The 140,323-nt window shown below is 48.1% G+C and overlaps 6 protein-coding genes across 8 annotated transcripts; 3 read left to right on the forward strand and 3 right to left on the reverse strand.

Annotated features, from left to right (window-relative positions):
• The first annotated feature begins 4,707 nt into the window (after positions 1–4,707).
• Positions 4,708–17,191, forward strand: SFTPB (surfactant protein B). Its single transcript, XM_063311245.1, has 11 exons — positions 4,708–5,047; positions 6,311–6,465; positions 9,447–9,518; positions 9,778–9,903; positions 10,246–10,395; positions 10,910–10,999; positions 12,176–12,359; positions 13,244–13,404; positions 15,845–15,925; positions 16,620–16,724; positions 17,045–17,191. The coding sequence occupies exons 1-11, from the start codon at positions 5,005–5,007 to the stop codon at positions 17,078–17,080; spliced, it is 1,203 nt and encodes a 400-aa protein (XP_063167315.1). The 5' UTR covers positions 4,708–5,004; the 3' UTR covers positions 17,081–17,191.
• A 2,632-nt stretch (positions 17,192–19,823) lies between these two features.
• On the reverse strand, positions 19,824–44,451 carry USP39 (ubiquitin specific peptidase 39). Its single transcript, XM_063311476.1, has 12 exons — positions 44,252–44,451; positions 40,538–40,607; positions 39,307–39,401; positions 38,398–38,534; positions 37,061–37,213; positions 36,428–36,653; positions 35,987–36,064; positions 22,652–22,719; positions 22,132–22,320; positions 21,118–21,260; positions 20,637–20,772; positions 19,824–20,223 (listed from the first exon to the last, which is right to left on the reverse strand). The coding sequence occupies exons 1-12, from the start codon at positions 44,433–44,435 to the stop codon at positions 20,173–20,175; spliced, it is 1,530 nt and encodes a 509-aa protein (XP_063167546.1). The 5' UTR covers positions 44,436–44,451; the 3' UTR covers positions 19,824–20,172.
• Positions 44,452–44,585: 134 nt separating this feature from the next.
• Positions 44,586–52,788, forward strand: C9H2orf68 (chromosome 9 C2orf68 homolog). Its single transcript, XM_063311477.1, has 4 exons — positions 44,586–44,836; positions 45,013–45,128; positions 45,213–45,358; positions 52,198–52,788. The coding sequence occupies exons 1-4, from the start codon at positions 44,601–44,603 to the stop codon at positions 52,318–52,320; spliced, it is 621 nt and encodes a 206-aa protein (XP_063167547.1). The 5' UTR covers positions 44,586–44,600; the 3' UTR covers positions 52,321–52,788.
• A 3,436-nt stretch (positions 52,789–56,224) lies between these two features.
• TMEM150A (transmembrane protein 150A) lies at positions 56,225–72,188 on the forward strand. Of its 3 annotated transcripts, none has more exons than XM_063311586.1 (8): positions 56,225–56,318; positions 61,926–62,169; positions 66,469–66,516; positions 66,631–66,717; positions 66,911–66,978; positions 69,627–69,754; positions 70,705–70,882; positions 71,292–72,188. In XM_063311586.1, the coding sequence occupies exons 2-8, from the start codon at positions 62,120–62,122 to the stop codon at positions 71,531–71,533; spliced, it is 801 nt and encodes a 266-aa protein (XP_063167656.1). In that variant the 5' UTR covers positions 56,225–56,318; positions 61,926–62,119; the 3' UTR covers positions 71,534–72,188. The 3 variants fall into 3 exon arrangements, with proteins under 3 accessions (XP_063167656.1, XP_063167654.1, XP_063167655.1); XM_063311584.1 differs by having other exon boundaries at positions 56,231–56,318; positions 61,926–62,128; XM_063311585.1 differs by having other exon boundaries at positions 56,271–56,318; positions 61,923–62,128.
• Positions 72,189–73,351: 1,163 nt separating this feature from the next.
• Positions 73,352–75,862, reverse strand: RNF181 (ring finger protein 181). Its single transcript, XM_063311074.1, has 5 exons — positions 75,738–75,862; positions 75,406–75,539; positions 74,621–74,736; positions 74,464–74,538; positions 73,352–73,638 (listed from the first exon to the last, which is right to left on the reverse strand). The coding sequence occupies exons 1-5, from the start codon at positions 75,824–75,826 to the stop codon at positions 73,579–73,581; spliced, it is 474 nt and encodes a 157-aa protein (XP_063167144.1). The 5' UTR covers positions 75,827–75,862; the 3' UTR covers positions 73,352–73,578.
• A 1,997-nt stretch (positions 75,863–77,859) lies between these two features.
• Positions 77,860–100,229, reverse strand: VAMP5 (vesicle associated membrane protein 5). Its single transcript, XM_063311075.1, has 3 exons — positions 100,151–100,229; positions 79,634–79,771; positions 77,860–78,277 (listed from the first exon to the last, which is right to left on the reverse strand). The coding sequence occupies exons 1-3, from the start codon at positions 100,151–100,153 to the stop codon at positions 78,083–78,085; spliced, it is 336 nt and encodes a 111-aa protein (XP_063167145.1). The 5' UTR covers positions 100,154–100,229; the 3' UTR covers positions 77,860–78,082.
• Between the last annotated feature and the right edge of the window lie 40,094 nt (positions 100,230–140,323).

A 140,323-nucleotide genomic window follows, 5' to 3' on the forward strand; every position in this document is an offset into this window, starting at 1 on the left:
AGTATCCCGATGGGTAAAGTTTGTGCTTTGCTTTTTGGTTCATACGAACTGCTTAATTTTTAATAACTGCTTTATTTTTAAAAAGTAAAAGCTGGGAAGATAAAGAATGTTTGACTTTCTGCAGTTCTGTGTGACAAGAGGAGAAGAGGGCCTCTTTTCCTCTAGTGCCACTTCTTTCAATACAGAAGGACCCTCTCCTCATTCTCCACCCCAAAACGAATGAATGGCTCTATTCAGAAGTTGTTTGCTCAGTTGCACAAGCCCATTTCGAGTGTCCCACTTAATTAAGAGAGAGGCCAGACCAAATGCAGGATTGCACCCACCTGACCAGAACACAATCAATTCTGCAACAGAAGCCCATCCCAGGGTGTGAGCATCCCAGATCCTCCTCAGCACCCAACCCCTGACCTCCAGGTTGGGTGCTGCAGCACCTGCCACTAATGGCAGCCACCACACTTTTGGGGGAAAAGCCTGACCCTAACCCAACCCATGCCCCTAAGGGGACTTCAGAAGAGTGGACCTTGGTGTGCCTGTGAGCAAAACGGGGGTCCAGCTGTTCCTCTGTCTTGGTTGGAAGGTGCCTTGGGAGCCCTCGCCCTCCCATAGCAAAACTGCAGGAGGGTTTCAGAAAATTGTTTTTTCTACATTTAATTGAATTGTTTATTCGTTCAGTTGCTTCCGACTCTTTGTGACTTCATGGACCAGCCGACGCCAGAGCTTCCTGTCGGTCATCAACATCCCCAGCTCCCCCAGGGACGAGTCCGTCACCTCTAGAATATCATCCATCCACCTTGCCCTTGGTCGGCCCCTCTTCCTTTTGCCCTCCACTCTCCCCAGCATCAGCATCTTCTCCAGGGTGTCCTGTCTTCTCATCATGTGGCCAAAGTATTTCAGTTTTGCCTTTAATATCATTCCCTCAAGTGAGCAGTCTGGCTTGACTTCCTGGAGGATGGACTGGTTTGATCTTCTTGCAGTCCAAGGCACTCTCAGAATTTTCCTCCAACACCACAGTTCAAAAGCATCGGTCTTCCTTCGCTCAGCCTTCCTTATGGTCCAGCTCTCACAGCCATATGTTACTACGGGGAATACCATTGCTTTAACAATGCGGACCTTTGTTGTCAGTGCCATGTCTCTGCTCTTAACTATTTTATTGAGATTTGTCATTGCTCTTCTCCCAAGGATTAAATGTCTTCTGATTTCCTGACTGCAGTCAGCATCTGCCGTAATCTTTGCACCTAGAAATACAAAGTCTTTCATTGCCTCTACGTTTTCTCCCTCTATTTGCCAGTTATCAATCAAGCTGGTTGCCATAATCTTGGTTTTCTTGAGGTTTAGCTGCAAGCCAGCTTTTGCACTTTCTTCTTTCACCTTCATCATAAGGCTCCTCAGTTCCTCTTCACTTTCAGCCATCAAAGTGGTATCATCTGCATATCTGAGATTGTTAATGTTTCTTCCAGCAATTTTAACTCCAGCCTTGGATTCCTCAAGCCCAGCATGTCGCATGATGTGTTCTGCATACAAATTGAATAGGTAGTATACAATCCTGCCGTACTCCTTTCCCAATCTTAAACCAGTCCGTTGTTCCGTGGTCTGTTCTTACTGTTGCTACTTGGTCGTTATACAGATTCTTCAGGAGGCAGACAAGATGACTTGGCATCCCCATACCGCTAAGAACTTGCCACAATTTGTTATGGTCCACACCGTCAAAGGCTTTAGAATAGTCAATAAAACAGAAAGATGTTTTTCTGAAACTCCCTGGCTTTTTCCGTTATCCAGCGGATACTGGCAATTTGGTCCCTAGTTCCTCTGCCTTTTCTAAACCCAGCTTGTACATCTGGCAATTCTCGCTCCATGAATTGCTGAAGCCTACCTTGCAGGATCTTGAGCATTACCTTACTGGCATGTGAAATGAGTGCCACTGTTTGATAGTTTGAATGTTCTGTAGTGTTTCCCTTTTTTGGTATGGGGATATAAGTTGACTTTTTCCAGTCTGATGGCCATTCTTGTGTTTTCCAAATTTGCTGGCATATAGCATGCATTACCTTGACAGCATCATCTCGCAAGATTTTGAACAATTCAGCTGGGATACTGTTGTCTCCTGCTGCCTTGTTATTAGCAATGCTTCTTAAGGCCCATTCAACCTCACTCTTCAGGATGTCTGGCTCTAGCTCACTGACCACATCGTCAAAGCTATCCCCGATATTGTTATCCTTCCTATACAGGTCTTCCGTATATTCTTGCCACCTTTTCTTGATCTCTTCTTCTTCTGTTAGGTCCTTGCCATCTTTGTTTTTGATCATACCCATTTTTGCCTGGAATTTACCTCCGATGTTTCTAATTTTCTGGAAGAGGTCTCTTGCCCTTCCTATTCTATTGTCTTCTTCCACTTCCACGCATTGCTTGTTTAAAAATAATTCCTTATCTCTTCTGGCTAACCTCTGGAATTTTGCATTTAATTGGTCATATCTCCCCCTATCACTGTTGCCCTTTGCTTTCCTTCTTTCTTGGGCTACTTCTAGTGTCTCTTGCCTTCTTGGTTTTCTCTTTCTTTGGGATGTATTTTGTTGCTGCCTCCTGAAGAATGTTGCGAACTTCTGTCCAGAGTTCTTCCGGGACCCTATCTACTAAGTCCAGTCCCTTAAATCGATTCTTCACCTCCACTGCATATTCCTTAGGAATATTAGTGAGCTCATATCTAGCTGATCTGTGGGTCTTCCCTAATCTCTTTAGTCTGATCCTAAATTGTGCAAGAAGAAGTTCGTGATCTGAACTACAGTCAGCTCCAGGCCTTGTTTTTACTGACTGTACAGATGTCCGCCACCTTTGGCTGCAAAGGATGTAGTCAATCTGATTTCGGTGTTGTCCATCTGGTGAAGTCCATGTATAAAGCCGTCTCTTAGGTTGTTGGAAGAGAGTGTTTGTTATGCAGAGTGAATTGTCTTGGCAAAATTCTATCAGCCTCTGTCCTGCTTCATTTTGTTCTCCCAGGCCATGCTTACCTGTAATTCCAGGTGTCATTTGACTGCCCACCTTAGCATTCCAGTCTCCTGTGATGAAAATGACGTCTCTTTTAGGCGTGTTGTCCAGTAGGTGCTGAAGATCCTCATAGAACTGCTCTACTTCAGCTTCTTCAGCATTTGTGGTTGGGGCGTATATTTGGATCACTGTGATGTTAGATGGCTTGCCCTGAATTCGAATTGAGATCATTCTATCGTTTTTTGGATTGTATCCAAGCACTGCTTTAGCCACTTGACTATTAATTATGAAGGCTACTCCATTTCTTCTGTGGTCCTCTTGTCCACAGTAGTAGATCTGGTGGTCATTTGATGTGAAGTGGCCCATTCCAGTCCATTTCAGTTCACTGACGCCCAGAATGTCTATCTTTAATCTTGACATCTCACCAATAACCACATCCAATTTGCCCTGGCTCATAGATCTTACATTCCAGGTTCCAATGGTGTGTTGATCCTTAGAATATCAGATTTTCCATTCACCACCAGCACCGTCGGCCGCTAGCCGTCTTTTCGGCTTTGAGCTAGCTGCGTTATCACATCTGGGGCTAGTTGAACTCATCCTCTGTTCCTCCCCAGTAGCATTTTGACCATCTTCCGACCTGGGGGTCTCATCTTCCGATGGTATACCGACATATCTCTGGTTGTACTGATCCATTTAGTTTTCATGGCAAGAATACTGGGGTGGGTTGCCATTACCTTCCCCATGGATCGCATTTAGTCTGACCTCTCTGTCATGACCTTCCCATCTTGGGTGGCCCTTCACGGTTTAGCTCATGGCATCATTGAGGTGCTCAAGCTCCAGCACCACGACAAGGTACTGATTCTTTGCTGAAGATTTTATTGAATACAGTATTAAAATTACATTTAGTATAACAACATCATATTAATAAATAGCATTTATTACAGGTAAATAGAAGAATGATGGCAGTTTTCAATAAATGTTTTCAGTTCTGAAGAAAGCAAAATCATTTGTATAGTATATGATTTTGGTGTTTCAGGTAACATAGCATAATTATATATTTTGATCTCTGCTCTTTAGAAATCAGTGACTATTGAGGATTATTGAGATGTTCATGGCTGAATGAATAGATTTGGGTGCTGCTTTTTAACCAACTGTCTCCAGGGCTGACATCTCCGCCCCCCCAGACACTGTTCAAGGAAGAGAGCTTTAAAAGGCAAAGCACTGCTGCAAGAGAGCGGAGGGACATTACTGACTCCTAGAGAGGGAGTGTCTTTTAAAGGCATACCCCTGAAAGGCCAGCAGCCACTGCCCTTTGATTTCAGCTAATCAGGCATTGGAAAGAGGCAGGCTCCAAGACCACATTCCTGCCTGAAGCCCTTTGAACATGTAGTAAGTGATGGTGCGTGTGTAGCTGTGTGTGTGTAGCGTGGGAGACCGCAACACAGGGAAGAGACAAGGGTGGCACACTCCAGGACATCTGCCGATGAGCAGGCAGGCAGAGGATGGAGCTGGGTGCTGGAAATAATCCCCTGGTTCAATTAAGGGAGGCATGGGGAGAGCCAGGCCAGCACATGCCAATTTCCTATATAACATTTCCTACAAACATTAACTCAGAGGAAGACTCAATCCCAGGATGGTGAGGGGGATGCTCTGAAGACATTGGAGTGATCATGGTCCATTTTAGGCAAAGCAATTGCTATAGAAGCAAAGAAACTATAAAAGATGGCTGGAGTTTTCCAGGAGTGGAATAGCTGCACAGGACAATTAGGAACTGAAATTGAGGGCTGGCATAGTTGCGCATCTGAAGTGCCCATCCCAAATGCAAAAGCCATGTCCCCTGAAGTTGCCTAATCTTGAGAACCTGGCAGCTACCTTCCTAGGGGAGGTCACGCAGGGGTGTGAATGAATTGGAAAATGCCAAGAACATGATGCTTCTCTGTGAGCTGCTCCATTGGCTGCTTGTGCTTGCTCACTGCAGCAATAAAAAGGGCACATCCGTAGCTCTGTGCATGCCTAGATAGCTCCAGAATGTGGCATCTGCTCCTGCTCAGCCTGCTGTCTGGAGGCCTGGGTAAGCAATGGGGTGGGGCAGGTGGAGAGGGAGCTGCGTGCAGGGTCCAGGAGCCACACCAGAGGCACGCATAACCGCCCGTTGGGCCTGTCACCATCTGGGTTAGGCTTGTCATTAACAGAATCAAAAACTGAGGAAAAGGCTCATAAGCCTGAGGAAATTCTTGTCTGACTAGGCCTCGTGAAGGATCTAGAGGCTGATGTGTGTGTGACATTTCAATTGCTTTATGAAGTACAGCAGCTGTGAAACCTGCCCTCAACTGTTTATAATCCTATAAACCTAGTTGAGGTGGAAAAGAAAGAAGCTAGAGAACAAGCTGGTGATTGTCTTCATTACTTGGGCTTTTAGAGAAAAAAATTTCCAGAATGTCATAAGGGTGGGAGCCGCATGAATCATCAAATGGTAGAGAATCATTTTAGCATGGGGCAGTGCCTAAATTGAATAAATTAAGTTTTCCAGAGGGCAGGGAGTAGCCATGTTTCCTGGGCCCCGCAAGTTGACATTGTTTGATGTACAGGACCCAGAGAGACCCACCTTGCTTGATGGCACCAGGTGGGCAGAAATAGTCCCTTCTTTAGAACGAGGGCAATATCTTTTGTAAAGATAGAATGGCTAAAAATGCTTTTATAAATGCTAAAATTCCACTCTGTTTTGTAGTCAGACACTATATTAGCACCAAGGTCATTTTGACACTAGTGACTTATACCGTCTTCCTATTTATTTATTTGGTTTTTTAAAATTTTCTATCCTGCCTTTATTATTTTTATAAATAACTCAAGGTGGCGAACATACCAAATACTCCTTCCTCCTCCTATTTTCCCAACAACGACCCTGTGAGGTGGGCTGGGTTAAGAGAGGGACTGGCCCAAGGTCATATCATCATCTAGCCATCACTAAAGTGATATAGAGCCTCTCTGCATTACTGTTATTTTAGCACAGCAACAGTGGAATGACATGAGTGAATGCTATAAGTCATTAGCTGGAAATCACCCAAAGTTCAACAGCTTAGTCTCCTATGAAATGAGTTGCACAAGCTTGAGCCAGTCAACATCTTTCACCTAATCTATTTTACAGAATTGTTATCAAAACAATATCAATCAATCAATTTTATTTACGGCCAAAAGGCCCAAAAGATGAAAATTATATACATTTGCCCTGAACAGAAGGGCAACTAAAATTAAAGGTCTGTTTTTACGCATTCTGTTTCTTCTGTCCTCACTGCATGCCATCGATAAAGACCTGGCCTTACCCTTTCCTCCCCAGTCCTAACCAGTGAGGTCCAGAATGAATGTGCCAAGGGGGCAGCATACTGGTGCAACAACTTAATGACGGCTATCCAGTGTGGTGCTTTGGATCATTGTGTCCAGACCGGATGGAATCAAGCCACCAATGGGAGTGTCTGGAACAGAATCACCAACGTAGGTATTGCGGGTATGTGGGAATGGCCTCAAGAGACAGGAGGAAGGCCCACAGCCAGGCAACGGTCTGATAAGAGGCAGCTCAGTCCGCAGGTGGGGGAAAAGCGTGGGAAGCGTTCCAGTTTTTTAATAAGAATTTTATTATATCTCCAAGTATAGTTAAAAATACAAAAACTAGATAGAAGATAAAACTAAAAAAAAAGAACAAAAACTATAAAAGTGAAAATAGATAGAAAATAGAAATAGAAGGTGGCTTCTGACTACTTCCAATACAGATATGAGTACAATTTAAAAAGATAATCTCTTACCATTAATTAATCCATGTTAACATTATTTCTATCAAAACAAACCATCTAATCATCAAAATCCGTAATCAAAACTTCATTTTTTTCCAACACAAGCAATCTAAAAGAGGTTGCCACAAAGAGACAAATCTAGAAACAGAACGATCTCTTATTAATGCTGTCGACTTCGCCATTTAAGCCAAGTCCATTAATTGAACCATCCAATCTTCCACTGTGGGTGTTGGTGGATCTTTCCATCGCTGTGCTTATGACAACCTCGCAGCGCTGATCATAGACGAAAGCAAAGTTCCATCTTGTTTCTCCAGTTCTTTCTCCATCAAACCCAGCAAGAACAGTTCTGGGTTTTTTTTAAAGGATCTTTTGAACAGTAATGCGTATCTGATCCCAATTTTTTTTAGCCTTTTCACAGGTCCACCAAAGATGATAAAAGGTTCCTTCACCCTGCAAACATTTCCAACAAACATTTGTTTTACCATTAAACATTTTTGACAACTTATCAGGAGTTAGATATCAACGATACATCATTTTATAAAGAATTTCCTTTAAATTATAATTCAATGTAAATTTCAAACCTTTAGTCCACATATTTTCGCATAACATCTTATACATCTTAGTAATAACATGTTCATCATTTGTACAAAGTTGAATCTCAAAATAAGTTGTTTCATTGACAAATCTATAATTCTTTTTATCCAACTTAAAAAGTTCTAACAATTGCATATAGGTAAACCAATGACATGTAAATCCTTCCAACTCTAACTTTTCTCTTGTTTTAAAGTTTGGTTCACTCTCCTCAAAATTTAACAAATCTTTGTACTTTAACCACTTTATTTCTCCCACATTTTCTCTTCTAACGAATGCTTCCTGAGGTGATAACCACAAAGGTACATTAGGAGATAATCTTACCTTGTATTTATCTGCAGTATGGCATTCCTGATATAATAACTTTAACTTTGTCATACTACAGGTAGGCATGCCACCCAAATCTTAATTCATGACCTTCAAGTTGTAATAATTTTTTATTCTCCAAAGTTATCCATTCTTTCATCCAAAGCAAACAACAGGCATCAAAATACAATTTTAAATTAGGCAGACCCAGACATCCTCATTCCTTGGCATCCTGTAACAATTTAATTCTTGGTTTTTTGCTTTGCCAAATGAACTTTGAAATATCTCTCTGCTGTTGTTTAAATGGTAAATCTGTTGACAAAATTGGTATAGTCTGAAAAAAAAACAACATCCTAGGCAAAACATTCATCTTAATTCTCCACATAAGAGACAATTGTAATTCTCCCCATCTTATTATTTATTTTTCAAATTTCTATCACCGCCCATCTCTCCTGAAAAGGGGACTCTGGGACTTACCAAATCTTTTTTCACCTCATTCCAAATTTTACCATAGTTATTCTGAAACAACACACTACTTTTAGTTGACAAAATCACCCCCAGATATCTAACCTTTTTTTCAATCTTGAAGCCCGTCTTACCCATCAACAATTTTTGATTTGGCCAATGACCCAAATTCCTTCAGTTTCTTCATCAGATGTTCAGCAGAATCCAAAGGGTCCTGTAATATCAAAACTAAGTCATCAGCAAAAGCCCTTAGTTTAAAAACCTCTTGTTTGATCTGTAAGCCTTTTATTTGTTCATCTCTTCTAATGTCTCTATTAAAAACTTCCAGCACCAAAATAAAAAGCAGAGGTGATAAAGGGCATCCTTGTCTTGTTCCTTTTTATATATGACATGGTTCAGTTAACTCTTCATTCACAATAATATTTGCCTTTTGAGGCATATAAATTGACTTAATTCCTTGTATAAAATGTTCTCCGAAGTCCATACTCTCCAAAACTTTAAACGTAAACATCCAATTCAAATTATCAAAGGCTTTCTCTGCATCCAAAAAGATAAGAGCTGTCTGACATTCATTATGATATTGTAAATATTCTGTAATGTCCAACACAACTCTTACATTGTCTTTTAATGGTTTTTTAGGCAAAAATTCACATTGATCATGATGAATAAATTCCTGTAAAATTTTCTTCATCCTTTCTGCCAATACTGAAGTGAATATTTTATAATAATTGTTCAACAGTGAAGTTGGTCTATATTTCTTAATTAGAGAAGAATCTTGTCCTTCTTTTGGTAAAAGTGCAATGTTAGCTTCCTTCCATGAATCTGGCATTGCCAAACCCAACAAAATAGAGTTCATCAATCTTTTAAAGGGTAAAAGAATCTGATCTTCAAAACATTTATAATATATTGCAGATAATCCATCAGGTCCTGGTGCTTTTCCCAATAAGCATGGGAAGCATTTCAGAAGGGACCCTCCCTGGTTTTCCAGAGACTAAAAAAGAGAAGAGGGGAGAAATACTTTCAGTCCCACAAGATTCTGTTTAGCCTTACAATAAAGATAGCGCTGATGCTCCTGGTTGTGCTTCTCGTCTGGACTACCTCAAAGAGCTAACAGGTATCCACTGGCCTCATTGACTGCCAAGGCTCAGAAGTCACCATGGTGAAGTTCAGGGAAGAGGAAATACTTAGGGATGGGGCGAGTGGAGGCTTTGGAGAAGAGGTTCTTGGAGGGTGTACAACTGTATGAGAGGCATTGATGAGTTCTGCCACTGAATCCATATCTGGTGGAATTACCTTCAGTTCTTGAATTACCTTTTCTTCCAGGAGGACATGTGTGCAGACTGCAAACAACTTATCACCATCCTTACGCGCATGGCCAAGGAATCAACCTTTAAGGTGACAAAGGAATTGCATTAATTTACCAGCTCTATAATCTAACAACACTGTTTGGGTGTCTGCTATTCTTTTCAAGTTTCTCCAGACTCAGATGTGAAGTTTATTTGTTCTTCTATTGCATGTTTTTCTAACTGCTGAAGCCAGAGGGCAGAGCCAAGTGGTCCGAGCAGCTCCCAGCTGAAGAGGGAGACCCTGGGGGTCTCACCCTTGTCCCAACCCCTCTAGCTCAACCCTCTTCACATTAGTTATCTCTCAACAGAAAACTCTCCAGAAGTATTTGGAGCATGAGTGTACCAATTTGCCACTTCAGACACTTATCCCACAGTGCCAGGACTTGGTACAGGACTACTATGCCCGCTTAATTGCCACTCTGGAAAAACAGCTTGTAAGTAGCTATTACCCCTGAATGGGCAGAAGTTTTGACCATAAAGTCTTCTTCCAATCTTCTCGCAGAGAAGGCGGTCTCTGGGCTGGGGAGGAGGGATGGCTGCCTTATCTCAAGACGGGTATGTACTGCATCAGGTTGGGAGTTCCGGGAAGGGCTGGGCAGCAGCCAGCAGCCACTTACACTGTCCTGGGAAGGCTTTCTCTGCAAGACTCTTGCACCACTCCTGATTTCAATGGCGCTTATTTATGTAAGAGAACTTCTCTACGGGTCCACCCCAAAGGCCAACAGCACAGCTGCCTCTCCTGGCCATTCTGTAGCCTCACTCTTTCTTCCCACCAGGACCCTAGCATTGTCTGTGCCCAGCTGGGTGCCTGTCCCGCTGACCTACTGGGGAGCACGGATGCCTTGGTGCTCCTGCTCACAGGGCTAGAACGGCTCCTTCCATGGCTGCAAGGCGAGACTCGCATCCTGCCCAGTGGCCACACACAGGTAAGGGTGGCTTCCATGTTCCTACAGCTCTCCTCTGCTTCTGCCAGGTGGAAAGGAAACCTGGGCCAGGTGTGAGGCCCCGGCCATGTTCTGGAAGGGCTGAGGGCGTGTGGGGCCCATCCTTTCTCAGCAACGTAGGTGAAAAAGGGAGGGGAGGCCAGAAAAAATGCCCTTCTACTGAAATGTCTTCATTCTTTAAAACTCCAAGCTTTATCTTTTAAACCCTTTACAAAGATTGAGAGGCACAGTGGATCACAGGCAGGTAGAGTGAAAAAAGAGCAGCCAAGAGGAGAGGAGCAGGGTTCCACCATGGGGTTCCTCATTTGGTGAGGAAATGGGGATGGAGGGGCTTTGCTGCTGCTGAAAATGCCACCGCAGCGGTCAAGATCCTGTGCTGAACCAGAGGCGTCCTGACCTCTTGAACAAAGACTGCCACACAAACCTGCTCCAACGTGGCGCAAGAGTTCTCCAGCCACAGGAGAGGACTCCCAATTACAGGCTCTTCTTTTGCTAGGAGCTCCCCCGGGAACTACTGCCCATCCCTCTGCCTCTCTGCTGGTTGTGCAGGACCTTTATTGGCAAGGCTGAGTCTGTCATCCCCAAGGTATGGTATCAAGTCTTCTAGGTTAATGCACACATAAGGCTGTGCCCTCGGCCTGCTGCAAAATCCAGCAGCAGGAGAGGGAGACTAACCCTGCAGCACGTAAAGAGTGGGCATGTATTCATGCAGGCTGAGACAGCCACTGGCAAGGAAGATGCTGCTTTGGAAGGGAATGGTCCTCCCAGGAATCAGAGTGGGGTGTAGCCCTTGTGCCACAGGGAAGGGTACTAACTGAAGCAATGGATTCATATCAAAGGGGTTCAGGTTGTTTTGGGTAAAGGCAAAAGCATCGAGATGGGGCTGCCTGGTCCCTTGTTAGGGGAAGTTGGTGCATTTATAGAATCTGCCATTTGGCCTAGATAGCCACCAAGGCTGCTTCTGACCCTCAGTACCTCTGAAACTGTGTAACTGAGGCAGCTGTCCTTGTCTTGTTGCCTCTTGGCAGCTTAGCTTAACTTGACTTGACTTGGAGGGGATCTAATGCAAAGGAGGTTCAAAGGATGTCACAGGAAGTATACTTTGCACAACTCACCATGAATTGCTTGCAGTGGCCAGGAGCTTAGGTAAAGGGGGCTGGACAAAACGTTGGAGGAGGGAGAGAGAGCTAGCAGAGCCAAATGTCACCTCAGAGGGCTGAATGCCAGTTGCAAGAGAGCTGGACTCATCTGTCAGCCACAGTAGAAACCACAGTAGACGTTCCCTGGACAAGAACAGTTTTAAGACTCTGTTTATGCAGTTGAGGAAGTCATTCACACATTTTAGGAATAAAGCATTGTCTATTCTATGGCTCCTGCCAACCTAGCAGTTCGAAAACATGCAAATGTGAGTAGATTAATAGGTACTGCTTCGGCGGGCAGGTAACGGCGTTCCGTGTAGTCATGCCAGCCACATGACCACGGAACTGTCTACGGACAAATGCTGGCTCTTTGGCTTTGAAACGGAGATGAGCACCACCCCCTAGAGTCGGACACGACTGGACTTAATGTCAAGGGAAACCTTTACCTTTACCTTTACTATTCTATGAACAAAACATTGTGAAAGAAGTAGGTAATATCTCAAGAATCTCTTTGTCACAAACTACAAAGTTCAGAAGCTTTCAAGTAAGCCCAACAAGATTTCTTGAATGAGAGGTGGGACAGATAGTTGACCTTCCTACTCACATATCCCGTCTTTCCCCAGGCTGCTATTGGCAAAGCCATGTCCCAACTCTGCCATGTTCTGCCAGCAGCTCTTGCTGGCATGTGCCAATGTCTGATGGAGAAATATACTGTAATCATTGTGGACATCATTGTGAGCAAGCTGGGGCCACGCCTGATATGTGGAATGATGTTCATGTGTGCTGCAGAGGAAAACTGTGGTCCAGGTATGACTGAGCTCATGAGACTGTTTCCAAACACTTTCTGCAGCAGGCTGGGCCAGGGCACCTGACAATTCTCCCCAGGCCAGGTAATGACCAAGAAGCCATTCCAGGCCCTGCCTCCCTTTCTGCCTCCCTTGCAAGAGCTACCAGCTCCCCCTGTAGGTACAGAGAAGGAACCCCAAGGACAGGACTGACTGCTGACAACCCAACAAGGAATAGACATATGGGAATAGAATATGATAGGTCTAGTGCAGAAGAGGCTATGCCCAAACATGTGGAAGGAGAAGGATGGGACACCTGGGTCTCCAGCAAGGAAGGGCTATGCAGTGGCTTGACTGTCCAAAGTGGAGATGAATCAGTGTAGTTCCTTCTTCTCGCTGGGCCTCCAAGCAAGTTATCTTCCTCTGAGTCCTGGTGAATGTGCTAGCTTTGAGAAGGTGGAAGCTTCAGTGAAGCTATGGGAACATATCTGGTTGCATGTAAATATTTTAATGGCACGAGTAAGAGATTCCTTGGTCTCCAGAAAAGCCAGTCCTCCATATAAAGATGTAGACATGATAGGGTGCCTTTGCTAGGTCTTTTCTTTTGGCTCTATTTTCCTGAAATCAGTATTATCTGGTTTTGGAAGACAGCAGCTTCTCCAATTCAGAGGAGAAACACTGCTTGCCCACAAGGCCTGCAGCAAAACTCTCATGCGGGAGACAGTTTTGAGAAAAGGTTGCCTGCTGCTGTAGTTGGTACCTCTCCAGGGGAAGCTGAGGCTGAAAAGGGGTTTTCTTGGGGCAGGGTAAGCTTCACAATGCCCTGCAGCTAAGTAACCTGTGCCCTGTGCCTGGTGCACTGCCACCGCCCTAATTTCAGCTGCACTTTGTGCTTCTCCTTGGCAGAGAGCCCTCAGGGCCTGCTGCCTGCTTCAGCTGACGGATGTCAGATGTGTCTCATGATCAGTGACCACGCGAAGGCTTCTCTAAGAGCAAACAGCACTAGGATGGAAGTTGAGGCCACCTTGCTCACTGCCTGCAGCCGTGCCTTTCCACACTGGCATCAGGTGGGTGTCCCGGGGCTGGGGGGCGACTGCTGCTCTGCGCTTAGCATTTAGCCTTTCCCAGGAGTGCTGAGTTAGCCTTTTCTTGTAAGTGTGAGACAGAGAGACATGATGGGATAGTGAATGGGACCCAGCTCACTGCTTAGTTTATATTAAGGGAAGGTGTCCAAAATCTGGAATTAGTCAATAGGTCTGCATAATGATCTATTTCAAGGTTTGGGAAACCAAAACCTCCATCTTTAATGACAAATGCATCTTTTCCAAAGATATCTTCAGAACTGCAACAGTGTACTGAGTTTTTGAAAATATTTTCTAAATATAATTAAAAGAATTCCAGCAAAATATCAGGTATGCTGGGAATTACATTCGTTTTGAGAGTGTTTACTCTATCCCAAGGGTAGGATTTAGACCCATCAATATCCAAGGAAACCTCTTTGTGTATCTTATTGATATTTAATGTAATTATTTAAGAAATGTGACATGGGATAAAAATTCCTAAATAGCCATTAAATTCAATACATATATAAAAATAATAATCACTGAATAAACAAACGGTTGCCTTTTGGCATCAATTCTGACAGACCATTTAACAGAGTTTCCCACAGTTCTCCTAAACAAATACCTCAAAGCCAGGATCAAAGTATGAGCTTCAGATGTAAGCTATTAATATCGTCAGCATATCATACCAATTTATTTTCTAAGGAATTATGCAAAAATCTGTGGATATTATAATCTTGTCTAATAGCACAACTAAGAATTCTAAACAAATATCAAAAATCAAAGGAGAAGTGGACAGCCATGTCTAGTACCTTTTTGGAGTGAAAAAGCAGATGAAAAAAGACCATTGATTTTTATCTTAAATTGGAGTTCCATAGAGAATCTGGAACTATTTTATAACTCCTTTGGGAAACCCACATTTGGCTAAGGTAATACACATGTACTCTGTTGTTGTTGCATTTTTTTTTTATTTTTTCTTTATTAAAGGCAAACAATATTTTTAAAATGCTGTGAGAATGTAGAAGTGTAGTAAAGAGGCTGACATAGTTGGCATTAGCTGGAGAAACAATAAAATGCACCTAGGATGGAGAATCCGCGGAACTTGTTTAAGGTGTATTAGAAGGCTGGTTGGGGACGGGAATGTATGCAGATGATAAGAACTTGAACGACTTGTAGCAACTGTTGATAAACTGTATGGCACAACAGTACAGTTCCCGTGTACTTATGAATTTAAATTAGAACTTTTAATATTGCCATCCTGGATGCTATTTTATATTTATATTTAAGGTATCTTGTTCTTAGTGTATTTTAATCTCTTTTTAGCTTTACTGTAAACTGCCCAGAGTCCCTCTTTTGAGGGAGATGGGCAGTGACAACATTTGATAAACAAACAAACAAATAAATAAATATGGGCCTGAAAATTAACGTATCAAAAACCATGGTACTTATGTTTGACATGAAAAATGGAGGGAACATTTGCAAGTCCTCTATGCATGGCAAACATCTAGAGCAAGTACATAAATCTGCGTATCTTCATAGAATGTTTACTAAAAATGGGATGAAGATGTGCAAATGCCAGTCAAAATATAGTGAGCAGAATGTGGTGAGGAATGAGTGTTTGTCAAAAGAGTGAAAAGGGGCCTCTGCTTGCTTAGATATCTGGAAGGAGAGCTGGGTGTGAAGAGAACCTGGGTGGAAAGGGAATGCGGGTCTGCAGTGGAACAGGGAGAGATGGGTCAGGAAGAATGCAGACTGAATACAAGGGGGGATGATGACCCATCTGAAAGAAGGTGGAGGTGGAGGTGGCTGGTTGTACAGAAAGAATCCAGCTGCAAAACCAATATAAGAAGGATGAGGAAACTGCTGAAGAGGAAGTCCAAGGAAATAGTTCCTGGATGGAGGAGATGAGATCCTGAGAGAGAGATGCAATTAAAAAAAAATCAAAGGCAATGTATGAAGCACCAACTGGATGTGGTAGTATCAAGGATGGACAGTTTTATATCTGTTAGTTTTTCCTGCTTCTTGCTTTTAATTTCTTTGCCTTACTGTTTCTTGTGCTGCTTACCTCGAAAGGGAATATTCCCAGCATGATGGCTATGGAAAAGGCGTGTTCCATTGGTGGGGGAATGGGATGGCTTGAGAGGGAACCAGAGGTGAAGTGTATATGACAAGCAAGTCTCCAGCATTTATTTTAGGCAAGAGCAGTCATTTTTATGCCTCGGGGAAAGGAAGCCTTTACCCTGCTGACAGGCCCAGCAGCAGGCTACCTTCATGGACCAGAGAGGACCACTCTTTGGCCTTGGCCCTGCCTCAGTGGACAGTGCAAGGGGTGTCATCCCCTTCACCGCCCGCCTGTGCAGGTTGCGGATCTTGGGATGTGAACTCCAGTGGCCTCGAAGGTGCCTTTCTGTCTCCTCTCCCCGCTCCTCCAACTCCTCTTTTGCAGTGCAGCCACTTCATTGATCAGCACCAGCCAACCCTGTCTCTCCTGCTTGTGAAGTCCTGGGACTCCCGCACCACCTGCCAGGTACGAAGAGCTGGAAGCATGGGAGCCCTTCGAGGGTTGTTCCGGCAAATCCCAAGAGTCAGAGCAGTTGGACTCAAACTGCAGGCTTCGCACTCTGCAGAACTTTCCTCAGGAAGGCACCTGGATCAGTTGCTTATGGTCCAAGCCACACATTCTGGGTTGGGTGAGCAAAGGCAGTGGAGGAAAAGGGCGTAAATATTCAAAGGATTTTAAGAAGGGGGAGAGGTTGCTGCCTCTGTCAGGAAAGACCTCTTTGTAATTCAGCATGAGGAAAAAGAAGCCAAGGGTACAATTATTAGAGAAGGGAGTTAAGGCCTGTCCGTTCTGGTTAAAAATGGTCTTGCACTGCTGTTATGTGGACTTGTCCCTCCAGGAGGTTTTTTAAAAAGGCATTTAACCAGCGCGCTGCTTTTCTCTCCTTTTTCTGCTTCTCCAGACTAGAGAAGCAGAACGAGAGAGGTGCCTGCAAATGGCTCAATCTGAGGAGAAACGAACCGTTTGGATAGGCGGCTTTCAAGTGACTGCTAGATAATAGATACAAAAACAAGAGAGGGGCTTGCCAGTGAACCCTAACCCTAACCCTGTTCCCCCTTCCTCTTGTGTCCAGGAGGGAAGATGAGGTGGCCTTCTTACCCAAACAGCTTACGCAAACATGGCCTCCCTAGTTGTTCACTTCCTCTTGTTCCCTCCACAGGAATTGGGTGCCTGCAGGGCTGAGAAGCCTTTTCCGAGAACCACTGCCTGTGCCCAGGGACCCAACTACTGGTGCTCCAGCCTGAGTACAGCCAGGCAGTGCAAGGTGAGGATGTGGGCATGTGCATCTGCCCCCTGGACTTCCCTGCCACAACTGAAAGCTGCATCTCTCCACAGCCAAGAACTGCCAGTTTCCCAGTGCTATTTCAGTCCCAGCAATTCACTGAGTAGAGAGTTGGGAATGGGCCTCTGAGCCCCTCTGAGCCAGCGCGAGCTGTCCTTTTCTCCAAGCAGATGCATTTCCAACTGGCTTAGCTGCTATGCTCCTTCTGTATGGCTTATCCCAGAAAGCTGCAGGGCTCACAGGGATGTGGATCCCTCATTTGGGGCCACGATCTAATTCCTCCCCCTCTCCTCCTCCTCTAGGCTGTACAGCACTGCCAGGATCATGTGTGGCTATAGCCGAGCGATGAGGGTCCTGCTCAAGGCAGGTCAGCCCTGCTTCTCTTACCTTGACTGCTGATGAAGAAAAGAATCTTACTCCCTCGGCTATTAAAATTAACCTCCAGGTCACACTGACTAAGTGTTTTCTTTGTGCAAGCTAACCTTGCATTTGTGCACAGAGTGCAGCATGACAGAGTACAAAGACCAGGAACTGAAGACCAAATCTATACCTTACTTTTATCATATGAGAAGTCTTGAGGCTTCTTTTATGTTAAAAGCCTGATCTTCCCCAACAAGACGATGCCACTGAGAATTCCACCAAGCTACTATGTATCAGAAATCTTTGGGAGAGGGCAGAAAACAGTAAGGCTGTGGAATGGCTTAAACCAATCTGGAACATGCAGGAATATGAGCCAAGCACCACTCTGATTCATTAAAGGAGCTGTGTCTTTTTCTAGGATCACACAGCTACTGTAATGAGCCTCAGACAAGTGCTGTATTCATGCTTCTGCACTGTCAAGCCCTTAACACCAGCACACACAACCAAGGGAGATTCCCAGTCTCTCATCAACCAGGCTATTGCCAAGAAGGGATTAGCTTACAGAACCTTGGAAATGAAGCAAGACCACCAGAGCCCTCATTTATTAGTAAGTACATTAAGGTGTGAGAGCCTTAGTCTCAGTGTAGTGGTTAAAGGCATAAGGCTAGAAACCAGGAGACATGAGTTCTAGTCCTGCCTTGGGCACAAAGCCAGCTGGGCCAATCACTCCCTCTCAGTCCTGGGAAGCAGGCAAGGGCAAACCACTTCTGAAAAACCTGCCAAGGAAATTGCATGGGCTTGTCCAGGCAGTCTCTGAGAATCCAATTTTTATCTTCACAACACGTACTTGCTGTCCAGGGTAGAACCTGATTAGCATTGTAATTTTTTTTTACCCCCAAACCCAGTCTCATAAACCTTCCTCCAGTTGCTTCAGAACAAAGATTTATCCTGCCATTGGCATCATTCCAGACCTTCTCTTGCATAGCATTTAGCAATGATTTCCCCCCGCCCCTAAATTCTGAGCCTAATCAATGCAGTAGGTCCTGCCTTAGAGCATAAAGTTAAATCAGTCCCCCCAAACTGCCCTCTTTTAGAGGTATTTGGGACTGCAATATACTGGCGGGGAATTCTGGGCGTTGAAGGCAGACAGTTGGGACATGGCTAAGCCAGTTTGGTGTCATGGTTAAGGCACCGGGCTAGAAACTGTGAGTTCTAGTCCCGCCTTAGGCACGAAGCCAGCTGGGTGACCGTGAGCCATTCTCTTTCAGCCCCAGGAAGAGGCAAACCACTTCCAAAAAACCTTGCCCAGAAAACTGCAGGGACTAGTCCAGGCAGTCTCTGAGAATCAGACATGATTGAACAGATACAAAAAAAACAAAAACCCAACATTAAGGTGGGGGCACCCTGAGTTGTTGGAATTTCTCTCTGAGAAGCCTGACGGACTGACACTTTGCTGAGGAAATAAGGCTAAAATGTCCATCTGCTCATTTGCCAGTCTTGGAAAAAACACCCTCTTCTTTTCCAGCCCCCAAGAATTCCCTTGCAGGGACACTCCACAGCACTTCTTCTAAATCAATGCTGAAGCACTGCCTAGCCCTATAAAACAACGTTGAGGAAACAGGGCCCAGAGGCATTGCGTGGCTCAGGCAGGAGCATAATTTAGTACTCCAGGCCACAGATGTGGCTCTCAAAGGCTCCTCAGAAGTTGTCACCAAATAATATTAAATGTGGCAGAAGGGGAAAATATGCGTGTATTATTCTCCTGGTAGGAAACAATGGGCTCAGGATCATGTTTTACAACTGGAGCACCACAAGGCGGCCTTCTCTGAAAGAAAAGTGCATGCAGAGAAGAGACTGCCCAACATCATCCAGCGAGTGCCAGGGTCCAGTGGAGTCTTGAACCTTGGTCTCCTTAGTTGGCAGCATTTTTGAATTTTTTTCTTTCTGTTCTGATCCTGTTCACATTTTGGAGTATAGCCTCCAGTGCACTGCTCAAAATCCAAGTCTGGTCCTGGAAAAGGTTGTGCAACCCTGGCTTAGGAAAGTAACAAATAGGAAAAAGCAGAAATCTCAGGGCCTGAAAGGCTGGCCAGAACAGGATCCAAGGGGGGTGATTAAACACATACATGCATGAGTTGAAAACCAGCGTCGTACGGCACAGGCACGACGGTAGGGAAGAGAAGTGGCCTCAGAGCTGCTGCCGGATGATGTGCTCAGAAATGGCTTACGTTGAGATTCCGGAATTTCTGCACAGAAGATGGAGGTTGCTAACACAATTTTACCTCCTCCTGGCTGGGGGTCCACAGCAGGTGTCTGCCCAGCCTTACAGGATGAAAAACAGCCAGGTTGCTGAAAGGTCCAGAGACCCCACACCATCTTGTGTGGTCTACACCTGATGGTTCCCGTTGCCCCTCGGCAGGGCCTGATCAACCTGGTATAGAGGGTTTGTGTGCAGGGTGGGAGTATCATGTGAGATGCGGAGCTCTTTTTAGACTGTCAACTACTGTTGCTGTTTAGATTTTGTTTTTTTCCTGGGTATCCTCAAAGAACCTGTTCCTGCTGAGTGTGTGAGTGCTTGTTTCCTTATTACCAAAAGCAGCATCTAAACAATGTGAGTGTGCCTAACACACACACACACACACACACACACACGCTTGCCTCGTCTGAAGCAAATGCTTCGGAGGTGGGGCCAGGGAAGAAGCGAACAGGAAAACAGCAGGGTTAGGAAAAAAACAAGCATGCACGTTTAATGCCCAGAGAGGAGCAGAAGCGTCCGCCCCCCCACAAGATCTTCTCCAAATGGAGGATGAAACAGGGTTGCGTTGGGGGTGCCCAGAGGAGTGAAGACCAGCCCACTTGCTGCTGCTGCTGCTGCAAGGGGCTCCTGCCTCAAGGCTGAAGGGCCAGGGAGGAACCTCCACTGACGCAGAAGCAAGACTGGGCACAAAGGAGAGGCTTCAAAAGAGACCCCAGCCTCCCCGAACAGCCCAGGCAACCCATTTTAGGAACCCTCCATCTGCAGCAGCCTTCCAGCCTCTGGCTGAGTCTGTTCCATGCCACAATGCCTTGTTCACGTTCCTTGCTGGTGGCTCTCTTCGTGGGTCTCTCTCCTTTTCCAGATCTACCGAAATAAAGCCAACTTGTATTAAGAAGGGAGTACACCCTACTAGTCTTCGTTGTGCAACTCTGACAAGCCCCCACAGCCCCCGCAGTCTTTTCGTATCCCCGCTGGCCCTGTGGTGTGTAGGTAGTGGAAGAAACACCAAGCACTCACCTGGATGTACGCCTCAGACAGCGTGATCATCTGGGGGAGAATGTCTGTCACCTGCAAGTCCTGCAGCTCGTACCACTTGCCTGTGCCCTGCAGGAGTCACACCAAGTCAGAAGGCCTCACTGGAGGCAAGAGGCGACCCCGGGGTGAATCCACACCAGCTGCGCTGTACTCCCAGGGCTAAGGGCTGAGGGCAAGGCACCCGAGCCAGGAGCTGATGGAATATGGAGGAGGGCAATCCTTACGGGAAGCCAAAAACTCACATGATGCAAGACGTGAATCCGGTAGGCCCCTTCAGCAGGTTTACCATCATGCACGATGTTTGCAATGAGGTCATAGATCGTGTTCTTATGCACAGCCTGCACTTCTTCTGAGAGGTATTCTCGGAGATCGACGTTCCTACAGCAGGAAAGGCGCCATCAAGGCTCTGGGCCCCAGGCCTCTCTCCAACCGTGAAGGCCTCGACTGGGGGCTCACAGAGGGATTCCCTTCTCTCATGGCTTTTCAGGGACATGGAAGCAGCTTTGGGGGCCAAACCCCTCCTGACAAGTTTACGCTAAGCCAAAATGGAACTCTCTGCCACTAGTCTTGCTTTAAGGCTCAAGGGATCCAACACCCACCTGGCTTTTCCAATCCCATCATTGGCCTCCAGTCTTTCATGAGATGGAGGACAAATTTGGGCAGAGGCCGGCCCAGCCATTTGCCAAGGCAGAGCTGCTTCTTATGAAGGACGGTCATACATACGTGATGGGGAAATTGACAATGGTGGGATTCTTTTCCACAAAGAAGTTGTTCTTGGTGAACCTCTTGATACAGAAAATGAGGTAAGGAGGCAGCTTGGTGAGCTGGAAACGTTTTAGGAAATTCTCTTTGTATGTTTTGTACTCCTGAAGGGCAAAAAGAAACACTTTTCCAGGGAAGCTGAGCCAGGACAGGGCAGTGCTGGGGTCTTCCCTCACCAGGTGGGGCTGGCTGGCACTCTTCCTCAGTCGGAGGGGAGCAACCGGCTTTGGGTGCACTGAAGGCAGGGACAGATTTGCCAAGCTGCTAAAGCGCAGCTTTGGAGAACCTTTCTCTGCAACTAATTTTCCTGGGTTTATATATGCACAGCAAGCATGGGAGGCTAGCTGCCAGTGATACATTACAGTGACTGACCCTCCAGCTTATGACTCCTTTAAATATAGCCATTTAAAGCCACGTTATGTTTACGGGGGGAGAGGGGCGCAGACTGGGGTATCTTATGTGACCACCCAAGCTGCACTCACCAGTGTCAAAGGGGCTCCCTTCAGTCAATCCACACCCTGTTTAAGAGAGGCCTAGTTGGGACCCAAAGGACCACGTGCAGCAGTGGGTGAGGACACAGGAGCCAGAGGTAGCCAGTGCGACCTAGGCCCCATGCTCATCTTTCTCTCAGAGGAGGAGGAGAGATCTTCTCTATCCAGCAAAGAGAATGAAGCCCTTTGAATCAAGCATCCTCGATCTCCCTGCTTGGATGGAGAAGGCACACTCCCTGGGGATAACACTCTTTCCTACCCATGCAATCCAGAAAACTGGTGACAGGTACTCCAGGGGAGGCTAGTGGGCTGCATGAGTTTGAAGAATCAAGCCAACTGAGATTGGTCAACACTGCTGCTGTTGCTGCCTGCTAAAGGAGGCAGTTCCTGGAGGCACCATGCCCATGGCTTGTAATCCCACTTGGGACTTCTGAAGCCCATTCCAGTACAACTTACTGAACAGACAGCAAAGTAGAGGAATTACCTTTTCCATTATTCCATTAAACTTGGCCAATATGTTGAAAAGTGGCACTTGTGGAATTATGAGCTGTTCCTTCTCGTCCTTGTAGAGGGGAGCAGTGGGGAGGTCCAGGGTCAGGTACATGAAGGTGGACTCCACCATTTTTTCTTGATACTCATTGTTCTGGAGCAGCTGCTCCTTTTCCTCCGCGGGCTGAAACAGAGCAAAACTATGAATAAGAGAAGGATGAGGAAATTAAGGCCTGATGCAGAGATCTTGTTTGGCTGTGTGGTTGGCAGCAGTGGTGTGAGCTGGACTGACAGAGCACCTGTAAGAGGGAGCATGCCACCAGCCTTTAACAGCTGCAGAAGTGCCTTCTGGCAGTCAAGCACACAGGCATGGGATTCAACTTCCAACAGGCTTGTGGGCGGCTGAATTAAATGCCCTAGCAACAGTAAGCATTCATCTTTTTCACTTCAGACATTCCTCCCATGTGCTCTCTTCTTTTTCAGGCAAAAAAATGCAGTTAGGGACCTCAACTCACCAGATCAGGGTGTGGTAATTTCTTGGTAAATATCCTCATGGAGCCCTGGAAGACGTCTGTCACAATGGCTACAGACAAGAGGGGAGAGAACAAAAGAGGACACAATTCATTCACAGCCCTACCTTCCATGTTTTTATTTTAAGTGTCTGCATTCCAACATTTTCTATATCAGCTCACAGAATTAAAAAAAAGTACAAGCATATCAAGTTATATGTGAACAATGTTGAAAGAATGAAAACAAACAGAGAAAGAGACTGTGTGTCAGGGTTCAGAGTTTGCGAAGCCCTGCCGTGAGATGTAAATAGGAGATCTAGATAGTGGTTTGGGTAGAAAGTTACTTGAACAAACCACATGTAAGCTTTGGAGAACTTTGCAGCACAAAGAGGAGGGGGAATGGGTTGCATTCCAGCGTGAACAGTTGAGGAATATTTAGAGAACAAACTCACGCCAAGGTCATGCTGTTGGTACCATCTGGGAATGTCTGGAAGATGAACCAGGCTGGGAGGGGGTGTGAGGTGGAAAGGGAAATTTACTGAGCAGATAGCCTCAATAGAAGGAGGGGCTGGCACGCAAGGGGGAAAAAGAATGATTTGTTTATTTATTTTTCAAGTTTCTATCACCACCCATCTCTCCCAAAAAGGGGATTCTGGGCAGTTCACAATATAATAGACCAATAAATAAAGATAAAATAGGTATGAAATCCAAGCGGTGAAGATCTTATTCATTGGGAAGAGATCTATGGTACTAGCCACCCCCAAGAAGAACTGGTGCCCCTCCCACCCCAAGTGAGGTGGCAGAACCAGGTTTTCAGGTTCTTCCAGAAGGCTGGAAGTGAAGGGGCCTGTCTCAACTCCGGGGGCAGAATGTTCCAGAGGGCGGGTGCCACTGCAGAGAAGGCCTGCCTCCTGGACCCCACCAGGTGGAATTCCCTTACCGATGGGGTCTGTAGCATGCCCTCTCTGCATGACCAGGTGGGACGGGTCAATGTAACGGGGATGAGACGGTCCCTCAGGTTACCTGGTCCCGTGCCATGTAGGGCTTTAAAGGTGATAACCAACACCTTGAATTGGACCCGGAAGCAGACTGGTACCCAGTGCAGCTCGTGCAGAAGTGGCATCACATGTGCCGATCTTGAGGCACCAATAACTGCTCACGCGGCCGCATTCTGGACCAGTTGAAGCTTCTGGATACTCTTCAGGGTTTTTGTTGTTTATTCGTTTAGTTGCTTCCGACTCTTCGTGACTTCATGGACCAGCCCACGCCAGAGCTTCCTGTCGGTCATCAACACCCCCAGCTCCCCCAGGGACGAGTCCGTCACCTCTAGAATATCATCCATCCACCTTGCCCTTGGCCGGCCCCTCTTCCTTTTGCCTTCCACTAGCATCATCATCTTCTCCAGGGTGTCCTGTCTTCTCATTCTGTGGCCAAAGTATTTCAGTTTTGCCTTTAATATCATTCCCTCAAGTGAGCAGTCTGGCTTTATTTCCTGGAGGATGGACTGGTTTGATCTTCTTGCAGTCCAAGGCACTCTCAGAATTTTCCTCCAACACCACAGTTCCAAAGCATCTATCTTCTTCAGGATATACTCTTCAAGGTAGCCCCAGAGAAATACTGACATTTTGCCAGTGTTATCGCCACAAGGTAGGCCTTAATAGCAGCTCTAGCTTGTGTTCGGTCGGATTCGGTCCTTGTCTTCCTTCAGCAGTGCTCTAGATGTCTCTTGATCCTCTTCAAAACCCACAGCTCCTCCGTAAACCACGGGGAGTGCTGGGATGGATGGGGCAAGAGATGTCGCACAGGTGCGATCCTGTCCAAGGCCCCGGCCATCTCCCTATTCCAGGCTGCAGCTAGGACCTCCACTGGACCATGCAGTAGATCCTCAGGTATAACCCCTAGCTCCTTCTGAAATCCCATAGGGTCCATCAGTCACCGGGGGCGGACCAGTCGAATGGGTCCTGCCTCCCTGCGGAGTGGGTCAGCACCAGAGATTCTCAAGGCCACCAGGGTGTGATCTGACCATGACAATGGGGACAGATCTAACTCTCCCCTCAGACCACATTGCCACTGCTCTGACAAGAAAACCAAGTCAGGAGTGAGGCCACTGTCTCAAGTCGGGTCTTGAACAATCTGGGACAGGCCCATGGCCGCCATGGTGGTCATGAACTCCCGAGCTGCCCCCGAGGCACGCCCCAGGGATGGCAGGTTGAAGTCTCCCAGAACCATAAGCCTGGGGAACTCCACCGCCAGCCGAGACTGCCTCCAGCAGCTCAGGCAGGGAGGCTGCCACACGGCAGGGAGGCTGATACAGCAGCAACACTCCCAACTGCTCTCAGGCACCCAACTTGAAGAACAGGGTCTCACAACCGGCCACTTGTGGAGCAGCGCCCCTGAAGGCCACTAGAGACTCTTGGATCACAACCGCTACCCCTCCTCCCCTGCCCTGGTGTCTCGGCTGATGCCACACCTGAAACCTGGCCGGGCGCATTTCCGAAAGGGCTATCCCCACTTCTGAGCCCAGCCAGGTTTCAGTGATACACGCCAGGTCTGCCCCCTCCTCTGTGATTAAATCACATATGAGGGGGGCCTTGTTATTAACTGACGTGGTGTTAAGCAGCAGCAGCCGGAAGCCAGGGCCCTCAAGGATCTGCTGCCCAGGGCCTGGGTCTGAACACGGAGGGCTGGAACACGCCACCGGTAACAAACACCGGGGGCGTCTTCCCCGAAGATGGCCTGCCCTCTGGTTCCTGCCATAACATCCCCAGCCAGTTATTACCTCGATAGAGTGACCCCGCCCTACAGCCCCCAGAGTTTCCAGGCCCAGCTGCCTCCAATCCCGGACCTCCAGAAACCCTGGATTGAAACAAAGCCCCCCTCCCCCATGCACACACCCTCCCACACACAATCAGCCTCAGGTGATGTCAGGCCCTCCCAGCACACCAGCTCCCGCTCTCAGCACTGTTTGGGCCTAACCACCACACACACACTCACTGCGCCCCCTCAACCTCTCTCACTGATCACGGGGGGGGGGGCACCCCACCCGCTCCTACCCACCCCATTTGGGGGGGGTACTCTTACATAAATAACATACAATCCTGGGCTCTCCCGGCGTCTCTCACCCGAAGGGGAGTACCCCACTCACACTGAGGGGACCCTAGAATCCTCTGCCGCCTCCAAGTAATTTGGGGAGCAAGCAGTCCTCCACTGTAACACTCATTAAAGACTCCATCACGCTACCATGCCCCGCTCCTCAATGCTGGGACCCGCCGCCAGGACTTGCCGCCTCAGCAAGGCCAATTCACCACTGGTCCCCAGGGAGGTGTTGCAGGTCTTTTCCCCCAAACCACCAGGTCCACCAGGCCTGCCAGAGGTCTGCTTGAGTTGGTCCCGGTCCGCAGAGCTCCACCACTCCACTCACTGCGCCTCGGCCTGCCACGCTCCACTGAGCGCCTCGGCGTGCCGTGCTCCACTCCACTGAGCCTTGCCGTGCTCCGCTGAGCCTCACCGCAAGGCCTGTCCCACTCCGCCGTCTCACCCAGGCCACCGAGGATCTGCCAGCATCTGCAGAGTCCACAGGGCCCTGGCAGGATCAGTAGAGGGTCGCCCAAGCTCACCCAAACCCTCAGGAGGTCTGCCAGAGTCCACTGCTACCACCCAGGTTCACTACACTCCGTTGCATCGCTGTTCTGCCCAGGGAGAGCTCCAACCATCTCCACCACCAGCCAAAGATGTTCAAGGCCGGGGAACCGGGGGACCCCTGAAATTGGCCTAAATTGGCCCACAGCACTCCCCCAAAACCCCCAACTGACAGAAAGGGGCTGGGGAACAGGGTCCCAAAGACGAGGATCTTTCCTCCCAGAGCAGCGACTAGCATCTGCTCCCAGTCACCATCTTGGATCTCCAAGTTAATCAACTGTTTGAGTGGGAAAATCTCATTCAAGGCTTTGATTTGGTTCCTATTACTACTCTCCAATAAAGAACTTTTCTATATCCTACATGGCTTGTACTGAGAGTTTCTAACTTTGGGATTTAAGAACTAAGAGCCTCACGTTGTGTTCCGCAGTTGCCAGTACCTCCAAAAAGAAGAGTTTGCCCAGGGTCAACTAACTGGATCCTAGATGAAGGCTCAAGCAGGGTGAAATAGACACAGGCAGTCCTTAAAATAACCCTCTCCAGAGTGTGTAAAGATTCAAAGGGTCTAAGCCCAACTTTTTAGACTGACCTCAAGAAGCAAATTGAGAATCAATAGCTCAACAGGAGGAAAAGAGAAGGATGACTGAAAAAGCCATGTATGCTGAGGAATTGTGTGCTGAGTTGTGAAGCATGAAAAGGTAATCTCTTAGTGCCTAATTGCCTATTGTGGGAGACTGCTTCCTGCTAAGTAAGCAGAGGCTGTAAGAAGGAATACAAGGCACCCTGTGTCATGTTCACTGTTTCAATGTGCACTGTACATCATAACGTTTCACATGCCATGGTGCAGACGCGCGTTTCTGTTTGGGAGGGAGCTGCTGTGAAACCTTGTACCAAGCTCTGGTATCTATGTTCATTTCAATGGAATGTGTTTGGGTTATGTGCTCTGTTCAAGGACTTTTCCCGCAGCCCATCAGAAGCCGTTAGGAGCACCTGAGATTGTGAGCTTGGGAAGATTCTACGGGGAGAGGGATCTCGTTTGTACCGAGGGTTTTTTAGTTTGCATTTGGCGTGCTTTTATCATTCTCAGCTTTCTTTGTGATCCTGCATACTATTCTTTAATAAATCAGATATCTTTGCATTCCTGCTCATGAGTCTGAGAGTGTTTTAGAATAGGCATTCATTACACCCTGTTCCAGGGAGCAAGTTAACAGGGAAAACTAATAGGAACCCTAAACACTTTTCCTCCTAAATTAAGCATTTGTAGTTCACTAATGTGAAAGTCTGAGAAAGAAAGAAGAAGGGAAAAATAAGCCTTTTTATTGATGGAGCTCCCAAAAGAAAAAATGAAGGTGAACAGACAGGAGCCTGCAACTGTGACTTGCAATGCTTCTGGCACGTTTGTCCTCCTGTCTGAAAACCACCTGGGATGAACTTGCAGCAATTATGTCATGTCCCCCGTTGCGATGTATACATACATCACAACGGGGAACATGCCTTTCCGGGGAAGGGGAGGAAGGAGGAAAGAATCAGTGCTAATCCTATAAGAGGTAATCAGCGCTAATCCCCCTGATCGCCCATCGAGACTCCGGAATCGCCCCCTGATCGCCCATCAAGACTCCGGATCAGGACTTTGGGACAATGGGGGGTGGGGAAGGATCAGGTCCGCACCGCGGGTATTTACCGGCTACCTCGCACGCCATGTGCTCATTCCCGTCTTTCTCCGTGTCTGCATTCTATTCCTAATAAACCAGAAATCCTTAGCCCTGGCTAGTGAGTCTGTGTTCTTTTTGGAATAAGGCAACCATCGCAAATTATAAGTTTGTAGCCATCTTTAAAGAAAAAGTCAAATAATGTAGAGTGGCCACAAGTTGGTAAGAAAGAACAATTGGTAAGATCTTTTCTCTGTAATGGAAACTGACAATGGAACCAACTCTTCGTAACAAGGAAACCAAACAGAGGGACAAGTGCATGGATAAAAATAATAACCAGGTGGAAAAGAGGTAGAAGATTTGCACTGCTAGAACTTAGAAACAATTCTCAAGCTCTTGCAGCTGAAGCAGGCTCCGAGCATTTAGGAGAAAAAAACGAATTACAGGATGATGGGTTCCTAAAGGTATTCCTTCCTGCTGCTACACGTGGGGACAAACACTACAGCAAAGATCAGCCACAGCCATATCACCACAGAATGAATATCTCATAAAGAAGCTCAAATCCCCTTACTTACTCCCCAATTGTTTCTATCTGCCCTATCCAACCTAGCAGGAAGGGCACACTCCGGGTACCATCAGCTAGGGAGTGCCAGCTGGTGGGCACAGAAGGAGAGCCTTTTCTGCCATGGCACCCGCCCTTTGGAACATCATTCCCCCTGAGATTAGATTGGCCCCATCCCTGTTGGCCTTTCGTAAGGCCTGAAAACCGGGCTTTAGGCTTGAGCCTAAAGGTGGGGTGTGGGTTAGAACTCATCTCCTGGTTGTATGGATGACGGATTAGATTTTGCCTGGCTGCTATGTGTTTTTACTTTTGCCTTATGTATTTTGTGTTTTTATTTTGTTTTATTGTAAGCCACCTACAGCCACGTAAAAGTAAGATGGCTGGCTATAAAATCAAGTAAATAAATAAAATAAATAAATAAATAAAATCCTGGGGGATCAACTGGATGTTTCATCTATTCTTCTAGTCTGTGAAAGTGGACTGGAAAGAGAAAGAAAAATACCACGGGTCAACAACAGACTGCGCAAATGGTTCCTGGGACCACGGTCTGAGTCACCTAGATGATGGTTTGGTAAAAATGTGTTTGGGCAAAGGTGGAAAGTTGGACTAGGAAGGTTTCCATGGAATCCCCTGATATACTAGTGAAAGGTGAAAGGTCCTCTGTGCAAGCACCGAGTCATGTCTGACCCTTTGGGGGACGCCGCTTTCACGACGTTTTCTTGGCAGACTCTGTATTAAGTATATGGTTAAGAATTTGACCCAAACAGAATTTCATCCCCATCCCTAAAACTGCAAATAGATATAACCCCATTCAACCAGAATAATGGTTTGCATGTTTATTTAGGGCTACATTACCTACCTTACTTGAACGTTGTATCGTTGCTTATGTTGTTCATTGGTCAGTGCCAATGGCTGTAATAAAACTGAACTGACCTGGATTGAATTCATGACCTTCACTGTGTACATATTAATGCTCAGGACATGAGAAATAAGTAAGAGAAACCTGAGCTCTTAGTACAGAAGGGCAATATGATTTGCAGAACATAAGGGTTAAAATAAGGGGAAGAACACATTGTTGGCCTGCCACTGCTTGCTCCAGGGAGTGGAGGATAGCGCAAGGAGACCAGCTGTCCCTAACATGATCTTAACCAGTATGGGAGACTTAGTTGATGAAGTGGACGGCGTATTGGAGGAAAGTGACCATGTAAAACTGCGGTTCTTGATTTAAGGGAAATTAAAACTTAGAATAGTCAAACGCCTCTCTTGGACTTCAAAAATAGGCAGATTTTAATAAACAATTTTAAGAACAATTGTAAATAGGATTCCATAGCAGAAGCTCAAGATGGATGTAAATTCCTAAAGGAGGAGATATTAAAAGCACCGTTGCAAGCCTTCCAATGAGGAGGAAAATGGAGGGCAGGAGAAGCGATGTGGCTACATCAAGAGCACAGGACGCGTCAGTAAATGGAAAGAAGGCTACATCACAAAGGAACAGTAGTCTGGTAATCCAGAACTGCAAAGCTGATGTCAGGAAAGCAAACATTAGGAATGAGCCAAGATTAGCAAAGGATGGTAAGAAAAGAGTTTCTTCAAGCATGTTCAAAAGAGAAGGAAAAGAAAAAGATCTTTATACCAGCTACTCAATGAAGATGCCAAAAAATTGAGAAATAATACAGAAAAAGCAGAGCTTTTCAACTCTTCTTTTGGATGTCAACATCCAAAATAAACTGTGTTCTATGATGAAAAGAGGCAGGACTGTAGCTTGAGGCTGTGTTTCTAAACAAAGTCAGGGAATGCCTCTTCAAGTAAATTAGTTTAAATCTCCAGGACTGGATGAGCACTAGAGTACTGAAAGACCAGATGATCTGGCCCAAACCATGTGTATAAGTACATCTCTATATGTACAGTATACAAAGAGAAATGCTGGAGAACTGATTAAGTGTTTGAGTAAGCATTATTCCTAGCTTCAAAAAGGGGGAAAGAAGGTTCAGCAAACTACAGATGAGGGTCTTTTTTATCTCTTTACAATCTGTTTAAAAGCTCTTAGGCATCAATGTCGGTCCAAGACTCTTAAAAAGGTGGCCGTTACCAGAAGTTAATGTGAGTTGGTCAAGGACACCTGATAACTGTACTTGTGAGGATGATACTGGAATGATAGTTGATTGTAAATTGAATATATACCATCACATACCATTTAGAGCCTGAGTGTCATGTTCACCGTTCCGGTGTTTGTCTACATCGTAACGGTTCGCTTGCCAAGGTGCTGACATGTGTCCGGGCTGGGAGGGTGCTGCTGAGAGCCTTGTACAGGAGACGTACTGATCTGTGCCAGGAGGAATGTGTTTAGGCTATCTCTGAAATGTCGGTCTTTTTGCCCGTTGATCAGCAGAGCTCGTTAGGAGCACCTGGGAATGTGGGGCGAACTGTATGTGAGGGAGGGGGTGGGGTGTTGTTTGCAAAGACGCTATTTAGTTTGAGTTTAGGCGCGCTTTTCTCATTCTCAGCTTTTTACCTGTTTGCGCTCTTTTCTAAATAAATCCAGAACCTGAATTGACATTTTGAGTCTGAGAGTTTTATTTAGAATAAGGCAATCATCACACTGAGAGAGATTCACATCCTAATTATCTGGATATTTCAACTTTTTCAGTTAAGAAACAGCCTTCAGTTCATAGAGGGGCTCAGTAAGAGACTGAGAAATCCTTTAGGAACCTGGGAGATAAACTGGATTATAAAAACAAATAAACATCCAGTTCCTGAGATTTCTGTCACCTCCTCCTATCCCTGTTTAATAAAGCATGATCTGTGGAAGAACATTGCTTTTTGTGGAAGTAGGGCAGTCAAGGATTAAAGATAGACATTCTGGGCGTCAGTGAACTGAAATGGACTGGAACGGGCCACTTCACATCAAATGACCACCAGATCTACTACTGTGGACAAGAGGACCACAGAAGAAATGGAGTAGCCTTCATTATTAATAGTAAAGTGGCTAAAGCAGTGCTTGGATACAATCCAAAAAACGATAGAATGATCTCAATTCGAATTCAGGGCAAGCCATCTAACATCACAGTGATCCAAATATACGCCCCAACCACAGATGCTGAAGAAGCTGAAGTAGAGCAGTTCTATGAGGATCTTCAGCACCTACTGGACAACACGCCTAAAAGAGATGCTATTTTCACCACGGGAGACTGGAATGCTAAGGTGGGCAGTCAAATGACACCTGGAATTACAGGTAAGCATGGCCTGGGAGAACAAAATGAAGCAGGACAGAGGCTGATAGAATTTTGCCAAGACAATTCACTCTGCATAACAAACACTCTCCTCCAACAACCTAAGAGACGGCTTTATACATGGACTTCACCAGATGGACAACACCGAAATCAGATTGACTACATCCTTTGCAGCCAAAGGTGGCGGACATCTGTACAGTCGGTAAAAACAAGGCCTGGAGCTGACTGTAGTTCAGATCACGAACTTCTTCTTGCACAATTTAGGATCAGACTAAAGAGATTAGGGAAGACCCACAGATCAGCTAGATATGAGCTCACTAATATTCCTAAGGAATATGCAGTGGAGGTGAAGAATAGATTTAAGGGACTGGACTTAGTAGATAGGGTCCCGGAAGAACTCTGGACAGAAGTTCGCAACATTCTTCAGGAGGCAGCAACAAAACACATCCCAAAGAAAGAGAAAACCAAGAAGGCAAAATGGCTGTCTACTGAGACACTAGAAGTAGCCCAAGAAAGAAGGAAAGCAAAGGGCAACAGTGACAGGGGGAGATATGCCCAATTAAATGCAAAATTCCAGAGGTTAGCCAGAAGAGATAAGGAATTATTTTTAAACAAGCAATGCGTGGAAGTGGAAGAAGACAATAGAATAGGAAGGGCAAGAGACCTCTTCCAGAAAATTAGAAACATTGGAGGTAAATTCCAGGCAAAAATGGGTATGATCAAAAACAAAGATGGCAAGGACCTAACAGAAGAAGAAGAGATCAAGAAAAGGTGGCAAGAATATACGGAAGACCTGTATAGGAAGGATAACAATATCGGGGATAGCTTTGACGATGTGGTCAGTGAGCTAGAGCCAGACATCCTGAAGAGTGAGGTTGAATGGGCCTTAAGAAGCATTGCTAATAACAAGGCAGCAGGAGACAACAGTATCCCAGCTGAATTGTTCAAAATCTTGCGAGATGATGCTGTCAAGGTAATGCATGCTATATGCCAGCAAATTTGGAAAACACAAGAATGGCCATCAGACTGGAAAAAGTCAACTTATATCCCCATACCAAAAAAGGGAAACACTACAGAACATTCAAACTATCAAACAGTGGCACTCATTTCACATGCCAGTAAGGTAATGCTCAAGATCCTGCAAGGTAGACTTCAGCAATTCATGGAGCGAGAATTGCCAGATGTACAAGCTGGGTTTAGAAAAGGCAGAGGAACTAGGGACCAAATTGCCAGTATCCGCTGGATAATGGAAAAAGCCAGGGAGTTTCAGAAAAACATCTTTCTGTTTTATTGACTATTCTAAAGCCTTTGACGGTGTGGACCATAACAAATTGTGGCAAGTTCTTAGCGGTATGGGGATGCCAAGTCATCTTGTCTGCCTCCTGAAGAATCTGTATAACGACCAAGTAGCAACAGTAAGAACAGACCACGGAACAACGGACTGGTTTAAGATTGGGAAAGGAGTACGGCAGGATTGTATACTACCTATTCAATTTGTATGCAGAACACATCATGCGACATGCTGGGCTTGAGGAATCCAAGGCTGGAGTTAAAATTGCTGGAAGAAACATTAACAATCTCAGATATGCAGATGATACCACTTTGATGGCTGAAAGTGAAGAGGAACTGAGGAGCCTTATGATGAAGGTGAAAGAAGAAAGTGCAAAAGCTGGCTTGCAGCTAAACCTCAAGAAAACCAAGATTATGGCAACCAGCTTGATTGATAACTGGCAAATAGAGGGAGAAAACGTAGAGGCAGTGAAAGACTTTGTATTTCTAGGTGCAAAGATTACGGCAGATGCTGACTGCAGTCAGGAAATCAGAAGACATTTAATCCTTGGGAGAAGAGCAATGACAAATCTCAATAAAATAGTTAAGAGCACTGACAACAAAGGTCCGCATTGTTAAAGCAATGGTATTCCCCGTAGTAACATATGGCTGCGAGAGCTGGACCATAAGGAAGGCTGAGCGAAGGAAGACCGATGCTTTTGAACTGTGGCGTTGGAGGAAAATTCTGAGAGTGCCTTGGACTGCAAGAAGATCAAACCAGTCCATCCTCCAGGAAGTCAAGCCAGACTGCTCACTTGAGGGAATGATATTAAAGGCAAAACTGAAATACTTTGGCCACATGATGAGAAGACAGGACACCCTGGAGAAGATGCTGATGCTGGGGAGAGTGGAGGGCAAAAGGAAGAGGGGCCGACCAAGGGCAAGGTGGATGGATGATATTCTAGAGGTGACGGACTCGTCCCTGGGGGAGCTGGGGGTGTTGATGACCGACAGGAAGCTCTGGCGTCGGCTGGTCCATGAAGTCACAAAGAGTCGGAAGCAACTGAACGAATAAACAATTCAATTAAATGTAGAAAAAACAATTTTCTGAAACCCTCCTGCAGTTTTGCTATGGGAGGGCGAGGGCTCCCAAGGCACCTTCCAACCAAGACAGAGGAACAGCTGGACCCCCGTTTTGCTCACAGGCACACCAAGGTCCACTCTTCTGAAGTCCCCTTAGGGGCATGGGTTGGGTTAGGGTCAGGCTTTTCCCCCAAAAGTGTGGTGGCTGCCATTAGTGGCAGGTGCTGCAGCACCAACCTGGAGGTTAGGGTTAGGGTCACGAAGAGTCAGAAGCGACTAAACGAATAAACAACAAAGGGCAGTCAAGAACTTGATGGAGCAGAACAATGGGCCATAAAAGAGGCAAATGCAATTTAAGGCAGCCTCAACAGAAGTATAATTTCCAAGTCATGGGAAGGACTCCAAGGACTCCACAGACACCAAGGACACCACAGTTCATCCCTGAGCTAAAAATATTTGCTTCGATTGGTAACATCATCCGTTCAAGTTAAGTGTGGGGTTTCCTCCCTGTTTATATATAGCATCTTCCCTTGCCAGTGTTGGTGGGGGTGTGGTTTCCTCCTTGGAGGTTCCTTGATTAGGGTACTGTTTTCTGCCTGTTTGTCTGGTGTTGACCCCTGCTTATCTGAGTGTTGGCTACTGGAGGGGACATATTGGGTCTTTTTGTTGCCTTCCTAGTTTTTTTAATTGTCTCTTTTGAATGGTGTGTTTATTGATGGCTGATTTGTCTGAATGCCAAGCTTCCAGGAATTCCCTAGCATTTTTGGATTTGCTTGGCCTAAGATGCTAATAGCTTCCCAGTTGAAACTGTGGTTGAGTCTGCCCATGTTTTGTGAGATTAAGGCATTTTCATCATGTCTTCTGATTGCTAATGGGTGTTCACGCGTGTGCTGTGCTTACCTTCTGCCCATCTGTCCTACACAGTGGCTGCTACAGTCCTTACATTGTATGTTGTAGATGACTCTTATTTTTTCTTCTTGGGCTACTGGGTCTTTTGGTTTGCTTAAGATGTTTTGGAGGGCTTTAGTTGGTTTGTGTGCTACAGTGATGCCATGTGGTTGTAGCAGTCTGTGGGCTGTTTCTGATACGTTTTTGATGTATGGGAATGTTTTCATGTGTTGTATTTGTTGTGCTGTAGCAGGTTCTATGGTCAGGCACTTTTTGTAAAGTTGCATGGATACCCATTTTGTTGGAAGGTGTTTTAGAATTGCCTATAGTGTCTCATGGCTATCTAGGCTTGAGGACCTTCTGTGTACAAGGAGGACCTCCAGCCTAGACCAGCGCTCACCCTCTATAGGCAATTCTTCACCAAAGCCACTGAACCTGGACAGCTTCAGCATGTGGCTGCAGAAATGAGTGACACACTAGTGACAGCATGGAGCCTTACCCATTCCCACTGCCTTTGTCACCTGCTAGCCATAGCTCCTGGTTCACACAGCACTGGAGAGAAGTGGACGGTGGTACCAGCTCATCTCCCCTAGGATGAGTCAGCCAGGAGTTCTGGCCAGCAAGCGCCGGTAATGGACACCAATTGGGGTTCTTCTACCCCAAGGAGCACCAGCCATGAATGTTTCTCCACTGGCTTTGGAGGGATGGACAAGCAGCGCCCCTGTAAAGCTCTAGATGCACTAAGGCAGTTTTGTGGCAGCCACCTTCTAGCTCATGCTGCAGAATTCCTCTGCGGCTCACAGCCTTGGCCATCCCTGCAGCAGAAAGCTCCTTTCAGCCTAGCTAAAGAGGGCTCTTCCCTGGGAGAACGCCAAGAGGGGCTCCAAAGGACCACCTCGTTTGGTTCTGGTCTTGGAAGTGAGAGGACCACTGCTTTGAGGGTGCTTCATTCAAACCCCTGACACTTCACATAGACTTCCAAAACACTACAGAAATCATCACAGCATCAACATCTCTCACTTACTCTTTTTCTTCTTCTTTGTCCCCCCGAGAGCAGAGTGCAAGGCATTCAGGAACCAAGAAAGAAAATCAACTCCATCACCTGCAAAGTGGGAGAAGATGGAGGCCATGAAAGGAAGGGTTCTTCTGAAAACCACTGTAACCTGGCCCTGGGCTCCAGGGTTAAAGCAGACTCTCCATGAAGTGGACCACAACAGGTTTAAAGCTTTTCAGAAGGGGACAACACATGGAGAAATATTCACTCTCCTCTTAGCGATCCTCTCTGAGGCCCTTTGCTCCCCTTCATATATCCAAATGTGAATACTCCAGATTCAGATGCATAATGGCCATCTGCTTGGTATGAGCAGATGGCCAAGTTCAAGATTCCACTGAACAATCATCACAAATTTCCAGCATATTGTTTTCAGCATCATCTGTTTCTCCCAGATTTCCTCCTGCATCCTACCTTGCTTGGTGATTTGGAAGTTCTTCTTACTGCATAGAACCACAGCCTGCAGCATCTCATGGGGAGAGACATGAGCTTTGAAATTCCGGGGATTCCACAGCTTCCTCATGAGCTCTCCAAACCTCTGAACCAGCAGAAACATGATATCCCCTGGAGGGCGCTTAATATTTTTGTAATTCTCCTCCTCCAGAAAGTAATTCCGCAGGGGTGGGACATTTGACAATGCCTAGGTACACAAGTACTACGATCAGTGACAAAACATACACTTACCCAGAATTAAAACAATGCAATTCTTGAACACGAAAGCAGTTTTTCTATAACAGATTCCTATTTCTGTCCAAGACCATTGTAAGAATAAATATCTGTGGAATAAATATTGCCCTTCTACAGGCAGTCCTCGTTTAGTGACCACAATTGTGGTTACTAAGTGAAACCACAACTGTGCTTATGGTCTTACTTCAGCTTTCCTTTGGTTTACAGGCCTGCAAAGGTCATAAATGTGAGGATTGGTCGCAAAGTTACTTTTTCATCACCGTCGGAAATGCGAACGGTCGCTAAACAAGGCAATCACTATACGAGGCCTATTTGTAGTGTGTTTTCTTACTCTTCTCCACTTCAGAGACAGCACAGTACCTGGAGAACTGCATTTGCATAGTCATTTGCTTTTATGTTATTCAATCCCACAATGCCCGGCAGGTATGTCGTGCCATCGTAGGCGCGTGAAAGTTTGGCCTGTCTGTCCAGGTTGGCGATGTGCTGCTTGGTGAAGGTGGGCTTCAACACGTACTGGAAAACAGGAGAGAGCAAGGAGGGAGTAAGCAAGAGGGAGGACCTCTGCTGGACACTTTAGCCCCTTGGAGAGATCGTTCAGCTCACGCCTGCTTGGCACGGCGACACTCTTTCCTCAAAGCGCAAATACTAATGGGATCTTCAGACTTTTAGAGTGTCAGTCAAGGCTGAAATAAATTAAACTTAATAGTTCATGATAAATGAAGCGTTGTTTTTACCTCCTCTAAAGGGTGAATTTGGACAAGAAAACCTGGAAAAGCAATCTCCAGGTTCAACTGAACATAGAAACTCTTACCTTTCCTGTAATGTCATATGTGGAGGCAGGAGCAGAGTCAGGCTCTTAGCAGCCAGCTTGATCAAAAGCATGCATCCTCCTTGAGTCCTCTTAAACAAGGTTTTTTTGAAAGGGAGAGGGATGGGCTCACAGAAGTTTCAACAACTGGATTGCTTTCATTTTAGAACCAGAGCTCAAATTATCTTTCAACTCACTAGGGACGAGACTTTTTCAATTTTTAACTCCCCTTTTGTGAACCACTGTGCTGGCTCCCCATTCCCAGGACAGCTGAGTCAGGGGCACGTGTCTTTGGATTTTTCCCAATCGCCTCCTGAGTTCCTATCAAGCTGTGAACAGACCATTACAGATGGGGGAGATCATACAATCAGCAATTATATCTCAATTAAAATTTTGGACTTTGCCATTATTTTCTATGGAACTTTTTGTTTACTCCAGAAGAGGTTTTAAAAAAAAAAATTAAAAGAACCAATGGTTTGACAGATTGATCAAGTCTAACAAATACACGTATTGTCTTAGGGCAGCTGAATGATTAAACACAGCAGCTGTCAGAGGACAGAGGAAGTTGGAAGTGGGGGGTATAATTGACTTGTTTACAGCTTACAATATACATATATAGCATTGCAGTCCTGGACATAAGCACTAGGTTTGAAGGGTGGTTAAAAACCTCCTCTCTGCTGTACTTCTTATAAAACCTATAGCAATAGACAAAGCTCTGGTTCAGAGCTTTTTAGCATTATATGGCAGGATGGGGAGGGGCAACAAAAGAGGATCTCTAGGCACTCAATGGTGGGGTGAAAGTCTGAGAAGGAACACTTTTACTATTAGGAGTTGAGCTGAGGTGGGTATCCAACCTCTCCCCTCCCCACTTCACCAGGAAGCCACATACTGTGATATCCTCAAGAGAAGAGTCAATGATTTCATAGTTGTCTGGCAGGCAGTAGAACTTCAAGGTGTGAAGGTTGAGGAACACATGGTGACTGAACTGGACACTGTGAATGTAAGCATGTGACTTCAGGCCCCGGCCTGCAGAGAAGACAGGAGGCAGAGAACGCCCATGAGTAAGAAGCCCATGCAGAGTGGGCTTCCAGCCATCCAACTAATTACTGCAGGTGCCCTGCTGAGTTAAGGAAGGGAGGCTGCTGTTTTGGCCAGCTGCCAGGGCACCGGCGGGTTGCAAGCCCACTTTCTAACAGGAAAAGGAAAGTGGCCCGTTTGGCCTGAGTTAGGGGCAGGCTGTGCATGCCAGAGAGGAGGTACAATTGCAAAAGGATCAAAGGGAAGGACAGGCAGGAAAGAGACCCTACAGGACAGAGATTGGGGGCTTATTCAACAAGCAGCAGGTGAGCTGTAAGACCAGCTGAGAAGTGCTGAAGGAAATGCGACAGATCAACGGTGATCTGAAAAATGTCAATGGATCATGAAGGCAAAGCTGAGAAAGAAGGATTTGTGCACTACAAACAGGAAGGAAGGGAGGCAAGAAAGTGGGGGGGGGGGTGTCAGTTGTTGCGTGTCAGCTGGCCATGGCTGCTGATACCGCCATGCATTATAACTTGCTAATCCTAATGGAAAGGAATGGGTAAGGCTGCATTTCAAGTGCTGATCTCATTCTAGGACAACTCGTAACTGGGTATTCATGCATTTTATGTCTGAGATCAGCTAATACCTGCTCCAGAGTCAGCTCGTCAAGGTCAGGCAAGACCCCCCGTTATTGTGCATGAAAATTTCTACTAGGCTGACATGCACACTCCTCTGTCAATTGTCAAAAAAGAAGTATAAGAGATAAAAAAAGACTTACCCTGGAAATATTTCCCACACACCAAACAAGCATAGACATTGATATGCGAAAGTGAGATTGAACACAGCTTCTCAAAGTCAAAATCCAGGACGCTCCTGCAGTGACAGAAGATGGCCCCCTTAATGCTGCAGAACTGTCAGTTCTGTGCCAGTGAATTTAGGAGACGCAAATAACACATTACAGGCATATTCCAAGAGCTGACAGCAGATGCAGAGCAACAAAATACCATCCCACCGCCCCGTGGTGGCAGTTCAACCACTTTTAAATTGGAGATGACCCTTCCTGCCTCATCTTAGTACTTGAAGCAGTCACACATATTGTTCTTTCTCTACAGTTTCTCTAAAGTTTGGGCTACTGCAACGTGCTCTACATGGGGCTGCCCTTGAAGAGCAGCTTCAGCTGGTACAGAGTGCAGCTGCACAGGTTGTAAGTAGTGTCAGCTATTCAGCACACATAACACCACTGCTTCAGGGGCTGCATTGGTTGCTGGTGTGTTTCCGGGTACAATTCAAGGAGCTGGTTGTCACCTTTAAAGGCCTCCAGGGCTTGGGACTGGGTTACCCGAGGGACCATCTTTTCCCAGCTGTCTCTACCTATTGGCTTTTTGGAAGGCTGTGAAGACCTAGCTGTGTGCCCAGGCCTGGGGTCCTGAGTGTGTGAAGGGCCCCGTTTCCTGGTTGTGCAGACACCGATGGATTTTAATATCTCTTGGCTGCTATTTGTATTTAATTTATTTTGTACTGTTTTAACTGTTTGACTGTTTTTATGACTGTTAGCTGCCCAGAGTCACTGGTTTGAGATGGGCGGCCATATAAATTGAATGAATGAATGAAATAAAGACTTAGGAGGAAAGATTTAAAGCTGTGGAAAGAAGACTATAGATGTTTCCCCCTTTTCTGAGGAGTCTCTGCCACAGGAAAGGGAATGTAGCAGGAATGGCCAGGGCGTTCAACAGTGGAACCTACCAGAGCTTTTCTTGAGGATGGTTCCCAGTCCTTCTCAGGCCCTATTTTCTCGTGGATCCTCCTGCCAAAGGATGCTTCAGATGGAGTGTAAGAGTTATGCTTGTAGTGTTTAATAAAGGGGGACACTAAGGACCAAATGGCGGCCCTACAGACAGCTTTCTAATGTAGCAATGTGTTTTTTCAGTCTCTGCATGGACCCATTTTTCCCCCTACAATTACTCATTCGCTGATGCCCTCCCCACATACAATTTCATTTTGACACTGACTTGTTTATGGTGTCCAGGTATGGACAGTGCCTGCTCCGTCGATCTTCTGGGTCAAATCGACCATACTTTACTGAAAAGGTAAGTAAATCAGAAACATTTAGTATTAAGATTTAGGTAAGCAGGTAAGATAGCAAGTTGCCGGAATCTGATGTCCTTAGTGGAATGAATTGTTTATATTGATTGATTTTTAAACATTAGCTTTTTCCTCTTTGCAAAATAATACAAACTACAGATTGAAGTTCAAGTAAGTTTTAAAAAGCCCCCCAAAACAAATAAAAGAACCTATAGATACACCGACAGACAGATGGATATAGTATGGTTGCAGCTGCTAGAGTGCTAGAAATGAACAGGGGAGACGAAGGTTCAAATCTTTAACAGACTACAGTGATTTTTTTATTTACCAGGCTTAGATAAAGCAGATGTCATATGCAGGACACCAAAATTCCAAGGCAACTGATATAATTTGTACAAATCACATCATTTGCATCAATTTATTCCATTTGCATAATGCCACTGCATAACATAACATAAATGACATCATTTGCTTAATAATATTACCAGACAAACAACATAAATTGCTATGATGATGCACTCTCGTCCCTTGGATCCATTAAATGGAGGCTTCACTGACTTAGGCTCCTGGGGTGACTTTGAGCCAGTCACCTGCTGGGTTCACATATAAAACATACGGTTAATTTGGTTTTTGCTTAGCACATTTTCTGAATTCAGCACTGTGGTTTAGAAACCAGAATTTACAATTTAGCCTGCACGCACATGACAAACATTTTGTAAAAGGCCCCATAGCATGCTCTCAAAATTCCAAATAATCCCCCTGTCCGTCCAAGAGCTGCCTCTACTCAAGCCTCACCCACTGAACAGGGACCATGGCTGCTGGGTTGTACCGACTGGTATATATGGGCATTGGAGTGTTCTAACAGCTAACCTGAAGACTGAATACAAATGTATTTAATTATGTTTTAAGCTACCTTTTCAGCTAAGATCCTTTGGGGGAAGAAGGAAATATTATGGTGAGACCAGTGCAGGCCAGTTTAGGGGACATCAAGTGGATAGTGCCAGTTCTTCTGCCAGGCCCAGTTAATAGCCCAGAGGAGGGATGAAAGCTTCTCAGCAACTCCACTTCTGCCTCTATTGGACATTAAATGGTGCGTTTGTGGCAAATGAGATTCACTCCTGAGAGATTCAGTCTAGAAGGGAAAGGCCAACCTCCTACTTGCGACAGAGACCTGGCTGGGTGAGCCCTTGGCCAGAAATGGTCAATTTGAAACCAGTTGTTAAAAAGGGGTCTATTTAACACTCCCTTCAGGGGTGTACATTCTCCTCCTTCACACACTCTGCACTGCACCCTAATCAAACATAGTATCTCCCTCAATAGATCAGCAAAAAAGGAACTGGATCATTGTAGCCCAGATTCATTCAGGCACCCCAATCTGATCCTCAAGGTGCACAGGAGTAAACTAACCCCCCAACCCTGGTGTGTTGGGCTGCATGGTTGGATCCTGCCACACTGCAGACTGGGTAAGCCTAGAACTGAATCCAAAAATGGCAGAGGGGGTGGTGTTTGGGTGAGACTTTCTCAAGACGAGGCCCCACCTGCCACAGACAAGATATTTCCCCTGAAGTAGCATACACGTAGCTAGGGGGTGCTCTCTGATCCCATGTTCCCTGAGTCTTCAGGTCAGCATGATGTGCAAGAACCTCCTGTTTCCAGTTGCGTAGCATCTGTCAGTTGCACCCCTTCCTGGAGAAGTCTGACCAATCTAGCTGCATTGAATCTCCCAATTCAATGACCTTTACACGCAGCAGCCCCTGAGGGGAACCTGGAAAGCACAGTGGGCCAAGAGCACAGCAGACAAATGTTTGCCTAGCATTTCCCTGTGGGAGCTAGGGGGAAACTGTCAAGGTCCACCTGTGCCCAGGACAGGTCCTGCTTGCCTGCATGCAGCCAAATGACAACTCCAACTGCCCACTAGGAGTCCATTGCAGGTTGTTGTTGTTTATTCAGTCGCTTCCGACTCTTCGTGACTTCATGGACCAGCCCACGCCAGAGCTTCCTGTCGGTCGTCAACACCCCCAGCTCCCCCAGGGACGAGTCCGTCACCTCTAGAATATCATCCATCCATCTTGCCCTTGGTCGGCCCCTCTTCCTTTTGCCCTCCACTCTCCCTAGCATCAGCATCTTCTCCAGGGTGTCCTGTCTTCTCATTATGTGGCCAAAGTATTTCAGTTTTGCCTTTAATATCATTCCCTCCAGTGAGCAGTCTGGCTTTATTTCCTGGAGGATGGACTGGTTGGATCTTCTTGCAGTCCAAGGCACTCCCAGAATTTTCCTCCAACACCACAGTTCAAAAGCATCGATCTTCCTTCGCTCAGCCTTCCTTATGGTCCAGCTCTCGCAGCCATATGTTACTACGGGGAACACAATTGCTTTAACTATGCGGGCCTTTGTTGTCAGTGTGATGTCTCTTCTCTTAACTATTTTATCGAGATTTGTCATTGCTCTTCTCCCAAGGATTAAACGTCTTCTGATTTCCTGACTGCAGTCAGCATCTGCAGTAATCTTTGCACCTAGAAATACAAAGTCTTTCACTGCTTCTACATTTTCTCCCTCTATTTGCCAGTTATCAATCAAGCTGGTTGCCATAATCTTGGTTTTTTTCAGTTTTAGCTGCAAGCCAGCTTTTGCACTTTCTTCTTTCACCTTCATCATAAGGCTCCTCAGTTCCTCTTCACTTTCAGTCATCAAAATGGTATCATCTGCATATCTGAGATTGTTAATGTTTCTTCCACTGATTTTAACTCCCGCCTTGGATTCCTCAAGCCCAGCATGTTGCATGATGTGTTCTGCGTACAAGTTGAATAGGTAGGGTGAGAGTATACAGCCCTGCCGTACTACTTTCCCAATCTTAAACCAGTCCGTTGTTCCGTGGTCTGTCCTTACTGTTGCTACTTGGTCGTTATACAGATTCTTCAGGAGGCAGACAAGATGACTTGGTATCCCCATACTGCTAAGAACTTGCCACAATTTGTTATGGTCCACACCATCATTGCAGGTGCCACCTCAGAATGAGAGCAGTTTGGAAATCACCCGGGGTTAAGTGCTGCTTCGCTGGTAGCTTCAGTGTTTGGGAACTCTCGCCCTTTAGAAATTGGGCTTTCTCCCAGCTACATTGACTTTACGCATTTATTTTTAGACTCACCCTCTCCTTCTAAAAATCTGTGTTTTTAAGGCTTGTGCCTCATCCTTTCATGATGGAAGTTACCACAGGCGAGACCTACGAGCATGAGGAACTTCTCCGCGTTAGGGTGCTCCAGCGTGCTTTCTCATTACTGCGTTGTGTACCGACGGGACCTGCGCGCATGAAATCCGCGCAGGGGGATGCACCTGGGAGCGAGCAGAGAGGTCTCACCGCCCGCCTGCCCAGTAGAGCCACGAGCTGTCCCGCCCGAAGCATCGTGATTTTCCGCCGCAACGCCTTCCTCGATACCCCGACGGGGCGCCGTCCATCCGCCCAGCGGGGTTTCGCACAACCGCAGCGGCTCTCCCGGAGAGGAGAATCGCGCCCTAAAGCCGGGGCGGTTCTGCCGGCAACCCGTGCTCGCCCCGCGGCCAGATCGGGTGGCTCGGCCTGTTCCCAGCCTGCTCCGAGGCGACCTCTTTCTGCTCTCGGGGCAGCGAGTTCCGCGGATCCTCACCTGTGGGCTCCGTGTCGCCATCCTCCTCCTCCTCCACCGGCTCGTCGGGCTCCTGCTTGATGGCGACCTCGTCGTCGGGCTCCCGCTTCACCCGCCCCCAGCCGGCCGCTACGCGAGGCGCGTCGGCCAACAACCCCCGCCACGGCTGCGGGCTGCGAGGCTCCCGCTTGACGCGCACCGCCATCTCCGCGGGCGCCGAGACGGGCGCGCATGCGCAGCGGCTGCCCGGCGCGCCGTTCTGTCGTCACGAGGGCACGCGCCGCGCAGGGCGCCCCTGCAGGCGGGCGGCGGGACTGCAGGCCTGGCTGAGCCCGGCTTCCCCCACGTGGGCCCGGCCGGCCCCGCCGCCATGCAGGCGCGCGAGAGTGGGGGAGAGGGAGAGGGGGAGGGCCGGCGGGCGAGCGCGGAAACGGCCGCTGGGCCAGGCCGTCGGAGGGCTCCTCCCCCGGGGCCGGGCCGGGCGCGCTTCCGGAGGCCGAGGCGGAGGGCGCGGGCCCCGATGGACGCGGGGCGCTGCCAGCCGGGCGGGCGCCTGGACATGAGCCACGGCTTCGTGCGGCACATTCGGCGCAACCAGATCGCCAGGTCCGGGCTCCTGCGGGCAGGCCTCGCCACCCCTGCTGGGCAGGAGGGACCCGCCCTCTCCCCGCCGCCGGCCCCCCGGGAAGGGGGCCCTGCCTCTCCGCCTCCTCCCTGAGTTCTCGGGCGGGCGGGGGGGTCTCCCGGAGGGGCCGCTCCCACCTCCTCTTCTTTTCGCCCAGGGACGACTACGACCGCGAGGTGAAGCAAGCCAAGGAGAAGCTGCGGAGGAGGCACACCCCGGCCCCTCCCCGGCCCAGGAGGCCCGACCAGCAGGTCTACCATCCCTGCCGGAGAAGTGAGTGCGGCCCCCCGCCTGCCTCGGCGGGAGCCCGCGGGGGCCGCTGCTGACCCCTCCTTTGCGCCCCTCTCTGCTTTCCAGGTCAGGCTGAAGCCCCCCTCGGCCGCGAGTTCGAGGGGTCCAGCGAGAGCAGCTCCAGCACTGAGCGGGACCCCCGCGGACCTGCCCTTTTCTGCCTGGAATACGAGGCTGACGGTGGCCAGGTGACCTCGGTGGTTGTGTACCAGGTAGGTGGCCTGAGGAGAGAGATTCCGCTGCTCGAGGGCTACCGGGCGAAGAAGGATGGAAGGATCTGCTCTCCTCCCGCTGTCTCGGGCCAAAAACTCAGTGTTGGCTTTAGCGCTATTTGAACAGACCTGGACTAAACTGTAGCTGTTTCCCTCCCTGGTTTTCCATGTTGTTCTCTTGCTCTTCTGGAGGTGCTGCAAAAATTGCACTTTTCTGATCTTCTGTGCAATTACAGAGCCCGTCTTCTTTTGCCTGCCTTGCCATCTTTTGGTACAAGCATTCTGTCATCCTTATCAGGTCTGGTTAAAGTCCACTTAGTTTTTGATCACTTTATTGCATTGTTATTGCTCCAATTTTTTATTTGGACTTAAAAAAAAAAGGAAAATAGCTTGAATGAGCAAATGATGGAAAGGCTACTTTGTTGGTTTCCACCAACCAGGATTTCAGGTCCGCTGCTTGGGATTTGGGAGCAACTCAACAGACATCAATCTTAGTAACCCTTGAGGGTCTGATGCTCCACAAACCTGTTTATTCTTTTAATTTTTTTTTTATTGAGTTTAAAGCAAAGATAAAAACTACAAAAAAAACCTACAGAAAGAAAAGAGAAAAAGTGAAAAACACAAGAAAAAAGAATTTTGAAAGTTACATAGAAAGGTGACTTCCGACTTTCAACAGGAAGAATATACAGCAATTTCCATAATCAATCCCTTACTCTAAAACCAAGATCACATTTCTATAAATGCTTCCATTACCACATACAGAAATCCCTAATGCAACTGCTCTTTCCCTTTATATAAAGAAGGTACATATTTATATAAATTTCTAAATCAACTTCCCTCCCCATAAAACAATGTTAATTTAATTATTTCCTTCCCACCACTATTCTATATATTTCTGTCCACTATAATAAAAATCAAATTATAAAAACATATAAACTGTCTACCTTTATAATTAATAATACTACAGCAGTCTTAATCCTATGAAACATAAAAAAAACAAACATTTCTTTTTAAACCTTATGAATACCTTATAAGTTTTACAAATCAAACAGACCTTAAGAAAAATCAAATCTAAATCCAAATCGTTAAAGAGAAATGAAACCATAATAGCCTCATTATCCAATTACACATTCTTAATTTTTGAAGAGGAACTGAGGAGCCTTATGATGGTGAAAGAAGAAAGTGCAAAAGCTGGCTTGCAGCTAAACCTCAAAAAAACCAAGATTATGGCAACCAGCTTGATTGATAACTGGCAAATAGAGGGAGAAAATGTAGAAGCAGTGAAAGACTTTGTATTCCTAGGTGCAAAGATTACTGCAGACGCTGACTGCAGTCAGGAAATCAGAAGACGCTTAATCCTTGGGAGAAGAGCAATGACAAATCTCGATAAAATAGTTAAGAGCAGAGACATCACACTGACAACAAAGGCCCGCATAGTTAAAGCAATGGTGTTCCCTGTAGTAACATATGGCTGTGAGAGCTAGACCATAAGGAAGGCTGAGCGAAGGAAGATTGATGCTTTTGAACTGTGGTGTTGGAGGAAAATTCTGGGAGTGCCTTGGACTGCAAGAAGATCCAACCAGTCCATCCTCCAGGAAATAAAGCCAGACTGCTCACTTGAGGGAATGATATTAAAGGCAAAACTGAAATACTTTGGCCACATAATGAGAAGACAGGACACCCTGGAGAAGATGCTGATGCTAGGGAGAGTGGAAGGCAAAAGGAAGAGGGGCCGACCAAGGGCAAGATGGATGGATGATATTCTAGAGGTGACGGACTCGTCCCTGGGGGAGCTGGGGGTGTTGACGACCGACAGGAAGCTCTGGCGTGGGCTGGTCCATGAAGTCACGAAGAGTCGGAAGCGACTAAACGAATAAACAATAATTTTGAAGGTGAAAGGTCCCCTGTGCAAGCACTGAGTCATGTCTGACCCTTTGGGGGGACACTGCTTTCACGATGGGAGACCAGGGTGGTTTGCCATTGCCTTCCCCAGCAAGCTGGGCACTCATTGTACTGACCTCGGAAGGGTGGAAGGCTGAGTCGACCTGAGCTGGCTACCTGAGAATCCAGCTTCCACTGGAATCGAACTCAGGTTGCGGGGAGAGTTTCGGCTGCAATACTGCTGCATACCACTCTGTGCCACATAAGGCTCTTATATTAATATATTAATTATATTAATACTATATAAATAATATATAATATATATATACTGTATATTATAAGTCTCACATTCTTAATTTTACCCCACCTCAAAGTAAACCAATGAATTTACGTATCTCCTATTACACCCAAGGCATTTTTTTTTGCAAAAGTCGAACAGCCCAACTGCCTCCCTTAAAAACTCAGACCTCCCAGCAAAATTTTTTTTGTAAAAAGCAAACAACCCAATTACCCCCCTTAACAACTGAAACTTGTCAGCAAAAATCTTTTTTTTCATAATCTCCCAGAAAGCCATAACAATCCCACATGTGATCTGCAACTCTGTAATCTGTCTGTTGTTTTAACTCATTTAGTACCAAAATGTAGTCGTCTGCTGGCATTATTTCAGTCTTACTGTCAGTAAAAAAACCTCCTTGTCAGAATCTCCATCTTCCTCCATAATATCTTCAGGCAGATGACACACTTTAGAAATAATCTCTTCCCCAATGTCCCGAATATTCTGCAGAATAGCTTGACGGCACTCAGAGAGAGTCTCTTTGAAAGTCTGCTTCAGCTCACAACAGAACGTTGCAAGAATCTTCTTGTAATCTTCCATTTTCAGGCAGTAAATTATGGTGCCCTCTAGATACTTATTCAGATAGGAGTTAATAAGTTAATACAAAGCTCTGAATGAATTTGAAACAGGAAAAAGTTGGAAATGAAACTGGCACAAAAAAAATAAGTTAGCAAGCAGTCCCAAAGAAATTGAACAGAAAACCAAAAATTCAAGACAACATCCAACCTGTAGGGAAATGTTCAATCCTTCAAATTAAAACAAAACAAAACAGGAAGGTAATTCTTTATTCTCAGTCCTTTTAATCCTTAAATGGGAAAACAAGCCAAAAATTAAAAATTAAATCCAGAAATAACAATAAGCACCAAGAGAGTTCACTTCTTTCTGTAAAAAGCCTCTCTTAAGGTACAAAAACTTAAAAAATAAAATTAGGTGTTTAAGAAGTGGGGTGGCAGGGCTTACTCTTCCTTTAGGGGGCTGCAGCACGACTCGGAAATGAAGTCCCAGCCTCCTGGCAGAGTCTTGCCGATTGATCATGCACACTGTCCATGATCTCCTAGCTGCAACTTGCCGTCTGGAGGACAAATGGGTCAATTCCAAGTGTTTTCCTTAATCTGGAAAAACACTCTGGGCTACAGGAGAAGCCAGCCTGGGCCGGGGAAAACTGCCCTGATGCCCGGAGCTTGTGGGCAAAGCTGCTCAGTCTGCCATATTCCCACTGGAAGCCCTGTTTATTCCTTTTTTAAAATGATCCTCTCAGTTGCCATTCCCACAACAGTTCAATTACACACTGTGCAAAAAAGAGTTTCCTTCAGGTGGCCCTGAATTTCTCTGCATGTCTTAGGATCTAGTCCAAGAGGACAGTTGTCGTAGAATCTTTGTGGGGAAAGTAACAGTATTTAGTTTGGAACATAGAGCAGTCATTTTACTAGTTCCTTTTTTCAAAACAAAGTTGGTAACAACAAGTACAAAAATACATTTCATAGATAACAATAAACCATAATTATTCTTTGATGAAAAAGAGGTTGTACCAGAGGCTTAAGATTGGATAGGGACAAAATTTACACTTTGAGCAAGTTACACTATGATCTTGTACCAGGTATGAATTGGTTTCCTTTACTTCAAAAGAACTTTATCGCAATAAATGCATATAGGATTGCAGGCAAAACTTGGGGAACTCAACAGCAGAGCACATGATTAAATTTATATTTTCATGGCAACTTCATGTTTTCAAGGCAGAAGCCTTGGCTAGGACAATCCCATCCTTAATGGCATTATGGGCATACTATTCAAACAGTTTTTGCAAAGATGTGGAATAAATATAAAATGGTTAAACAGTTAAATATAGAGAACTGTTCTTCTTGGCCTTGGTCTAGTCTAGTGGATCAAGGGTCAATGTGTACATTGCACGAAGCATTGCATGTAATCAGACTCATTCTGGAGTTTAGAGAAACCCACGCTGATCATGGCATACCAGAAGAATACCCTTGCAGCAGCTGTGCTTGATATAGAAATGTCAGTGATGGCAGGATGCTGGCTCCAGGCTACTTGCTGGAACGAGAGATCCGAAGGAATCACTACTACAGCACTGTTTGGTCTGTGCTGGTTGCCCGGGCAGCAGCCTGGTTCAGGGGTGAAAAGACAAGCTGCTCCTAGAGTGGATGTACTGAACTGGTTCTTGGGTGTCCTATCCTCCTTGATAGTCAGACCAGTTGTGGGCAGCGAAAGAGGAGGGCACCCGGCGTGAGCCGCAATGGCCAAAGGCAAATGTGTAGAAAAGTGGCTTTCCTCTGCCATTGCATCTGTGGAGACCGAGCTGCTTCTGGGTGAACTGGGTGAGCTCCCCTGTAAGCAGAGGGTTTTGTGGGTGAAATCACACAGATTCATGCTGAGCAATGCCAGGCTCTCAGGCTCCTCCTAAAATGATACATGGATTTGTGTGACACCCCCCCCATTAATGTAACAGTTCACTGGGGTTAAGATTGAGCAGGAAATCATGCCACTTAGTAAAACATATACCTACTTTCTTGATTTAGGCTTACCTGGACCAGCTTTACCAATGGATTGGTAAATTTCAGCTTTTTTCTTACTACTCACCAAAATCTCTCTTGTTTTGAAAGGCTAGAAATTTAAAATAACTGATAAAAATGCTGAACTTGTTCATTAATACCTTTCTAAGGCTGGCTTGGTGCTTGTCTCCTGAGGCTGCGGCGGATGCTCTTGTTCTCAGTAGTTGCTGTTGCTGGCCTGCTGGATTGCTCACTGACTTGTCCTTTTAGAGGGATTGTTTCTGCCAGGGATCCCTCAAATCATAAGTACTTGTCTTTGGGAGCATTCCCTGCAACCATCAAGACGACTTTGTGAAACAGTCGCTTAGGGAGCCATCACTAGCCCCAGCTGGTTTGGATAAATATTGGACAGTATCCTATACCCCTTATTTAACCTGGAGGAGGTGGTAGACCTCTTTTATGAAACAGGTTGCCTTGATCCTTAGGCACCCTAAAGAGAGACTCCTGAATCCCTCAGCAGCTTTGGGTGCCACTGACCATGACAATTTACTGAAATGTTTGGGGAGCAAGGGTGGGCGGGTACAACCCAAGAGTGGTATTGGAAACATCTGCTGTACTTGATCCCTTGGGAATTGTCCTGGGAAGGTCTTGTGCAGTTCCAGTCTGTCTCCCCTATAATTTCATACCTGTTAAAAACTGCTAGGAAGCATCATTCCTAGGTTTGAGCTGGTTTTCAGCATGCAATGATACTCAGGTTTACTTCTTTCTTGTACCCCCACACCCCAACACTGAAGCTAGACCAAATAGAGCTGTTCCTGATTTCAGAGATGGGTTTCAGGATTGGAGAGACAGTGTCTGTTCTGGGTGGGGTTGCACTATTTAAAAATAAGCCCACAGCTTAGGTCTGACATGATCTAGCACTGACCCATCACTGGCAAGGAGAGCCCTTCTTCAGCCTCAGTTGATAAAGCACCTGCTTTCTACTTGGAGGCAAAAGACTTGGCTTTGGAGACTCATAATCTCAAGACTGGACTATGGTGATAACAGTTGTGGGACAGCCCTTGAACATGGTTTGGATGCTGCAGCTGGCATTGTGACTCATGGGCCTCCTTGGGGTTCCGCTTGTTGAAGCAACTTCACAGGTTGTGAACTGTCTTCAGGGTTTCATTCATGATGGTGAAAAAAAGTTGCATACTCAAGCCACTTATATAGCATTGCATTCTTGAGTTCTTAAGACAGGATCCTTTTCTGGGTCCTGCCATTTCACATGGCCCATAAAATGTTATGGAAGGATTGGCCACTGGGGTTTGAAAAGCTGCTTTCTTACTGCATTTTAAGAGGAGCATTAAAGCATTTCTTTCCCTTTTAAATGCCATTGTCATGGCATTTAAAAACCAGTCAAATAATGTCTCTTAATTTTTAAAGGGAGTTGATGCTTTTACAGTACCTTTTAAGCCATTAAGAGAATGACACGTACATTTTCTAAATTATTAGTTTGGGACCAGCTTCCCTCATGCATCCGGTTCTGCATCACTGCTGAACATGTGGATGCCTCTTGGGAGTAGAGTCTTTTCAAAAACGGCACAAACTTGTGGAATATCCCCCCCAGACAATACTGGGGCCAAGTTGAGCTCTTTCAGGCCCTTCGCTAAAGACTGGTTATTTTAGGAAGCATTTGGGCAAAACTGATTTATTTGGCTCAACTGCTGCTGTGTCTTTTATTTCTTGACAGTAAACCAGTTTTTTTTTCCTGTTCAAGTTTTTATTCTACTGCCATATTTTGTTTTTTGCTTTTAATTATTCTTGCTTTAAAAAGCAGCAAGCAGGCCGTAAAGCGAGTTGCAGCCCCCATTTTGTGGCCAACAAACTGAAGTTTACACCAGTGAAGTTTGGTGGCAAAACCATCAATTTTCAGTTTCCTTCTACAAAGAGTGAAATGTATGTATGAAGCTCTGAGAAGTTTTAAGAGAGCGTGCTTTATATTCCAAGAAGGGCTGCCTGGCTGTATAAAGACACAGGAGCAGTTCTGCGCTGCCATCTGAGCAGCGCAAGAGGGATGTTGGGTGCTTACAGCTTATCTTGTGTGTCCTGATGGACCCTTCTGCGTCTTGATGCAGGACCACGACCCTGAAGAAGTGGTTGAGCAGATCTGTGCCCAGAATCAGCTGGAACCAGCTCTGCAGGAGGCCCTTCGGCAACGAGTGCAAGAGGAGTTGGAGAAGCGGCGAGTGAAGCGCTGAGGTCCTTGTAGAGAGATCCTTGCTGTTTATTGAATTGAGAAGTAATTTAGGGGAAATGGCGCTGCACCCACTTACCGGCACACAGGAGTGTCCTTTGGGAATTTCCACATGCCACTCCTACACAAGGGCATCATGAGGAGCAGTGGTGGAAGGAAGAAAACCCTGGTTGGGAACTACAGTTAATTCTTTGACAGATCTACCCCGAAAGAAGCCAGCCAGCCAAATGTCCTTGCTGGCACTGTATCTTCGTAGCCTAGCTGTCCCTTGTCAGACTGTGGTATGCTTAGACATCAGACCCAGGCAGATACAGTAGGATGTTACCAGCTGTCCTGCAGGTGAAAGATGCCTTTCCCAGGTGGCTGTCTTGTATTATGCTGAGGGTAGAGACAGCTGCTGGCAAGTTTGCTGTTGAGGGGAGCTGCTACCTTGTCTAAATGTACAGCTTTTCAGTGGTATCTTGTTTCTGGATCAGCTGGAAGGACCTTTCCTCCAGAAAGTGCAGACAATAGACCCCTCGGCTCACCCAGCGTTCACAGTGGTGCTTGGGATGGGAAGAAATGGGGCTCTGTCTGGCTCTCTTGGAGGCTGTTGCGTTGTGCTCCTCCTGCCAGGAAAGGTTCTCAGAAGTGTGGCACAGGGTTGTAAATAAATACAGAGAACTTGCTGTTTCATAGTAGTTCTTTGGTGCAGGAATTTGTTCTGAATGGTTGCACAGTTCTGTGAAAAACTATCTGGCCCCTTTCTGGTTTACTGAACTTTGTCAGGACTTAACAAAGCACTGATGTCCCTGTTCTTCCTGCCCAAAGCATGAGGCTCTCGGCCCATTAATGACACAGGCAGGAGGAGAAAGAGCCAGAATTGAGCCCTACTTCTCCTGTGAAAAGGACTTGCATTTACATTCTTTTTATTTTGGTAAATAATCCTAGTCAGAAACACACAACACATCAAGCTACAAACAAGCAACTATTTTATGGATTGGCCTGTGGAGGGAACCCAGGCATAGTTAAGGGCATCCAAACCCCGAGGAGTTTGGCAGGAGCTGCAGGATTGAGCTACTGCTGTCTGGGTGCTGCACAGATAACTCGGCGGGACTACAGTAGCTTTTTTCATTCTGAAACCTGAACTGGAACAGGTCTAAATAACCAGTTTCCTCCCAGACCATCTAGAGCTGAAAAACCAAGAATCATTCTCCAAAGAAGAGGTAGAGACCAAAACCCTGGGCTTTCCCAGAGCAAACAATGCTACTCCCCAGGGAGACAGACATACCCCAGGTGTCCCTGCCTCCGCGCCCGTCAGGCTGTGCCCGTTGGAGGAAGCAAAGTTACGTGGGCACTGAAAAGAAGTAGCTGTGCTGGTATGCGCACACGGGTGTCATGGACTGGGTTGTCTAGCCCCCTCCAGGGGGTCTCAACAGCTCTACCCATAACCTTGTTGCATCCCCCCACAACTGCTGGGAAGACCCTATTCAGTAATCCTCCCACCAGCCACTTTACTCCAGGGAAATCCTCCTCTTCCCTGCTTTACTGGGGAGGTGCCAGGTGGCGGTTTTCTTTCCTCCCTGACAGAGGACCCAATCACAGGCTTGACTCCTTTCCAGACTGAGAGTCACTGACTCGTTAGGAAGTTGTTCATATATCGAGGCTAAAGAAAACAGTTGAAAGGAAAACTAAGGGGTGCAGAACTACTCCAAAAGAGTAGGGTAGAATTTGGCCAACTGTCCTCAAGGCAAAGCCATCGCAACTCACATTGCAGTCCAAGAAACCAGGAATGCCCCGGCGAGGGGTAAATGCCCTGATCTCCCACCAGGTTTCTGGGTCAGGACCAGTCCTTGCCTGGCTTCAGCCAGGCCCAGGGCAGTGCTCTGAGGGACCCTAGAGCAAAATGGGGCTCTGCGCCTCTTTCTGAAAGCTGCTCTGGGAGGGAACCTTCCCACTCCTGACTGGTTTATTTCATTTTTATTCATTTACAGAAAGGCACGAGCTTTTGCCTCTTAATAAAATGTGCTAGAAAAAGTGCCTCCAGACCCCACCTGAGAGCTACCGGCTCTCTTCCTACAAGGCCTTCATTTCTGGGCATCGGAAGCTCTTGGGGCAGACTTCTTCCTAGTCACCGTATAAGACCCACAATAAATGCAAGGCCCACACGAAGAGTCCATTTGGAGTTGGGCGGTGCCTAAGTCACCATCTTCATTCCTGAGATTGCTTCTATACTCTTCCTTTTTGTTCCTATTGTCAATTCACGTCACCTCACAAAATGTGTCCCTCCGATTGCAGCCACTTAGAAGGTTGTGCAGTTTTCCCCAAACCTTTTATTTGGTTCTTTCATCACCACCATCCGCAACCGCCTAGGCAGTATCAGTTCGTACTTTCCGATACATGTGTTAGCGCTCTCATCCATAATTAAACCTACTCTTTCACTTCCGTGCATATTTTCATCCGCTTCACTCCACAAAACCTTCCTTCCGATCTAGCACATTTCCGGAGATACTGTGTATCCATTGCCTTCCCTCCCTTTTGTGTGTTCCTTCACGCTCTTTGCCACACATTCTTCTTGCATACAAAGATGCAACCCCCCATATGGTAACAGATGGGCCCACCAATATTGACCTCCACTGCCCACTGTGGCCTTGGTCAGCCAAGGCTTTTACATCATGCTTTTTAGTAAAATAAAAGTTACCCACCTGTCATTTCCCTCCAACAGTAAGGAAACAATACATTTTGGCCAGGCTGCCACAAATGTGACCAAAGCCCATTTCCACCTCTAGCACACGCCTGCGATTCTGGGCAAGCCCGGGTCAGTAAGCTGGAAAGCAGCTGGGAAAGCACCGTGGTGAGGCGCGGTGCGGACTAGGAGCAGGAAGCCCCGGAGGGGGAGGCCGCTCAGCTACAGGAACTCCGTGGGGAGCCCAACGTGCCTTAAAAGGTGGTTTTTGTGGGGAAAAACAGGAGCGAGCGCTACGTACTCCATCTGGAGCTCCTCTACAAAGAGGGAATGTAAGTCCAAGCGAAACATACGGATGCCGCCTAGCACCGGCCCTCAGAAGGCCCTTAAACCTAATTGCTGAATTCACTACCTGTTCCGAAAGCCGGTCACCTCTCGGCGGGGAAGGATTCACCCTCCAGAACGTCCTGAGGCCTCCCAGATTCTAAAATTGAATTATTCGAAGCTGAAATTGCATAAGGTTGATTCAAGACGTTGAGTGCTCCAGAACCTTCTTCAGGTAAAACGTTAGAAAAATCAGAGGGAAGGACAGGGAAAAAAGGCTGACAGTGTTTCAGGTCAATTTGCTAATCGTGATTTACTGAAAAGCCATGCGTGGCTGGCCCGTACTACACCTTGGACTTTAAAGCGCAGGCGCAATTGACAACCAAGTTACTAACCCCGTGTCAAGCAAGCCGCATGTTGGCTTAGCGTTCGTGCTGAATCCGGCTTATTGTCTACAAAGAAGAGCCGGGGGCCTCGCCTGCTCCCTTCGGGGCGCCCGCCCGCGATTATTCAGCCAAGGCCGCTCCGCAAATGACCGAGCGCCGAGGTTCCCGCGAGCTTCCGCCTTCCATTCCAACGGAGCGCGGGGTCTCCGGGAGGCAACGGCACCTGCGTGCTCGGCTCTTCTGTTCACCCTGGAGGTCGCGACCGGTGGGTTGCGCGGCGCTCTGCACGCGAAGCTCCCGGCTGTTGTCCAAGCACGAACAAGAGCCCTTTTCTCGCCCGCTGCCCCTCCCCCGTTCCGAAGGGGGCGCCCCCTCCCGCCTCGCGCAGCCAGAGACCCGTCGCGAGCCTCCCGCCCGGGACCAAGGCAGCCCAGGGAGAGCGGCGCGCGCGCGCGGCGGCTACTCTTCCCATCTTTCCCCGCGCGCGCCCCCTCCCCACTGGCTGAGGACAGAGGGCCAGGCCTGGTCACCTGGGTGGGCGGCCGGGGAAGGGGGGCGCGGGGCGGGCGGGGCCGGCCTGGCCCTCGAACGGTCCGTCAGGGGCGAAGGAGGCGGCGGCGGCGAGCGGTAAGGGAAGTGCCCTCTGCCTTCCTCGGAGACCCGGCCATCAGGTCCCCCCCATCCCCGGCGTCCATGCTTCCTTCCCCTAACAGCTGGATTGGCGGACGTCCAGCCTCCCCTGGCGAATGGCTGCCTGCCACCGGCCGCCGAGCCAAAGGGAAGTCATTGCCGCTCCCCTGCCGCCCACGCGGGAGCCTGTGTTGGCGGGGGCGGGCCTGCCCGTCAAGAGGCGACCGCGGCGGTGGCGCTGCAAACCTGTCCCCTGCCCGGGCGAGAGCTAGCAGGGCAGTGGCGCGGATGGCGGCGGGAAGCTTGGGCTGCCCGCCGAAGGGGCGTTCGGTCCGCGGCGGCCGCCGGCTGCTCGGGGCGCGGCGGGAGCCGCTGCCGAGCAACGGCAGTCCGGTGGGGCGGGCTCGGACGGCCTCTCCCCGCGGGCTGGCTGGCGCCAGTGGCCTCTTCTCGGGAGCAGCAGGCCTGCAGCGTCCGCGGAGCGAGGGGGCCTGGCGCCGCGGGTGCATCTCCCGCTGCGAGCCGGGCCGGGCACGTGCGTGGGAAGAGGTTGCCGATCCAGCGCCGCGGGAGCGCCTCGGCCGCTTCGGCTCCTCGGTCTGCGCGGCTTTGAGGTTCGCTGCTGGGCCGCCGACGGTGGTGCGTCAGAGGCGAGCGGGAGAGAGGCGGGCCGGGAACGGGCGGCCAGAAGCGGCACCAAGTGCACCAGGGGCGTTTGCTGCGTTGCGGTTGCGGCGGCCGCGAGGAACGGAGGGCTTCGCGGAGCTTCAATTTCCCGGGCGTCGGAGGGAAGAAGCAAGTTCTAGAGGAGCTTGTCTGTATTGTCAGCGCGGGGGATGGCATTGCCCCGTCGCAGCCCGCTAGAAAAAAAGGTTACCTCTCCGTTAGAAACACACCTGCAGGTGTGAATGTGATTTGCTGCGCGAAGCTCAGCGTCCGGAGCTCTTTGAATGGCGCCTCGCTAAAGGCCTGGTGGTAAATTGAGAGTCGTGGAAAGGGGCTTCGAAGAGGTTGAGAGGTAGAAAGGTTTTTTTCTCCTGAATATAGACATTTTTTTTAACATTCAGAACAATCTAATAAAAAATAAGAAAATAAACATTTTTAGGTGCACAACATGTTTCACCTCTATTGTTCTCCAGTGATGACAATATGCATGAAGTGTTAAATGTGACATGAACTCAGAAGAAACATGAGCAAACAGTAATAACAAAGCAGTTCTGCTGGAACTCTAGATGAGAGCTTAATCTCCTTCAAATCATATTGTGCAAAGGGCTGTTCTTTAAATTTAACACAAGACCTAAGGCAGAAAAGCTGCAGATCAATGAAATTCCGATAACTAAATGAAGTGGTTAAAGGCTTAGAAATAAATACGTTGGTATCATGTACGTCTCTATGGCTTTCTGATAGTTAAAGGGCAAAAGGAACAGGATTCTGTGGGAAGGACTGAAAGTGTCTTCCTGATTCTCAGCTGATTCAGTTTCTGATGTTCCAGCATGAAATAAACTTGAGTCATTCTTAGCTTAACCTACTGACAGTGTTATTACAAAAAGATGGAGATGGTCTTCTGTATACTTTACAGAGTTTCTTAAAGGATGGGAAGGATATAAATTGAATAGAATGGACAGGTTGGACAATCCAGATGTTGGCAAAGGCTGGTTTTAAAAAGAGATTTGATAAATTCATCAAGGACAGGTCTAGCAAGGGCTAAGAGTCAGGCAGTGTTTGAGCTTAATATGGCACATTATTTTTATTATGGTTGGCAGTGGGGAGCAGCAAGTCTCTAAAACACTCATCACAGTTGAAAGAGGGCAGAGGAGGGAGTGTCTCCATCTCCATTGGGTTAGGAGGCATCCAGTAGCAGCTTGAACCACACCATGCTGGAACTTGGCCTGATCCTGCTCAAGGGGGTGAGGGTGGGAGAAGATGAAGCTGAGCAGCAGGAAGAGAGTGTGTTTCTTCTGCAGAGGAAAGTACTAGCAAGTTAGCAGCGGGATAGAGAAATGAAGGTAGGTGGCAGTGAGAGGCCTGTGCTTTGCATTAAAGTGAGCTTGGTTTTTTTGAGGTGGAAAAGATATTGTGAGAGGAGGCCCTGCAGGTATCATGCAAAAAATGTGGTAATTTCTGTGTTAGCTACTTAGTTATTGGGAGCAGAAAACATAGAAACGTCAGTAATAATAATTAAATAACTTTATTTATTAGCCTCAAGCTATAATATAGAGGTATGAATTCCTTGGATGTTGGATAGTTCAGTTCTTACAAAGGCAAGAAGACGTTTTGTTTCACATTCAGGTGTCAGGAATTGTTTTATTTATTCTAAAACATTTTCTACCAGTTAGAAAAGATATAAAAGATACAAAAAGGTAGGGCAAAGGTACATTTCAGAGTAGCAAGAATGTAGTACAAAAAGTGTAGAATTCCAGTGAAAGGATTATAAAATGAGCATTTGGGCGTATTTATGCTTTTTGGAGGAAAGAGATAGGAAGAAGGTCACTGCACAGTTTAACTCTCCCTAAACTTATAGGAGCGAAATGCTATGAAACTCTGGGAAGTTTCCATTTCTGTTCCAGATCTTTCTGTCTGACCATTGTTCAAAGAAAACAGTGACTAAAGAGAAATACAACATGGGCTGGTGGCAAAGTGGGGCAGTGACATCTGGGTGCTCTGTGAAATTACAATAATGAGCCTTTGCCAGGTTGTGCTAGAAGGCTCATTTGGAAGCATCAGAAGAGAAATGTATAGCTGAACCTTAAAAATGGACTTCTAAAGGTTTGTTTAAAACAACCTGTAAGATTGGCAAGAGTAAACCTATACCAGGTTGAGTTTCCTTCTAGAAAAGCAAAGTGTGTGTGTCTCTGTGTGTGTATATATAAAATCAAAAATCATTGAATGTAGGGATTGGAAGGGATCCTGGAGATCATCTAGTCCACCCCCCTGCCCAGTGCAGAAATGAACAATCCTGGTGTTCAGGAAGAAGGGATGAGAACATCTGGAGAATGCCAGGAAGTTTGAGACATGCCTGGCAAAGAAAACTGAACATTGCATAAAGGAGATAACTGATGGCAAGTAACCAAGAGAGATGGTCAGGTCTCAGGCATGCAGGGACTAGGAACCTTGAGAACTAGCGGTGGAGCCAGGTGGAGAAGGCTCTCAGCTCAGGAATATTTTAAAGTACCAGAATGTATCTCTTCTATACACCAAACCTACTCCACAGTATCCAGTGCCAGGTTTTCTTAATAATCTAACAGAGTGGTGTGTGGTTTTGTTGTCCAAAATATTATACAAGAGGTGGAAGCACTGGAATGCCTCATCCCAAGAACAAGGCAGGTCTCTAAACCAGTGCATCTGTGTCAGAGTCTGAAATGCACAGAAACAAGTAATTGTGCTGATATAAGGGATGCTTTCCCAAGGTGCTGCAAACCATCTGTAGAACTACAGAAAATAGGAAAGGAAACCTTGGCAGGGGTGTTTGCATGTGAACAAAATGGTGAAAACCTATTTAAGCAACTGCCTGTGCAATGCCTTCTAAATCCCAAAGGTGGTTACTTTGGTGGTTACAAAGATGCTTTCACATTGAGCTGGACTCTTGATGACTGCGTGGGCACAGAGGTGTGTAGGAATATTGAAATGGTTTGACACTGCCTTCTTCCGGGGTTTTCTTTAATTTGTAGAATCTTTAATTTCTGGAATTTGCTGGTGGACTTCCATCCAAGTACTAATCAGGCCCAACTCTGCTTAACTATAGAATGCAAACAAGGTTAGCCAGGTGCAAAAACACCTCTGCATATATTGACCAGCTCAACCATGAACAATAACTATTTCATCCTGGTTGAAACTGGTATTAACTCATAAAGATTCTATTGGTTGAGCCTTAGGACTGAAAGGGAAGGAATCTCAAAGGGAAAGGGTGGACGTCTTTTAAACATTCTCATACCACAAGACTGAACAGCAAGAGTCATCTGGAAATTGCACAGTGGACTTATGAAGCTGATCATTGTCTGAAAGGTGAAAGGTCCCCTGTGCCAGCACCGAGTCATGTCTGACCCTTTGGAGGGACGCCACTTTCACGACATTTTCTTGGCAAGACTCTAGTGGCGTGGTTTGCCATTGCTTTCCCCAGTCACCTTCCCCAGCAAGCTGGGTACGCATCAGCTGATCATTGTCTAGGCAGGATTTAATGTAATTATGTAAGCCTAACGTGAAACCTTCAAAGAAAACAAAAACTGTTTTGCTGCGTGATCCTTCAGAAAGGTGGTCTTGGCAGAGGCTGGGAATGAGCTGTGTTGGAACCAAAAGGGAGAGCAGACCCAGCACGTTTGGATAAGGAAACACTGAGCTATATCTGGGGCCATTCATGAGTCACCAGCTCTCTTCCAGAAGCTTAGAAATCTTATTTCCTGCAGGAGACTCAAACATAATGAAAGGGGAGGCCTCTTTTAGTGGGGAAATATTTGATAGATTGTCAACTGGAGGAACACAATTCTGAAGAGCGAAGTCTAGAACAAAAGCCTGAGTAGCTGCCGTTTAGAATTGAGTTGTGTAAGAACTACACAGATACTTCACTGTCTGCTTGGCAACTTTTGTGATGTTTGCTGCTAGTAATTTTATAAAGGTATATTCTAGCCAAATTTATTTCAACTGTTAAAAACAAATTTGCAGATATATTTTATACAGTTCTTGGTGGCATATCTTGCATTTCTAAATCCCAAGTCAATTTCCTCAGGTCCTATTCAAATTAGGTGTGGCTGAACTTGGAGCAGGGGCAGGATTATCTGAGTCTGGAGGTTTAGCTCTTTTTTTCTTTTTTTTTTTGAGCCATGAGAGCTTACAGAATGATACCTGCTTGGTGGATGTGGCAAAAGATATGTTCAGCCAGAATGAAGCAAGGGCCTGACGTCTGGCCAGCTAGCAGGAAAGGGAAGCTTTGGGGTCCAAGAGTAGGAGTTGGCGGCCTGTGTCCGGCCTTGAGTTGAGCTTGTTACCTGTGTGGTCTCAGTTTCCAAGCCAAAAGCCAGAGCTGCAAGTAGAGATTGGGAGGAGGGGGGAGGAAGAGAGTTAGTGGGAATTGCAGTAGGCTGGGGAGTGGCCTCCTCTAAAGGAGGGTCTTGTGCCGCCCTTTATGTTTCCTAACCTGGCAGTTGGGGGGCTGCTGCGTTACTCAAGGGGGGGGGCTGGGGATAAAAGGGTGAGGAAATAAGTGCAGCTTCCTAGGGAGCAGGCAGCACTTGCTCATCCCACAGTCTTGGTGGGGAGCCTTTGTTTGCGTTCCTTGCACAGAAGACTGAGAGAATCCCTGTTCTGCTGAGATGTTTCTGTCCTACTCTCTAACAGCATGGCCTGTCCTGTTACTAGAATCTCTGCTCATTTTGTAAAATCAAGGAGGAATTCAAAGAAAATCCAGGAAGGAATTGGGCAGTATTGGCCCTAGAGAGTTCTGCTGTGGCTTGAAGCAAGAACTGAAGTGCATTCTTGAAGGGCCGGTGATTTGTGATGTTGTCTTGAACCTTGATCTGGAGGAGGTACAACTTCAGAAAACACTTGCATGGTCAGACAACCAACCAAGATGCTGACTGACCCACCTTTTTTTCCCTGCTTCTCTTCTAGGAGGTGACTTTGGATGGTTCCAGCTGGAGGACTTGGTCTATAGCTAGGTCTTACCTCCCCACCCCACCCCACCCCACCCCACCTCCTCTCCTCCCCTCCCCTCCCCTCCCCCTCTTAAGGGTCCCCCTCCTGCACTCACTAATGACTGCGTGGATCGTCCTCCCCATCAGCCTCTCTGCCTTCTCAATCACTGGAATATGGATTGTGTAAGAGCTGTTGTGATTTGTGGCTGGGTCACGCATGAAAGGTGGAGCTTGCATGCTTTGTTTCCTCCTGCAGAAAAGCACAAGGTTCTTCTGCTACTCCCTGGGCTCCAAACGTTGCTCTAGAGTTGTGTCAGCAGTTCTCTTGGGCAACCTGCTGGCAGAGTTACTTGCCCAAGGGTTACTTAGCAAATGTGTTGCCTAGTCAAGGCCTGAATGTTCTGTAATTCAAGAAGGAACATGGTCACTCTGTAGCTTTCTGCATTTTCTGCTTCCATTCAAAATGCAGAAAGCTACAAGACCACAAGGGGCCTAAAGCCGGGTCACTGGAGCTCATGTCCATGTCCCCCCTGGAAAGGGCAGTTTATGGCTACTTCCTCCTCCTGCCCCAGCACACCTCAGGGCCTGGGTTGATGCGAGCCGCTGCTTCCATGGTTTTCGTGGGCCAGCAGCAAGGAGCCCTTGATCTTTCACTGCCAGGTTGGGTCTAATGTGGCTCACCTGGCCACATCACAGCTACATTTATCGGGATGCTCTTGGGAGGATATGAATACATAACCCTTACTAGCTGTCCAGCTCCAGGTCCTGTATGTACAGGGCAGGCTGATCACAAAGCTGGTGCTGCTTAGGACAGCCTGTTGCCAAACTGCAGATTTAATCTTGGCAGTTGCTGCTCCTCAGGACGGGTATGTCTAAGCCATGAGGTTCCTTCCTTGCAGCACAAGCAGAGTGAGGGGCAGAGGAATAGCAGCACATTTGCAGTGACCAGTGGGCAGCTGCACAATGGCCCCTTGTCTTTTTTCCACAAAGTGCCTGAGATCAGTTGTGTCCTTGCCTTACCCAGCTGCTGCTGATGAGAGGATCTTTCCATCCAGCCTCAGGAAGGCGACGAGGGGAAGACCCTTTGCAGACCGCACTGAGGTGCTTCCTCTGCCAGAGCTTGCAAAGGAGGCCTTGCGATGTGCTGTGGAGATGCCCCACCACTCAGGAGAATAGGGGGTTCTGTTTATTACAACTATTTCTCAATTGCCTTCTTGTTCCTCCAAAGCAAGGTACCGTTTAGCATCACACAGAGCAAAATTACATTTGAATGAGAAGTTCTGGCCCCAAAGCAAAGTGTTTTGCAGCACATCACACCAGTCTTTTTCCGGCCTGGCCTTTGGAGCGGGAAGGCGTTGTGGATTTCAGCTCAGGAGAAAGGCCTGTTGTGGCCATCAGCCAGCCCTTGTCTCTGGTCAGGCTCTCTGTCCAAAAGGTTTTCCAGGGGGAAATGCCCCCTCCCCTTGTGGAGGCAGGTGAGGCTTCCTGGGAAACCACAGCTTTAAACAGCCCAGGTGGGATTATTGTTTTTTAGTGGACTTTTGCATTTTGTTTATTGGTTGTGTTGTTTGGTTGTTTTTAATTATGTGAGCCACCCAGGGTCACAAATGTGAGATTGTCACCTATACAAATGGAACAAACGAACAAACGGGGGTTCAGGGGAAATACCTAAAAATCCAGTGCTTACCCCAGTACCTGGGTTTCCAAAGGGAGATACAGGGCACCCCCCAAAAAACATCCTCTGATCGTTCCAAAGTTTACTATCGGTTTTGTATTTCTACTGCATCTGGGCATCGTATCCCTGTAGCTTTGGCAGGTGATTTTATCATTGGTGGTTGGTGTTACTTTGAAAACCAACTAGATTTTTAGGTGGTCACCCTAACTTTGAGCACAAAGTATCTCGTGTTTGTATCTCGTGTTCAAATAAAGGAATATGGGTCTTAATCATTTACCAATTTTCAGGCATCCATGGAGGAATGTGGAAAGTAGTCTATACACAGATCAGCTGATTTTTGATGATTTGTGAACAAAGCAAAACATGGAGGTTTGGGCTGTTTCGTTCTGGGCAGAATGAAATACGGTCATGCCAGACAGAGGTGTTTTGGGTGCTCCTTTCTGTATTAGCTATTGAGGCTAGAAGGTGTCTATTGGCTTCTGTCCAGTGGCCCTTTACATTTTTGCAGCCTTAGAGGCTTGGCCAAAACACCCGAAATTTTGCTTTTTATTTCTGTTGAAACATGGAACAATCCAAATGTTATGGGTTTTGATTGTGCTGAATTGCATCCAGTCCAAAATGAGTTGGCAGAACTTCCAGGATGCAGAGATTCCTTCTGAGTCTGAAGGAAAGCACATTTTCTATTTCATTCACACCTCTAACTGAAAAGAATAGGGCCTTCTCCTAGTGAGAAATGGACAATCGCATTTAAGTGTGTTGTTTCCCCCATGTTCTCTGGTCAATTGGTTAAGCTGAACTGGGAGTATCCCACCTGTGCCCTTCAGGTGTAGACAGAATCCCATTTCCCAGATACTGTATTGTAATGATATCATCACCATCATTTTTAAGGACATTTCTTTTCACATTAAAAAGAAAGCTTTGCATATTTAGATTTTATTTTTTACATCTTTTTAGGCTATATTTACTTCTTCCAAAGAACATTCTTGCATCTGGCCATGCTCTAAGACCTAAAATACATAGTACTGGATTGGGAAATGTCTGTTTAGAAAAAACCTAAGTAATTTTGTTACTCTTTTTAAGTATTATTTGAAGGGACATATTTATTAGCCATAATTATTACTCTGTCAGTAGTACTTACACAGTCTGATATTTCGTTCTACCTCCTCTCTCTCTCTCTATCCCCCAGAATGAACTGAGTTTTAAAGTTTCAGCTCTCCTAAATTCATAGGTAAAAGCCCATTTTAAGCACTGTTACTGATGCCATTAGTGAAGAAGTATTTTTAAAAAGGCATGTATGTGAAATTTGAACACAAAACATTTTCTGGAGCATAAAGCTCTTGTTAGTGGCTCTTTGTAAATTAATTGCAATCATATATGAAATAAATGTATACTTTTACACTGATGCCTCCTTGGGAAAAACATTGTAAAAGCACCCTTACCTCTTTTTCTTTTAAGTCACAATTAAAACATTTACCCAGGATGTCAGGAACTGGAACCCTGAGGTTCTTACTACACCAGTTGCCAAAATACAAATAGCAAGAAATAACTTCTATTTAAAAAATGATGCTCAACTTCTGGGGAGTAAAGTCACATATCATGCAATAAGTGGTTTGCCATTGCTGTCTTGGACAGCCTTGATAGCCCATGACACAAAATACTAACTAGGGCTAACTGCCTAGTTTTCTATAGTAGGTCAGCCAAGATCAGCTAGGTGAGGCAGAAGGTAACTTCCATTTCCATTTTCTTGGCATTAAATTATTTCTAAGCTGGACCAAAGAGTTTGCACGGATGTGGTTGAATCATATGGAAAACATAACCTAGGTAGAATAAAATAGTGCAAAAGTTTGATGTTGGTCTGCCATTAAAGGGTCTGTCGTGGGTTTGGGTGCTCCATAGCTCTATACATGGGGGACGAAATCCAGAATTGGTGAAACAAAATTATGCAAGACCAGGAGAAAACTTGGGGAGTGTTTTGTGGTGATTATAGCAACAGGTTTTTAAGCATTTCCTCTGAATCCCAGTTTCAAACCCTGGACAAAACCCCAAAATTTTAGGGTACATCTTTGGCAGAAACCTGAATTTGGAGATTTTTATTGTTAACATGTATTCTCAAAGGACTGATCTGGCAAGCTAAACTAACAGCTGCTGAGGCTGACTGTGTGGGAAGGCAGGCAAAGGTCGTATTCTTATCTGGTCTCCTGAGGGCTGCTTTGAAAGAATTGTCCTAACTTCATTGTTATTCCCAGCTGGGCCAGTTTTCTGAGCAAACACCACAAACCAGTTGAGACTGAAGTTTCTAGAATTCTTTGGTTTGCTGGAAATTTTCTACAGATTGTTTTTCAGGGATGGAAGTTTCCAGTCTCAGGGTAGCGTGTTGTACTGGATCTTGACTATATATTGTTAGTGGGCCAGGAATTCCTGCTCTTGTCTGGAGGATACCATACTCTCTTTGAGTAAATGGGAGGTTGAAAGGCCTACGGGGAAAGATCAGTGAGCAACGCCTAGATGGGGAGGTGCATGTGAATGAGATCTTGTAAAAGACTCTTGTAAAATTGACAATAGAGCGAGACTCTCTTGGAATTTCCGGCTCTGACTTTGCTCAAGGAGGCCTCTGCCCGGAAATCTGCATTCTTGGCCTTTCAGTGGAATTTAAAGACACGGTGGGGCATTAAACCAGTTTGTTCAATTTATTTGCTATTGTTGCTTTGATTGGTTGAGAATTTTAAGCAATCAACTGGAAAGCCAAGAGAGGGATTTCCTTAAATGTTAGGGATTTATCTATTTACTTTCAGACTTACCCAGTTACTGCTGTCTTAACACCCATTTTGTTCCATTTTGCTTCTTCTAGATATGCCATGGCTGTAATGAACCACCATGTGTGCCCTGTTGAGAACTGGTGAGTTGTGCTGGGGAGCAGGAGGACATCTTGCTAGTGGGATAGCGGAGGCCGTTGCGTTTCTTTTTCCTGGAGCGTTTTATAATGCCACTTAATCTATACACATGGCTGCAGGTCGTACAACGAGTCTTGTTCTGCTGATTCTACCAAACCTGGCTACCCCAAAAGCTGCTGCACTTTGGAAGACGTCCCTTTGATCAGGTGAGGTGGAAAAAAGCTCCTGGAGGAGCTTTGCATTGCAGAGGATGAGCCAATGGCGGCTGCATTTGCTGTTCTAGACGTGGCGCTGTAGAGCAGCGCTAGGCAGTTCCCAAGTTGGGCGGCTTCAAAGCAAGTGGGTAGGATGACTCGCTGGTTTTCCCTCCTGTGCTAATCCCCTTCCCCTCCCCTCTAGTAAATGTGGCACTTACCCTCCTGAGAGCTGCCTCTTCAGCCTTATTGGGAACATTGGGGCTTTCTGGGGTAAGTATTTGCTTCCCTCTCTTTTCCCCAACTTCATAGCCATGTCGAGAAGCTGGCGGCAGGGTGCCAGCCCCAGGTTTGGCCACCTGGACTCAATGGCCAGCTGCCTGAGACATGATCCCAGGCAGCGGGACTTTTCAGAGCAGGTGCTTGGATTTCAAGATCAGTCCTCCTTTTAAAAAAGGAAGTAACCAAAAGCAGCAGAGAGAGAGGCTGGATAATAACATGCAGAATTAATTCTTGCACAGTGTATCAGTTTTTCATTTAATATACAGGAAGCTTCTGATCTCCTAAGTATCTAAACAGGTCTTGGTATCCTTCAAGCTAAAACTTTAAAATTCAACATCCCTATAATCCAAATTCCCTTTGAATGTGCCATGTGGAAGAAAGCCAGGATAGAAATATTTTTAATAAATTTATTAATAAAAATTAATAAATTTTAATAAAGTGAAATAGTCTATAGAAAGAGACAGTGCATTCTTTGCTCCAGAACTTATGCTAACTGAGCTTCTTTGCAAAGTTTGGATCTTCACATCATGGAAAAAGGACACCTGGGAGCAAGGCTTGCCTCCCTCCATGCCACTCGGGAACTCTGCCTGGCATTTGGGGTTCCAGCAGGTATTGCTCATGTACTTCAGAGGATAATAGATCCACGTGAAAGAAAGGTCGGAAGGGGTCAAAGTCCATCCCCCTGCCCAGTGCAGGAAGCCACCACCAGGGCACCAGGACAGATGGCCATCCAGCCTCTGCTTAACAGCTCAGGTACAGGAATGTCCACCACCTCCCTTGGCAGCCTGTTCCATTGCTGAACCACATAATGCTCCCTCCCTGTTTTCCCCACAACAACTCTAGGGGCAGCTTGGATTGAGAGAGAGAGCAACTGGTCCAAAGTCACCCAGTGAGCACCCGTGGCTGAACTGGGCCTTGGTCTCCCCAGTGCCAGTCCAGCAGCTTAACTGCTGCACCAGATGGAAGGTCTCCTGGTGGGGATCCTCCTGAGCTTCATATGGTCCTTGAATGCGTTTGTTCTGTCTTCCTAACTTCGTGTTGTCTGTTCATTTGTTGATCAGGATGCCCCTCCAGCTGGATGTGAAGTCATTCACATCCAGCTTCATTGTGATTGTTTCAGCAGCCCTTTATCTTCCTAATGGTAACATAGTTCAGCCCATGTTGTCCATCATTCCTACTAGAATTGGAGGGGAGGCTTTGCTGAAGACAAGGTACTCCATGGCCACCACGTTCACGTGGTCGTCTAAACTGGTGTATTGGAAGAGAAGACGGAGTTGACTTGGCATAGTTCCTTCTTGAGAAATCCATGCTGGCTCTTGCCAAGCAAGATATTCTTGAAAGGCTCACAAACCAGTTGTTTTTGGTTCCAGAAATCTGCCAGAGAGCAGCATCAAGCAGAATGGCCCACGGTGGCCAGGGACTGCTGTCCCCACTTTCTGGAGATAGGAATGCTCTCTCTTCTCCGGTCTTCTGGGTCTCTGAAATGATATCCATGAGCTTCGTCAAGACTCCCACATAGTCCATCCTGTCCCTCCTTCTTGACCACCTCTTTGCTTAACTTGAGTTGCCGCTCCCTCCATTTGTCAGTTCTGCTTAGGTCTGTTTGAACAAGACCAGAGCAAAGCAGGAATTGAGATGCTCTGCCCAGTTTCTGTTACCCATTAATTGTCCCTATCCTCCTAGCTCAGGTTCATGGCTTTTATCACTGACCAGCGTGGTCCCCAGCCCCCTTCTCATTGCTTCTAAAGTTCCTCTAAAAGCCTGAGTCCCCTTCGTACCTTAGCTTGGCTGAATATCTCCAGATGGGAGTTGTGAGGATCGTGGTCTTGGAAATCTTAACTTCAGTAACTCTCAATACAAGCCATTTTGGATATATGAAAATTCTTTTATTAAGATAAGCACCAGTCTCTTTCAAAGTCACAAGTGAGGATCTTTCTTCCCAACCCTGCCTTAAGTCCATCCAAGTTCCCCCTTGTTGCACCCTTCCTGTGATCTTTACAGTCCTGCTAGTTTCCTTTTAGTTTTACACCTCTGGCTTCTTCCTTTGAATGCAAGTCTCTTCTCTTGCTCCCTAAGCAACCTATTTACACAAGCAGCCTAACTGCCCTGCTCTGTTCTAACATGAACCCCCCTCCCCTTCCCTCTCTCTAACTAAATCATGTTCAGGAAATGAATCCAGTTGCCATTAACTGTTGCCTCCGGATTCCATCCTGACAGGAGTTATTTGCTGGTATTCTTCCTTGATTACACCCACCTTCCATTTCCTTTACGTATTGCTGCCAGCTCGTAGCACAAACACCCCCTTTGTGCATCCACATGGTTTTCTAAGCTCTCCCCCCCCCATTTTTCTTTTTACTGGAATGTTGTGCTTATTGAAATTCATGGTCATAAAACCTAGAGTATCATGGTTTTGACAACATGCCAAGTCTTAGTTTGTCTTGATAAACCAGCCAGCTGGGTTCACACAACATATAAGGCTCAACATGGTTTACTTAGTTTTGACTGTCCCATGTGGTGCATGTGCCTGTGGGCTCTGTCCCGTGAAGGTCCCTCCCTGAGGCTTGGGAGCTTGTGGTCTTCTGCTTTGTATGCTGGGTTTGACATGCCACTCTCCCCCCCCCCCCCAATCTCCCTCCCAGTGGCTGTTGTCTGCTTCCTGCGCTATGGGCAGCTCCTGGAGCAGAGTCAGGCCTCCAGGGTGAACACGGCAGCCCTGGTCACAGGCTGCACCAACGCGGCTGGCCTCGTTGTGGTCGGAAACTTCCAGGTTGGTTGAGAGAAGCGGGTGGCTGAGCAGCAAGGCGGGCTGCCTCTTGGGGAGTGGTGTGGCAGCCAGCTTTTGCTTCCTAGTCCTGGGGGACCTCCAGGGCCACAACTAGGGTCTATGTCACCTGGGGCAAACATGGATTTCGCGCCCATTTTGGTGCCCCCCCCAGCACTCATTTTGGTGCCCTCCCAGTGCTCATTTTGGCGTCGCACCAGCGCAGGGCCTGGGTCACATGCCCCAGTTGTCCCCCCCCAGTTGTGACCCTGGGGACCTCCCTGGTGGTTATTTGGCCTGCACCAAGCAGAGAGAATCACATGGCAGGTTTTTTCCCATTCTTCAACAAAAACGCTTGAGTGGGTAAATTGTTCAGCAGGAATAAGGCAATGAGTGCCACGGTGATACCGCACTCGCTTTAGAAGTCAGAGCCGGTCTGGCGCACCTCACGAGGAAGGCTTTTGTAAGTGTGGAACGCGAGAGAGATGCACTCGGGAGGGGGCAGGGAATCGCCAAGCCCGAACAAATCTCTGGCCTGGCACTCAGCATTGTGAGGGCGGGAGCAGAGGCCTCCATCACCGTCCAGCCTGCTGCTGTGCTTCTCACACTGGCCTGGCTTCACGACAGCTCTCCGCCTTGCAAGGTGTTCATGCTCCTCGACAGGCAACTGCTGCTGCTTTCCAGAGGTGCGGGGTGGGGGAGAGCTGAAGCTGTGGGGAAGACAGCTTCCCACCAAGCGCACTGTGGCAGCATGTGTAGTGCACCACGGGGGTGGGAGAGGGGATCAGGGTTCTGCCTCAGCAGCTTCATGGGAGCTAGACCCACTCTGGGCGGGAAGCCCCCGCTGTAGCCACAGGGGGAGAGCCCTTTGCTTAGCCAACCAGTTTGGTGCTGAGGCCTATCCTGCTCGCGAGACCCAGAGGAACCACCCTGTCTGGGCTTCCCACTGCCTGCAGGTAGATTACGCCAAGTCTCTTCACTACCTTGGGGCTGGAGTTGCCTTCCTGGCTGGCCTGCTTTTCGTCTGTCTCCAGTGCTTCCTCTCCTATCGCATTGCCCTCTCTGCCATGGACCTCTGGGTGGCGCACCTGCGAGTTTTCCTTGCTACTCTGGCCTTCACCTCCCTTGTCTTCAGTATCCTTTTCTGGCAACCTGCTGGTTGGGGAGAGGCCATGACGGGCAAGGGGCCTTGGAGAGGGCTCTCCTGTCTCCCAGCACTTGTGTGTTGGCTGAGGGTCTCCCTGTGGCTGAGAATCCCCTTGTCCTGTTTCTCTTCCAACTGACGCCCTGCATCTGCCCACCTCTGCAGTTCCTGTGCTTTCTCAGAAGCTTGTGGGCACAGATCTCCCCCACGTAGAAGAACCGTGTCCTGCAAGATGTCTGGCCAAGCCCAGATTTCAGTCCAATGTGAGCGGGAGAGGAGCCTTTACTGCTCTCTGAGCCAGCCTGGGAACAGCACTGCCACCAGCTTCCCTACCTGGGCACCAGGCATCCCCTGGGTGAGGGTGTCTTCTTCCCTGACCTTCCCTTGACTCTGCTACAGGTGGCATCTTCTTTATCCACGAGAGCTTCCTTCTGCAGCACCTGGCCGCCATCTGCGAATGGGTCTTTGTCATCGACATCCTTGTTTTCTATGGCACCTTCACCTACGAGTTTGGTGCTGTCTCCAATGAGACCCTGGTGGCTGCCCTGCAGCACTCCAATGGCAGAGGCTGCAAGTCGCCAGGCAGCAGCAGCACCTCCACCCACCTGAACTGCCACCCGGAGAGCATTGCCATGATATGAGGGTGGCGGGGGAGAGGGCACGCTCATCCCACCCTCTGTTGCTGCAACAGGCTCTCTTTTCCCCAGAGGGGAACAGGGTAGCAGCTCCTTGTGATTTTTATACCAAGACTGCTTTTTAAAGAATATATTGCTGCCCACTCTCCCCCAGCCAATCTGAGAAATGGTCCATTTTCTAAATGCACAATGGGAGATCTTCCAAGGATCTCTTTACCTGGCCTTTGTGTAAGGCCAGCTTGTGGCGCTTTCTCTGCCAGAGCATAATCGCTTGCCACCTCTGGCCAGTTCCTCACATATTTGGGATACCCAAGAACTGAAGCTCCTCTAGCAAAAATTGCGCCTCACTGCCACCCAATCTCCTTTCCTTTTGGGGGCAAGAGTTCCATAAGCTGCAGAGGCAAGTTTATAATGGGGAATGCCCCCTGCACTGGTGGAAATACATTCCTCCTTTTTCCAGGCCTTTTAATAAAATAAATCTGGAGTGATGTGGGATATGGAACTGGGCAAAGGGGAAAGAGAGAGCGCCTCCACCCACTAAACATTTTCCTACACTCCTAATATACAGAGTTCCTTCATCCCTTGGTAAAGTGGTTTGGTATTTTTTAGAACTTTTTTATAACTTTATCTATATAAAATATGTATAAAAAGAATTATCAGAGGAGTGGCGTACAAGGGTGTTTTGTGTTAAGGATCTCTGTTTTGCCAAGCTGGGGAGTCTTTCTCAGCTTGGCAAAGAGTCAGGTACCTCCCCAGGGCAGCAGAAGGCAAGGTGAGGTTTACCCCAAGGACCCCCTTTTGCCTCTTGAATGCAGCCATTGCACACATCAAAGCTTGGGTCAGCATCTGGGCAGCTCACAGACAGGACGTCCCACTTGTTTCCACTCATGCTTTTGCCTAGGAAAATGTCCCACCTTGGTGTCCTGGATTAACATTGGGATTCCCCCATTGCCCATATCTGCTTCAGAGTTGTGCCATAGAATAATTCCTTGTTCTGCAGTTAAGGTGTTCTAAGAGAAGCAAAACCACTGATGCTGTGATACGAGGTGGTTTCTAAAATTGATAAAAATGCTACAGCTTGCTGCTCTCTGGTCCCACCCAGAACAGCGGCATCAGGCATCTCTGGGCCACCTGGTCACGTAAGTCCACCATCCTGTTTACTTTCAGGTCAAGATAACACATCCACCATCCTCTAAAGGAGGTAACTTGAAGGACCCTGCCCATCGGTCTCCCAACAAATGTCTGGTTAAGAAGTAGCTGAATCAGCATCTCTGCAATCCAGCTTAACAGAGGGAGATCTCGGCTGGGGTTCCTCCTCATTTGGCTTGGGGAAGTGATCTTGGGCAGAGGCTGCTGGAAACCAGCACCCTTCCTGATCAGCAGGTGTGGCCTCTTCTCGCCCCACTGGACCCGTCCTATGTATTTCACACATGCAAACCAGTGCAGGCAGAGGACAGACACCCCAACCTTCTTCCTCTGGAACAGTACGTGGGGCAAACAAGTGGTAAGCTGAGGTGGCCCTTCACTGCTCCTCTTCCTCCACGGCAACTTTCCATGCATACCTTCAAAGGCCGCCTCTCCCCCACACCCAGCTGAGCTGGTGAGAAGCAGCTACAGCGTAATTTCCAACATGCAGCAGGTTCTATGCTGGATGTTTGCAAGTTGTGGAAATTAGCAGTACATGATACAAGAACAAGAAATGGGAAAAGGTGGAAAGAAACATGCTGAATGCTAATTTCCTTGTGCATTGCCTATTTTTGGAAGGCAGTTTCCCCTCATCTCTGCCCCAGCAATGCCAGACAACCTCGGCATCAGAAAACAGAGGCATGTGCAATCTTTATTTTTCAAAAATACCTCTGAGCTGTGTGTGTTTGGGGAGTGGCTTAGCGAAAGGAAAAGCACTGAGAATGTCTGAATGATTACTCCTGAGGAGGGGGGCAGAGGGTGTCACTTGCAAGGGCTGCTTCTCTTGCCCCCCCCAAAGCTGTTTCTGTCTCTTGCAACTGCGAAAGTCCCTGTTTGCACCAGATGAGGATGGCAACACTGTGGGGTCATGTGTACATCATGCCATGCAGATATTCCAGTTGGTGTGCTTGCTGCTGCCTCCGAACCTTGAAGATTAAAATAGAGGTGTTCACCCTGTGAAACCCAAACCTCAGCACATCACCCCTTCCTGGACTTTGCGGTTTCTCATGACGCAGCACGGAGATAAAATGCCAAAATTATGAAGGCAGGAGCAACGTGGTGCCTTGTGGAACAGCCACTTTGCTTACTGGTTCCTGCCAGACCAGAATGGAAAGTGATGCAAAAGGGAAGGGTGAGAGCAGAACAGAAGCCTCCAGTACCAATTCTCTGCCCCCACTTTTCAAAGCTGAGTGCAGCTCCTCCGTGAAAGTTGCATCCTAGCAATCCAGCCACACTCAAGTCCAAGGAGCTGCCCGCCATGCTGTTCTTGCTGCTCCCCTTGCAGCTGTGCTACCCCCACAGGCCACTTAGGCCAACCTGAGTAAGGAAAAATCTGGCTTCCCCACATACATCTGTAGTCATAGTATAATCCATTAATTCCTGACGCTTCCTCCTTATTTCCTTGTTCTAATGTAAACAGCTTTGCCAGATCTGCCTGAAAAGAGGTTTTATAAACACCTTAACCAAATGTGAAGTGGTGGCCTGCAACACAATGGTGCAGCACGGGATCTTCTATCCAGTGTTCCCGGCAGCAAATTATACCTTCCGTCTTGCCTTTGCTCCAGTAACCCCCATTGGCTGGCTGTGGTCCCTGCTTGCTGGTGTGTTTCTGGATGTATGTGGGCTTCCCAGTCTTGGGGAGGGAGGGTCGAAGGAAGCCTGCTGTGGGCCCCAGGTGAACTTGGAGTTCTTGCAACTTTCTCAGCAGCTCCCTGCTGCTGCTGCTTCAACCCAGCGCCTTCCGCACTCACCTTGTCCTCTTTGTACTCTTCGTACTGCTCATCATCAGTGGGCAGCTCATAGCGGCACAATGGACATGAATTGGTCTGGACAGGAGAAAGGCGTGAGCACCTGTGTCTGGGGAGAGGCCAAGGGAAACAGCCCCCCATCTCCCTCCCTGCTTCTCACCTTTCCGAGCCAGGGAAGAATACAGCCTGCGTGGAAAAGATGCTGGCAGGGCATTCTCCTTACCCCCTCCTCTTCCTCCAATTCCAGCAGGCATACAGGACACTTCAGCCCCTTATCTGAGTGCCAGGCAGGTGCAGAGGGCAGAGAAACAACACAGCATCAAACTGACTCCATCAACATCACAGCACGCCTGTGCTTTCAAATTCTGAGCTCAAAAATCTCGCCCCAAACTGGTCTCCAAGACAACTCAGACCACATCTTCACAAACCCAAAAAAACACATAAAAATATTTGCCCAGTTTTACTCTGATGAGTGGATTAACTTTATGCACCACCTTCTGACATTTTGTCAAAGGGGATTTGAGGGGGAACTTCAAGGGGAGGGAGGCCAGGAAAATGCAGAGGCAGCCTTCTACAAGGATCTCTACAGTCCCGGGGGTTTGGACCCGGTTCCCTGTTCTCAAGGGAGCCGCAGCAGCCATTCGTCTCCACCTCTGGTCTCCTGAACCATAAAGGCCCCGCGATCATCCACAGCCAAAGCACTGGAACAGCAGGCGCTGCCGCCCCCTGGCCTTGAAGGAGGTCACCCCCCCGCATCGGAGGACAAGCGCAGGAGCTGGTCCTGCATCCCACCCAGCTCTCCCCCCCCCCGCCCCCGCAGAAGACCGCGATTCCGCCTGGCTCAGCAGCTTCGGCTCGCCGGACTGCAGCCCCTGCGATTCAGACCACTAACATGTCGGCAACCCTTCATCCCGCACAAACCCGCAGGCAAAGCCCCTCTCCCACCTGCTTCCAGGGCGGTAACCCGGACCTCGGGAAGGCTCTCGACGGCCCGTCTGGCGGCCGGCGGGGGAAGCCGGTGGTCCCAGTCGCCCCCCCGCAGGGAGCCCACGTCGATCTCCAGGCCGTTGAAGAGAGACCTAGAGGCGCGGGAAACCGGCCCCGTGAGGCCGGCACCCCCTTCCCCGCCGCGGAAGCCCCGCGAGAGGCGCCCGGGCAAGTGGCCCGCAGCTCGGCGTACCGGGCGCCGCGTCACGGCTCGGCCCGGGCTCGGCTGGGGTCACTCGCGCCGGCCGGGCGTGGCGGCGTGCCCCTTCCCCGCCGCCCCCCAGCCCCACCTGGCTAGCTCCAGCAGGGCGCGCCGGGGCAAGTCCCCGCGGGGCCCGGGGCCCGGCTCGCAGTCGTGCTCCTCGAAGTACGACGCCATCGCCGGCAGACGGGCGGGCGGCGCCGCCCCGCGCCTTCGTTGGCCGCGGCCCGGCAGGCGGGCCCTCCGGGCTGAGCGCGCGCGGGAGGCGGCCCGCTGAGAGGCGGCGGAGAGGGGTGGCTTTGGCCCCGAGGGGCTCCTGAGGCGCTGGTGAGGGGCCCGCGGGAGAGCAGCCCGCCCGGGGCAGGAGGACCGGCCGGGGGCGCCGCCAGCCCTCCGCTCCTGCCTCCTCTGACTCAGGCGGCTCGGCGCGGAGGGCCTCCGGTGTGGCAGGGCGCGAGCAGCCGACGCGCCGCGGCTCTCTCCTCCCCGCTTTCTCACGGAGGCGGATAGCAGCGGCCCCGTTAGTTGCTGCCGAGCAGACACTCCAGAGACAGACGCACCAACACCGGAAGTCTGTTGTTATAAGGCTGCCGTTGCGATTTATTGTGTCGCTGCCGACATCTCAGTTGCGTTCGCACGACGTGCTCCACTTGGTGGCCAAAGTGGGTTTGACAGTTCCGGGACCGAATCGCCTGGTTTAGTACAACACGCGAGCCGCGAAAAAAGCGAAGCAGTATTAACCCCGATCAAGCTTAACGGGCTGTATGAATGCAGCTGCGAGACCTGTAACTGGCCTGATCAAATGTATTGTGGGATCCTGCCATGCACCGTCTTTTTTTTTTTTGCCTTGCACAGCGCTGCGGTGAGCTGGATGAGTGACTCTCTTCCGCCTACATTAAGCTGTCTTTGAGTTTCATCAAAATCTTCAGAGCCAGGCCCCTTTTATACACACTGTTGAAAATCAGAGGGAGATTGACAAACGAGCTTGTGCAATCACTAAATAAGAAGTCACCAGCACAAATGTAAAGAAAAGTGGAAGCCTGGAAATGGACTGGCTGAGGACCTGCATGTGCTCATATTAAAGAAGAAAGTGGGTGAATCCACAGGTAACAGAAGAATGGCTCCTTGTTTGTTTAACTCCCATTCACTTCAATGGATCCTGCTCCAGGCCAGTGAAATTAAAACTGCAGCCTCCATCACAGCAAGCAGGTTTCGGTGTTAAAAAGAGCAGATGTGGAGAATGCCAGTTGCCAGCAGCATCCCAGAGAGAGCTAGTGTGAGTTTGGGCCGGGTAGCCAGTGCCTGCCCTAGGGGCTTTGGCTTCGTGCAGCTCCCAGCCCCTCAAATTAGCCACCCAAGGAGCAACCACTATATTCCACTATCTGCTAGAATCATCTTGACGATGTTCTGGAGTGCAAGAGTTGGCTGTGGACACTTTGGGGCCTCAGAGAAGAAGTCCTACAACTGTACCTCATTGCTCAGACCTCTTTTTTTCTTCCTGCTCTGCTACCCACTTGGCTGCTGAAGCAAGAAACCCCAAACATCCAGGGATGTTGCACTGTCCCAGGGGTGGGCACATTTGGGTCCCAAGCTAGATACAGCTCCCCAGGACTCTGCTGGACCAGCTGGGCTGAAAATCAGTGGCAGTTTCCCACCATTTTATGGTGGAAAGGGCAAAACGATCCCTAAAAGGCGTAATAGTTTTTTTAAAAAAACCTCAGCACTTCCTATAAAAAAAAGGGTGTGCAACAGGTCCACCCGCTGTCCTCTCCAAAAGGTTGGTGCAGCCAAAACCCCCACCTCCAGGTTACAGGTTGCCAGTGTTAGTCATGGTAGGATATACCTTCTGCAAAGGTGCAGAGGATGGCAGGTTTCCCCTTCACCAAGTACAGCTGGGGTGGGCAGCAGGGGGATCAGAGCAATACAAAGTTCCCACTGTGTGAACAGAGCCTTCCCTAATCAACTGGCTGAAGGCAGGAGATGCGAGGCCTGGGTCTTAGACCCTGGTTCAGATTGCTGTAGCCCAAGATTGGGTGAGAGCATCAGTGCACAATGTCTTGCTTTTGGGAATAACACATCTCTCTTACACATCAATCTTCAGAGACCATGGAGGAGGAAGGACACATGCAAGGAGGCTGGACTCTGTCACAATCCTCCAAGGCACCGGGCCCCTGAGGTGGGAAGATCTCCCTCCCTCCCTCCCTCCCTCTTTCATAGCACCTAAAGAGAGCCCTTGTTGGCACTGAGGTCCTGGACATCAAGGGGGCCGCCCCCTTTGCTTCCTTTCACCATGGGCTTGCTTGCCACTATGAGAGATGAAGTGGTCAGGCTACTACCAGGTCCCGCCAAAGCCCCAAATAGCCTCCCGAATGCCCCGAACCCCTGGAAGGTTGGTGTTGGGGAGATGATTTCAGAGTGAACTTGATCTGCCGCTCAGTCACCACCAGCGCTGCTCTTTGCTGGAACCACCTGGCTCCCAGATCCAGAGAGAGTGAAGGAGAGGACGATGGCTAGGACGACGAGCAGGATAGCCACGACCACCACTGCCAGCAGGATGATCTTGAATCTCCTGTTCTCCCAGCGTTTCGTCTGGGCCAGTGTCTTTGTTGTCTTGGTGAAGGCAGAACTCTAAAAGAAAACCAGGTGGAGGCAGTTGCAGTCTCGCTCTGGTGAATGTGGGCATTTGATTCAGAAGGTCTCGCAGTGGCTTCTTTGAAAATTACTGATCAAGGCCCCAGACGTGAATGTTAGCCTACAGACCTTCTCCACAGCAGGTCCAATGCTTGAAAAGGGTTGAGGCCCAGGCAAGTTTGTGTTCTAGTTTCTGCCCTGGAATGGCTGGTTTTGGATGAGTTCAGAGGCCAGTGGAGAAGGGAACGCCCTACAAACAGAGAGGGGGCCTCCATCAAGAGATCTGGGCCCTGTGAGCAGTCCAAGGATGGGGCTCTGGCTTTCTGAGGCCAACCTAGAAGACATGGCGCCAGATCCACATTTGCAGGAGAGCCGGCAGGGTGAAGAGAGATGTTCAACCCAATCACTGTTCCCTGCAAATGCTGGTCTGAAAGCTATTTCAGCCTGCTGGCATCACTTCCAATTTCAAGACCTGGTTGAGAGAAACAAGACTGAAGCACTCCACAAGGCTTCTAGCAACACCCTAGTTCCCTAGTGATAAGAGGAAGGTGGACAGAATCCTAACCCTAACCATTAAGGCACCACACACGAATGCGCACAGGACTGCCCAGTAACTCCCAAGAGCTGCTCATGGTTGAGGGCAGAGGGGGGCTCTCCTCCCCACAGAATTCATGGCTTTTTCCCATGAAGAACAAATGAGTTAGGAAAGCAAAGAAGAGGACATTAATTACAGAAACCGGGGCTCTTAGTTAATTGGAGTGGTTTGGCACCTATTTGGAGGGGATGTTTATTAAAGACCAAAGGCTGCTAAGTGGGAGTAAGACCCTGCTGCTATATATTATAACACTAGTTAAGTCTGATTAATGTTGTTATGAATTTGTCAGAAGCTGCTTTATGGCTTGGAGCCAGAGGTTCTAACCACTGAAAGGGCAGGCAGGAAAAACAAGGCAAATGCCATCAGTTTGTTGGCACTGTTTATAGTAAATCATAAATAGTTCATTTTTTCTAAGTGAAGAGTTTGAATGGCCTCTGATACTAAAAATTACCAGTATTCCTTTCATACCACCATAGATTTCTGATGAAATTGTGTAAACCAGAGCAGTGAAAGCAAGCTTTCAAGTTCTCTGGCAGGCAGGCAAGCGAGGTAGCTGTCCTCCCTAGCTGTGCCCTAGATACAGCCAGGCAGCCTCTTCCTCAGCCAGCCTAGGGAGCGCCTCTTCCTTCCTTGGGCCTGGCCCCACAGAATTCCCAGCTGGCAGGGAGGCCCAGCTGGTTGTCTGGCTGTCCTTGCAAGGCTCTGGACATCCCAGGGATGCAGCATGCCCCACCCATTCCCCACATCACCTTCCGTACCTGTTTACGAAGCTCATCGGCCCGCTCATCCAGGTCGCTAAGCTTGCCCTCACGGTCCAACACCTTGCTGTAGTTGTCTAGCATGATCTCTGTCACCTCCTCCGCCTCCTGCTGGCATTGCTTCAGGTGGTTCTCACCCTGCAGAAGGGGACAGGTTGGTCACAATGGGAAGGAGCGGTGGGGCTGGGGGAGGCACTCCCACAGCTTGGTCCAGGAGACATCCCTTCCTTTGGGCTGAAACCCTGGCTATGTGTCGATTGCCTGCATTCGGAAATGCCACAGAGTCTCCCTCTCCTGTCCCCAGAGTGGTTTTCACTGACTGGCATCTTGCTTTACCTATTTTAAAACCAAAATGTAGCACTGCTGATGAGTTTATTTGTCCTGCAAAGTCAGGAGGAAGCTGGGATGGGGTGGGGGGAGAGAAAGGCCATTTTTCAGGGTATCAAAGCATCTGGGAAAGCATAAAAAAATATACTAACTGCAGAGTTTCACCATTTACTTGTTTGTTTAATCATATAATTCACCCCAGTCCTGCCAGAATCCGGGCAGCCAACAACTGAGAAAATGGATTATGCCAACAAGATAGGTAAGAGGAGAACAAGTGATGGCACTCAGAATCTGCTTGGGCTGAAGCCGTGATGAAGCTGCTTGGCAAAAGGCAAGGAGGGCTGGAGCCATTCGGGATGGAAAGGAATCCTAAGCGGGGGGGGGCACCTGACAGAGGGCCTGCATTCTCCTCCACGCCCCACGTGCCTTGTGGGGAGGGCACACTCATCAGTCCTTCTCTGGGTGTCCAGACCAGACAGGTGGGTTCAGTTGCATCTCCCCTGCACAGGGCTTCCAAGGTGACCATCAGGACTTTGGATTGGGTCTGGCGGTGAGCGCAGCGTCTTTAGAATGGGTGCTCCTCTACACTGGCAGCGCTGCCCCATCAGCAACCAGGTTGCCATGTTTGGTACCAGCTGCAACTTCCAGGTCATCTTTAAAGGCAACCCCTGAGACAGTGTATTATAGCAATCCAGACAAGTCATGCTCAGGGCATGAGTTACTGTTGTCTGGGCATGTTATAAATTCATACAATAAAAGGGTGGATCAAAAATGCAAGAAATAAATGCATGCAACATTAGATATTAGACTGGAAGACTTAAATAAAAACTTTTCTAGATGTTATATTAGCTATGAAAAGAGTAGCTTTTATAGTGAGATGGGCAGTGAATAAATTTAATAATAAAATAAAATACTGACCAGCAGGAAGCCTAGCAATCTTGGCCTGGCTGTGAATCTAAGCTAAAAAATGATGATAAATCACAAAACTCTCTAGCATGACAGCATATAGAAAAAAAGAGAAGGAAGGTGCACCTCCATGGCTTGAGTGAGACTGCTCTTCCTGCAAGCTACTGACAGCCAGGTCAAGAGAGCTGAAGGCACTGCAGAGTCATCAGTGCAGGGACTGTGGGTTAAAATTGTTGGAGATTCTGGCAAATCCAGCATGCCTCATTAGCATGTGTATTAGCATGTAAATTGAGTTAATCCCATGATGCAACTCTGAGGAAGCTGTTGCCACTCCCTTTTCTCTCTTCCTCCTTCTTCCATCTACTGAGGAGGCAGCAAACATGCTGCTTTCCTCTGCCTCCATCTTGGGCCACATGGCTGGGCCTAAGAAAAGAAGAATTTTTTCCCCTTTCTTCCATGCAGCTCTTGGCAGCTGTAGGGCTGAGAGTTTAGGGTGAATTAAATTTAGAAAGAACAGAAGAAACAAGGAACTTCATCTTTTCCATCAAGTTGGATATAACAGAACAACAAAGCATAAAGTCAGTAAGATTCTTTTTACTTCTTAACCTAATCTAAGCGTACGATTCTTTATGCTTGGGCGGGCTGAATGTGTAAGATCAGTAACCTGTGTTTCTCTGATGTGCTCATTAAAGCTATTTTAAGATAATTCTTTTTCTGTGCCAGCTTCTCAGCTGTGTTAAGCTCTGCTCCATTTCAGTGGTTCTAGCAGGCCACTGAATTAGCTTCATCGGGTTATAGGCCCAGGCTTTTTCAGAAAGAGAATTTTTCTTTTTTGGGCTTGTTTTGTTTTTGCATAAGCATTGTTTTTGAGAGAATACTTAAGTCTAGCTACTGAGGGGTTATCTTACACAAAAAGAAAAAGCCTTAAGCATAAAGTGAAGAATTTTTTCTTTTTTGAAGTGATTATTAAATCCTTTTGCTTAGACAAAGATGGCCAGTGCACTGCCTTACAATCTGGTGATTTTTAAACTCAAAGCAGGAGAGTTTTATCCCTGGAAAATATGGGTGGAGAGACAGACATTCTGAATCTGTATAATATTTTAAAGGAAGATCCTCCTAGTCTAGATTCAGAAAACTATGCAAACTGGGCAGTCAGTGACCTGAAACGGCAAGGACTAATTATGAGTTCCTTGGATGGATCAATGTTGGTTCAGATCCAGCACAGAGAAACTGCAAAAGGAATGATGGAGGAATTCTTTCAACACTTTGGGGAAGGAGGAGATTCCCAAGTTGTTAATTTGGTGAGAGAGTTATCCAGTGTAAAACTACAACCAGTTGGAGATATCGATAAGCATATTTCCAGATCACAGTCATTATTGCAGAAGTTTGCTTGTAATGATGTGATTTTGGATAATAGAATTCGAGTTGGATTTTTATTAGGATCTTTTCCCCAAAGCTATTCAAGCTTTGCTGCAAGTTACAGAGGATCACAAATCCCATTAAGGGGTTGGGCACAGAACATCTAGTAGGGGGGATACCTGTCCCTGAAGAGTCCCAGTAAGGATGAAACTGGTCATGGAGGGTGTCCTGCTGGTCAGTGGCTAATGTAACTAATGCCCCCTTAAGTGGAAGCGGTCTGGAGGCCTCTAGCATGAGGCCTGGACGAATACAAATCACAAAACTCTCCGGTATGAGGACACTGGGGGAACGCGTGGGGGGGGGCGTTGCTGGAGGAAGGTGTACTTTGCACAGCATCTATACAAGTGCAGAAAGCCAAAAGCAGATTAACTAGGAAGGGCATTTTTCATGCAAATGTAGTGGCCCCGGATTTTCTACTCTGATTACCATGTGACTCATGAGAGAGAAGCCAAGTCTGCTCATGATACTTGTGCTACATTTCTGCACCCAGGGTGAAAACGCCAGAGCTTGTCCTGAATTGGCCTTTCTCTGGAAAGAAAAACTGCTGGAGATCCAGCCACCATTTTTCTTAATTTTCAATAGAAGATGAGCAAAGGTAATGGAGGCAGACCATTTAAACATCCCAACCTCACAGTTACAGTATTATTGATCTATTATAGTCTACTTTCCCTCTAGTGTGTTCCAGGTACCACACACGAAACATGTTTCTTTCCTCACAACCTATTTTGTCCTTACAACGAACTCAAAAGATCAGTTTATGACTGGTCCAGAGTCACTTGGTAAAATTCATGGCTTAATGGGAATTGGAACCCAGATCTTCCCAGTCTTAGCCCAGCTACCCCAGCTTTTCCTGGCTTGAAGTACACCTGGGAGATGACTAGCTGGAGAAGCCTGCTTAACCGCGGCCGCAGAGTGGGATGCCCTGATTGGGACAAGGCTGTCGAACGGTTTCACGGGTCGACCTTCTTTCCCTATTTGCTTGAACCATGCAGAGTGGCCTGTAGACACCATGAAATGTCTTGCACAGGATGCCTGGGAGCAGCCGGTCTCCCACTCAGTGGAAATCTGGGCAGACCTGTTAGGCAGCGGAGGACGGTACTGTTGACCACTGCTGGGGTTGTACTGGTGCTGTGTGAATCCAGGCAGTTAGAGGAGGAAACTGCAGTGCAGGTGATGGCCCAGACGGAGCAAGCAGGGTCAGAAAGGGAGATCTGCAGAGCAGACTGGCTGGTGGGAAAGGACAGAGTGGGTGTCAGGGAGTGAAGTTCAGCTAAGGTGCAGGAATTCCAAAAAGCTCAGGAAAAGAGTTATTTTCCTTGCCTTCCCTCCTCTCCAGGCCAAAAGGGAGCCCATGAAGTGAAAATATTGATGATCTAACAGAATGAATGTATCAAAGTTGTGATAGGCAATACCTGGGTGAATCAGGGATGTAGAGAATGAGACAGTCAAGAAACTGAAAAGCTCTGCAGAGAAATGTATGTATGTATAATTGGTTAAGCTAAGGCCACTGTTTATATTAGAAATAAGTGCAAATGATTGGTGGGTTTCCGGTGAAGGAGTATGGCGGCTGGTCAAGCCTTGTAGCAGCTCGGAAAGATTGATGTCTACCACGCGGAGGTTGGGAGTTCTGCGGAGTCGGAGAGAGACGGGCAGACCTCGTAGGCAGCGCGAGAAAAGGAGCACTGCCGACGAAAGAATCCAGCGGCTTCGGAGCGGCAGGCGAAGGCTTTGCTTTCTGTTTCAATGTTTCACTTTCACCGCAACAACAAAGCAGCCAGGAAGCCTGGAGGCACATCTGTAGAACCCGCGTGAGTAGCCTAGCTATCTAGGCAATTCTGCAGCCCCCTTCATCTCTAGTAAAAGAAACAAGAACTTTTGACTACAAAAGTGAAAAAGAAGAAACTTTCTAAGTGGAGGGGAAAAAACAACAACTTTTCTATACTTTGGAGACCAAAAAACTTTACTGCCAGTCCTCACTTAAAAGGAACTGAATTAATTAATTAATTTCTAACGCCATATTGGACTATATTGCAGATGTTTATAAGTTTATCTTGAATTGTATGCTCTGTATGTTTGGATATAAATATTATACACTGCTTTATATAGATAAATATAACATTAGGTGTAGTGATTAAGATAGGTAAATAAAGATTTTTATAAGGACAAAATGAACACAAGGAAACAGAACAGGAGAGGCTCAGAAACCGGGCAAGGAGAATGGCTGAAAGCTATGTTTGAAGATTTTACGCAAAAAACAATTCAAAATATTACTCAAAATTTAACGCAACTACTAGAGGAGAAAATAGATGGCTTTGAAAAAAGGTTAGATCCTAAGTTAGAGACTATGGACAAAAGAATAAAAGCAGATATTCAAGAGGTAAGCGAAAGAGTGGAGAAATTAGAAGTAGAAAATGATATAGAATTAGACCGATTAACTGTGTTAGAGTTAAAAGAAAAAGAACATTGTGTTAGACTTAGAGGTGTACCTGAAAAAAAAGAGGCAGAAATAAGAGAAATAGTGGTTCAAATGCTTGCAAGTTTAATTGAATGGGAGGAAGAAAGGCTAGAAGAAGATATAGAAAAAATATTTAGAGTTAATTCAAAATATGCAAAAATTAACCGGAAACCAAGAGATATAATAATTGAATTTGCAAGGAAGAAGACCAAAGATTTGATAATACAGGCCTCCTGGGGGGAAAAAAATAATATTGAAGGAGAGGAGATTATGATACTGAAAGACATACCACTGAGAATATTAAAAAAAAGAAGAGATTATTTTTTTCTTACTGAAGTCCTTAAACGAAATAAAATCCCCTTTAGGTGGGAAGTACTGGAAGGAGTGAATGTCACATTCCAACAACAAAGACATAAATTAAATACCATTTTTAAGGCTCAGGAATTTCTCAGAAAATATAAGAAAGATTTAGAACCAGAAACAGATAGAAGGGAAAGGCCAAAAAGTAAAGAAAGTAAAGTGAAACGTTTAAATACAGAGGAACAAAGTGCAGAGGAACTAACTTGCAATACTCCTTTCCAATGAGTGAATTAAAATGCCTTTCCTGGAATATAAATGGAGCCAACACCCCAGCTAAAAGGAAAAAAGTCTTTCACTATTTATACAAATTAAAACAAGATATAATATGTCTTCAAGAAACTCATATTGCGAAAAAAGATAGTAAATATCTGGTAAATAACAAATTAGGAAATGAATTTATAGCAGCAAATGAAAAAAAAAATGGAATTGCAATATATGTAAAACCCCATTTAAATCCTAAATTAATAAGTGTTGATAAAAATGGGAGATATTTAATAATAGAATTAGAATTACAAAACTTCAAAGCAATACTGGTTGGAGTATATGCCCCTAATGATAATCAGAATAAATTTTATCAAAATTTATTAAATGAACTTTCCAAATTATCTTATAACAATTGGATTATGATGGGAGATTGGAACGGAGTTACCCTACCAATTATTGATAGAAAATCTGAACAACAAATTAAAAAAAATCAAGGAAAATTGCCCCAATCTTTTTTTGATATGTCAGAAAATTTGGCTATTGTAGATGCCTGGAGATATAAAAATGGTACGGCCAGAGATTATACATTTTATTCAGACAGATTCAAATTGTTCTCCAGGATCGATATGATATGGGTATCTAAAAATTTGGCAAATAAAATTTTAAATGTATCAATTCTTCCCCGATCCTTCTCAGACCACAAGCCAGTTCAATTGGCTATAAAACTCCACCCAAAAAGCTATAGGTGGAGATTAAATGAAACTTTGTTGAGAAATAAAGAACTTGTAGAAGATTGCCAAAAGAAATTGAAAGAATTCTTTGAATGGAATCTAAATAATGAAGTGAGTATTGGGACAGTATGGGATACTAGCAAGGCATATATGAGAGGATATTTTATGTATTTAAATAGTTGCCTAAAGAGGAAAACACAACAAAAAATTCAAACAGTTCTTGACCAATGGCTAGCATATAAATTAAGAAAAGGAAAGGAAAAAAAATTATTACTAAAATTCGAGAAAATGGGAAAGAATTAGTTGACAATGAAAGCATTTCATAATTTCTTTACAAATTTATATAAGAAACAAGACATTTCAATTGATAAAACTGAGAACTATTTATTAAAACAAAATCTAAAGAAATTAACTAAAGACCAAAAAGTATTAATTAATAATCCCATCACAACCCAGGAAATTATAGAGGCAATTAGAAAATTGAAAATAGGCAAAGTTCCAGGTCCAGACGGATTCTCAGCAGGTTATTATAAATGTTTTCAAGATCAAATTTTGTTACCACTCAAAGATTTATTGAATGCGATTCTGTTAGGCAATCCAATACCAAAATCTTCGTCAGAGGCAAATATCATACTAATCCCAAAAGAAAAACAAGACCCGTCATTATGCCAAAATTATAGACCTATTTCGTTAGTAAACAATGACCATAAAATATTTACTTTAATTTTAACTGAAAGACTAAAAACAATTCTTCAAGAAATAATTAATTATGACCAAAATGGTTTTTTACCCCAAAGATACATAAAAAACAATATGACGGTCTTAAATATAATAGAGTATGCTCAATTTCATAACGAAAAACAGATTATGTTGTTATTTTTAGATGCTGAAAAAGCTTTTGACAATCTAAACTGGAATTTTATGTTTAAGACTTTAGAATTGATGGATTTTGGTGATGTATTTATAAAAGCAATAAAATCAATTTATACATTTCAAAAAGCCAGAATTGTGATCGATGAAGAGATAACACATGTTTGTCAAATTGAAAAAGGAACAAGGCAAGGCTGTCCACTATCTTCTTTATTATTTGTATTGGTATTGGAGGTTCTAACAGAAGCTATTAGAAAGGACCATCAAATTGAAGGGATAAAGATTAAACAAGAAACGTATAAATTAAGAGCCTTTGCGGATGATTTAGTTATTATTTTACAAAACCCGTTAATATCAATTGATTACTTATTAAAGACACTACAAGAATATGGAGAATTAGCCAGTTTTAAAATAAATAATCAAAAAACGAAGATGATAAATTTAAATATGCCACAAAATAATCAGAATGTATTAGAAATTAAATCAGGATTTAATAGTGTCAAAAAAGTTAGATATCTAGGGATAGCGATTTCAACCAATACTAGTGATTTATTTCAAAATAATTATGTTAAAGTATGGAAGGAAATTAAACAAGATTTATCGAGGTGGGAAAAATTAAATGTATCACTTATGGGACGAATCTCTGCAATTAAGATGAATATTCTGTCAAAGATGTTATTTTTATTTCAAACTATTCCAATATTTATAACTGATAAAACTTTTATGGCAAAAAGATCTTTTAAAATTTATTTGGCAAGGGAAAAGACCAAGAATTAAATTTAAATTACTACAAGAAGACAAGGAAAGAGGAGGCTTGGGTCTTCCCGATTTTAGGCTATATTATGAGGCATGTGGTTTATTATGGTTAAAAGAATGGATCACCCTACAAGATTATAAATTACTAAATTTAGAAGGGCATGATTTAAAATTTGGATGGCACGGTTTCTTATGGTATAACAAATTGAAAATAAATAAAACATTTAACAATCATTGTATTAGATCGTCTATTCTTAAAATTTGGGAAAAATATGAATCTACTCTAACATCGACAATACCACTATGGATTTCCCCACAAGAAGCTTTTGTAAGGCGAGAAACAATAGGAAACTATAAGTGGCTAAAATATTCAGATTTAATAAAATTTGAAGGGACTAAATTTACAATGAAAACAAGAGAAGAATTGGAGAATGAAGGACATTTGTGTCATTGGTTTACATATATTCAATTAAAAGAACAATTTAAAATAGATGCTAAAAGTTACATATTTACAAAAAAACTATCTTGGTGGGATGAACAAATCTATGCTAATAATGACCACATGATCTCTAAAATATATAAAATGTTATTACAAATGAGAATACTAAATGCACAAATTAAGCAATGTATGAATAAATGGGAGAAAAATTTTGGATACAATATTGAATATGATGTTTGGGAAAGAATGTGGACTAAGGGATTAAAATTTACATCAAATTATAATTTAAAAGAAAATTTTTACAAAATGATGTATATGTGGTATACCACCCCTGAAAAATTATCGAAAATGTTTCGAAATACGTCAAATGTCTGTTGGAAATGTAAAAAAGAAATTGGAACTTTATACCATATGTGGTGGACCTGTAAAAAAGCAAAAAAAAAATTGGTCATCTATACATAATATAATTTGTAAAATGCTGGCAGTTAATATTGATAAAGTTAATATTGATAAAGAACTCTATTTATTGGGCTTTACGAACAAAGATTTGGAAAAAAACTATGGAAAACTTCTACTATATTTGATTAGTTCGGCCCGAATTCTCTACGCTGCAAAGTGGAAAGAAGAATTAATCCCATCTGTGGAGGAATGGACACTTAAATCCCTAAATTTGGCGCAAATGGCAAAACTAACAGACCAACTAAATGATAAAAATATGGAAGATTTTCAAAAGGATTGGACACCTTTTTTCAAATATGTGGAATGGACTCAAAAAGTTAATATGAATATATAGTATATAGATAGCAAATTGTTTAATTTCTTATTAGAATTAATGAAGGTAATTTAGAGAATTAAGAAAAAAAAACTTTAGGATACTAAGCTGTACTGTCTAGAAAGTTGGAAACCCTAATCTTTCTATTTATTTATTTATTTATTTATTTTTCATCTTATCCCCCCTTTATTTTTATTTTATTCTTATTTACTTATTATTTTTATATATATATATATATATATAATTCCTTTTTTCCCTCTTCCTTTTTTTCCCTTTTTTTCCCTCTTCTTTTCTTTTTTGTATTGTAAGATATTATTGTTTGTATGTAATTCTATGTTTATTTGTATGCAATTTTTGTTTGTATGTAATTCTATGTTTATTAAATAAATTAATAAAGATTTCGGGGGAAAAAAAGAAATAAGTGCAAATTATTTCCTGGAAAAGTATTGTGACATTTATTTATTTAATATTGCTGCCCATCTCACCATGGCAAAACAGAGTGGCTAACAGCGTTTAAAATAAAAATACAAATCACATAAAACCACAATACTTGTAATAGCAACCAAGGTAAAACCAACTAGTGACAGCCAGTTTGGTCTAGTGGTTAAGGTGCTGGGCTAGAAACCAGGAGGCTGTGAGTTCTAGTACTGCCTTAGGCCTGAAAGCCGGCTGGGGGACCTTGGGCCAGTCACTCTCTCTCAGCCCAACTCACCTCACAGGGTTGTTGTTGTGGGGAAAATAGGAGGAGGAAGGGGTGTTAGGTATGTTCGCTGCCTTGAGTTATTTATAAAAATGGTAAAGGTGGGATAGAAAACAAACAAACAAACTTGCCACTAATCAACCACCTCATCAGCTCATCCTGTATACCTAACTGGCAACTTGCATCTCAGCAAGGTTAACCCAAATAGAGTTAGCGCTTTGTTGCATGCCGTCGCTGCTGTCTGCTAAGATGCTGTCCATCAGTCCCCCTGCCATGGAAGCCTCTCCTGGCATAACCCTGGTGCTGCCACTGCCAGTCCCTGCAGCAGAAGGGCAAAACCCTTATTGGCTGATGGGTGGTTTCCTCTGGTTTTCTTCCCCTTGCCTCCCCTCCCCACAAAGGGTGCCAGCCAGTGGAGAAACAGCCATTAGTCCCTCTCCTCAGCCAGGAAGGGGCGGGGGTCTCTGATCCCATGGGGCCGATCTATTGGGATTGGTGGGGATTAACCACCAGGGCTGAGAGAGGCAGCAGGAGAAGGGGGAGCCAAAGTGGGATGGAGACCTGGGTAAAGCACCCCCTGTGGATTCTGGAACCAACAGGCTACCATTACTATTCCTGTTTAACCTGCTGTGGCACTCTGCCATGGCACTCATTTTGAAAACCCTCTCTCATCCACCCTCTTGGCTGTCTTGCTGGAAACGCCTATCAATATTTACTGAATGCCCGTGATTTACTATCCTGTCCTATCGTGGATTCTGGTAAAGAAGACCAAAACTTGTTTTTTGCATTTGTTCACCTGACACCCATTCCTTTCCTAAATATTCCTCTGCAAAATGTGGACAGAAGCCAGACGAGAGGGGGCAGCCTAACCAATGCCAAAAGATTCCCCCTAAGGGCAGAATGCCTATTAAGAGCTGCAGCAGCCTGTCTTCAGCAGGCATTGGCAGGAAAGGAGAAGATGCAGGTCAGGGTGGCACCATTCACAATTTGCTAGGCCTCTGATTACAATCTGGGAGGGATCAAGTTCCAGTGTATCCACTACAATAGCCTGCTTCCCACGGCTGAACTGGTGGCCTCAGGAAGGTCTCAAACCAGCAGCAGCAGGCAATTCAATCCCTGTGTGGGGCTTTCCGAGGCTGCTTATTCATGCCAGGAAAAGAACTTGGGCTGACCGCCAAAGAATTGCAGTGCTGGTTCCATGACTGACATGCCCTGGAGGGAACATTCTGCAACTGATGGAAGCTGAAGTCCCTGGATGGAAAAGCTCAGGCAAGAGGGGGCCTCCTGATTCACTGAGACCTTCAACATTCCCACAAACACAACTGAACCTTATAGCCTCTTAGGGATTCAGCATTTATTGTGGGCATAAACCTTCAGAGCTGCTATGAGATCCCAAGAAAATGAAGCTGCTTTAAAGAGTCACAATCATGGATTATATTTGTGCTCTTGTGTGCTCAAAAACGCCTTTTGGGAATTAAATACAAAGCACTGCACACCATTCAACAGGGCACCCATTTTTAAAAAAACTTTTTAACATGATTTGTATGTTTTATAAAATAAAATAAAATAAAACATACAAATTTGTAAAATAAAACATAAAATTTGTATGTTTTAGTTTAGGGAAGGTGATTGAGAAAGTGGTGGTGGTGTACCTCCAGAAGGTCCTGCATGAAAGGTATTATCTGAACCCTTTTCAGTCGGGTTTCAGGCCTGGATATGGAAAGAAACAACCTTGGTCACACTTATGATCTCTTGCGGGAGCAGGATGGAGATAATGCATCCATCTTGGCTCTTCTTGACCTCTCAGCAGCTTTTGATACCATCAACCATGCTATCCTTTTGGGGCGGCTCAGGTAGCTGGGGGTGGGCGGCATGGTTTTGCGCTGGCTCACCTCCTTTCTCCAGGGCTGGTTCCAGTCGGTGGTAATAGGGAGTGAGAGATCTTGACTGCGGCCCCTCTGTGGGGTGCCACAGGGTTCTGTGCTCTCTCCACTCCTTTTTAACATCTACATGAAACTGCTGGGTGAGATCATCCACTGCCACGGGGTGAGGTATCATAAATATGCTGATGATACCCAACTATACATCTCCACCCCAGGTGACATGCTGTTGCCTCCCTTTTGCAGTGCTTGGAGGCTGTAAGGGTATGGATGGGGAACAATAGGCTTCAGCTGAACCCTGGCAGAGTGGCTGTGGGTTGGGGGGCTCCCAGGTACCCAGGAATTTACCATCTTTGGTTCTGGATGGGGTTGCACTGCCCCAGACAGACCTGGTGCGGAACCTGGGGGTTCTCCTGGACTCACGACTCCTCCTTGAAGAGCAGTTGGCAGTTGTGGCCAGGGGAGCCTTTGTAAAACTTTGTGTTGTGCACCAGCTACACCTTTTCCTGGATCAAGAGTCCCTGGTCATCTCCCACATAGACTACTGCAATGCAGTCTACATGGGGCTACCCTTGAAGAGTATCTGGAAGCTACGGCAGGTGGAAAATGTGGCAGTGTGAGCACTCTTAGGAGCCCCAGAAGGGCACATATAAAACCGCTGCTGTGCAAGCTGCATTGAGTGCCAGTTTGCTTCCGTGTCCAATTCAAGGTGTTGGTTATCATCTTTAAAGCCCTACATGGCATGGGTCCAGGTTACCTGAGGGACCGATGGCTGGGCCCAGATGGCGCCGAGAGCGTGAGCTGGTGCGCCAGAGGGCTTGCCATTGCCCTGTGGATAACTTGGTAGGTGTGAGGGTGTGTGAATGGATGGAGGGATCTCTACTCCAAGCGGGAGACTCCAGAAGTGCTGGAATGGGGCTAGGTGGATTTGGAGTCTCTGGGGGCTGCAGGGCGGGCCATACTATCGAGGTGGTGACAGGTAGGGGATATTATGGCGGGAGCCAGAGGGTGGGCCATCTTCGGGGAAGACGCCCCCGGTGTTTGTTGCCGGTGGCGTGTTCCGGCCCTCTGCACTCAGACCCAGGCCCTGGTCAGCAGACCCACAGGGGCCCTGGTCTCCGGCTGCTGCTTCTTAACGCCAGGTCTGTTAACAACAAAGCCCGCCTCATAAGTGACTTGATCACTGAGGAGGGGGCAGACCTGGCATGTATTACTGAAACCTGGCTGGGCCCCGAAGGGGGGGTGCCCCTTTCGGAAATGTGCCCGGCCGGGTTTACAGTATAGCACCAGCCGAGACTCCAGGGCAGGGGGGAGGGGTGGCAGTTGTCATCCGGGAATCTCTGGTGGCCATCAGGGGCCCTGCCCCACAAGTGGCCGGTTGTGGGACCCTGTTTTTCAAGTTGGGTGCACAAGAGCAGTTGGGAGTGTTGCTGCTGTACCAGCCTCCCTGCTGCGTAGCAACCTCCCTGCCTGAGCTGCTGGAGGCCGTCTCAGGTTTGGCAGTGGAGTTCCCCAGGCTTATGGTTCTGGGGGACTTCAACCTGCTGTCCCTGGGGCAGGCCTCTGAGGCAGCTCGGGAAATCATGGCTACCATGAATTCATGGCTACCATGGGCCTGACTCAGATTATTCGTGACCCAACTCGAGACAGTGGCCTCACCCCGGATTTAGTTTTCTTGTCAGAGCAGTGGCAAGATGATCTGAGGGGAGAATTACAGCTTTCCCCTTTGTCATGGTCGGATCACACCCTGGTGGCCTTGAGATTCTCTCGTGCTGCCCCCCCTCCGCAGGGAGGCAGGACCCATTGGATTGGTCCGCCCCTGGCGACTGATGGACCCAGCAGGGTTTCAAAGGGAGCTGGGGGTTATACCTGGGGATCTGCTGCACGGTCCAGCAGAGGCCCTGGCCACCGCCTGGAATAGGGAGGCGGCTGGGGCCTTGGACAGGATTGCGCCTGTGCGGCCTCTTTTGCCCACCCAAACCCAGCACTCCCCGTGGTTTGAGAAGCTGAGGGTTTTGAAGAGGATTAAGAGATGTCTAGAGTGCTGCTGGAGGAAGACAAAGACCGAATCCGACCGAACACTGGTTAGAGCCGCTATTAAGGCCTACCTGGTGGTGATAAAAGCGGTGAAGCGTCAATACTTCTCCGCTCTTATTGCGTCTGCAAAATGCCGCCCAACGGCCCTATTTAAAATCACTCAATCCCTTTTGGGGAAGGTGGGTGCAGTGACCCACCTACAGGGCTGTGCAGAGGAGTTTTTGGAGCATCTGCAAGACAAAATCTCTCAGATCCGCTCCACGCTAGACTCCAAGTGTGAGGCAGGGTCTGTGGAGATACCAAGGGATCGTACTTACCATGTTATCTGGGAACAGTTTGAACCTGTTGGACCTGAGGAAGTGGACAGGATCCTCCAGACAGTAAATGCCACCACTTGCCAATTAGATCCATGTCCCCCCTGGCTGGTGAAAGCAGCTCAGGAGGTGACATGTGGTTGGGTCCAGGCGATGGTTAATACATCCTTGAGGGAAGGGGTGTTTCCAGCTGCCTTTAAGGAGGCACTGGTACAACCCCTCCTCAAGAAACCATTGTTGGACCCTACTGTACTGGATAATTTTCGTCCAGTCTCCCACCTCCCCTTTTTGGGGAAAGTGGTTGAGAAAGTGGTGGCATTACCACTCCAGAGGATTCTGGAGGAAACGGATTATCTAGACCCCTTTCAGTCAGGTTTCAGGCCTGGATATGGGACAGAAACGGCATTGGTCACACTTATGGATGATCTCTGGCGGGAGCGGGATGGAGGTAGTGCATCCATCCTTGCTCTCCTTGACCTCAGCGGCTTTTGATACCATCGACCATGGTATCCTTTTGGGTCAGGGAGTTGGGGGTGGGCGGCGTGGTTTTGTGCTGGTTCACCTCCTTCCTCCAGGGCCAGTCCCAGTCAGTGGTGATGGGGGGGAGAGATCCGACCCTCGACCTCTCCTTTGTGGGGTGCCGCAGGGCTCGGTTCTCTCTCCTCTCCTAACATCTACATGAAACCGCTGGGTGAGATCATCCGTCACCATGGGATGAGGTATCATCAGTATGCCGATGATACTCAATTGTATATCTCCATCCCGGGTGAGGTAAGTGATGCTGTGACTGCCCTCTCTCGGTGCCTGGGGGCTGTAGGGGTCTGGATGGGGAACAACAGGCTTCGGCTGAACCCTGGTAAGACGGAGTGGCTGTGGGTTAAGGGTTCCTCCGTATCCGGGACTTTGTCATCTTTAGTTCTGGATGAGGTTGCACTGCCCCAGACAGACCCAGTGCATAACCTGGGGGTCCTCATGGACTCACGGCTCCTGCTGGAAGAGCAGGTGGCAGCCATGGCCGGAAGGGCCTTTGCACAGCTTCATGTTGTGCACCAGTTGCGCCCTTTCCTGGACCGGGAAGCCCTTCAGATGGTCACTTATGCCCTTGTTATCTCCCATATAGACTACTGCAATGCACTCTACATGGGGCTACCCTTGAAGAGTTTCCAGAAGCTTCAGCTGGTCCAGAATGCGGCTGCGCGGGCTATTTTTGGCGCCCCTAGAAGGGCGCACATAATACCTTTGCTACGTGAGCTGCATTGGATACCAGTTTGCTTCCGGGTCCAATTCAAGGTGTTGGTTATCACCTTTAAAGCCCTACATGGCATGGGACTGGGTACCTGAGGGACCACCTCTTCCCCGTATCATCAGCCCATCCCACCCGCTCATGCAGAGAGGGCATGCTGCGGACCCCGTCAATAAGAGAATTCCATCTGGCGGGGTCCAGGAGGTGGGCCTTCTCGGCAGTAGTGCCTGCCCTTTGGAACATCTTGCCCCCAGAGGTGAGATTAGCCCCATCGCTCCTAGCCTTCCAGAGGAAGTTGAAGACCTGGCTCTGCCACTGGGCTTGGGGCAGGGAGGAGAATCAACATACTTGGGGTTGGCTAGTGCCTTAAAGTGCCCCTCCTACATAATGATTGAAGAGATCATAGCCATCTGGATTTTATGAGCTGGGGTAGTTAAGAAATTGTTTTAGTTTTAGTTTTAATGGGATTTTATTCGAATTTTATTGTATATTTATTCAAATTTTATTGTATATTTATTCTGTATTGTAAAAAGAATAACAGAGGAGATGGGCGGTGACAAATTTGATAAACAAACAAACAAACAAACCCAAGTGAAGCTCCGTAGTTTTCTGTTCTGGTTGAGTCTTTTAATAAATTATTGCTGGCTTGGTCGATCTGTTTGATATTTTTGCCCACTGGAGATATTCTAGACTGAGAAATGCTTTATATAACAAGTCTGACCAAATGAGGTTACAGGGTTGGGCTACTGACAATGGACTTTTTGTTGTATTCAGGGTGGCAGCTGAACTTATTCAGAGTCAGTAAATTTTTCATTTATGGTGCTACTTACATGCCCATTACACAGCTTCACCATAGCATCCAGAAAATGAACTTGTTTGGTGAACTGACATGGGTTCCTGGTGATGGTGGGTGAAAGGTCCAGATGGAAGCTCATCAGGGTCTCTGGAGCCAAGCTAAGAAAAAACTCTTTCATGGGGTTCAAGTGGAGATGAGCTTTTGGGAAGAGGTGTAGGTAGATATTGGCATACGTGGCTCCACCATCTGTTTCTCCCAAATTGAGGCAAGTAAAAAATGGCAGAGCTCAGTGGCCAATCATGCTATAGTTGTATCAGGATTTGTGTTTTCCTGCAGGAACCTGAAACCCCAACCGGAGAACCACCATATTGCATGAAGCAGGTCGGGACGCTGGCTCCGATGTACCCAGAGGAGCAACTTGTCTCTGCTTTCTTCCCCCTCCCCTTGGGTTGGCTCTGTGCCCCCAGTGCCACTCTTTTGCACCAGGCCAGGGCAGGGTACATTGGCTGGTATACCTCGCTTGCTAGTATCTCTTTCCTTCTGGCATCAGTTAAAGGCAAAAGGGGTTTTGCCTTTGCTACCATTCATAATGCTTTCTTGTACTCCCATCTTGTGCTGTATAGCAGAGAATACATTTCCAAAATGCCTTAAAATGCGTGCAAGAATCCTTGCAGGAAACTTTTCAAATATTCCCACTGGGCAACAAGCATCCTTGCCTGAAGGAAGTGCCAACTCAGGCCTTTTGTCAACAGTAGGAAAGGAAGGCCTTCAGGAGATCCTGTCCCAACACACCAGGAAGCCCGTTGGCGGTGGCTGAAATGCCGCCTTTCCTGTGGGCAGGAGGTATTATCCTGAAGATGCCTCAATTTTTTTTTAAGATTATTTGGGCTGATGAAGCAACTGAGCAGCAGGGAAGCAGCAGACCCCAGAAAGGTGCAACTCAGGGCTCACATTCTGAAAACTGTGAGTTTCAACAGATGAGGGACAGGCAAATTCCAGGGGGCCTCCAGAAGCTGCTGTCTTTCTCTCTTCCCCCCTCCTTGCCTCAATGTGTGCCCTTATTTGGAAAAGGGCAGAGGCTGTTTCCACGGTGACTCAGCCCTTGCAAGCTGTGGCCAAGGAGTGGATATTCCAAGCTGACACCATAGTTCCATGGGCTCGTACAATGGGAGGAATGGAAGGGACCTTGGAGATCACCTAATCCAGCCCAGCGCAGGAATCCACCATGACGGCATCCCCAACAGATGGCTATCCAGCTCTCTTTAAAGGGAGAGGGCATCCTTCTTTTCTGCTCTGCTCTGCTCTTGAACAGCTCTTACTGTTCCCTTACCTAATCTCCTCCAGAGACCTGGACGATGGGTCCAGGCATGCCTCAGGAAGAGTAATCTGGAGTTGATGTTTGGAAAGCTTTTTTCAGTGGCAATACATCTGTATTGCCAATGCAGGCACAGTAGGGATGACCCCAAAGGCAGCCCAGAGCAAGGGCAGCTGCAGATCTCTTGACTTGATCACCAAGGAAGCCCAGCAGGTGGGGAACCACTGAACTAGCCAGTGGCCTTGACCTTTAGGATTAGGGTTAGCCACCCAGAATCACTTGCTGAGATGGGCGGCTATAGAAATCAAATAAATAAATAAATAGGGTTAATTTCACAGCTGTTATTGTGGGGAAAATAAGAGGAGGAAGGAGCATTGGGTATGTTTGCCACCTTGAGTTATTTATTAAAAAAATAATAACGGTGGGATAAAAATTAAATAAAAAATTTGGAGCAGGGCCTGGACCACCACAGTTTTCCTGCATGTGGCTGGGGTGGGAGGCAGGAAGGTTAGGTGACCTGGTGCCCACCAGATGGCTTACACTAAAGCACCAGGTTGCCTCTTGTTCTTGATCTGTTATCACTTCTATTTGCAAGGAAATGGGGGGGGGTGCAGTGGGAAGAATCAGTAGGGTCAAGAAAGAGAGTAAGTTTTACTTAAATTCATTTAAATTAATTACAGCTGATACATATTTTAACATTTCTTTCTTTGACCTCCTTAACCCTAACAATTCAGCAGCCACTTGTGCAGGCAGTCTTTGCTGGAAGAGGCCAATGTATGACTTCAGGCTGAGCACCCCACAGGAGAAAGACATGTCTGAAAGAGGGCTGAGCTTTGTATGCTGGCACTGCCTCTAGGTAGTCCTCACTTAATGACCACAATTGGGACTGGGATTTTGGTTGCTAAGTGAAGCTGTCATTAAGCGAATCCGACCCGATTTTATGACCTTTTTTGCAGTGGTGGTTAAGTGAACCACATGGTCATTAAGTGAATCATGCAGTTACCCACTGATTTTGCTTGCCAGAAGCTGGCTGGGAAGGTCAAAAATGGCGATCACATGACCATGAGATGCTTGATGGTCATAAATGCGAACTGGTTGCCAAGCACCCAAATTGTGATCACATGACCATGGGGATGCTGTGATGGTCATAAGTGTGAGGACCAGTTGCAAGTTGGTTTTCCCAGCACTGTCGTAAGTCTGAACTGTCACTAAATGAATGGTTGTTAAGCAAGGACTATCTGTACTTTCTTCCCCCACATCTTCCCACTGGGGGAATAGGCTTGATGTGAGAGAGGAGGAGAATCTCACAGATGATGTAGGCATCTTTGCAGCAGAGGAAGTGAAAACCCACATCCTTCCTCAAAACGGCTAAAAGCTGCCTTTTACCTGGCGCCACAAGCCAGATCACATTGGAGTCAGCTTGGTCTCTAGGGCAAGGGTGATTCAAAGCCAGGATGCCAGAATAGAATAGGTCCTCTCCCAAATGTTATTAATTAATTAATTATACCGAATCATAGAGTTGCCCATCAAGACTGGGTGGCAAATACAAAATTCTCCTAGCTATGGGGCCCTGGGAAGGCCTCATCCCCCAGACTGAGCAAGTACATATTGAGAAAAGTGCTCTCTCAGTTATGGGGTTTCTAACCTTTGAAAGGCACTCTGAAAACCTGGGAATCTGACAAGCGCAGAGGCAGCAAGGGCAGTTTCCGTAGGACTAGTGAGATGTGGCCTTTGAAGGGTGTGCTGCACTAGCAGCCCTTCTGCATCTCGGCCAAGTATAAACCTAGGCAGAGGGGCCTGCAGGGCGAGTTGGGCCATCCCTGTCTGGGAAGTTTGCAGCTTCGGCTGGCTGAGTGCACCTGGGCTTCAAAAGGCAGAGAGGAATCCAGAAGTGCACACCCATTTTGTACTGCTCCCTACAGGACAGGCTTCCAGAGGCAGAACTGGGCTACAGCCTGACTGGTTGGGTTTCACCTGTAGCCAGAGGGCATGCCAAAATTGCCCCTTCAAACATGTTAATATGTTTTCTACTACAGATTAAGGTTACTATGGTAACTAATCATTTTGGTTGGGTGAAGAGATCGAATTTAATTGTCCCCTTTTCACTGTTAATGGTTGCATTGCCTAAGGGAAGAACTTGCCTGGACTTCTTTTAGTTTCAGTTTCCCTTCTGTGTAGGCTTGCAGAGAATAGGCAGCTGAGAGAAATCTCTCCTCTCAGCAAAAGGCCTTTAAATATGTTTGCTTTCTGTAAATAAAATTATTTTTATAGAAATGCCTGGTGTGTGACTTTTCTGATCTCTCCTGGGCCAAATGCTTTCTAGCACTCTGCCAACAAAACAGTCCAGGAGGAGGGGTGGGGGGGCCAGTGAGGGGTCTCTCCCCGAAGCAGCAGACTGCTAGCCCAGGAGCCAGCAGCACAACCGACTGAGCCGAAGACCGAGGTCAAGGAGCTGTCCTCCCAAGGGAACGGCCTCCCCGGAAAGGCAACGGAGCAGATCTCGCCCCGGCAGAGGAAGAGACAGAAAAGGCAGCCTGGGTTTAGCCTGGCCGGAGACCAAGAAATACCGGGCGGGTCGGAGAACCTCCAAGGCTGCAAACAGGTTTTCCGCCTGACCGCCTCTGCCTAACCCTAAACGCCGCCCTTCCCTGCACCCCCTCCCGCGACCGACCGCTTCGGGCTCCTTTCGCCAGCAAAAAGCTGGGACGCTCCAAGGACGTCCGCGCGCCCGGTTGACCCCAGCAGGCGAACTGGCGACCCCGCAGAAGTCACCGGCCGAGACGCGCCCCTCGAGAGAACAGCTCGGTAACCCAGGGAGCGAGCGCAGAGGAACGAGGTTCTGCTCCGCCCGACCCGGCCCACAAGCCTGAGAGCCGTGCCGGAGCCGCGTCTGCCCGCCGAGCGCGGCCGGGATCAGGACAGGGCGCGTGCCGTTGAAGTCGCCCGGTGCCCCTGCACGCGAAAGCTCCGCGGGAAAGAACACTCGCGCTTACCATGGCCGGCGCTGGGCACTCCGGACAGAGCGGATCGGACCGGACGGACAGAGCGGATCGGCCTCCAAATGGGGGTGGGTCCCCTGGGAGCAGCCAGAGGAGCGTCCTCTGGCCGCTCTAGGGTCGCGGGTAGGCGGGACCGCTGCCTTCCCGACTGCTCGCCGCCCCTGCGCGTCCCTCCAGGGACCTCCGGGGGAGGGACGCTTCAGTTGCATCGAGGCGGGGTTGGCTGTGGGCTGCCCTCCCTGCGCGTTCCGGGCAGCAGGAGCCCTCGCGGAGTCGCAAGCCCCGCGAACCGGAGCCCCACTCAGCGGCAGAAACCTAGGCAAGGAACGTGCCTTCGGAGCAGCTTCGTTCTTGGCGTAAATCCCCTCGCGGCCCCGAGTAGCTCCGGGACGAAGCCGCGCCGCTGGTCGCCTCGCCCGCTTCGGGCTTGCTGCAGACGCCGAGCGAGGAAGAGACACCGCCTGAGTGGCTCTGCGCGCCCCGGGGCGGAGGCGGCTGACCGCGGAGCCTTCCGGCTTCTGTCGCGCAGGCCCCCTCTGGTTCTTCGTGCGTCTCTGCTCAGGAAAGATGATCCAAACCACCCGAACAGGCCTCTTTTCCCTCAGCCAGCCACCCGCTGCTTCCCCGCTCTGGTGACTTCCTGGCCGCCGGGAGCGGCCAAGCGAGGGAGAAGTTTTCCTCTGCCGCCCTCGACCCCTTGGGAGCCTTTTCCCGCTTGGATAAAAGGAGGCGATTGGGGGGCGGCGGCGGGGGGGGGGGAGTGGTATCATCACAGGGTATTTCCTCACTCCCTTCCTCCAATCCAGAATAGGCAGGTTGGGCCTCAGCCTTTCCCAAGGGCACCTGCTGATCCAGGTCCTACTCTAACTGGAATAGATACCATGAAGTTAAAATATTGAAGCATACTCCCACTTGGTTAGCCATTCCTCCAGAGAGAAGTCAAATAGCCCTTCCAGTCAGAAGGCTACAATACCTTTGCAGCAGAGACCTGGGTGGTTCCAGGCCAGGATTTCTCAGAGCACCAGCTTCCCCTTCTGAGCCATTCCTTGGAAATTTGGGCTAGAAGCAACCCAGCCAGCCTCCCTTAAAATTCCCAAAGGCCCCTCCCAAGCAGACCTTATGGAGGGTAGCCCTCAACCCTGCCTTGATCCAGCTGAAGTTGCACCACCATCTTTTCTGAAAACTGCTCCAGCAATAGTGGTCAGCTAGGTTTTCCCTTTGGGGTGAAATTCTCTCCCCCAGGAAGCCATTATGAGCTTTGACTGTGTTAAACATCCCCCCGTAGCCTAGTGTTCTTCCACACTGTTCTTACATTTCTCAGGATCTGCTGGTGGGCCCAAAAGCAAGAGATTGTCAGACAAATATTTGGTGAATTCTGTGGTAACCCATGAAGACGCCTGCCTCGGTCAAGCTGACAGTCTTTTGGTGCCCCAATAGCCTTGTAATTCTAGTTGTTCCTAGTCCGCCAAGTGATTTATTTGGGGTGGGGGGCGGGGGCAGTGCTGGATAACTAGAAGGCCAGGCAGGCAGGCAGGATGGGTGAATAGTTTTTTTTCATAGGTGGTTCTTCAGTGTTACCCCTTGCCAGTCCTACCTCAATCCTACCTGTTCCTCCTCACTGGCTGACCCACACGTGTGCCTGATACAGGGTTCCTTTGCTGCAGGCAGTTGTAAGCCAGAGCAAGCCAAGCGTCTCTGTCGCCTTTCTGCCCCTGCCCCTGTAGATTTTGAGTAGAGGGGGAGGTGGCCATCTAGATACCACCTTCAGCGATTGGCCACAACTCTTTTTGGGGAATCACTGAGGATGACTTTGAAATCACTAGAGATTGTTTACCATGCAGTGACCTTCTGTAGCTGAACTTCCCCTCACTTGGGCTCTGAAACTAATGAAGTGTTTCCTTTTTCCAGCAACTTCCAGAAGCTGGCCTCCAGCTGAATCAGAACTGGCATGCATACTCAGTGCGCCCAGTGCCCAAATGCATTCCAAATGAAGGGTCAGGAGGAGCTGCTAGGCACTTCTAAGTGTTGGAATTATCAGGGGGTCAACTCAGCATTGTCTCATAAGCGTAAAAAGGGGGTCTCTAGTAAACACATCTCTATTGTGCTTGTGGGATGTCACATGGGTCACCTGATTTCCACTTCCTTCTTCTTGGGTTTTGGGATTAATGATCTCCATTACCCTCTTGGGCACACCTGCAAACAGCTCGTCCTTTCATCTTGCTTGCATAGAATAGAAATGTATCTACAAAGAACCAGTGAGGAATAAGTGCTTTCTACTGTGAAGCTACCTGTATCCAGATCTACTGAATAAATGTAAGCTACCTTTTTTTTCTCTTCATCTAACTACTGTGTGAAGATTGAATTATTTGCTGAATGTAATTAAGCTTAATGCGCAAGTTTCTTTTTGGTTCATGCTTCTACTTTGCAAGATTGTTGTTAGCTGCTTGGAGTTCTTTTATTAACCTTTAAAAACTCCATTACTAAAAACTGAGCAGTCAAGGCAAGAAATCTGCTGTTGGACTGGCTGATGCTCAAAATGCTTCTCAGGGATGTCCAAGATACAGAGAACCTTTCTTCAGGGGCAGCCAAAATCTCTTATGAAAATGACTGAACACTGACAAAGCTAAACTAGGCATGTATTTGTCTGTTAGGCAGAAGGCCCAGAAATACTGGACAATGTCTACGTATCATCCAATCTGTGTCCTAAAAATGCTACTCTGCCCCTTGTATGCATGCATTTTGCCAAGGCATCAAGCAGAATCTCATTGCTGCAGCCATCCATTCTTGTGCTACAGCAAGGACTGCGTTATGCAAAACAGTCTGCTAAGGAAAGAGTCCTGCCCGGTCCTACATGGCTTTTCAATGCTTCTATCCCAGGAATAAGCACTTTGGTCTGAAGACTCCTTGGTGTGTCATTCTCTGTGAACCAGCAAGGGGCAGCAGGAGCACAGGCTCCCCTTTCTCGAGCAGGCATCCTCCTTCTGGGCTGCTTCAGAATACATCTTTCCTTGAGGGAACAATGAGCTCCCTCTTATCTTCAAAAAACAGAACTAGATTGTATCCAGAACCCAGAATCTGCTTTTTGCGAAACCAGATTGGGGGATCCTTGCAGTTAGGGAATTGATCACAGATCTGCTCAACTGTTGACCTCTGTTTTGTTAGAAAGTGAGTGGATGTCTTTCACAGATCAGCCTCTGTGAGTCTTGAGCTGCCAGAAACTATTTAAATAAGGTCTTCAAACTGATTTTGATTCCTGGTGATTTCTTGGAGACAATCATGTAGTTTTACAGTAGATAATTGGTGCTATTGTTTTCTGGGATATCTTTCCCATTTCCTAAATTACCCTACAAGTACAAAGGGGACCCAACCCTGCTTAGTTCCCAAGCCTAGACTAAGCCATCCAGGTGTTGTCACTGGCCAAGGTGCATAATGCTATACATTATTTGTGGGTGTGTGTCTGTATATGTATATATGCATGTATGTAGGGAGAGAGAGACAAATTTACTTGGGAGCTGATTGCCAGCTTTGCAGAATTTGTTAGAAAGGAATAAAGTAGTATTTTGTCTTTGTTTTTAGATTTTTACTTTAATATACCAAAAAATAAAGAGAAAGCAAAAATGCTAAAAACTAGCAAGCAAAGAAAGAAAAAGACAAAAATACATTAGAAATATAGAAAACAGCATTCTCTTTGGACTACATGGAGTAATACTTGTCACTCTTTGCATTATGTTGATAGTCAATTTGTGAACATATATTCTTAATCCAACATTTTAAATCTGGAGGTGCATTGTCTTTCCATAATGGAATAATTTTGCTACACCGTGTGCTCAATAAATCTAAAGTTCTTCATATATTGCTAAATTGATAATTTTTTATATTTAATGTAATGTTGATATCTCTAATCCCATTCTTCTTCCCAAATGATATTAACAAATGTATGGGACATTAATGGGACAAACTCATTTGCTATGTGTAAGTGGCCCAATCATAATTTTGCATTTGCAGCATATTGAAGCTGTTGTTCTTATTATTAAAATTTATATGCCACGTGGCTCCCTATAACTCTGGGTGGTTACAAATAAAAACATTATCGTTATATTTTTCCCTTGCTTTTAATGTTTTTATTTGTAACCACACACACAAAAAAAAGCAACAACAAAAATGAACATTAAAGATGCCTGGCTACAGCTAGTAATGCTGTCATGTTCACTGTTTCAGTGTAGTTTATACATCGTAACGTTTCATATGCCATGGCGCTGACACACGTTTCTGTTTGGGAGGGAGCTGCTGTGAAACCTTGTACCAAGCTCTGTATGTGAAATCAGTACAATGGAATGTGTTTGGGTTATGTGCTCTGTTCAAGGACTTTTCCCACAGACCATCAGAAGCCGTTAGGAGCACCTGGGATTGTGAGCTTGGAAGATTCTACAGGGGGAGGGATCTCATTTGTACCAAGGGTTTTTAGTTTGCATTTGGCGCGCTCTTATCATTCTCAGCTTTCTTTGTGATCCTGCATACTATTCTTTAATAAATCAGATATCTTTGCATTCCTGCTCATGAGTCTGAGAGTGTTTTAGAATAGGCATTCATTACATAAAGCTGAGAATGACCAAAGTTGTACCGTTAGCTCCTACCAAGATCAGTTTCTTGTGAGGGAAAATAGTTAACGAGTCCAAGCTCACGACTGGGGGACTTGAGCCGGCTAGCTTGATGCCCGAGTCGACGGTCAAGAGCGGAGAACTGAGCCTCACCCCAGAACCTTCAGATTTCCAGCAGGGTTCGAGTTCCAGCCCTGAGGTGGAGGAATCTAATGATGGGGGAGAACTAGAGCAACCGGCACCCAGTGAATCGCCCGCAGAGTTGATCACCTGGGATGCAATGGGAGAACCCCAGCCAGGGATGTCCCAGGCATCCTGGAAGCATCGGTTCCTGCTGACCCCAGACGTAGAATCTACCACGGTATCAATGGAGAGACAGCCTAACACGCGAGGGAGGGAGGAATCTCAAACCCCTGAAAGGCTGAGAGTGGTGGAGGCCAAAATAGAATCGAGTACATGTTAAGAAACCTGTCTCTATCATTGGGGGGGCAGGGGAGGCACAACAGAGGTCCCAGCTTCACGCAACCATCCCCCATCCTCCCACCTGGACTGCCGGCGGAGCGGGGCCGGAGACGGCTCCAGGATGAATCTCCACCCCGCAGAGCGACAACTACTGTAACCTGGGGCCCAAACACTCAAGCAGCCGCCGGTTCCGCTCCAACAGGAGTGGGGGTGAAAGACTTTTCTGTCAAGTTTGATGGGGATCCAACCAAGTTATCTTTCTTTCTAACCAATGCTAAAAGTTACATGAGGCAGTTTGGAGCATACTTCCCTTTCAAAGAGGCTAAGATAACTGCCATTGCCACCAAGTTGGAGGGTCAAGCGGCTGACCAGTATGTTCAATTAAGTGAGGCTGACTCTCCTGAACTTGAGTATTTTGAGGACTTTATGGGGGTGTTAAAGCTGCATTTTGAGGATCCTCTGGCCAAGGCAAGAGCTAAGAAGGCGCTGAAGGATCTTACCCAGGGCCAGCTGTCTGTAACTGATTACGCCCTGGAGTTTAAGGCTTTAGCTGGGAAAATCCCCAACTGGTCTCAGTCAACAATAGAACAGTTTAAAGAGGGACTCAACCGGGACGTCCTACGATGGGCGTTGTGTAGAGATGACCCAGAGTCATTGTACGAATGGATCTGTCTGGCCGGCAAGGTTGAGCACACCCAGCATACCTTCATGCAAACCAGATGACCTGAAAACCCACCAGCCACCGTGAGGGGACCCCGAAATGCCGCAACTGCTGCCCGGCCAGGCTATAGAGCCTGGGAAGAGGAGAGAGATCGGTGCTATGCGAGGGGTCAGTGTCTCCAATGCAGAATGGAAGGGCATCGAGCAGCTGATTGCCCAAAAGCCAAGGCTGGAGATCGAGTGGGCAAGCTGCTGGCCAAATCGCCCCCCCCTTGCGGCAGATGACAGCAGCCAAGGGGGCAGCCGACGCTGAGGAAGTATTCTACTTCTCGGGAGAGGCTGAAGATGACCCTAAGGAGCCAGCGGGAAACGTCAGCCACCTGCCATGAAGAGCGCCTGCGGGCAGGTGGAGGAGGATGGGCGTGAGGATGCTATGGTGAGTGCTGACTGTCCCACTTTAGCAGTAAAAGTGAAATTGGGCTCCCGCACAAAGACTACAGAGGTCTGGGCTTTAGTTGACTCTGGGTGTTCCAGGTGTCTAATTCACCCTGATCTGGTTGCTGCTTTGGACCTGCCTAGCTTTCCCCTCCAGCAGCCTTTGATCTTTACACAGTCGGATGGTTCAACGGCGGGGGGGGGGGGCAACTCATTTCACTGGAACTGTCGCAATGCAAATGGGCAGCCACCATGAGACTTTAAAATTTGTAGTGGCACCTGTTGGCAATCCCTTGGTAATTCTGGGGATCCCCTGGTTGACCTATCGAAGCCCATATATAAACTGGGAACACAGAACTGTGACTTTTAAGGATGGGTTTTACCAAGCTCCTACAGCGGAGAGAGCTTCACATGTGGGGGTTGGAAGGGCTGCAATTGCCATGCTGCGCCCTAGCTTGGCACATTTAGAAGGCTTGCTCGATCGATACCAAGACTTTGCAGACATCTTTGGGGAAATGGAAGCAGATCAGCTACTCCCCCCATCGGAAAACGGACTGTGCAATAGAGTTGGTTCCCAATGCTCAATTGCCCAAGCCAAAAATTTATTCAATGACTCAGAAGGAGCTTGAGGCATTACGGGACTTTATTGACAAAAATCTGTCAAGAGGGTTTATTGAACCTGCAAATTCCCCAGTTGCTATTCCAGGAAAAGAAAGATGGCATGCTTCGACTCTGTACGGGGGTTAAATTCCATTTCAATTTGCAACAAGTACCCTCTTCCGCTCATGAAGGACATGTTAGCTCACTTGTCTAAGGGCAAGATTTTCTCCAAGTTCGATCTTCGTGAAGCCTATTTCCGCATCCACGTATGAGCTGGAGATGAGTGGAAAACTGCTTTTAATTGTCTACTGGGTTCATTTCAGTACAAAGTCCTCCCTTTTGGGTTGGCCCAGAGTCTTCATGCAATTGATTAATGAAGTATTACATGATCATTTGTTTAAACTAGGACCCCTTTCTTTAAAACACCTCTGACAGGTGTTACGCAAACTTAGAGATGCCAAACTCTATGCCAAACTTTCCAAATGTGAGTTTCACAAAAAACAACTTGACTATCTGGGCTATCGAGTGCCTGACCGGGGTATAAAAATGGACCCTGCCAAGATTCAGGCGATTCTGAGTTGGGAGCATCCCTGCACCCAGAGGCAATTACAAAGTTTTCTAGGATTCAGTAATTTCTATAGGCAATTCATCGAGGGGTTCGCTGAGATTCCTCTGCCCCACACTGATTTACTCTGTACCAAGGGCTTGGGCGAGACACGCAAAGTAAAAAACCCTGGGGCAGTGCTGAATTGGATGCCTGAATGCCAGGCGGCTTTTGATAAGTTGAAAACTCTTTTCACTGCTGAGCCTATTCTGCAGCACCCTGATCCTGAACGCCCCTTTGTGGTTCAAGTCAATGCTTCTGACTCCTCGAGTGGGGCTATTTTTATTTATTTGTTTGTTTGTTTGTCAAATTTGTCACCGCCCATCTCCTCCGACCGGAGGGACTCTGGGTGGTTTACAACACAGAATAAATGTACAATAAAAACCCAAATAAAAACACAGTAAAAGTCCAATAAAATCCCATTAAAAACCAAAACAATTTCTTAACTACCCCAGCTCATAAAATCCAGATGGCTATGATCTCTTCAATCATTATGTACGAGGGGCACTTCAAGGCAGCAGCCAACCCCAAGTATGTCGATTCTCCTCCCTGCCCCAAGCCCAGTGGCAGAGCCAGGTCTTCAACTTCCTCCGGAAGGCTAGGAGCGATGGGGCTAATCTCACCTCCGGGGGCAAGATGTTCCAAAGGGTGGGCGCTGCTGCTGAGAAGGCCTGCCTCCTGGACCCCGCCAGATAGAATTCTCTTATTGCAAAGGCCCTTCCGGCCACGACTGCCACCTGCTCTTCCAGCAGGAGCCGTGAGTCCATGAGGACCCCCAGGTTACGCACTGGGTCTGTCTGGGGCAGTGCAACCCCATCCAGAACTAAAGATGACAAAGTCCTGGATATGGAGGAACCCTTAACCCACAGCCACTCCGTCTTACCAGGGTTCAGCCAAAGCCTGTTGTTCCCCATCCAGACCCCTACAGCCCCCAGGCACCGAGAGAGGGCAGTCACAGCATCACTTACCTCACCCGGGATGGAGATATACAATTGAGTATCATCGGCATACTGATGATACCTCATCCCATGGTGACGGATGATCTCACCCAGCGGTTTCATGTAGATGTTAGGAGAGGAGAGAGAACCGAGCCCTGCGGCACCCCACAAAGGAGAGGTTGAGGGTCGGATCTCTCCCCCCCCCCATCACCACTGACTGGGACTGGCCCTGGAGGAAGGAGGTGAACCAGCGCAAAACCACGCCGCCCACCCGCAACTCCCTGAGCCGACCCAAAAGGATACTCTGGGTCATCTCTACACAACGCCCATCGTAGGACGTCCCGGTTGAGTCCCTCTTTAAACTGTTCTATTAAGGTTGACTGAGACCAGTTGGGGATTTTCCCAGCTAAAGCCTTAAACTCCAGGGCATAATCAGCTACAGACAGCTGGCCCTGGGTAAGATCCTTCAGCACCTTCTTAGCTCTTGCCTTGGCCAGAGGATCCTCAAAATGCAGCTCTAACACCCCCATAAAGTCCTCAAAATACTCAAGTTCAGGGGAGTCAGCCTCACTTAATTGACCATACCGGTCAGCTGCTCGACCATTCAACTTGGTGGCTGTCCTAACAGCCAGGAACCACGCTGAGACAAGGAATAGGTTTCTAGTGTTTTATTACTGCTACATATCAGAAAATCCTAACAAACTGAAGAAGCGTGGGAAAAACCCAGACATATAAACCCCAAAGGCTAAGGCGGGCCCGATCTGTGTCTCTTTGAATGGCTGCCTAATTCCTCAGTACTACGAATGCGCTTTACAGCCTGGATGGGAGCCCCCTGCTCGCCATCCTTACTCATGACAGTGGCAATGGCAGTTATCTTAGCCTCTTTGAAAGGGAAGTATGCTCCAAACTGCCTCATGTAACTTTTAGCATTGGTTAGAAAGAAAGATGGTTGGTTGGATCCCCATCAAACTTGACAGAAAAGTCTTTCACCCCCACTCCTGTTGGAGCGGAACCGGCGGCTGCTTGAGTGTTTGGGCCCCAGGTTACGGGGTGGAGATTCATCCTGGAGCCGTCTCCGGCCCCGCTCCACCGGCAGTCCGGGTGGGAGGATGGGGGATGGTTGCGTGAAGCTGGGACCTCTGTTGTGCCTCCCCTGCCCCCCCAATGATAGAGACAGGTTTCTTAACATGTACTCGATTCTATTTTGGCCTCCACCACTCTCAGCCTTTCAGGGGTTTGAGATTCCTCCCTTCCTCGCGTGTTAGGCTGTCTCTCCATTGATACCGTGGTAGATTCTACGTCTGGGGTCAGCGGGAACCGATGCTTCCAGGATGCCTGGGGCGTCCCTGGCTGGGGTTCTCCCATTGCATCCCAGGTGATCAACTCTGCGGGCGATTCACTGGGTGCCGGTTGCTCTGGTTCTCCCCCATCATTAGATTCCTCCACCTCAGGGCTGGAACTCGAACCCTGCTGGAAATCTGAAGGTTCTGGGGTGAGGCTCAGTTCTCCGCTCTTGACCGTCGACTCGGGCATCAAGCTAGCCGGCTCCTCAAGTCCCCCGGTCGTGAGCTTGGACTCGGCCATCGTTAACTATTTTCCCTCACAAGAAACAGATCTTGGTAGGAGCTAACGGTACAACTTTGGTCATTCTCAGCTTTATGTAATGAATGCCTATTCTAAAACACTCTCAGACTCATGAGCAGGAATGCAAAGATATCTGATTTATTAAAGAATAGTATGCAGGATCACAAAGAAAGCTGAGAATGATAAAAGTGCACCAAATGCAAACTAAAAACCCTTGGTACAAATGAGATCCCTCCCCCGCCATAGAATCTTCCCAAGCTCACAATCCCAGGTGCTCCTAATGGCTTCTGATGGTCTGTGGGAAAAGTCCTTGAACAGAGCACATAACCCAAACACATTCCATTGAAAGGAACATAGATACAGAGGTGACGGACTCATCCCTGGGGGAGCTGGGGGTGTTGACGACCGACAGGAAGCTCTGGCATGGGCTGGTCCATGCAGTCACGAAGAGTTGGAAGCAACTAAACGAATAAACAACAACAGAGCTTGGTACACTTCAGCAAAGGATCGTTACCTTGTCGTGGTGCTGGAGCTTGAGCACCTCAATGATGCCATGAGCTAAACCGTGAAGGGCCACCCAATACGGGAAGGTCATGACAGAGAGGTCAGACTAAATGTGATCCCTGGGGAAGGTAATGGCAACCCACCCCAGTATTCTTGCCGTGAAAACTAAATGGATCAGTACAACCAGAGATATGTCGGTATACCATCGGAAGATGAGACCCCCAGGTCGGAAGATGGTCAAAATGCTACTGGGGAGGAACAGAGGATGAGCTCAACTAGCCCCAGACGTGATGACGCAGCTAGCTCAAAGCCGAAAGGACGGCTAGCGGCCGATGGTGCTGGTGGTGAACGGCGAATCCGATGTTCTAAGGATCAACACACCATTGGAACCTGGAATGTAAGATCTATGAGCCAGGGCAAATTGGATGTGGTTATTGGTGAGATGTCAAGATTAAAGATAGACATTCTGGGCGTCAGTGAACTGAAATGGACTGGAATGGGCCACTTCACATCAAATGACCACCAGATCTACTACTGTGGACAAGAGGACCACAGAAGAAATGGAGTAGCCTTCATAATTAATAGTCAAGTGGCTAAAGCAGTGCTTGGATACAACCCAAAAAATGACAGAATGATCTCAATTCGAATTCAGGGCAAGCCATCTAACATCACAGTGATCCAAATATACGCCCCAACCACAAATGCTGAAGAAGCTGAAGTAGAGCAGTTCTATGAGGATCTTCAGCACCTACTGGACAACACGCCTAAAAGAGACGTCATTTTCATCACAGGAGACTGGAATGCTAAGGTGGGCAGTCAAATGACACCTGGAATTACAGGTAAGCATGGCCTGGGAGAACAAAATGAAGCAGGACATAGGCTGATAGAATTTTGCCAAGACAATTCACTCTGCATAACAAACACTCTCTTCCAACAACCTAAGAGACGGCTTTATACATGGACTTCACCAGATGGACAACACCAAAATCAGATTGATTACATCCTTTGCAGCCAAAGGTGGCGGACATCTGTACAGTCGGTAAAAACAAGGCCTGGAGCTGACTGTAGTTCAGATCACGAACTTCTTCTTGCACAATTTAGGATCAGACTAAAGAGATTAGGGAAGACCCACAGATCAGCTAGATATGAGCTCACTAATATTCCTAAGGAATATGCAGTGGAGGTGAAGAATCGATTTAAGGGACTGGACTTAGTAGATAGGGTCCCGGAAGAACTCTGGACAGAAGTTCGCAACATTGTTCAGGAGGCGGCAACAAAATACATCACAAAGAAAGAGAAAACCAAGAAGGCAAAATGGCTGTCTGCTGAGACACTAGAAGTAGCCCAAGAAAGAAGGAAAGCAAAAAGCAACAGTGATAGGGGGAGATATGCCCAATTAAATGCAAAATTCCAGAGGTTAGCCAGAAGAGATAAGGAATTATTTTTAAACAAGCAATGCGCGGAAGTGGAAGAAGACAATAGAATAGGAAGGACAAGAGACCTCTTCCAGAAAATTAGAAACATCAGAGGTAAATTCCAGGCCAAAATGGGTATGATCAAAAACAAAGATGGCAAGGACCTAACAGAAGAAGAAGAGATCAAGAAAAGGTGGCAAGAATATACGGAAGACCTGTATAGGAAGGATAACAATATCGGGGATAGCTTTGATGGTGTGGTCAGTGAGCTAGAGCCAGACATCCTGAAGAATGAGGTTGAATGGGCCTTAAGAAGCATTGCTAATAACAAGGCAGCAGGAGATGAGGGCATCCCAGCTGAACTGTTCAAAATCTTGCAAGATGATGCTGTCAAGGTAATGCATGCTATATGCCAGCAAATTTGGAAAACACAAGAATGGCCATCAGATTGGAAAAAATCAACTTATATCCCCATACCAAAAAAGGGGAACACTAAAGAATGTTCAAACTATCGAACAGTGGCACTCATTTCACAAGCCAGTAAGGTAATGCTCAAGATCCTGCAAGGTAGACTTCAGCAGTTCATGGAGCGAGAATTGCCAGATGTACAAGCTGGGTTTAGAAAAGGCAGAGGAACTAGAGACCAAATTGCCAATATCCGCTGGATAATGGAAAAAGCCAGGGAGTTTCAGAAAAACATCTATTTCTGTTTTATTGACTATTCTAAAGCCTTTGACTGTGTGGACCATAACAAATTGTGGCAAGTTCTTAGTGGTATGGGGACACCAAGTCATCTTGTATGCCTCCTGAGGAATCTGTATAACGACCAAGTAGCAACAGTAAGAACAGACCACGGAACAACGGACTGGTTTAAGATTGGGAAAGGAGTATGGCAGGGCTGTATACTCTCACCCTACCTATTCAACTTGTATGCAGAACACATCATGCGACAAGCTGGCCTTGAGGAATCCAAGACTGGAGTTAAAATCGCTGGAAGAAACATTAACAATCTTAGATATGCAGATGATACCACTTTGATGGCTGAAAGCGAAGAGGAACTGAGGAGCCTTATGATGAAGGTGAAAGAAGAAAGTGCAAAAGCTGGCTTGCAGCTAAACCTGAAAAAAACCAAGATTATGGCAACCAGCTTGATTGATAACTGGCAAATAGAGGGGGAAAATGTAGAAGCAGTGAAAGACTTTGTATTCCTAGGTGCAAAGATTACTGCAGATGCTGACTGCAGTCAGGAAATCAGAAGACGCTTAATCCTTGGGAGAAGAGCAATGACAAATCTCGATAAAATAGTTAAGAGCAGAGACATCACACTGACAACAAAGGCCCGCATAGTTAAAGCAATGGTGTTCCCCGTAGTAACATATGGCTGCGAGAGCTGGACCATAAGGAAGGCTGAGCGAAGGAAGATCGATGCTTTTGAACTGTGGTGTTGGAGGAAAATTCTGAGAGTGCCTTGGACTGCAAGAAGATCAAACCAGTCCATCCTCCAGGAAATAAAGCCAGACTGCTCACTTGAGGGAATGATATTAAAGGCAAAACTGAAATACTTTGGCCACATAATGAGAAGACAGGACACCCTGGAGAAGATGCTGATGCTGGGGAGAGTGGAAGGCAAAAGGAAGAGGGGCCGACCAAGGGCAAGGTGGAAGGATGATATTCTGGAGGTGACGGACTCGTCCCTGGGGGAGCTGGGGGTGTTGACGACCGACAGGAAGCTCTGGCATGGGCTGGTCCATGAAGTCACAAAGAGTCGGAAGCGACTAAACGAATTAACAACGAGCTTGGTACAAGGTTTCACAGCAGCTCCCTCCCAAACAGAAACATGCATCAGTGCCATGGCATGTGAAACGTTGCGATGTACAGTGCACATTGAAACAGTGAACATGACAAATCCACATTCGAAAAGTGATTTGATCTTACCCTCTTCTCCCACCTCTTTGGCATCTGTTTTGATGATAGCAGACAATCTGAAGAGGAACTTCTGAGGGCAGTGTTCCCAAGTATGCGTTTCCGCTTCAGCTGCCCACAAGCTGTAGCGTTTTGCCCTGTGCAGGTGCTTTGCTTCCCAAGGACTGGACACAACAGCGCAGCAAAACTGTACACAATGCTTTATTGCAGCACACACCTGCAAACTGCTGTTGCCACCTCAATATGCCTCTAATACTCAATCCTTCCTCAGTTGGAAGTTTTCTACAGAGATATTAAAAGAGAGGAACAAATCAAGAGATTAAATATTAAAAAAGAGACTTTTAAAGTGAGGGCTTTTGCTGACTATCTAGCTCTGATATTTGCTTCAATATTGGCCGAAAGAATGAAGGAAATTCTACAGGACTTTATTCATCATGCTTTGATATTGCAAGAGCCTTTGGATAATGTAGAACATCTCATGAAGAATTCGAGAGAGTTTGTGTCATTGGCAGGGCTGGAAGTAAAGAAACAAAAAACAAAGATGCTGCCCCAAAATATGACTTTGTCCAACCAAGAATTGCTGATGAGTAAGACTGGTCTGAAGACTGAGAGAAAGGTTCGATATTTGGGGGTGATTTTATCAACTGAGAAGAGTATGTCGTTTCAGAATAACGACGTTACAATTCGGAATGATGTGAAAGAAGACTTGTTAAGATGGGGAAAACTACAATAGTCTCTTACGGGGAGAATTTCTGTGATTAAGATGAATGTTTTGCCTAGGATGTTGCCTCTTTTTCAGATTATACCGATTTTGTCAACAGATTTACCATTTAAACAATGGCAGGCTGTCTCTGAGTTCATTTGGCAAGGCAAGAAACCAAGAATTAAATATAAATTGTTACAAGATGCCAAAGAATGAGGACGTTTGGGTGTACACACACACACAGACACACACACACACAAACAGAGCGGAAGATGAGTACATGACAAGAGAAAGGCAACTACATACACGCAGTCCACACGATTGAACACAAAAGTCCTGAGGGGATACAGTAGCGGCCTCATCACTGGATGGGTTTACCTGATGTAAGGTTGTATTTTTATGCTTCTTGTCTGCTTTGGATGAAGGAGTGGATACCCTTGAAGAATACTTTGGAAAATAATAAAGTTCTTTGGGAAAAAAAGAGCCACCAAGAAGGAAACCACCCTCCCACCTAAACTGGCAGGGCAGCTGCTGTATAGACACAGACGGGACATCCGACACAATTTCGCATTTAAAGGCACTCCTCGCTTAATGGTCATTCGTTTAGTGACAGTTTGGACTTAAGACGGTGCTGGAGAAAAAGACTTGTGGCTGGTCCTCACACTTACGGCTGCCGCAGCAGCCCCACACTCACGTCACTATGATTTGGGTGCTCGGTAACTGGTTCCCATCTACCGCCCTTGCGGCATCCACATCTCTCTCTCTCCCGGGTCCTGACTTTCAACGTTGCCAAGCCTTGATCCTTACGGTAGGCTCATCTCCTTCGGCTTGGCTCTTCCAAACGTGGCTTTTCAGACTCCCTTGCCTGCTACTTGAAGGTCGGGCCTTACTTTCCAAACACTTTTCCGTGCTGCCAAGAAGCCATTCTTGGATTTTTGACTTCCCTTTCCTCCTGCCCGATTCCGGCTCTTGGCTGTTCCGTGTTTGGTTGCCCGACTTCTGCTCTTGCCTGTGCGATGTTGGGCTGCTCAGTTTCACCTCCTTCCTGACCGAAGTTGGGCTGCTCCAGGTGTCTCTGCTGGACGCCCACTCTCGGCTGGGCGTGTGGCTCAGCGGCCCTTGGGCCCCTCTGCAGAGCCGTCCCAGGTTGTCTTTCCGCTCCCGGCTCTGCGACCACAGCTGGAGCCCAGACTTCATGCCGAGTGTCTTTCCTGGAATTGAGCCTCTGACAGAAACGGTCTCATCCGGGCCCTTGTGGGGTTGGCGAGACTGGCTCGTGCCAGGGCAACAGGCTCCCGGGGTGAGCTTGCCCCTCCTGGTCTCCCGGAGCGGTTGTGTCCCCCTCAGAGACAGGTACCCAGGGCAGCCATTTCTCGCCCCCCCTCAGGCGTCCCCCATTCTCTCACCCCCAGACGGGAGTGGCGGGAGACAGAGGACGGGCCACCATCCACCGGAATGGGGGCGGACGGTGGGACCGGAGCCACTGGCCGAGTTCCTTTCCTCTCCTGATGCGTGGCTCCCTCCTCCGGGTCCCTGTAGCCCAGGACTCGGGGGGGACGATGTGACTGCTGTCCCGCAAGGGGAGGGGCGCTTCTGGCACTTTCCCCCCAGCGGTGTCACTTCTGGACCCCGGACGCACCAACTTCGACGTCTCCGGGATCCCCTTTGGCAAACCCCGCTGCTGATATAGCTTCACCTTCTGTGGGTGGATCTCAAGCTTGCTCTGGAGGTCCCTGGGCAAAAAGAAGAGGTCCTCCTTCAAGATGTTGACCCAAATCTTAGCTTTCTGGTTAGGAGGCAGCTGGGGATGGGGGCGCAGCAGGAAGGCTTTTAGGGATTTTTCAACGAGAGCCAGGAGCCCCCCCTCCCCTCAAGTTGCATCTCTTCGTTCAGATACGAACTTCCACCTTGAGCCACTCAAGCTGGAGAAGGAAAGGGGGACTCGCCTCTTTGGGTTCAGAGGGTGCCCTGGGGACCTCAGAGGCTGAGGAGGGGACTCGGGGGCCATCACGCCACAGACGCACCCGTAGCGCATGCCCAACCCCCAGAGAGAGGGCAAATGATGCCCAACGATGGACGGCTCAAGGTGGTTCACATCTCCCGCGCAAGCCAAAGGTGAGAAACCGCTGCGTCGATGAAGGGATTTCTGGCTTTTCTCACAGGTGAAGCTCCACGAGCGTCTGACCAGCAGTGGGGTGGCTCCCAGCTGAACCTCCAGAGATCTCTTAGCCAGCTGGCATTTCATATTCTCTACCCCCATCTCTGGGGGATGGCCCTTTTCTGCATCTTGAACTCCGGCTTTTGCCTTGTTTCTCGACCGAAGAAGCAGAATTTAATCTGGTGTATGTTTACACTGCTGTGCCCCCCCCCCGGCCTTTGGTGTTTGAGTCGAGGGACCTTCATGAGAATGCAGGAAAGGGAACGCTGCCCCAGGCCTGGCAGCCCCCAGTTGCAGTGCTGCAACTGCTTCCTTTTAAGGTGCCGCTGCAACTCCGCCTGGATCTCCTTTGAAAGGAACAAGGTGCATCTTGCGACAAAGCAGACCGCAGTGGCTTGGGTGCTGCATGTGGTAGAACCGGGAATTGGTGGAGCCATTCCTTGGAAGAAGCAGCACAAAGACCAGTGCTGTGGGCAATCCCACACAACGGATTCTGGGTGTCACCTTGAGGCTTCGAGGAACCAGAATGGCCTGCTCCGCAAAGGGAAGGTCTTGGGAATGGAGCCACCCTGTTCTCAGCCCAGATGGGAGAGCACTGGAAAGGGTGACTTCCTGGTTGGTGGCTGACGTCTTGGGAGTAGCAAACCACAGCAGAAACTCGGTCCTGCAGAGCGTCCTTTGCCAAATGGCTTTGTGGTTTTTCCCATCACAACGCAGGGGCTTTCTAAAGCTTGTGTGTGCAAAGAGTGAGCAAGTCCCTCTGGGGGTGTTGGGGATTTCTTTGTCGGAAGCCTTCTGATTCTGGGCTTCCTCCTCAGCCTGAGGTATGGCCGGATAGACTCTTCCGTGGACCGTCTCAGAAGCGGGGGAGAGAGCGGCACGAACACCCGTAGCGGCTGCACTGCCCGCCTGGGACGACCCCGCCGCCCTGCGTGACCATCATTCGGACGTGCACCGCCAGCTGCCTTCGGGTCTCTAGCACGATGAGGACCATCTGGTTGAGGAACAGAAGCTTTATCCTTGCCAGGTAGAGGGCTGTGACCAGATGTATGGCCGAGGGTGGTGGGGGAGCTGGATGGAACCCCCGCAAGGACTGCTGGACCAGCATGGGCATGTCCCACAGGCGCCGAAGAGTCTTACTCAGCATGTGGGATCCCCAGAGTTCCTGCTCAGATGGCCGGCGGTGCCTTGGCACGTAGTCCACTGTGCGGAGGGAGCTGACGTCATGTGAGCTGGCCTTGGAGGAACAGAAGCTTCCGCTTGGCACAGTCCAGCATCCTGAGGAATAAATGCGTTCCTCGTAACCGCGAGGATGCCAGGCATCCTTCTCAGCCCTCTGCAGCTCGGAAAAGTGGGACCTCTTCTTCTGCTTGGTCTGCTCTGTCTCCATCCTCTTGGGAGCCATGTAGAGGTGGTTTTGTATGTAGGGGGTCCATTTCCTAGACAGAGTGACCGGAAGATAGTTGATGGTGGGGCTGGGTGCACTGGCACTCCGTGGCACTGTGGCATGATGGGGGGGCTCAGAAGGGTCCGAAAGCCTGGAGCGTCCCATCCATGCAAAGACCGGTCCCGGGGACAGCAGCGGTTCGGTGCTGTCACGCTGACCTCTCTGGAAAAGGTCCTCTTCTGCGTCATCGAAGAGGACTCTGCTGAGGTCTGTAAGGAAGGACAACATGAGCAAGCTCCCCATCCCCTGGAGGCAGCCTTTGGGCCTTCCCAGAAGACAGAGAGCTCCCTTCTACAGGAAGGAACAACGTGCCTGTTCCCTTCCGGCTCTGCAAGTCCAGAAAGGGGCATTTTCCAGCATTGGAGAGGGGAAGTTGCATCTTTGGGAATCCGGGGAAGCGGCCTTGGGGAGAAGCATCAAGCAGGAGAGTCAAGGGAGGGCTGGGCTCCTGCCAGGAATTAGGATTCACCGATTCCTCCTCCACAGCAGGCGTGTTCCTGCCACACGCCTCCGCAGGTCAAGTGAGGACCCAGCGGCTGCATTGTGGAACATGCTAAGCACGGTCAGAGGTAGCTTGGCTTGGTTGCTTAGTGGTTGAAGACTTTGAAGGAACTCAGCCCTCAGCCATTCTGGGCTGGAAAATGGAGTATATCCATAAGCAAGCGATACATGTTGTCTGAAGACAGCCTGCATCACAGCCCTGTCCTACTTAGACTGTGTTCCCACGGCTACACTTGCCCACTGCAGGAAAGGATCTCGCCCTTAACCTTGCTGAACATCTTTGGGGCATAAAGCGCATGAACCTGGCTGGTTACTCTGCGCTTCAGGGATTTAGTCTGGGCGCCCGGGTGGGCTGTAGGGAGCCAGCCGTGGGACCCCCCAGGAGCTGGGATAAGGAGTAAAAGGGGAGAGGAAGAGCCCTTCCTGTGCCTGGCGGGGCCACGGGGGCACGGGGGGGGGGCGTGCCTTCACGTTACCTTCTACGATTCCCATGATGTCCTCTTCCTGGTCTCGGAGGTTGGGGGGACCCTGCTGGGAAGAGAGGGCAGAGGGAGTTACTTGACGGGCAGAGGCTCCTCGGCCTCTGGGCTGCAGATGTGCCTTCCAGAGAGACCCTGCATCTGCCCCATTTGACCTTTTTCACCCCTTGTTGAAATATGGGAGTAGAATGTTGAAGTTGAAAGCAGTATATCAAAAGTGCCTCTGTAGTCTCCCTTTCACATACATGATCTTTTCAATAAAATTGATCAAAATAGATATAATTTAGAGGGTTTTTTCTTTTTCTTTTCCAGTTTTAATCACTCTGCTGCTTTCTCAAGTAGGTCCTGCCTTTACTCCCCAGGGCTGGAAAAGCCATCCATGCTGCCGTGCCAAGCCCACTTCAAAGCTGTCAGTGTTTTATTTTTATTTTAAAAGTGATATTCCCCCCTTCCCGCTTTGGGTTACTTTGGATTAGATCTTTTGTGGTTTAGCCTATTGTGCAGAACCAATCCCTTTATTGACCTGAAGGTTCAGTGCATTGGGCCAAGGCAGAAAACCGGTTAATTCGGTGGCTACATTAAGGGTGTTGCTAGAATGAACTGAAAGAGAAGACTCTGACTGTAGCCACCGAATTCAGATTGACCACAGTTATATTTTTCTCCTGACCCTGCCTGCCTTTCTGTCTTCTCCGTGTCAACCGCTTGGAGCACAGGCCCTGGTGGCCAAGCGTAGCCATTTGCTCAGAAGACCTGCGCAAACCTGGTTTCAAGCAAAGAATCCAGCAGGAGGCAGTTGGAACATTCCTAGCACTTTGCTTAGGAGCAAAAGTGACCTTTGATGGGGAGACCACGAGACTGAAGTTTTGCAGCCTCCTCCTCCCCGAGAGCTCTTCAGGAAGGTGGCCCTCGGAGCACAGGACGGCTTGTCTTTGCTCCCCACCCCTTTTGGCACCTCCCAATCGGCCTCTGTGCTCAGCAAGACGGCCTGTGCAGGGACCTCCCAAACCCTTGGATGCCCTCCGCTCCCGTCCCGGAGCAGAGCTGGGGGGCATTACCCACGGCAGGAATCGGGCATTCCTGGGGTGGGGGGGGAGGAGCCATTTGGGATCGCTCGTCTGTGAGTCGAAGGTCCAGTTTGGGACTGCCGCTGCTGAGACCCTTGTGGAAAATCACAGATGCTGACAGGTTTCTTGTGGGGCCAATGACATCCTTCAAGACCGGGAGAAGGGATCAGGGGGTCAAACGGTTCAAGAACCGCCGTTCTAGGGTGTCCACAGGGCATGGTCAAATGTATAAAGATGGCAGCCATGTCTCGTGATTTCTTTTGTCACACCCTGTGGACAGCCCTGGTTGAATCCGTGGGGAGAACCACCGCCCCCAGCCCACCAGCCAGTGATCCACCCACCTGCTGGGCTCCAGACCACCTTCGGGACCTGGCTTGGCTGCTCCTCCGAGGTTGGAGGCGCTCCAGGTCAGCAGAACATTGACCATTGAAGACCTTCCTGGTTAGGAACCGGACAAAGGCCAGGATGGCGATGGCCAGGAGGAGGAAGCCAGGCTCCCAGGAGCAGCCAAAGCTGAAATCCATTTCACCCGCACAAAGGAAATCTACGTATGGATTTCAGGCTATCTCTTGATTGCCACCCAAAGAGCTGAACCTCTCAGGGCAGGTCACAAAATGACCCAGGCCTGCTAAGTTGTCTCCTGATGTCTGCCGATGCCCAGGGCGTGTCATAGAGCAGCTGGGCTAGGTCCCCACCTGCAGACAATGCCCCCAAGTGCCCCCTGGGGATACCAAAAATGGTGAAGCTGCTCATTCACTTAGCCTATTTTCTCGTTCACCAGCTATCCAAGGAGGGAACCTAGAGTTGGTTTACCAGCAATTTCTAGCTTCCCCTGAGCTAGAGGAAGATCCAAGCTTAATTCTGGATGCAGATTAGGTTACCTCTAGAACTACCCAGGATTGATGTAATTTGCAGGCACGATCTAGAATTCCGAATGAGGTTATTTTGGGCATAATAGCCGAGAAGATGGGTAGCTCAAGTTTGCAATGCTGGGAACACCAAGATCCCACTATTTCAGGGGTCGCCAATTATGCCCTCAAACCCTGTCCTAACCTTTCATCAGGATTTAACATTTTTATCCTGCTTTTCAGAACAAAACCCTTCCCAAAGCAGATTCAACTGAATTAAAAATGCTAAATGCTTACACCCAAATCCTAAAACAAACAAAGCAGAACTCCAATATCTAAGTCATTCTAATAAGAAACAAGTGAAATCCCCAGTGCTGGCCTGTCTCAGGAGAAGCAACTGAGTATCTTAAAATACCTTGTAAATGAATAAATTTAGTCCCACCAGGGGGTGGGGGGCGGGTGGCTGGGGGTGGGACTTCATTCAGAGCCAGCTGGCCCAGTTCATGAAAATCAACCAAATGTCCAAAAGGGATCAATATATCTTGATTTAAAGATTGGGGGGGGGGGGAGGAAAGGAGGAAGGGGGACGACTATTTGAAACCTGGGGTATGCCAGGGACAGAAAGGCCTCTGATTCACAGGGGCCGAGTTCTTACCACAAGGTCTTAAAAAAACGTCCCAGGGAAGTTACAGACCCACCATTGGCACGCATTCTCTAGGCTAACCCGGGTAGTTTAACCTTGATTGGGTTGCTCTTGGCGACTCAGCGTATCTATGGATCAACCTATTGAGCCGGTCCAGAAAACCAGTTAATTCACTCACCAAGTTAAGTCGCTGGTGTGAACTCGAACTCGGCCACGCACTCAGGTCTGCGGTTCCCAACCTTTCCCATCGGAAATCCAGGGGGGCGAAGAGGGCAAAACACGAATCGCGCCGGGACAGCCTTCCTCTAACGGCAATTCCTCCCCCCCCCCCAAAAAAGATATATCCAAGCAAGGAGAGGCGGTGCCGGGAGACAGGAAGGAGGGGGATAACGAAGGCAAAGCGCCGGCTTTGGTTTGGCTGCTCAGCGCGGCCTCTCCGGAGGTTGCTGCGGTTCCAGACGGGGGTTCCCGCCGCCTCCACGCAGGGGGTTGTTGCCTGGCTCCGTCGTCGCCCCCTTCTCCGCCCTCCCCCCCCGGACTGGTTTGGGTTGGGGGCCACTCGACGATACCCACGGGGCCAGCTCTCCCTCCCTGCAGCTCCTCCGGGGAAGGGGCCTGCTCCCCCCGACTTCCCTTCCAAGCCCCCCCCCCCAGCTGCGCTTCTCCGTCAATCCCCGCCGGCGCGATTCCGCCTCCCCCGCCGGACGCCCGCGAGGGAGCGGCGCAGCAGCTCGCAGCATCCCGGCGATCCGGGAGAGGTCGCCCCCTGTGCTCCCGGCGTTCCGCTCGAGCGGGGCTGTCGGAGCGCAGCGAGCCAAGCCGAGGCGGCGGCGTGCCCCTGAACGCCTGCAGAGCGCTTCCCAGGTCGTCCTCCTCTCTGGGCTCAGCAGCGAACAGGGAGACGCGCCAGCCCTGATGGGGCCTCCCCGGGAAAGCGCTCGGCAGTGGTGAGCCCCGTCTGAACACGCCGCCGATGCCGCGGGTCTGCGGGGGAGGGGGGGGGCGGGCGCACCCCTGGTGGCGCTGTAAAAGAGCGAGCGGCCCCACCAAACGGGCTCTCGGCGGGGGCGGCGGGAGTGCCACTTTCGACGGGCGGCGCGCGGGGACGGGGACGGGGGCGGGCGGTGTGAAGGCGCCCCCAAGCTGCGGCCTCTTCCGGGAGGGCGGGAGCGAGGCAGGGCCGGCTGCCCCGGAGCCGTCGAGGCGCCACTCGCCCCACCAGGTCCGCAAAGGCGTCTGTCGTGGCGGGGCTCGCCTGCCCGACCGCCTGGAGTGCTGGGCGGGCGGACGGACGGCTGGGTGCGGAGAGGTGAGCGGCTGCGGAAGGCCGGGGCAGTCCCGGAGCTGCCCTCTGCTCTGAGCCAGCCAGCTGCTCCGGGGACGCGGCGGGTGCCTCTCAGCTTCGCTCGGGCTGGCTAGCACTCTGCACATGCTCAGAGGCCTGTCTTTTCCGGGGTCTTCCTCGGCGGTGGCGCTTGGGAAGGAGGAGAAGAGCGAGCGGGCGAGCGAGCGAGTCCCTGGAGGGGGGCGGTGGGCGGCGGACGCGCTTGGAAGGCTGCGGGGGTGCCTGCATCGGTGGCTCCGGGCTTGGCCCCTGCGGATAGCTTTTGGCGGGTGGGAGCTTGCTGGCCCGCGCGCGGCGCTGCCCAGCTGGGCGGTCATGGCGCAGCAGGAAGGCTGCCCGGGGCGCTGCGGGAAGGCTGCCCGGTGGCCCCGGCGCTGCGGGAAGGCTGCCCTCTGCGCAAGGCGGCTCCCGGCCCGGGCCGATCGCTGGGCGCAGCTTTACCCCTGATCGGGGCTCGGCGCTTGCCCGGATGCGTCCGTGGGTCGGGGTAGAAGCCACGGTGGACTTGGAGGGTCCAGGCTGAGCCGGCCCAGAATGCACGACTTTAACATTAGAATTTCTGAATGGTAGGTGACTTTTTCCCAGGGTAGCTTCTGCGGTTCATTCTCATGTCGCTAAGGAGGGGAATACCTGCTTCTTCCACCTTTACAACAGGCCTGTGAGGCAGGCCAGGGCGGAAGGTGCCCTCATTCCTGTGGGTGGGGATTGATTTGGAAAGGGGCGTTTTGAGCGGATGGGAACTGTAGTCCAGCGCCTTAGGCTTTCTCCGCATGAGCTCTCCTGGCTGCCTGGGTGGTGCAGTGCCCCGCTGCAGGTAACGCTGCCGTGAGCCTAGAAATGGCTCCTTTATGCTCCTGGCCTGGTCTGGAGATACAGACGAAGGGACTGTGCAAGGAATGAAGTGATGAGAGCTGTGGGGTCTAAAGCGTTTAATTCGGCTGCAGGTAACAGGATCTGGGCTTGTAGATTCACAGCCACGCCCCATTCATCCTGATGGATGAGATGCCTTTTTGAAAAAAAAAAAAAAAAGAACAAGCGATAACAGGAACCAACAAAGGAAGGTGTGGGGAGCCAGGATACAGAAATCTGTTTAATTTACCCAGTGCATGTATATAACTGGTTTGCTGGCTGGCTGGCTGGCTGGCTTTCCGAACCTATTTCCCACTTTCCTGACCCTACCGCCCTCAGAGCGGCTGCCAACGATCTAAAATGCCAACGATCCAATGTCAAACGTGGAACATGTGCCCTTAAAACCAGCAAGCAGATTAAAATCAGCCAGCTGGATCTGCAGAAGTCTTCTACCCACACCCAAATTTTGAAAAAAAACTCCCTCCCCGTTTCCTCCCTGAGCTCTAATGAGCACATAGAATTATCCCTGATTTGGGGGAGCCGAACAGAAAATTAGAAAAATGTGGGGAATCCCAGCAGGAGGTGGAGTTGGCCTGAGGACAGAGCAAAAGCCCCCCCCACCCCCAGCAACATTTTGCTTGCTGCTCTCCACAGCCGAAAGCATCAACGGAAGAGGGCCGAGATGGGAGGGGGAGAACGGTGCCCTAATCCGACTGCTGGGGCTTGAAAAATCAACAACGCTTTGCAAAAGGGTAACCAGCACCTTTGAAGATGTGCCCGATGCGCTTCCCATTGAGAGCAACAGGGCATAAACCGAAAGCATTAATTCTAAGAAGCATTTTTAAGACACTGATCTGCAGCTCCCATCCAGGAAGCGAACGTATTTGTATCCACGAAGGCAGACCCAGGAGGCGAAACACAGTGAAAATTTATGTCTTTATTTCTTTCTCATATTTCTTCACCACCCTTCTCAGCAACTCACCACCCTTCTCAGCGACTCTGGGCGGTTTACAATCAAATTAAGATAATAAAAGATTAAAATATCATAAAAACAGATGCATTCAATAAATATAAATATAAAATATAAAATCCAAGATGGCGAACCAGGGTCTCAATAAAATTTCCCAGGGCCTCATCAAGGTGCCAACCACCTTGACTATCCCCCCTCCCACCCCAAGCGAGGTGTCACAGCCAAGTCTTGACTCCCTTTTGAAAGGCCGGGAGGGGGGGGCTGCCTCACCTCGCGGGGGGTAACTTATTCCACAGGGCGGGGCCCACGGCAGAGAAGGCCCTCCTCCTGGACCCTGCCAGTCGACAGTCTCTCATGGGCAGGGTCCGCAACATGCCCTCCCTGCCTGACCGGGGGGGCGGGGGGACGGGTTGATGTAAAGGGGGTGAGGCGGCCCCTCAGGTAGCCTGGCCCCATGCCAGGTAGGGCTTTAAAGGCGATAACCAACACCTTGAACTGGACCTGGAAGCAGACTGGCACCCAATGCAGCTCATGCGGCAAAGGTGTTATATGCGCCATCCTTTGCTTTACTGTGAATTCATGAGGTGGCCTTGAGCAAGAAGCTACATGGTCATGATGAAATCACAATTGTATTATCATTGTATAATAATAAATTTTTGATATAAAAATGACTGTGCAGATGAGGGATTGACAACCTTAGGAAGTATTGCTTGCTTAAGGCCACCTCCTGAATTCACATCACAGTAAAAACTCCAATCTGAGACTTTGAATCTTAGGCTAGACCCTTAAACTATACTCTCCACTAACTTTGCTTAACTCAAACAATATCTAGTGAATATTATTTTTATAGTAAGTACAAAAAACGTTTTCTATTCAATAATTTCAGCTGGCATAGACGATCTAAAGAAAGCCTATGAAACCCAAGATGTTCCAGATGCTGTTGGACTTGTTTAAAATCTTTAGGCTGTTTTTAGATTTGCAAGATAAAAGCAATGCAAGAATAATCTTTATTTGCTTGTACCAACATGGCCAATGAGAAATAATGGGAAATGAAGTCCACCGTCATCTGGAAAGTCACACTTTTTATCCCTCATCCAAAGGTGGGTAACAACAATACTCAAATCATACCAAGAAAGGCACCAATATGCTGTGTTATACTTCCTGTCTCCATTGCTGCCACCTGAGTATTTTGCAGGCTATCAAGGAATGTAATTTTTCCATGATCAACGTGCAGTGCGACCCCATCCAGAACCAAATATGGTGAGTTCCTGGATGCCAAGGAGCCCCCAACCCACAGCCACTCCATCTTGCCAGGGTTCAGCTGAAGCCTGTTCTTCCCCATCCAGACCCCCACAGCCCCCAGGCACCTGGAGAGGGTGGTCACGGCTGGAGATGCATAGTTGGGTAACATCTGCATCTTGATGATACCTCACCGCCTGGTGACGGATGATCTCGCCCAGCAGCTTCATGGAGATGTTGAAGAGGAGCGGAGAGAGAACCGAGCCCTGCGGCACCCCAAAGAGGAGGGGCCGAGGGTGGGATCTCTTGCCCCCTCTCACCACCGATTGGGACTGGCCCCAGAGGAAGGAGCGAACCGGCGCAGAACCGCGCCGCCCACCCTCAACTCCCTGAGCCGCCCCAAAAGGATACCATGGTGGATGGTACCGAAAGCCACTGAGAGGTGAAGAATGATGCCAATTTAGTGGCCTGCTAGAACCACTAAGATGGAGCAGAGCTTAACCCAGCTTAGCAGCTGGCACAGAAAAAGGAAATTATCTTAGAAAGCTTCAATGAGCATGCCAGGGAAACACAGGTGGATTAGAGCAGGCCCGGGGGTGGGGGGGTATGATGCCTGCTCTAATACCTTGTGAATGACTGCAGACAGTGAAAAGCATAAAGGGGCACTCGTGTGTGTTCCTGCGTCTGTGGCTGCTCCTGCCAGAAAACTCAGCTAGAGAATGTCACGGAACATTGTTTTGAGTGGCCACAAAGCCGTAAAGGTGATGCCAGAGACCGCCAGAAAGAGCGCACGTTTCCCTCAACGGAGCTTCTGCACAGTGTGACACCTTTTTTAGAGGGACCCTTGTATCCGTTGCTCCAGCACGCAAGAGGTTAAAAAGGATGCAGAAAGGATTTCAAGGATCATGTTGCTAAACCAAGACCGGCCGTAGAAAGAAACACATCAAGTACGTGGGGAAAAAAAGCAGTGGTGTTCCTGGCTAAGAAGGAAATTGAAGGAACTCTGGTGGAGGATGAGCCTGTAGAAAAGCAGAAGGAATTTGTCACAGGAATATTCAGAGCAAAGATGTGCAGAGCCGATCCCCATGCCTTCATCTCAATCTGTGGCATAACCACACTTGGAAGACTGTGCAGGTTTCTGAGCAACTCCCTTCCAAAAGAAGGCAGTTGCAGAGCTGGACCAAGTGCAGATGAGGACAGCCAGGAAAAGGGGAAGCACTTCATGCAATGGATAACTAAGCGGTTGAATTCACAGCAGAACAAAACGAACTTTATTATGGTCAGAGACTAGTGCAAAAACAAAAATATCCCTGTGCATATTGGTAAGCAGGTAAATTAAGGTAGGATCATTATAGACAAAAAAACTGTAACGTCTACAATCTATAACAATTATCTCCTTTCTTGGACTTCCGGGGAAGAAATGGTGGACGGAAGACGGCTCTGCTAAAAGTAGATCGGCTCTTTGTCATTCCTCTCCAGAGAAGGAAAGCAGATCTCCCACAAGTGTTCCAGACAGCCACTCCTTGCAAGGAGGCCACAAGACAGCGGTCTCCAGTGGGTTTTGAGCACTGGGAGATGAGGGAGCAGCCATCTTGCTCAAACTGCGGTCGGTGCCCTTCAAATGACAGTAAGTTCGCATGCTTCCTTTTCTAATCACTTTTGGAAATTGCTTGTTAACTACCTTTCAGCTATTCGAAACCTTTGGATTGAGAATTCTGAAAACACCCAGTGAGTCTGCCTTCAATCCTTAATGAAAGAAAATTTGAACTACAAGCTTAAGAACCTAAAGAAATGGAAAGAAACAGCAAAAAGCTAATTAAGACTTTGATTTTAGAAAGTTATAAATGGCTTAAGGGTCCAGATAAATTGAAATCTTTGGAATTAATTATCAAGGATCCTTCCCCTGGGAAAGTTGACTCGTGTTGAATTTTTTCTAAGACATAAGAGAGAGAAACAATTTTAAAAAGTGGACACTAGAGGGAACTCAAGATTTCAGTTAAAGGAGAAAAATACATAAACCTGATGAACAGCTACAGAAGATGCAAAATACTTTAACGTTGGAAATACTGAAGGATATTTGTGAAAAACGGAATCCGAAGTTAATATCAACAATGCCAGTCGTGATGCTTGCTTCTATGGATAGACTGTGTCCAAAAGATGTTTTAGAAGAAACGCCAGAAGAGGAACAAGTGTCATCTCACAAGAGACCGAGTTGACACTGAAAGTGGATCTACAAATGACGGGCTACGGGAATGACGTGGAAAAAGATGTTTCGTTGGACATACAAAAGGAATCGGTCGATGCTTTAAAAATCACAAGGGAATTGCAATTATTAAGCCAAGAGAGGATAATTCTTTTATATTGGATTTACAAAAGAGGTTTGTTAAAGCTTGGATGAATCTTTTGAGAAGGGGTGCGAAAGAAACGAAAAGAAACCACGCTACTCGAGCAGACTAAAGATTGAGATTGTGAGAAGTAAAAGGAAGGAATATAAAGCGGGTTTATTTGATCATGGTTAAAACAGATCTGTTGTTATTTCTGGCAACGCATAATGGACTTTTGCTGACACCAAGATGGAAACGACGATGCTTTATGGATTTGTTTCTAGAGAAGAGGTGGGTGATGAGATGAAGAGATAATGGGTTGTAAATTAAGAGGAGGTGAAAAGTTACTAAAATTGTTTCTACTTGTTGTGAGGAAGTTTGGAAGTCGCTTCTTCAGAGATATATTTTCTTTTTCTTTACTGTATTTGTATTTTTCTTTCTTTTCTCTCCCTTCTCGGAACAGCCAAGAGCAGGAATCGGGCAAGAGGAAAGGGGAGTTGAAAATGCGAGAATGGCTCCTTGGCAGTAGGAAAAAAATATCTGGAAAGCAAGTGATTTATCAAATTTGTATGCCGCCCGACAAACCAGACCTGGACGAAGCAAAGGATCTTCACTGCCTCTCCCTAGGCCGCTTCCCCAGATTCCCAAAGATGCATCTTCCCCTCTCCAATGCTGGAAAATGCCCCTTTCTGGACTTGCAGAGCCAGAAGGGAACAGGCACGTGGTTTCTTCCTGCAGAAGGGAGCTCTCTGGCTTCTGGGAAGGCCCAAAGGCTGCCTCCAGGGGATGGGGAGCTTGCTCATGTTGTCCTTCCTTACAGACCTCAGCACAGTCCTTTTCGACGACGCAGAAGAGGACCTTTCCCAGAGAGGTCAACACGACAGCACCCGACCACTGCTATCCGCGGGACTGGTCCTTGCTTGGATGGGATGCTCCAGGCTTTCGGACCCTCCTGAGCCCCCCCATCATGCCACGGTGCCACGGAGTGCAAGTGCACCCAGCCTCACCATCAGCCATCTTCTGGTCACTCTGCCCAGGAAATGGACCCCCTACTTACACAACCACCTCTACATGGTTCCCAAGAGGCTGGACACAGAGAAGACCAAGCAGAAGAAGAGGTCCCACTTCTCCAAGCTGCAGAGGACTGAGAAGGATGCCTGGCGTCCTCACAGTTACGAGGGACGCATTTATTGCTCTGGACGCTGAGCTGTGCCAAGTGGAAGCTTTCGTTCCTCAGTGTCCAGCTCACGTGGAGTCTGTTCCCTCCGCACGGGACTACGTATCCAGGCAACTCCAACCATCTGACCAGGAACCAGAAGAAGAAACGGATGCCAAACTGAGCAGCCAAACATTGAGCAAGCAAGAGCGGAAGTCAAGCAACCAAGGACGGAAGAGCCAAGAACAGGAATCGGGCAAGAGGAAAGGGAAGTTGAAAATCCAAGAACGGCTTCTTGGCGGTAGGAAAAAAGTGTTTGGAAAGTAAGGCCCAACCTTCAAGTAGCAGGCAAGGGAGACTGAAAAGCCACGTTCGGAAGAGGCAAGCAGAACGAGGTGAGCCCACCGTAAGGATCAAGGCCTAACAACGTTGAAAGTCAAGCTTGCGGGCCTTTCCTGACCCAACTAGGTATCCTCGTCATATAGGTAGTCCTCACTTAATGACCACAGTTGGGATCAGAATTTCAGTTGCAAAGCAAAGGGGTCATTAAGAAATCTCACCCAACTTCACGACTGTTTTTGCAGTGTTCATTAAGCGAATCACGGCAGTCATTAATCAAACCAGGTGGTCGTTCAGCGAATCACATAGTTCCCCGTTGATTTTTCTTGCTGGAAGCTGGTTGGGAAGGTCGAAAATGTTGATCGTGTGACTGCAGGATGCTGCAATGGTCATAAAGGTGAACCGGTTGCCAAGCACCCAAACTGTAATCAGGACACATTTAACGGCATTCATCGACCTATGAGTTAATTACACCACGTTATTCTGGTGTGCATTCCAAGTACCTTTCGAGTGGAAGGCCCCCCCGAGGTATTTAAATGTGCTAACCTGCTCTAATGTATGCCCCTCTGTTCTTCAGGGATGTTGAATAACTCTCTTAGCGAAGACCCGATTTTTTTATTTATTTGAGAGCCTAATGATTTTGTCTGCAGTATCTTAGTGTTGCTACAATTGCTCTTTTCAATCCAATAGGGCTTTGTGAAATTACAATGGCGACACCAGCATAAAGAAGGACTGGGAGTTTGCACTGTGCTAGATCAGGTGCATGAATATCTTAGATATTCCTCGCAGATATTCTCCCCGTAAAAGATCTTGAATTGACGAAGTAACGTGTTATCATTTGGTCCCCTCCTAGCATTTACGTCCCCACCGATTATGACGGATGCTGTGGGGTGTTTATCTAAAACAAGTAAGGATAAAATTTTCTATATACCCCCAAATGGTACTGATCTGAGCATTTGTTTTAAAAGGGGAATATAAACATTAAAAAGCAAAATTTCAACCTGATCGGATGAAAGCATAGAGGCCAGCACCCATGGCATCAAAGAAGGCGATGAAACGCATTTAAGTTTAAGTTGCAAAGCCGTGCTAGCTAAAGTCACAATACCTCCCTTAGGTCTCCCTCCTGCCTTGCTCTGGGGAGCCAGGATTGAATTAGCCCAGTAGCCGTCTAGCGCCCCCTCTGGTGCAGCCCAGTTTTCCTGGAGGAAAAGAATACCAGGTTGTGACCGATAATTGAAAAGGGGCTGGTCTTCCGAGGGCACTGACTGGCCTGCCGTATTTTCCATCAGAAAGGAGATGACGTTATCACCCAGGAAAAGCCACGTGGCCTGATTTTGACCAGCCTGTGATGTCACAGCATTGAGTTGGGCTGAGGGCCAGCGGCGGGCAACCGGGCCTCAACCAAGGGTTGGCTTCTCTCAGGCAAACTCTGTACCTGCTCCTGGAAGTCTTGCCCGAGGAAACAAAGTCAGCCCGCCCAAGGGAGCCTGCCTGACAGGGCTCCGTCCACTCACACCAACAGGCGCAGGGTGGATGATCCTTGCTGCCCGCTGCTCTGCCCGACGGGATCGGCAAGAGGTCCCCTCCGGCTCAGGGACGACAGGCCTGCCTGGACATCTTGGTGCGGTGCAAAACTCCTCCTCAGCTGGAAGGATGGCCCGCATCAGCCTCCCCAGTTCCCCCGCTGGCCCATAGGGATCTGGGGAGCCACATTCTGGAGGATGACATCCAGCCGTTCTGTCCTCCTCTGAGGGGGAGACCCTTGTTACGGTCGACAGCTAGAGAGGCGAGGTCCATGAGTGGCTCAGCTGTAGCCATTGTCAACTTCAGCTGGGTCTGGAGAGTCTCGCTGTCTCAAATCCAGGGCGGTGCAGCAGCCACCTCGGAGGCCTTTGGGACCGACGTAAAGTGCTTGTTGGATGTAGGCGACACCGAATCAAAGAAAGGCTTGACCTTTTCATCGCAAAAGACTCTGACGGGAAAGATTTGGAACAAAGCTAAGCACGCGCTCGTCCTACGTAACTTCAGAGGGAGGGCAGGTTGTCGGAAAGGCAAAAGGACCTGCTCACAGCTTGAGACACTGGGGAGCCATCCAGCAGCACCTAAATCTCTCTGGCCCTGTTGGCAGTGAAGACGTTGTCCTGGAGGGGCTACTAGTATCTCTCTGCTGAGATTCCAGCGGGTAGCTGAGTTCAGCTGGACGGTCACTCTCAAGGGCACCATTTAAAATGTGGAGGCTTAACCTGAAGGCTGTCTGAGACCTGCACAGTTCAGTTTCTGATCTTTGAGCAATGGGTGAGGATTGTTTTGTTCACAAGGCAGTTTCTCTTGTGTTTAACATTTCTTGGACCAGGAAAGTAGTGAAAAGTCTTTCAAATCAATTGTTCTAGTTTGATAGCTTAGGATCTGAGAGAAGGTCCCAATCATCTTGTGGCTGTTCCATCTATGGACGTTCTGATGGATTTCCAGGAGGAGTTGCCTTTTCTGTAGCACAGAGCAGTAGTTGGCTGTACCAGCTGCTTCCAGATGCCCTGTTGGCATAGGCCAGGCTTCCGGAATGCCAGCGTGGCCAGCGTCTGCTGCCATTTTAACCCTCCAATTGCCGTGGGGGTGGGGTGGGGTTGCAGATCAAGGGCTTGTTGGCAGCTGTCCACCTTGACTGCAATGTCATTTGCCGTCGCAGTGTAACGATCAGAGTTTCTGCAGACAGGAGGCGGACCTCATGGAGAGGTTGAGCAGTGGAGCCGTGGGAGGTGCAGGAGGTTTGTCCCAGGAGGTTCTCTCCGCTACCCCCCTGCTCCGGGGAGGGACTTGGGTTGAAGCTTCTGAGGATCAGAAGGCGGCCTGTCTTGGCACTGGCCTCTGTGTTGCTCTATTCTTTGGGGGTGGAGGGGATCCTGAAGCTGGAGAGCTGTTGCTCAAGTGTTTTGTTGTCTCTGCAGTGGGGAGATAGGAGTCAATCCTCATCTTTCTCTGCTGTATTGGATTTATGGGCCCCAGTGCCATTACTGGGGCTGGTCCGGGTTCTTTTCCTGTCTCTGGATGGCATTTTTGGGGCATAGTTCTACTTTGCGTGCCGTTTGGACCCCAGTCTCCTCCACTCATCCTGACCCTGTTGATCTGCTTCCCCAGGAAGGTCCTGTGTGGCAGTTTCTTCCTGACACGAAGGGCAGCCAGCGGGGCAGGAGAAGCCAAGCGAGGTCCCGTAGGTGGTGTGGAGCCCCGCAGCTGGGTCCATCTGCGACTGACTGGAGGCCGTGGTGACCAGGTCTGTGGTACTTGGTGAACTGCCCTGAGAGTAGGCTGACCATATTTCCTTTGACAAAACCGGGACATTGGGATGGCAAAACGGGATGGGGTGAAACGGAGGCGGCAGCAGGCTGGAGAAGTGCAGGAGAGTTGAAGGTGGTGGCGAGCTGGGACGGAAGGACAGGAACGGAGGAAGCAGAGTGAGTTGAAGACGGCTGATGGTAGGGCTGGGTGCCCTTGCACTCTGTGGCACCGTGGCACGATGGGGGGACTCTGGAACTCCTGAAAGCCTGGAGTGTCCCATCCAAGAAAGACTGGTGCTGGGCTAGTGTGGAACGAAATACTCAGCCCTCTGGGATAGGCCAGCTTCTTGGCCTGCAGAGCTGCTAATTCACTCAGCGCACGACGTTCGTTGTTGCACAGCAGTTGACGGATGGCGTGACATTGGCCGCTCAGGGAAAGGCCCTCTTCTGTCACATCAGAGAGGATTGTGCTGAGACCTGTAAGGAAGGACAACATGAGCAAGCTCTAAGAAAGGGCATTTTCCAGGATATGGGATTCCCAAAGATGCATCTTTGGGAATGTGGGGAAGTGGCTTTGGGGAGAGACAGTGAAGATCTTTGCTTTGTCCTTGCCTGGTCTGTCATTCCCACCATCTTTCATTTTAATAATAATAATAATAATAATAATAATAATAATAATAATAGTAATAATATGCTAGCAGGCAAAGCAGATAACAACAAGACTGGGCAACCGTTTCATCCAGAATCCTCTGGAGCTGCAAAGCCACCACTTTCTGGAGCTGCAAAGCCACAAAAGGGGAGGTGGAAGACTGGGTGAAAATTGTCCAGTACAGTAGGGTCCAGCGATGGTTTCTTGAGGAGGGGGCGCACCAGCGCTTCCTTAAAGGCTGCTGGGAACACCCCCTCTCTCAAGGATGTGTTTACCATCGCCTGGACCCAGTCACATTTCACCTCCCGCGCTGCTTTCACCAGCCAGGAGGGGCATGGGTCTAATTGGCACGTGGTAGCATTTATAGTCCGAAGGATCCTGTCCACTTCCTCGGGTTCAACAGGATTGAACTGGTCCCAGATAACCTGGCAAGTACGTTCCCTGGGTATCTCCTCCGACTCTGTCTCATGCTTGGAGTCCAACTCGGTCCGGATCCGAGTGATTTTATCCTGCAGGTGCCCCGAAAATTCCTCCGCACGGCCCTGTAGATGGAAGTCTGACTCCACTTTCCCTAAGAGGGATCGGGTAATCTTAAACAGGGTGCCAGGCGGCATTCTGCGGATGCAATAAGAGAGGAGAAGTACTGGCTCTTCGCCGCTCTTACCGCCACAAGGTAGGCCTTAATCGCGGCTCTAGCTTGTGTTCGGTCGGGTTCGGCTTTTGCCTTCTTCCAGCGGCGCTCTAGGCGTTTCTTCACCCTCTTCAAAACCCTTGGCTCCTCTGTAAACCACGGGGAGTGCCGGGTTTGGGTGGGCAACAGAGGCCGCACAGGCGCGATCCTGTCCAAGGCTCCGGCAGCCTCCCTATTCCAGGCAGCAGCCAGGGCCTCCGCTGGACCGTGCAGGAGAGACTCGGGTATAACCCCCAGCTCCCTCTGAAACCCAGCCGGGTCCATCAGTCGCCGGGGGCGGCACGAAGGAATCTCAAGGCCACCAGGGCGTGATCCGACCATGACAAAGGGGAAAGCTGTAATTCTCCCCTCAGATCATCTTGCCACTGCTCCGACAAGAAAACTAGGTCCAGGGTGAGGCCACTGTCTCTAGTCGGGTCCTGAATAATCTGGAACAGGCCCATGGCTGCCATGGTAGCCGTGAACTCCCGGACTGCTTCCGAGGCCTGCCCCGGGGAAGGCAGATTGAAGTCCCCCAAGCCTGGGGAACTCCACTGCCAAACCTGAGACGGCCTCCAGCAGCTCAGGCAGGGAGGTTGCTACGCAGCAGGGAGGCTGGTACAGTAGCAACACTCCCAACTGTTCTCGAGAACCCAGCTTGAAGAACGGGGACTCGCCCCCGGCCACTTGTGGTCGATGCTAGTGTTAATGCTTTATTGTCAAATCCCCCTTCCATAAATATATATATATCTCTACCGTTCCTATCTTTCAAAACCTTTTGAACCTTGAAATGTATGCCGGCTTTAAAAAGAATGGCTACTCCCCTTGATTTATTAGACCCCGGTGCATATATATATATATTTATCAAAGTACCTATCTTTCAACCGATTTGTTATATATGCTTCTTGGAACATAACTACATGAGGTTTAAATGATTTAAGCCAGCCTTTCTCAACTTTTTGACCCTGGAGGAACCCTTGAAGTATTCTTCAGGCCTCGAGGAACCCACGCAGATTCAGGCTCAAAGATAGGACAGAAGTTTCACAATTATTATATTCGTTTCATGGGTAGGCCTGTCTATAAGCATTAACAGTGTTCTTCAACTAAAAATAAAGAATGAAACATACCTCTTTAAAGGGAAGTTGCCTGAATCTGAAATAACGTGGCTCCGGGGCTGTAGAATTCAGGCAGACAAGCACCTGCCACGCAGCACCCCAGACTTCACAACTGTTGATAAGAAAGACAAAAAAGTCGGGGCAGTGGACATTGCAATACCTGGGGGCAGCAGAATAGAGGGGAAAGGACTGGAGGAACTCACAAAATACAAAGACCTTCAAATGGGAGGAGAACGGCTGTGGCCAAAGGACCCAAAGGCAGTCCCAATAGTACCGGGCGCCTTGGGAGCCACCCCCAAGCATCTGGGGCACCCCTGGAACACCATCGCATTGGCAAAATCACCTCCAGTCACTTGCAAAAGGCAGCTGTACGTGGAGCAGCTTTTACCCCGCGACGATACCTTTAATGCTTTTAAACAACATCTGCCTGTCTCAGGTCCTTGGGAAGGACTCAATAGGTGGACAGAAATGCCAAATCCAAACTAAACATCTGGCTGACTGTGCGATCAACCCTAACAACAACAACAATAACGACAATAAACTATTATTGTATTTTCCTTGCTTTAGTTGTTGCGACACACCCAAAGTCATTGGGAGTGGTTGGGCAGCGTGCAGATTTGAATCATAAATAACTGACCGCAGTAGGAAAACAGCCAGTGTTTCCTCTGCATCTGCAAACCATCAGTTGGACCAGATGTGGAGCCTCAGCTGCGATCAGGCCAAGCAAAGGGCCCCACCCCAAGGAAGCCAAAGTTTCGTGCCAAGGAACGGGCAAAGGCAACTGCATCGTGGTTTCCACGGCGAATTCAGGCTGTCTCCAGGAGGAACGCTTTTTGCGACAGACCTTTTAGGCTCGAGGCTCCCTGTAACTGCCGTGAACCTAATGTTTTTAGGTGTGAAATGGAGGTGGCCCAACTGGCGCCATCTTCAAATGCTCCAATGCTTCAGGCAGCGGGCCTGCCATTTTCTTGGCAACGGGATGAAAAGGCTTGGCCGGACTCACCTTCTTGCGGGATGTTTCCTTAGCTTCCCAGCCTGCCCTGCGGGCGTGGGATAACCTAGTGGTCCCCCATCCCAGGACGAACGAGGGCCGCCCCCTCTCCGTTCGTCAAGGCCAGCCCAGCCGGATCGAGGCCCCGCACCACGGACCCATCTCGGTCGGGGTCTGATGGCCTCTTCAGCTACTCAATCGTTCCGTGGCCTCTCTGGATCCGGACGTCGGTTTAACAGGCCGGGTGAAGCCACTCGGGAACTCCAGGGGGTTCCGCCCCCACCGTGACCACACAGCCCCCACGCACTCGCACGGTTGGCCCCCAATCGGTTTGTTTGTCCGGTGCGGCAGGGCCAGTCACCACGCAGGATGGGGGGGTCCGAGGGAACTCATTTGCTGAAGGCGCCTGCAAGGAAGGAGGGCTCCCTCCAGAGAAGGAGCCCTGAAGAAACCGTCTGCAAGCATTTATACCGCTGCCTTGGTGCGCTCCCACTCGATTGGCTACAAACCATTCCTGCCCTGCAGAATGATCGGTTACAAGGTACACACATGTCGTAAGGTGGTTACAGTTTGCCTCTTCCCCTTCCCTGTTTGCATAGCTCGCCTCGCCTTGGGGGTGTGATTCTTAGTGTCATAATGAAGGAAGTTTGTCTAGAGGTGAACTAGGCCTGGGTGCCGCTCCTGTGTTTGCAGTTAGCCGTAGCAAATGCCCACAGCCACCCTTGCCCAGTTGCATGCCCAGTTCAATCATCACAGGCAGGGTCCTCACACTCTCCTTGGCCCTCGCCCTGGTCCATGGCCACGTATTCCCCATCCCGCTGCACATACCCAGTTTTCCCATCCTTCTGCACCACGAGCCAGGCTAGCCCCCCACCCCCCATGCTCGTGTGGCCCCCGACGGCCGGCTTCCCCTGAACAGCTGCCACCGTGCCCGCTCGGCTTTGCTGGGCCACACGGGTGCCAGCTGCGTGCCCCCAGGGGAACGGCTTGGCCAGCCTGCCCGCCCTCATGCCCAGGGCCCTCCTGACACCCCTTCGCCTGAGCGCCAAGGCTGTTGGCTGGCTACAAAGCCTGCCATTGTCCTCCGAAGTCGACCCTTTTTGGCAGCCTTTCTCAAGTTGTGGCCCTGGAGAAGCCCTTGAAATCTTTTTCAGGCCCCAGGGAACCCCTGCCCATTCAGGCTCAAATAGAGGCCAGAAGTCACATATTTATTACATCCGTTTCATGGGTACGCTGTATGACAGCCATTAACAGTGTTCTTAAAGTGAAAATAGAGAATGAAACTTACTGCCTTCTGTGAAGTTGCCCCAATCTGAAGCAATTTTTAATAAACCGTGATCTCCCAGAGAAGCCCTGGGGACCCCTCGCAGAACCCTGGCCGAGAAGCCCGGCTCCTGGCTTTACAAGCTGATGCCGCCACGTAAATAAGTGGTTGAGGCTTCGGCCTTCCGACGGGTAAAAGCCCTGAAGCTTGCAAAGGGGCACACGGCCTTCGCCTCCCTCCACAAGGTCCGGCTTTCCTTGGAATGAGCTGCTGCCCTGGCGCAGTTGCCCCTTTTCTGACTGCGGCCGAACTCCAGGCCAAGCTGCAATAATTGTTACCGGGAACTTTAGGCCTCATTGTTAGCTTTTGAAAAGGCGATATTAGCGCTTTAGCACGGCATCTGTTTTCCTTTTACCCGTTTTCTTTTTACTCCAAACCATTTCTTTCTTTTACATGCAAAAACCAGCCTTTTCAGCAACTCAACAGCAGAGAGCGTATCCTGAAAGTCCTTGAATACACTTGCAAGTTTGAAGAAGGATACGAACCCAGCTGGGAAAGGGAGTGACGTACCGATAAATTTGCCACTTGTGGAGTATTTTCTGTACTCAATGTTTTCTACTGTTTAATTCTCACAAGTAATCAATCTCTTTTATGGTTGGATTAGTTGCTTTCTGAGGTATTGCATATACCAAATGTATGTATCACTTGTTTCTGTACCCTGTAAAAAGACAACGCTTTTTTTTGATTGATTGATTGAATTTTTATCACCACCCATCTCCCTCCAAAGGAGGGACTCTTCTGCTTTGCCTGAATTACTTTGAGATCCATATTTTTGGACAGGCGAAGGGGCCGCCTTTGTAAAGGCAAAACGGTTTTCTCCCCCAAAGTCAGGAATAGGTCTTCAGCCTGTTTTAGGCAATTCTCCTAAAGAGCTCTGCTCTTCAGCCGCGTTACTCTACAGCAGTCCGGCTGAGCTAACAGGCCAAGCTCCAGGCAGGGATCCCACCAGGATGGGCTCCAATTTTGGGTGAGCCGGCAGGAGGTGACACGAATGGGGAGGGGGCTGTCCCCCAGGGCTCTGGTCCCCAGCGCCTGCATACCTCCCTGCCCACTGGGACCGCTGACTCAACACCTCCCCACACCAGCCTGGCCAAAAGAGAGCTGCATTTCCTCTTCTTCCTGGCTCCAGGGGCTGGCTCTCGCCTGCAGAGCAGCAGCCAGGCCAGGCCACTGAATCCACGCCACAGGGACGGTCACCCAAATCTCAGCCTTCTGGCCGGGAAGCAGCTGATGGGGCCTGGCACGAAGGCTCTGTGCATCTTGTGAATGGGGCTAGAAGCTGGGGAAGGAGAGGGGGACTCTCTTCTGAGGATTCAGCCACTGTCCACTTGGCCTGGAGGGTTCAGGAGGGGACCGGGGGCCGTCATGCCAAGCACGTCCACCCAGCCACGCCCAACCCAACAGCCTGAAGAACTAGCAGCCAACAAGGCACCGGCTATGGGAGACGGCGACTCCGAGCCGAGGAGATTTTATTCCGATCACGTGGGGCCGGATTGTGGCAGGGCACCTAACTGGAATAAGCGGCAGTGACGAAGGTGGAAGGCGGTGGCCAGCCTGCGTCCTCGAGAACAGAGGGCCCAGATCAAATCACAGCAGCACCATTAAGCTTTCCGGAGACTGGCCACTGAATCAGCCCAGCCTGGTATTGGTCAAAAATCTGTGGATCGAGATGCAGGTAAACTGTAATCAGCTTTATTCATATTTGGAAGCCAACCACTGGCAAAATTGAAAGCACAATGAAAGCTTGGTCACTTCCAAAATACAAGGTATGTTGATTTCTGAAAGCTGAATAAGAATAATAGTTACAGGCAGAAGTCAGTTTTGAAAAGGAGATCTGTGAAGACGAGGAGAAGTGTGGTAAGGATCCAGCAGCTGACCTCCTTTCCTTCTGGCAACTCTCTTTCTAAGAGAAGAGAACCTCTGTGGCTCTGGGTTGAACCGTGAGCCCTTGGTGCTCCCTGAGCTTGGTGGTTTCCTTGCAGATGTTGCATGGCCCAACGAGGTAACTTCATCAGCGCCAGGGAGGGTGGGGGGTGCTGTCTGTACGCGTGCAGAAGCTTGCCCTGCCAGTGTGGGTGGAGGGGAGGTTTCCTCCTTGCTGGCCCCGTGATTAGAGCCGGGTCTTCTGCCAAATGGCTTCTCTGGTGTTGACCCATGCTTCCCCTCCTTCACCACCCAACTAGGAATCATCATGAAACAGGGAGCCCATGACCCCACTTGGGAGCAGAACTTCCAGTTGCTAGGCAAAAGGGTCATTAAGGGAATCCGCCCTGATTTCACGATCTTTCTTGCTGCGTCGGTTAAGCGAATCCCTGCGGTCATTAAGCAAAGCACATGGTGGTTAAGCCAGTCACAGGG

Source organism: Candoia aspera, chromosome 9 (assembly GCF_035149785.1).
Source record: "Candoia aspera isolate rCanAsp1 chromosome 9, rCanAsp1.hap2, whole genome shotgun sequence".
NCBI lineage: Eukaryota > Metazoa > Chordata > Lepidosauria > Squamata > Boidae > Candoia > Candoia aspera.

Bases quoted from the DNA above. Each gene is read 5' to 3' on its own strand.
- SFTPB (XM_063311245.1), top strand. From the start codon at position 5,005: ATGTGGCATCTGCTCCTGCTCAGCCTGCTGTCTGGAGGCCTGG. The intron at 6,466-9,446 runs GTAGGTATTGCG...CTTTTCTTCCAG, and splicing joins TCTGGAACAGAATCACCAAC to GAGGACATGTGTGCAGACTG. The intron at 12,360-13,243 runs GTATGACTGAGC...TCTCCTTGGCAG, and splicing joins AGAGGAAAACTGTGGTCCAG to AGAGCCCTCAGGGCCTGCTG.
- USP39 (XM_063311476.1), bottom strand. From the start codon at position 44,435: ATGGCGGTGCGCGTCAAGCGGGAGCCTCGCAGCCCGCAGCCGTGGCGG. The intron at 36,065-36,427 runs GTAGGATGCAGG...CCCACTTTGCAG, and splicing joins CTTCCAAATCACCAAGCAAG to GTGATGGAGTTGATTTTCTT. The intron at 20,773-21,117 runs GTATGTATGACC...TTCCTGCTGTAG, and splicing joins ATTGTCAATTTCCCCATCAC to GAACGTCGATCTCCGAGAAT.
- C9H2orf68 (XM_063311477.1), top strand. From the start codon at position 44,601: ATGCAGGCGCGCGAGAGTGGGGGAGAGGGAGAGGGGGAGGGCCGGCGG. The intron at 44,837-45,012 runs GTCCGGGCTCCT...CTTTTCGCCCAG, and splicing joins CGGCGCAACCAGATCGCCAG to GGACGACTACGACCGCGAGG. The intron at 45,359-52,197 runs GTAGGTGGCCTG...GTCTTGATGCAG, and splicing joins CCTCGGTGGTTGTGTACCAG to GACCACGACCCTGAAGAAGT.
- TMEM150A (XM_063311584.1), top strand. From the start codon at position 62,064: ATGACTGCGTGGATCGTCCTCCCCATCAGCCTCTCTGCCTTCTCAATC. The intron at 66,718-66,910 runs GTGAGGTGGAAA...CCTCCCCTCTAG, and splicing joins GAAGACGTCCCTTTGATCAG to TAAATGTGGCACTTACCCTC. The intron at 69,755-70,704 runs GTTGGTTGAGAG...CACTGCCTGCAG, and splicing joins TTGTGGTCGGAAACTTCCAG to GTAGATTACGCCAAGTCTCT.
- RNF181 (XM_063311074.1), bottom strand. From the start codon at position 75,826: ATGGCGTCGTACTTCGAGGAGCACGACTGCGAGCCGGGCCCCGGGCCC. The intron at 74,737-75,405 runs GTGGGAGAGGGG...CCTGGCACTCAG, and splicing joins GGTTACCGCCCTGGAAGCAG to ATAAGGGGCTGAAGTGTCCT. The intron at 73,639-74,463 runs GTGAGTGCGGAA...TTAATCTTCAAG, and splicing joins AAGAGTACAAAGAGGACAAG to GTTCGGAGGCAGCAGCAAGC.
- VAMP5 (XM_063311075.1), bottom strand. The intron at 78,278-79,633 runs GTACGGAAGGTG...GTTTTCTTTTAG, and splicing joins CCGATGAGCTTCGTAAACAG to AGTTCTGCCTTCACCAAGAC.